The 144179-nt window shown below is 40.6% G+C and overlaps 2 protein-coding genes across 3 annotated transcripts in view; both read left to right on the top strand.

Annotated features, from left to right (window-relative positions):
• Positions 1-5025, top strand: part of LOC116447558 (protein NDNF-like) — an 8128-nt gene extending 3103 nt beyond the window's left edge. The window contains exons 3-4 of the mRNA XM_032116853.1: positions 1642-1775; positions 2688-5025. Of these exons, the coding sequence (XP_031972744.1) occupies positions 1642-1775; positions 2688-4039 (1486 nt within the window). The 3' untranslated portion in view covers positions 4040-5025. The remainder of the gene's footprint in view (positions 1-1641; positions 1776-2687) is intronic.
• Positions 5026-25877: 20852 nt separating this feature from the next.
• BICC1 (BicC family RNA binding protein 1) lies at positions 25878-118840 on the top strand. Of its 2 annotated transcripts, XM_032116350.1 has the most exons (21): positions 25878-26155; positions 59402-59448; positions 71614-71683; positions 96286-96365; positions 97524-97682; positions 98613-98666; positions 99483-99677; positions 100591-100842; positions 102123-102254; positions 103148-103334; positions 104726-104884; positions 105255-105451; positions 105747-105888; positions 106833-106989; positions 108344-108509; positions 109724-109763; positions 110413-110567; positions 112264-112417; positions 114033-114193; positions 114649-114748; positions 115875-118840. In XM_032116350.1, the coding sequence occupies exons 1-21, from the start codon at positions 25954-25956 to the stop codon at positions 116003-116005; spliced, it is 2940 nt and encodes a 979-aa protein (XP_031972241.1). In that variant the 5' UTR covers positions 25878-25953; the 3' UTR covers positions 116006-118840. The 2 variants fall into 2 exon arrangements, with proteins under 2 accessions (XP_031972241.1, XP_031972242.1); XM_032116351.1 differs by lacking the exons at positions 25878-26155; positions 59402-59448; positions 71614-71683 and adding an exon at positions 87153-87309.
• The last annotated feature ends 25339 nt before the right edge of the window (positions 118841-144179 follow it).

Here is a 144179-nt window from a genome sequence, read left to right on the forward strand (position 1 = left end):
TACCAGTGCAAGCCAAGAATCCCTCTGCACCTGCAGGGCTCTGTCTGTGCACACTGAATTGCCAGAAAAATGCCCCACTCCTCAAGTGTCATTACACTGCCCAGGATATGGAATGAGCCTCTGAGATGAGGTTTAGCTTCCTGTAGACATTTCAGCAGCTTTCTGTGTTGTTTGTCAGAGAAGCAGCAGAACTGATACAGGACAGGTGGGCTCCAGCAGCAAACAGTTGTGTCACAAACAGCCCAGCTTCAGGTCTGCAGAGACAGCAGCCATCCTACATTCATGGTGAAATACAACCATGTTACCTAGCAAATTAACTACCCCAAAAATCAGCAGAATAGCCACACAGACATCTGGAAAACTTCTGCCACTGTCCTGCACACTAAAAGTCTTTTTGTTGAATGGCAATACAATTTGCTGAGATCAAAAGTGCTTTGCGTGTGGAAATTCCACATTCTTCACCTTCCTAGACCATCTGCAAAGTCTTCTGCCATACCTAGATATGTAGGTGATCTAGATACTACAACTGGCACTGCATCTGGGCAGCAAAGATCAATCTACTTGTTTGGGAAGAGATGCACTTTGGAGAGAGAGCAGCAAATACAGATTTTGACATACACCCGAGTGGTCATGGAGCAGAGGGTGAGCCAGATTGCTCAGTCTTCATATGCATTGCACAGAAAAACTGGAACATGGCACATGTTATATAATGTGACCAGGAACAGAATAAGGACCTCTCCTCATTAAAGGAAAAGGGGTACTGAAATTTTAAAGAAAAGGGAATTTTTCTACGCTCTTGTGGCATAACATTAAGACTGCAATTAGGAAGCAGTTTAGCATGATCAGGAAGGTTTTTTTGAACCCCAGTCATGCAAACAGAAACACAAGAGATGACAAGTTTTAGCTTAAAGACTTGAGAATGTGAAACTGATTCCAGTGAAGCTTCATTCTGGCCTAGTAGCCATACCCTGAAAGTAAGCCAGACCTCCAGGCTGACAGGATCTATCCATAATGACTAGGCTTGTCTCACTGGTGAACAACGAAAAAACCCTTGAATTGCCAATTGCCTTCATTTCAGTGCAGAGTGAGGCACCCAGATCCAAACATTTCTGTGGCCAAGTCCAAACATTGTACAGTCTGTATAAAAACAACAGAAATAAAACAGAGCAAGACAGGAGGTTGGGCTTTTTTAAGGCAGGAATCAAAACCTGACCAAGGAGACTGATGTCACTTTGTACTGCTCATGCACATGAGGTAATTAAGGTAGAACCACCAACAGGTGGTTATGGAGACAGCAGTCAGCTAAATCACATCCATCATCCAAAATAACCAGCTAAGGACAAGATACAATGTTCACCTGAAGTGCAAAAAAAAAAAACCTCAGAGGGAAAGATACTGCCTAAGCTAAATGGATAAAGCTTCTAGCAAATACTTGTGGAATAGGAAAAAACTCCACAGCATGTTTTCATTCTGCATCTGAAGGCTGCAGACATTCACCATCCCTTTGTGTGGACACACCCCAGAGAACAGTCATTTCTACCCAGAGCACAGTGACCCACATCAGAATGGCTGATTACAAGGAGTTTCAGGCAAACTTGAATTCCCTGATACATTTCCCTCTATTTCTATCCACATTCACAGGTACTACTTTGTTTTGGAAGAGGGCAGGGTCCTCACCCCTTTCTCAATAACAGTGACTCCCTGTGATGTTCCCATCGAGTGGAGGATACTTGTCTACAAGTCTCCACCAGGTTTCCCAGGAAAAGCAACACCAGGTAAGGCCTTTGGTCTGCCTAAGTAGAGGCAAAGAAAGCATAAGTTACTCATACATAACTGTGTTATAGGAAATTTCCCACAAGCCCAAACATGCCATGGTTCCCTCTCCTGTGAGCTGCCATGGACTGACCCTGTCCCCATGGGTGAAACATGGGAGAGGAACAACTGCAGGTCCTCCAGGCTGCACAAACGGATCAACTTCCTAAGTGTTGGTACTGGGCCAAACTTCCCGCTGCTGCCTCAGTCATTTTTCTGTGGCTTAGGCTGCTTGAGACAACCATTTGCTCCCCACACGAAGCAGAGAAGATTTAGCCATTTATTCTTGCCACACGTACCACAGCAGTGGGTAATAAATTGCCTTTACTCTGAAAGGCAATTCCTTTCTCTTGCATGATTTTTTAAATTAATTTTTCAAATTAAAAATCTAAAAGCTGCCATTAACAAGTTCTTACCTAAGCAAGTACACCTGACTGATGAGAACAAATTCTACTCCTTTGAATTGATAAGTTTTCCCTCTTCATGAGACAACAGCCTAAAACTAATCCAAAGAAAAGAACCTATCATAGAAATAATGAGTCTCCTTAAAGAAAAGTACCCTAAGAGACAGCAAATAGAAGAAGAAAATTGTAGGGCCATCAGGCACGATACAAGCCAAGCTTTTGTAAGTTGTGGTTTCATAACTATAGTATTTTTGAAAACATAATTCTACAGCTGCACTGCTAAAATAACAGCTCCTCAAATTTTATTTTAATAAATTGCCAGTAGCAACTTATTTTTACTAAAACATATTTTTAGTTATAATTGCTGCTTTCAAGAAGAAAATACAATGTTCCCTAACAATAAAACTTGTATGATGTGCTTTATTTCACATCTTTTAAAACAGAAGTTACAAGTCTGCTTTTTGCCTGCAGGTGACCATGATACACAAGAGGTCTCAAAATCTCAGAAGGCTCCAAGCATGGTGTCCACCATCTTCAACTACAAGGGAAATTCTGTAGAGACTTACATGGGAATGTCTTCCCATTCTGCCGTTTACCTGCTGGAGTTCTTATCTACCGAGCGAGACACGCACATCACCGTGTACTTAACAACTGACACAACGTCTGGGCACCTCTACCCAGAGCTTCCCATGGACCCACGCATAGATGTGATTGGCACTGGCCACACAACAGTGACTCTGACCTGGAAACACAGCCCTTCTGTCTTGCAGCACAGGGAAAGCATCCAGTACTGTCTCCTGGTTAATGAAAAGCACAACTATAAGAGCTTATGTGCTGCTGAGACAGCAATCAGATCCTCTGGAATGAAGCTGCCACCCACATTAGCTCTGTCCCTCTCTCCATACCTTCTGGAGCCACAGCAGGTGATGATATTGTCCAACAGTGAACTGAGAATCATCAACAAAGTGAGCAGTGGGGAAGTCAGGCAGGTGTGCATGGGCACCAAGAACACTTACACAGTGCCCAATCTCAGCCCCAGCACTCAGTATTACTTTGATGTTTTTATTGTCAACCTCCTCACAAATGCCAGCGCCGCATACACCGGGACATTCGCCAGGACCCTGGAAGAACCTGAACCCAAGGTGACAGAGCTGAAAGATGGCAAAGTGATTCATGTGGTCCTGGATGGGAAAAAGCAGAAATTCTACAGTCTGCAGTACCAGGCGAGGCACAAGAAAATCCACTTCACCTTTCAGTTGTGTCGGGGCCAAATACGGGTTCACATAACAAGGAACGGCAAAACAGTGGCATCGGAAAATCTCTCTGGGCTGAGGTATTTGTCCCTGAAGGGAAAGTTGCTGGACACCTATTTGGTGCAGCTGAGGTCCACAGAGGAATCTAACTCTTCTGTGAAGGTACAGGCATCCCCACATTTCCACAAGCCCTTATTCCCACTTCTTCCAGAGAGCTTAAAAATCAAATCCTTCAGTAAACTGAGAACATGCAGGTCTGTGACCATTGCCTGGCTGGGAACACAAGAAGAGAGCAAGTACTGTGTGTACAGGAAAAGGATTGAAGAGGATCAGATTTGGGGGGAACTGCAGAGTGCAGACAGGTGCTCCGGGCCTGAATCTCGGCACAGATCAGAGAAAGTGCTGTGCAAGTACTTCTATGATCTGAACCTCCAGCGAGCTGTCACCACAGAGACCATCAAAGGGCTGGAGGCAGGGACATTCTACTTGTTTGATGTTTATCTCTTTGGGCCATCTGGCATCCCTGTCAGATATCACAGCAAAGTTGTGAAGACCAGGAAAAAATGTTGAAGGTTTTAAAGGAAAGCTTTGAAGTGAGTGAATGAAGGTTGTTATCAAAATCTACACCACTCCAAGTCAAAGGCCCTGCAGTTTGAAGCGTGCTGACACAAAAAATTTAAAGGCAGAAGAACAAAAACACACCTTAGATAATTACACTTACATCTCCTCTCCTGTGTAAGGTGGGGTGCTTTATTTCTTCTCTTGTCTCATTCAAACATTAAAAACAGAGCTGTGAAACAAACTCATATGCATGGACATAAAATAGCCCAAGAGAACCCATGAGAAATAGATTGGTTACCTAAAATGCTCCTGAAATTCAGCACAGAAGTGATGGAAAATGCCTCACAAGAAGCACACATCATTTTTCAAGTCCCAGAGTTTTCTACTTTCCATAACTCATTCAGCTAATGAGGAACTGAGAGACCCCACAAATCAGACTACTCTTGAGAAACAGATTCCTCACTGCTTGAACAGGAATGGAGGCAAAAAGAAATTGAAAAAAGCAGTGGAACTGATGTATAGCTCCTTCAGTAAAGCAGGCTGAACTACATCTTCCCCTATTGCCCGCATGTTTGCTTGGTTTCGTTCCTACAGAGAAACTGTGCTTGGTTAGAAACAGACAAAATTCAGGCCAGGAACTGGCTCTGGATCTGGCTTTTCTGGGGAGTGTACAAATACACTGCTGTGCTACTGCCCATGGAGGAAAGCAGCAACTGAGGAATCTTGCCATAGAAAGATTTATCATCTCTAGCCTCTGATATCGAGCTCATCTCTATGACTCTGTAACTCCTGACTGTAATATATTCATTCTTTGCATCCTCAAGCCAGCCTATATCAATGAATGCATTGCTTTGACAAAAATTAAATGCAATTTTCCTATTAAATATCATGGAGAAAAAATATTTGCAGTAAAAATTCTGACAAATGCATTTTGATTGTCTTGCTTCCTTGACTACCTTTCTTACATGGTCTGAGTGTAAAAAAAAAAAGAAAAACAAAAAAATCAAGTCTTCATAAAAAACTGTCACACTCAACTTCAATTATCAGTAGAAAATATTTTGCACATAGGCTTGTGGCAGGCCTGGAATCTACCTATGAAGAGATGCAATAGATGCACTAACCCAGAGGCTGCCAGAGAAATCTTGCCTGCAGTAATTCTTTTTCCTCTACAACTACACTAAACACATACGTAAATGATTAAATCCATTATTGTGTATTTGAGTCATTCTCTTGCAATTCAGGGTCGTCAAAGCTCCAGTTTACCCTGAGTAATTATTACATCCAAGCATGTTTGGAGGCCCTTGGTGAGGACTGAATCAGTCCCGTGTGCAGGCCGATGGTTGTGTCTCCTGCTCCAAAGCCTCTCACAGCCCTGTGCACCCTGTTTCAGTCACCCTGTGACTATTCAGCCCCAGATGGGGGCTCAGGGCCTTCCCTGCTGCAATATCTGGGCTTGGCTTGCATTCCTGCAGGCACTGTTCTGGACTCAGCAGTGCCATGGCAGAAGCCACGTGCTCTGCAGCCTCCTGTCCACACTCCACAGGCCTTTTGGCTAATTACAGAGGCTGGCAGCTGCTCTGCCTTCATTCCAAGGCACGCTCTCGCTTCATTTGCCTCCTGCCAAAAATAGTCTGAGCTCAGAGAGCAACAAAGGTCATCTCCACTTGGAAATCTCACTGTCTTCTGCCTTCCTCCTCAATTTCAGGCATTTATATTCTGGATGAATTTCACTTAGATGCCCTACAACTGGCTGTAATAACAACCATAATTATAATAGAGGAAGAACGGGAAGATCTGTCTAACAGCAGATACAATATATTCTTAATCCCCTGCCCTCAGTCTGTCAGAGCATTAATCCTTTCTTTTACCCTCTGTACACAATTGCCACAAAAATGTCCCCTGGAAGAGGAAGATACACTGGCAACATGACCCATACCAGTGTTTCTACTAAAGCAGGTTTTTTACAACAGAAGTGGCCTTGGGCTTCTCAGCAATACCGTGGTTCAGGGCTGTAGTCAAGAGAATGAGGAAAAGATAGAAGGAGAGCCTGAAAGACAGCAGAGAGCTGAGCAGTCAAAGGTGGCACAGAAGCAAAGGCTGTGTGTTGCACCAAGTAGACTGACAGTGAATCTATTAGGAAGGAGTTCAGGTTTGAAGGACAGTAGATACTTCAGAGGGACTTTGAAAAGAGCCAGGAGATTCTCCTCTTCCCAGATTCACCAGCTCCTCTTCACTCCTCCTCTCCCTGGCCATTGCCCCATGCAGAGGAGTGGCTGAGGCAGAGCGCAGTGGGAAGCTCTAAAGAACACAACTTACCGGTCCCACAGCCCAGGCTGGCAGCCAAGCAGGGCAGTGACCACTGGTGCTGCTGGAAGGGCTGATGCCAGTCCCTCACTCACAGAAGGAGCTTTCTCCCACCCACACCAGGTCCTCCATCAGCCAAGGCCCCTGCATTCAGGACAGAGCTCAGCTGTAGAGAGGAGCGCGCTGTTCTGTCGAACCCATCGCCTCTAATACACACAGAGCAGGTACCTGCCCTCCAGGTAGCAGCCCACTTTGCTCGTGTGTGCAGCCAGCCATGCTCTGTAATGGGAGGGAATGTTCCCCTCCACTGATTTTTCCACTATGATTGTGCCTGTGTGCACCAGAGGCTGCAAACCTGTATTCAATTCACTCATGCCCAGACACTGCTCCTGAGGTGGCCTCTGGGTGCACTGGTTTAAGCTGAGTCTCAGTGCTGACTGCTGTCCTGAAAGTTTCAAAGGTTTATCCACAACAAAACCAAAGGTGCTGTGTTACAGTGTGGATACCGCAACACATGTATCAGACAATGAGGCCCGTGGAAAAAAAATATACATGGACTGATTCTTGATAGCTGTTTCAGAGATGTTTATGTCTCCAGCCGCATGGCCGGGGCTCTGCCCAGGAACTGCGGCAATCACGGGACCCGAGGGTCCTTGCCCACGCAGGGGAACACAAACCAATGGGGAACGAGGCTGACCAGGGCCAGGGAAACACCCTGCCTCCCCCTCAGGGCCCCTCTCCCAGGGCTCCACGGCAGGGGAAGGGCCCCAACAGGGCTGCGTTACACCCTTGGTGCTCTTCCCACCCCTACACAGGCAGCTACTTATGTGCATAGCTCCCCATCTTCAGCACTCACAAGTCCTTTTCTTTCCAAGTTGTTTGGCGTCTTTCCTTTCCCCCTCCTTCCCATTTGACCAGTCCTGGCATACTAGGCCATGTCTGCCCATAAACATTTCCCAAACCACCTCATTTCTTGTGTTCATGCTTTCTGCCATCCTTCCTGCTCAGTTTTTCAGAAAGGCTCAATGCCTTCAGCTCAGCCTGTCCTAAGCTGTCATCAGCTCTTCCCATGTGCTTCCCAGCCCTGCTGAATCTGAGTCACATCAGAAGCGAAGACAGATCTTTTCACGGAGAACATTTTAGAGCAATGTTTTGGTCTTGTGGATCATTTAGAGTAAGTCATCAACATCATTATCAGGCCAAAGTATTTTTTCTGGTGTTCAGTAGTGGGTCCCAGCTTTTTTGTGTACTTGCAGCTAATGTATCTCAAGTCTTGTCAGAGCTGAAATCAAAGGCCATGCATCCCCTCCCAGCATTTTTACAGAATTGCTCCCACTGCAATGCCACCCCTGGGAAGTGAGGGTCAGGGTACCAAAAGCAGAGCAGGCAAATAAGAGAAAACAGGTTTAATCCCACACCCACTTCCCCTGTGGGCTCAGCCTCACAAATCAAAATTTGAATTGGCAAAATGAGGTGCTGGTATGTGAAACAGTGAAATAATAGAGCATGGGCCTAAGTCTACCATTGTGTGTTGCTGTTAGCCACAAACCAGAACACTGGGGCTCTTCAGCATCTCCTTTCAGTGCTTCATACAACTGCTACTCATAGAAATTTCAAAATGTGACCCAAGTCTGTAACAACTGCTTGTTTAATTTATACACTTTAAAAGATACTGCTAAAACCAGTGTAGAGGTTTCAGACAATGGGTTCATGGACTAAAAGCATTTATTAGTTAATATTTAACTGACAATAAGAATCATCTATTTTGTCATTCCTTTTTCCTGTATTTAACAGCCCATTTATTCATTCCCTGTTACTTTGAATAATAAATTTAAATACCTTTCCAAGTGGATCTGGTAGTTTAATAAACTGTTCCCTATCTGCTCATGTTCAGGAATGCATTCACAGCTTTAAAAAAAATTTCTCCATTTCATCTTTGTATCATGCAATTTCTTTTTCTGGCTGATGCTTTCTCACTTGGAAGACTCACTTCTAGCTTAAACAACATATTCAGATATTCTTCCTACTTTGGCCTGTGATGCTGAGGTGAAATCCTGCTCATTATTTGTTTTGAAAGACACAGAGCTGACGTGTTGGTTTACATGTACCCACATAACCCCCATTTTGGGCTTCCTTACTATTCCCTGTTGGTTTTTGTGGGTTAAGAATTTATGAGCCATGGGCACTGCAGTTAAACATCCCGGCCACATGCAGCTTTGCACAAGGCATAAAATCTAATATTGAAAATCAAACAGTATTAGCACTGACAGCAAGTACAGACCAGTGACCCCAAAATGCCAAAGGCTTTCAGGTGCTGTTAGAGCAGCTGAAGCTCTCTGGCATTTAGAGAAAAATGGATGACTTAGCAGCAGATTAGTCATTCAGCAAAATAACCAACCCAGGCAAAACAAAATAGACGGTGGTTTTGGGGGAAGAGGGTGAACAAATGATGTGTGGCTGCTCATCAGTGTTACCTGTTCTGCATATGCAGGATGGAGAAATCAACAGCATAACAAAGCAGACAGGTCAATGTGCCTCTCTTGAACAACAACAGGGATTTCCTGGACAAGTCTGTCAAGGAATATTAAATAACAGCATAGTAAAAAGTAGATCAATTTACTAGAAGAGGCAAACAACGAGTGCATCTCACTGCTGCATTGCATTCCTCTGCCCAGAAACGTGATGTAGCTCAAGGATGAGCCCGGAGGATTCCGGGCTGGCAAGCGCCGATGGCAGGAGCTGCAGGGCCTCCAGCAGCCCACGCTGCCAGAACACCACCTCAGGCAGCACATGGAATGCCGTGCTGCCACCAGAACTGCCAACACGAGAGGGCACTGTCAGGCTGGAGGAGAAGCACAAAGTGTGCTTGATACGCCTTATCAGGAGCAAATATTTCAGCAAATTTAACAAGACAAGCATCTTTCTGATAAGATTATTAGGCAGAACAGATAGAAGAAAAATCCAGAGCACACATTTAATTTTCATTAAGTCTTCCAAGTTTGAGGGGGTTTTGTTAAAATTAAAGTGCTTAAAACCTGACAGCCAAGGAACAGTAAGAGACAGGCACTTGCTGCCAGGGCTGAAACACCAGTGCTCCCACTGCCTCTGAAACGTTCAATCAATCACTAATGGGGCTAAAGCTCCTATAAAACAAAGAAATACTGTGGTACAGAGGATGGTCACAGACTCCATGAGGTTCAAGTGGGGAGTCTTATTTCAGGCAAAGCTTGCTCAGCAAGTTCCTATCTGAGGCACCCCATGATAACTTCACTTCTTCTCCTGTAGTGCCCTTGTACTGAGGGAGATTCTCTGGAGTATTGCTTCCCTGTCCCACCAACAACACTCAAAGACTTACCTCCCACTGGAGCTGGATGTCTTATCTATACTCTGGGACACAGGAAACAGACTGCAGCTTGTCAGGGACTTATTTTGGGGGGAATTTGGTCACTGACTTTTTAGCCTCTATGAGAGACTAAGGATTTGCTTACAGAGGCCAGGAGCCATCGCCAAAAAAACTGCAGACCTATACTGCTTCTGCACTGAGGAAAGTTCTCTGAAATTCTGCTTCTCCACCTCAAGTTTACAAAAGCATGTGAACAAGGACAGAGGTAACAGCAGAAGGGACCAAGAAGGTGAGAATCAGAGATACTGTTTCTTTTTGTAAGTGCTGGTATCAGTGATACAAGAGGAGCTTCAAGAAGGTGCCTCAAAGACCAGTTTCAAAAAGATTGTTTCAGATTCCCATAGTAGTTTGCTCTGAAAGCAGAACTCAGTAGGAAGAGAGACCTCCAGGAGCAGAAGAAAACAATGAATAGTGAAAGTAATGAGGTAAAATTTGAGTTTGTTAGAAGCTTCTAAGCAAAGGAAGGGCCCAAAATGGATCCACATTTTGCATCCAGCTCCCATTTTTATAAGTTGCCTACTACTCACAGGAAGCCTTTTTGCCTGGACAGAGATTTCTCTGGAATGACATTCATTCTCAGAAGGGCTCTGCAGGAGCCCTGATAAGGGCTGCCAGTGGGATACATCTGTCCTGGCCCTTCCTGCAGCATTTTCCAGGCACCAGCACCACAGTGGTAACTGACACCAGCAATTTTTTCATTCTCTTTCCAGCAGCAAGAAGATTATATTTGATTGAGCTTCACTACTGATTAACTTCTGTCTCCAGAGCTCTCTGCCAGCATATAAACCCACTAAGCCCCTAGTATTCCTGTAGCCTGTGACTCATAAGAGAGCTCAGCATGCACTGTGTTGTCCGTCCCAAGACTATGATCCTAAGGAAATACTCAATCTGAGTCTCCTTTAGAGGCCTCTGAAAATAACCACACACAGCCCACTGTCAAGGTAATGTGCTGTTAGACCTGGATCTCACATCTGACATATCTGCTACATGAAAAACACCACAAAACCAAAACAGGGACTCTAACTAAATAGCCAAAGTCTAGCTGGCCTGCTTTTCATTTTCCTCTGGGACATATGGTTCAAAGTCAGCCCAGCAACACCCAAAGAGGTGCTACCCAGCACAGCTGAGGTGGTACTAGTGTTAAGGAAAACTTCCATTTGAAAGACAGGAAGTACCAGTGCTGGGTCCCACACTTTTTGTGGAGGCAGGTGATGGTTTTAAAGAGATTAAATGCATCTGCACACATGCTTAGGGCATGAGCTGTCTCACCCAAGGCTGAAAACATAACCAGAGGTAGAGCAGAGCTATTGCTATTCACTGCAGTGCTGACAAGCCTTCGTGTCCTGAGGCTTCACCCACTGAACCCCCATAATTAGGGAGTTAATTCCTTCTTCCCTTTCTCCATCCCTGATACATAGAAAGTGATCATAAGCATGAGCTACTTGACTTAGTATCTCAGTGTCATGACTTGGGGCCAGTTTCATGATTATTAAGCATTTGGAGTTGACAGTTACCCATGACTGGGGCTCGTGAATCGCAGTTCAAGAGGGATCCTGAAAGCAAGAACAGTTTGCTTACAATGACAACCAGGAAGGATTAAGATGTTTTCTGTACATGGTGGAAAGTTTTAGCTTGAATTCTTTGGCCTTCTTCCCTATAGAAGAATCCCAGTCAAAGAGGGAGCCAGCATTAAGCACTACAGTCAGTGACAAGTGCCTTTGAGGACAAGAGCCATCCACCCACAGAGAGGGATTCTTTTCTTTATCTACAACTCAAGGAAGGAAACAATTTTATTATTGGGTTGGCAAAAAAAAAAAAAAAAAAAAAAAAAAAAAAAAAAGGTAAATATTTCTATTCAGGCAGTTAGTTTCATATGTGGGCCAAACCCTCTGGTTTTGTAACATGGTACAGTCCTCAAAGCCAGATTTCAAAAGCAGAGTGCCAGTTTCTCAGCTCAGACTGAGAACCCACAAATTGGCCAGACCATCAGCAGCGCTTTGCACATATTATCTCCTGTTGGGACAAAATCTTTTCAAATCTGCCTGTAACTCAATGAAACCACAACAGTTACATCTGCAAACAATTTGGCCCACAATATTTTCCTCCCTAGTCATGTTTATGCAAAGGGGAAAAATAGTGACTACTTTATCCATGCTATTCACATGTACTAATGCACAATAGCATTACTTTCTAGAATACCTAGAAGAAAGCAGAAAGGTGTTTTATTTTTATTCCTCCTCTTATTCAAAAGAGAATATAATTACCCACAAAAAGCAGCCAATTCCAGCTCCAAAATACAACTATTCTATAGCTAAGCAGCAGGACAATTCACTTTGAAATGAAACTTCTCTAAAAGCGATATCAGAACTCCCACTCATGCAAATGGCTTTTGTTTGCAAGGGTGGTTGTTCTTGAAGAATGGACTCAACAATGGAATTGAAAGGTGATTCAGAACATGAAAAAACTAAGTCTGGTTCTGAACAGGACATTAGAGGGGAAATCTGCAGCTCACATTGTGTTGGGCACAGTCAGTTCTGACTAGAATAAATGACAATTACATTATTCAATAGCCTTTTTAGTCTCAGAAATTGGCAGCAAACCTAATATTTCAGCTATTTGGATAAAACTGTTCCTTGTCTCTCGGGTATTGCTGTTTATTTGCCTCAACTCTATTAATTCCATCTTAACCAGGTATTCAGAAAATGTGTGATAGCAGAATTGATCAGTCAAAACATACCGAACATTCTTTTCCAGAGGATTGCAAAATAGTTCATTTAAGTAGTTCTTTTGCAACATCCTTTGGCTACACTGTCCCTCCCACCAGCTTCTTATAAGAATCATAGAATTACATCTATTATTGCCTCACTACAGTTACTTTATCTCAAGTCAGTAGGGAAAGCATCACAGAATATTCTGAGTTGGAAAGGACCCACATGGATCATCCACCATCAGTCCAACCCTTAAGTGACTGGCCCATACAGAGATTGAACCCACAGCCTTGGCACTATTAGCACCAGGCTCAAACCAACTGAGCTAAATAGCCACATGCATTTTTGCTTTATTTAGAGCAGGAAGCTGCTTTTTCTTCCCTAACAGAACAGTTCCCCACCTACTCCAAGAAAAGAATGTATATTGTCATAGCAAGGCCCCAGTGACATCCAAAGGTAAAACTGCAAGCACGCTCACTTCCCACTGCTAGAGCATATCTAAAGGTAGGCAGTGGAAGCAAAAAGATAACGGAAAGACCAAATCCTTAAAGAGAAACTAAGAAAGAACTACCTACAGCCTGCAGTCTGGAAGGAGCCAGATCCATGTCTCTTAAATGTGACTTTGGGCAGGTAAAGAGACAGGCTTTCAGCACCCTGCCTGCCCTGTAAGGTGTGCAGAGAGCACAGAGCCCTGAAACACTCAGGGGCTATGGAAAGGGTGAGAATGACGGGTACTATTCACATCTATTCTACTGCTTTTCCCACATCCAAAGAGGCACTTCTCCATTTCAAGGAAATTGCAGCATTATGGCAAGAATACAGAAAAAAAATAAACACAAAGCTATATCACAAATCTGAATGTTGTACTCCCAGTAGAATAAGGGTGAACAGCATTTGGCTTTTAGGAAATTATGGGTCACTGTCAGAACACAGCTTTGATTTAAGTTCTAGTTGGTTTGGTTCAGGCTTGTGTCCAAACCCTTTAAAAAACAGTTCAGTTAGAACAGTTAAAGGAAGGACTATAGAGTTTACTGTACTTTTTCCTTGAACAGTGAAATGTTTTGACTGGAAGCAATTAGGGTCAGGAGCCTTTTTTATTATATACATATTCAGGCCACAGAACTGATCCCGATGGGCCTAAGTGCAGCAATAAATGTGGTGGGCATCCACTGTTCATTCTCACTCCAGAGCAACGGGAGCATTTTACCATTAGGTGGCACCAGAGAATATTTGAACAATAGCAGGAAGGCCCTTTGGAACTGGGATAGTCTTAGGCAGATGTAACCACGTAATTAAAAAATAGTCCTCTTTGCTATGCATATGAGCTCTTTAATTACTTACTATAAGTGATACACAGTTCATCAGAATGCAAGTTACAGCTACAGCCACGATTTATTAGCAGGTGATTTTTATTCTTAATCACACATGGGAAATATTTAACATGAAATTGCCATACAGTTGGATTTAACTGAGATGAACAGCTTTGTAGGGTTTTATTTGTCTTACTGAAAAGAAAAATATATCTCTGCCCAGACAATTCCGAATGTGGGCTGTTAAAAAAGACCCTTTTAAGAGTCCCTGTGCATATCTGGTGCAATTCCAGCAAGGTCTAAGAATAATTTACCAGCTAATGAGCTCTTTTCTGTTTATGAAATAATACTCTTAAGAATAATAAGGCAGGACATAAGCAGTAGCCATATGTTTCTTCTCAAGTTCTAGCCAGACAAATGACCTGAAAATTGCTGTTGCAAGAACTTCTAAAGCATATGGCTAAGTACAGGGAATTCGTTAACTTCTTGTGTCAGATCCAAGAGTTTCCAATTATCAACAAAAGATGGCATACCAACCCAATTACTCCTGATATATTCCAGTCAAGACAGATTCCAAGTAACCATAGCTGTGTGGGTGTATGTGGTTTGAAATAACAGGAATCACTGCAAATTTAGTGTAAATAAAAAAAGTAGACCCACAGATCACATCCAGACAAATGTGTCCCAGTGTGCTGAATGTACTTTCAACAGGAAGCAGGAATTTTTAGGCATTCTACCAACGCTGATTTCGAGCCACCATAAACTATTAGAGGTACATTTACTTTCCAGCACTACAGAAAACTCCTGCAACAGCTTATTTCATTTGTCAGAGAGGAAAAGAAATACATCTTCCTTACGTAAGAAAACAAAAATATACCAAATAGTTGACAATTTAAAAAAAAAAATTATTAACTGCAGATTGCTTTTTAAGACAACATCCTCATCTGGCTGGATAAACACCAGGACACTGGTGCATTATGCATATTTCTGATACATCTGATTAAGCAACTGAGTCCAGTGCTGTGCTCTTACTCGCAGGAGTCCTCAGCCCCAAACCCTGTGGACACAATGTGCTTTCATACCATGCCTGAACCAAAGAATCTCCAGCCATTCTACTTGACAGCAAGATGGAAAAGCAAAGATATATTCACAACAATGGACCAGAACTCATAAAATCTCTAAGGAAAAAAACATGAGGAACCCATTCATACACTAAACAATATTTCATATTTGTACTAAAATTTATTACATCATCTTAAGAGCCATAAAAACTCTCAGGGATTATTCCCACTGTACTGAGTCAGTGTGTCAATCCAGGTCACTGTCAGCACGTTCTTCACTAAGTTAAGAATGTTTCTGGGTTAATTTTTGTTTTAATCACACATCTTGCAAGGAAGACAAACATCCACAGGTCATTTCATGGTGCATTTATGTTTGAATTCACCATGTTGAAAGCCACTGCTTAGGTCCTTTATTATTTAGCTTCCAGCAACTGCAAATGTTCAAGGTTTATGACATGTGTGGTAGTAAAACATACAAAATGCCAATTTTCCATAGGCAAGCCAGTGACTGGAATGCTTTCCTTTTGGTCAGCCTCAGCCCTGGGTCCTCTTGGGTTTAGTTGCTCAATCCAGAGCAGATTTCATTCACTACACTACAGACCTCTGGCTTGCTCTAGGGGGAGTAGAGCCTGAGTAGAGGCTGGTGGAGAACCCCTAACAGGCCACTGGCTGAGCAAAAAGCCTGAAAGAAATCATGCCACTGATGAAGGGAGAGTAAAAAGCCTTGCAAAGCCTGAGAACCTCCTCCTCTTCCTCAGGATTTCCAGCCAGACAAGCCGATCATGACGGAGACTGGTCCATTCCAACCAAAGTAAGCAAAACCCAGGGAAAGTGATCCCCCAATACTTAGAACAGACTAAACATTAAAATAACTGCATGTGCAAAAGATGTTTAAGAGTCTAGAAATGCAATCTTTTCCTAACAGTTCATGTTTCACTTGCATGAAACTGAAAAATCACCGATTTAACAAAGTCTTCCTTTATTATACTGTCTAAGACTAGTACCTGAGCTACAAGCATAAAAAGCAGGCATTTTTTTAAAAAACACAACCCTGAGCTAATTAATGCATCATAAGAAAGGAAACAAGAGGTAAAGAATCACATTTTGGACCTGCCTACATTTCTCTAATTACAGTATAAAGATCCAAAAAACCAAAAAGTCACTCTGAAATTTGCTCTCTCCATGCTGAGTGTACATGACTGATGTCTTTCTCCCAAGCACAAGATTAAAACTAAACTGTTGTTCCTTATCATAGCAAATAATACCTGGCACTGTTCATAGGCATTTCCAATATTAACCCACCTGTAAAACCAAAGAAAACATTTTCTCATAGATCAGGAATCACAGTGCCACAGCAGCTCATTTCTAAGACTCAGGAATGCTGCCTGTGAAACTTAACCTGGTGTGAGCACATGGAAGCTTTTCAATGATTAGCTATTGTTTTATCAGCTCCATGACAGAAAAAGGTGAGTTTTCACCAGTAGCATCTAACTGGCAATGCTGCCTCAAAAACAGAATAAATATTAGTAGCCAATATGTTTTCCTAAGTGTCCTAATACAACTTTTTCCTAGTCAACTGTGGGAAAAGTATTCAAAAACTGTCCCCCCAATTAAAACACCTACTTTTAAGTCAGCAACAATCCACCTTCCAAAACACTATTCCCCACTGCATGTTATGTTCCACTTGTCAGACTGTCTCTCTCAGGCTGTGTGCAACAGTCAAATACAAATTTTTATCTCCTTCTCATGCTATATTGTTGGGGATTATGCTTGCCTCCTAATGTGCATTGTTTTACATACCACAGTTGGAAATATACCCTTCCAGCAACAAGTAAGCAGACACATGAATTCAGTCACACAATTAAGCCTATTGATTTTGGCCAACCTCTTTGTACACATGAAACCAGGCTTAAGCACCAAAGTGAACAATGGCCTCTCTATCATCTCACACAGTCTACAACCATCCAGCTACCTTAATTGGGGTAGGCATACACAACCAGTCAGCTTGAGCCATTTCAGAGCAGTTGTGTCCATGGTTTTTGTGGTATTAGCCAAACACTGATGCTGTGGTACCACAGGCTGCCTATCCCCAGGGATCTGAAGCCTGCTCTCCCTTACCTGCTGAAGGACAGGATATTGCAGGTGTCTCTAGGCCACTACACTCTGCAAGAACATTCAAGAAGTCTGTTCTCTCCATCAGTGTTCAGCACCACTGCAGGAGCTGTTTATCTGCTGGGGGAGGATTGTCTGTTACAGGGCATTTTTTGATTTTTTTTTCAATGTACAATGATCACGTACTTATCTTCTCACCTCAAGTCCTATATCCCGTTTGCCACCCCAGCACTGTCCAGTTTGTCACACAAAACAGGTTCAGGAAGGGTACTGATTAGTCAAGTGAGTTTCATTTGGAGCACAGCACCTGTACAAAAGCCCTTGGACCACAATATTTCATCTCATAACTGAGAGTCCTCATCTCCCTGCCCTTACATCACCTGCAAAAATAGCAATGCCCTTCCCTAACTCCAGCAGCTCCTTCTCAGGCATGATGGCTGTATGGAAGGGCACTGCTCTCGTCAGCTGAAATCCCTGCTGCACCTGTTTGGATTGATTTACTTCAATGGTCTCAGTCAGTGGCTTTGTACTGGAGTCAAAAGATTTATTTTAAATATCCTGACAGAGTCAGATAAGACACACTCGGCCTATTTCGGCATAAAATGCAAAACATTCTTAGAGCAAAATGTGCAAAACTCCCACAACTATTTAAGTTAATAATTAAAAGGCCTTCCCCTAGGGTTAACCAAGTCAAGTTAGTTATTCATCTCATTTAAAGTGCACACACTAGGACAAAAAGGAAGACTATTAGATTATTCTGCATTTCCCTGCAGAGCTGCATATTAGAACCACATACAGGAGTGCAATACGCTTCCAGAGAAGGACAGTATTGCTCCATACTTCGGCATTTGTGACAGAGTGCAGCAAGCCACATACCTTGAAGCCACCCGAGCCTCTCAGATTGCTATAGAAGACATACCTGCATGTCTGAAACTGCTCTGGTGGCTGCACCAGCTGAAACAGTATGGCACTCAGAGTACAGGCAAGCTGTACACATCACAGTGCATTTACAAAGTTACTTGCACTACTTTATAAGTGATAAAGACACCTTTAGCCCTTATACCTATGGGGACTTGTGACTGGTAGTCCCAGCCAGTTCCTTGTCCAAAAAGACAATTTTAATCCCAATGTTGTTCACAGCTTTGCAGAAAGACTGAACCATAGAAGGTAACACTCTCCCCTGTACAACTGCTACAGTAACTGCCCACTTCATGTGATCATGTTCTCGATAAAATCCATTCATGACTGCATACTATCATGTGTCCACTACCTCCATCCTGTCATCAGCTGACTGGTTTTTCAGAAAAAGGAAAAAGAAAGGCAGTCAGGCAGCCCTGCTATCCTGAGCCACTGGAGATTGTGCTAAGGGCAGCACCAAGTATTCCAGAAAAACACCACTACAATAACTGTTTGGGTTTGGAAATAAATATTATATTATAGCATAAGTTTTTCAGATTAATTTTAAATTGACATAGAATCTTCTGGAATATCAGCCTTTTCTTTACTCTTTGTAGGCTATTCACACAGTAAGATAGCAAGCATTCCTAAATAATTAGCCTTACTAAAACATTTAGAGGTGATTTATATTTTTAAGAGCAGTACAAAAAATTTGCCCAAAAATAAATAAAGCACAGGGGTTTTTTTTCCCCAGTAACACTTTAAAAATTACATGTTGAGACTCAGGTATTTATAAGGCAAACTGAAGAACGTGCTTCATAGCATTGTCAAAGAGCATTCATTGCACTGAGATCTCTGGATCAAATCTCTGTCTGTTATATGTGCAAAATCATTTACTCCAACACATCTGTGTGAAAACGTCCAAGAACAAAATGCATTCCAACATCTCCACTGAAGTTCTTGGACATTTACAGTCGCTAACCTGATAAAACACTATTACAGACTTGTTTTAGGAATGCTATTCAGTCATTTCAGTGCTTCCTGTCTCTGCCTCTGTGGGCTAGTAAACTTGACTTGAACAGTTTAGTTATATTAACCTAGCTTTCCTTGCTATTACTATGATATTTTTCTTTCTTGTGAGTACTGTGAGTCATTTCCTTAAATCTTTGCTGGTTTGGCTGCAGCCTTCAGGATAGCAGGAACTGCCAATGTGCCTCTTCTACTCTATCCTTTCATGCCTTCATTTAAACAGAATAAATGGAAAGAAGTCTTTATGTTTAATTCTATGAAGTCTTCTGACGCATTCTAATGGCTCAAACATGCCTCTGTGTATTGCTAGGCCTTGGGCAGAGGAAAGCACACACAAAAAAGTGAACAAGCATATCCATACCAGAAAGAGCCATGCAGGGAGCCCACACAGGAACAAGAGACAGGCCAGGAAACCACCTACCTACAATGCAGAATCACCCTCCCCCCAGGGCAGAGACACAACACAAAACTGAGACCCAGAGAAGCTCAAACCAGGAATGAGAGCTCAGGGTCAAGCTTAAATGGAGCTCCTGGGCCCATGGGTAGAGGGTGTCAGGTGGGGCTGATCGGGGCAATTCAAGCCTGTTAGCACTCAGAGCCCGGGCACTGCGGGAGAGGGGCTGCCCAGGGCTCAGGGATGAGTAGTTGAGAGAAAGAAAAGCAACCATGTTCTAAGTGCTAAATATATCCAGGTGCTTTTTACAGAATAGTGACTCACCAAGTGCAAACAATTTTATAGTAATGAAGTCAGTTATAAGACTTGTATGAAAGAAACAAAACAAAACAAGAAACCCTGAAGTCCCATTTTTCTGTTCCGTTTCTGATAGATACCCCAAGGCTGATCTCAGCAGCTATTAGCCTTTGCTACTGCAGGGGACGTGCATTAATTACTTCAGCCATTTTATATAATATGAAAGCCTTGAGTGACTGAAGGAACCTGTGCAGCGTAAAGGAGATTTTCACTTAGTTGAGAGACTACTATAATGATTGAATAAATCTTATCTGCTGAGACAAACAGAAGAGTAGATTTTTCTAAATGCATCATTGTTAAATGCAGCATTTTAGCTATGCAGGATGCTAAGAAGAATATACACTACATATACCAATAATAACAAACAAAAATAACCAGAATATTTCTAATAAAGAAGGTTGATCCATTTGGAACCTGACTCCAGAAAACACCTTTACCTATCTGTAATTTTATTTCCATTCGTTTACAAATGTAGAGGAAAACTGCTTCAGTATATATTTAATTTAAATTGAAGTATTAACTCCCCTCAATTGCAAACTTACATCAGAATTTATTTCAGATACCCTTGCCTTCAATAAAACCACTTTTTCCTGTTTGACGCTTTATGTGAGTGGACTAGAAAGAACATAAAACATCTAAAAATCACCTGTGAAGATTACAGTGGCAAGAGGCAAGTTTCAAAACAGAAGTATTTTTTCTTAATCCAGGAGAGCTTTTTTCCAGTGGCTTCTCAAGAAGAGAGACAACTTTTCTTGTTCTTAATTAAGGAAAGAACATGGTTAGCAAATTCAGGATTTAGGTCACAAACCAACTTTTCCTTATTTACAGATTTGTAATGCAGTTCCTTTGACAGCAATGTAGGATGTTACCTGACATGACAAGGAGATTGCCAGTGCAGGATTATTGCTCTCATTCTTTTTGGTTCTTTAGAGTGCCATCTTCAATTCTAACTCATGCTCTTATTTATTAATTACTCTCCTGACAAATTAGGCAATATCAATAATTTTTTTTCTGTTTGGTAATATTTAAATCTCTCATCATAGTATTCTCTAATTAGATTTAGAATGTGAACTATGACTTTGCTTCTGAGAGCCAAAACAGACAGGTTGCACTCTCGCCAGAAAGTGCCCGTGCCATTTCCAAGAGTAAAAATTCCTGGACTTCTAAGCCTTGTACATTTGTTTCTAATTCTCCTAACATTTCAGAAGAGACAAGGTTCACACAGTCCATCTGTTGAAAAATCTTCCAGAGATTAAGATGTTTAAAACTGCGTGGCTCTAATAAATAACAGTGTACATACAAGGTTGTACAGCACGTTGAATGTTACCAAATGTTAACACCTCGTGTGTGCTCAGTCAGACTATTAAGCCGAGGTTCAATGGTTTTCTGTCAGGTTCACCAAGGCTGTATTTATTTCCCTACTCATTCTCACAAGCATTAATGGCTCTCTTTAAAATCCTTTGGTGATGGGTGAGGTACCAGAAAACTGAAAAAGGTCAAATATAGTGACTGTTTTTAAAAATGCAGGAAAGGAACCAATAAATTCTAGACTAGTCAGTTGAACTTCTTCTCCCAGAAATATTCTGGAGGAAAAAAAGTAATTGGAACAGGTAATTGAATAGGTAACGTAATAACAAGAGTTATACACAGCAAGTGTCATATTCTATGACAAGAATAAATCCTACCAGACTAATGTGCTACTGTAGCAAACCAGCAATGTCTACAGACAGGGGAGCAGCAGCAGAGGCCATAATTCAGGACTTCAGCAGAGTTTAAATCCTATTTCCTGTATCATTCCCATAAAATATACCAAAAACTGTCAATGACATAAAAATGTATAATAAGCATCCCCACACAGGAGTTAATGTTGTGACCATTAAGATGGAAGGATGTATCAAAATAGATATTCTATCCTGGGCCCGTATCTGTTCTGTTTCATTGATGATTCTATGAAAAAACTGGACTTATGCTTCTGAGGGGAGTAAAAACTGAAGCTGCAGAAGTACAGCATTAGTGCAAATAGATGTCAAAAAGCCAGGAACACAATCTTTAAGAAAAAAAAAAAGGATTAAATTCATTTGGGACAAGACCAGGAGACCATGCTGAGCAACAGTAATCAACACCAAAAACATACATCAAAGAACTACATTTGCTGAACGATGGCATTTTCAGAAAAAGACCTGGGGGTTCCAGTTCATGAACACAAGCCAAAAATGCCATGCAGACAGGGTAAGCACTCCATAAAAATGAATAATCAGGAGTACAGGTTGTGAGGCAGCTGGTAAGACCATGCAGTTCTGTCCAGCACTAGTCAGGCCTCGGCCAGGGTATCCACTCCAGTTTTGTGCTTGTATTTCAAGAAGCATGTAGCCTACTATGGAAAGAGTTCCTTGCAGACCAACGAGAAATATGACCTCTGAGAATCAGCTGAAAGACTTAGGAGTGTCTAGCTTAATGAAGGTAACTCTCAAAGATTAATCAATGCTTGATAAAGGTATTCCTAAGCACCAAAGTCTGATAGAAAGGAGATATAATTCATTCATTGTGTCCATGGTGGACAGGACAATAACTAATAGCTTTAAGTTGCAGCAAGAATAATTCAAGTTACTCATTAAAGGGAGAAAATACTTCTTGATGCTAAGTGAAGCATAGGAATTTCCTGGATAGGTCATGAAGACCTCATCTTTAGAAATTGTAAAGGAGTAAATAAACAAATATCTATCAGGAATGAACTCAGCATAGTTAGGAGATGAATGAGATAAACTTTTTGTGATCTCTTTCAATCTTTTTTATGGTTCCATGATTCAGTATAGCTAAAAAGGTGTTTCAGAATCTCTCTGCCCTTATGGTTAGAAAAAGAATTTATCTGGGGAATTTCTAGGGGTGGAAAAGTTTTTATAACAGCTGTGGAGGATGTTTTATTTATTTGCTGGTGGGCCTTAAGTGCACAGTACTTTAGAACACAGTAGGCCACATTATATTATTCTGAGAAATTTAAGTTAATGGGACTCACTTGGGGAATATGGCATAACATCATGAAAGACAAAATATTATGGGCTCTTACTTCAGCAAAATAGTGAATGCAATAAAGCCTTTCAAAACACCACCAGCATTAATTTTCACCAGCAATAAACCTCTCCCAAATAACAACCCCCAAATTTAGCACTCTTTCCAGAAGAGCATTTCTAGATACTACAGATGATGAAAGAATCTGTGTGCTGCCTTCTCCTTCCCCACACTCACTTTGCAGCTTTCCAAACCACCCTTTTTGCACCCACCTAGGGAACTACAGAAAAGAGCACTTTCCTTCACTGTGGTGCTGTGGAGAAATTTGAGATCAAGAAAAATAAATAAATGCAAGCTCTGCAATACAGGCTGTGCTATATTAGCGATAAGTTACATTGTCTTAGTGGTCCATTTATATTTAACTTCTACCTCTTGGGCCCGTGGAGTGCAGACACACCCAGCCATCAGCTCCATGCATTGGGAGCAGCCCCAAAGCAGACCTGAACACATCCAACGGTGCTCTCTGCATGGTACACCAAAATGAGAAAGATCCTGTTATTCTTTTCTTTGATCAAGCTCCTGGCCCCAGAAAAATGGCCAACGTAAATTGTATGTGCCAAAGTCAACTTCAGCTGATGTTCTTTCTAGCCATTTGATCTTGTATCTGCCAACTTCCACCCATTTCCCCAATTTTATCCACATTTAATATTATGTAGCCATTAAAAATGTGTTTTTCTACTTAGTTCAAGTTTTCAGTGTAACAGGCATTTTATTCTTCCCCTGCAATATACTAGGAAAATAAAATGTCATTTATTCAATTGAAGTGGTAGAGTACTGAATTTAACTATAATAATGCCTAATCACTGTATCCTTCTTAAAGCATTTATATGGATTTAAATAGGAAATTAAAGAGTTTACTTCTTTTTTTTAATCTAAAAGCACATAAAGAAAGGGTTCTTTTCAGTGAATAAAAACTAAACTGTGGACATAATTATATTTAAGAGGTCTTTGATTGATTGTATTATTTATATGGCTGCTGAAAAAAAACTACTGCTGGGCTCAACCAATTGATGGGAAAGAAGATTTCTGTGGTTGTATTGCAGGAATGGATAAAACACAAGGAAAGGGACCTCCCGAATTTCCTACTCTGAGGATCTCTGACTGTAAATCTCACTAATTTTTGAGTGGAAAATACCCAAATAATTGTTTTGCTCAGAGGAGCTAAGCACCTGTAGCTGTTGTGGATTGTAATTGGTGCTGTCAACACTCATGACTTGTGAATATTTGGATTGTGCAATGCACAGGTCCTGGTATCTAGAAGACACACAACTCCAGCTGGTGTTGGTCTGGGGTGAGGCAGCACACTTTGCTGAATTTCAAGTTGTTTTGATAAGGGCAGTGTTCACTTTACCATCTGCAAAAAAAAAAAAAAAAAAAAAAAGGTGCTTAATGACTGTAAACTTCTCAACTGGGAAGGAAAAGACTTTCAGTCTTTCCTAAGACTGCCCCACACACCTAAAATGAGATCACACTACAAGAAAACATTAAGAGAAAGGGAGTTTGCACTGATTTCATGACCTGCATGCATATTTTGTTCTAGTGTTTTTGACTTTAGACATTTTATTTCCCAGGGCCATGAGAAGTATCAGAAGATCTTGTGAGCAGTGAGTTGCCTGCAAGCTGCTGGCTACCATCCACAGAGGTTGAGACCACAAGGAGAATTAAACACTACAATTAAATACTAGAAGTTTCCGCTAAGAATACCTCACTCCATGCACGTAATGTAGAACTGGAATCCTGGGTGTTGTAGAATTCATACTGTCATGGAACTAAGTGGGAAATACATGAAGACTCAGTAAGGCAAAACTTGAACTCTGTAAAAATGAGCGCATTTTGAGACTGGACACAGTGCAGGTCCCATCTAGCTGGAGTACCAGCAAATCTCCTCACAAATGTTCACATGATAACAATTCAAGTTGATGTTATCAGTGAGGTGAGTTCACCATCACGTCAGCTGTAATTTCTGTATTGGGTTCCAGAGTGCGCCCAGCAACCTGGTTTGGCCACCATAAATGCATGGATGCTCCAGCTCTGGAGAGGACAGGTGTCCGCAGTACTGCAGGGTAGGACACCTTGTGGGATTCCAGACCCAGTGCTGCTGGATCATCTTCTATCTAGCAGACTGGAAAACAGCACAAAACAGTGATTAATTGAAACAGAAAGCTTACGTTGGAGGTAGTGCTGTGTAACTTTTTTTGTCAGAGAGGATTTCTCTGATTCAGTAGAAACAACACAGACCCAAAGAAAGCAGGGTGTCCATTCTTACTCTTGTCCAGGTGATTTGGGCAGTCACGCTTGGGCAGTGATCCGCTTCCCGGGCAGTGTCCGGCTGCGGGAACAGCAAAACGCCACCACTGCCACCAGGCCAGTGTGGCAGCCCATGCTGATGTTTCCTCTACACCACTGCGTGCTTCTGGGCTGAAACTGTTTGCCAAGTGGTATGAACTGTGCCGGTGTACATCCAGCTGGGATTCTGGGTGTGGACAAACACAATTCTGCTGGAACGTGAGGGACACATAACCCAGTCTCTTGTGCTGCGGCACAAGGCACTTCTCCGTCACGAGGCTCCGTGCAGCGAAACGTCCGAGCGGGGAGCCAGGCCCTCCTCCCCCGCGGGACGGGATGTGCCAGCCAGGGCACCACGCAGTGACTCCGGGACGCTCGGCAAAGCTGCGGCGAGCTGGTCCCGCCGCGCACAGCGGCGCGTTTCGGGATCGGCTCCGGGCACGGGGTAACCCAGGACCGACACCCGCCGGTCCTGTGTGTGGCCCGGCACCGCACGGTCGCTGCCGACCCGCTCACAGGGTCGGCGGGTCGCCGGATCCGGGGGGATCGCGGCTGAAAGGTCGATCCCAGCTGGCCGGGGACCTCGGCCGGCAGAGACCCCTGCCCAGCACCCTGAGGCGGGGGCGGTGCCGCTGGGGGCGGTGGCATCTCCCCTCTCCTCCCCTGCCCTCCCTCCGTGCCTCCCCGCCCTCGGCCGGGGCCGCAGCGCTGCCCCCTCCCTCCGGGGATATCCCCGGCCCCTCCCCGGCGGGCGGCGGCCCAATGGAGGTGGGGATGCTGTGCGGGCTGCGGGCGGGCTGGGGGCGCCGCCGAGCCGCGGACGCCGCCGGGCCGGGGCCGCGCTCACTCGGCGGGGAGCCGCGGGCAGAGGCGGGCGGCGCCGGGGCTCGGTGCGGCGGCGGCTGGGATGCGCCGGCCGGGCGGCTGTGGGGGCAGATAGCGTCCCGCGGGGAGGCGGCCGAGTGGGGCCCGGGGCGGCGGCCGCCGGGCAGCGCCATGGCGGCGCAGTGCGACCCGCTGAGCGGGTACCTGCCCCAGCCGCTCTCCGACCCGGGCTCCAACAGCGAGCGCAGCGCCGACTCGCCCGCGCCCGGCTCCGAGGAGGACTCGGCCGGGCCGCCGCGGCCCCTGCACAGCCCCGAGTGGGGCGAGGAGCGATTCCGGGTGGACAGGAAGAAACTGGAGGCCATGCTCCAAGGTGAGGGCGGGAGCGGCGGCGGTGCCCGGGGGCGCGAGGCGGTGGCGGCGGCCGGGAGGGGCGAGAGGGGGCCCCGGTCCCCGCCATGCCTTGTCCTGGCTCCCCCTTCCCCGCCGGAACGGGAGCCCCGTCCTGTCAGCTCCTTCCTCGGGTGCTGGACGCGGGCCTGGGTCGGCGGGAGCCCCGCGGGCCGGTCCCGGCTCCGGGCGCTGTCGTGGCCTCCCGCTCTGCCGGGGGAGGCGGCTCCTTGTGCCCCCGGCGCGGAGCCGAGCGCCCCGGCCCCGTACCCCGGGCTGCCCGGTGCCGCTTGGGGCCGCGCCGGCGTCGCGGGTGGTGCCGGTGCCCTGCCCTGCCGGGGCTCGTCCCGCGCCGCGGGGCTGCGGCTCGCAGGGTCCCGGTCCCTCAGAATTCCAGCGGTACGAACATAACATCCCGCTCGGGCAGGGCGGTGCGGGCTCTCGGCTTTCGAGGAACGGGCTAGCGGGCAGGGAGCCGCTGGAGCCGGGCGTCCCGGCTGGAGGAGCGGGCACGGCTCCGCAGAGCTGACAGCGGCCGCCGCTGCCGTGGGACCGGCTCGGCCCTTGGCTCCGCTTTCTGGGATTTTTTTATTGAAGTTTTTTTCTTTCCTTGAGGCTACATATTTTGCTCCAGTATGTTTTGAATTATCTGACTCTCAGTGGAAGTTACGTAGGCAGCTTTTGACAAAACAGGAGTAGTAATTGCTGGTTTTGTTGCTAAAGAGCACATGAGTAGGTTTGAACCAGTTGAGGATGCTGCTGAGCGGGGTAATTCCCCCGGGGTATTCCTGTCTGGTCTGAGGAGCCCGTGAGAACCGAGGATGAGTTTCAGGCCTTACAGTGTCAAATCTTAAGGTGCGTTTGGATCAACAAGAAGAGACGGTGGTGATTTCAAGAGGGCGCTTTTTCCTTTCTAACTACTGTTTTGTAAACATTTAATGTTACACTAACGTGGTAACTCACATATTTATGTACATTTTCAGAACAAACAGACCTGACAAATGTTTCACGTGGTATGTCACAAGGAAGGCATTTCAGTCACTTACTGGAAGTTTTAGGTGCTCCCTGCATGAGCATCCCCTGTCAAGGCTCCTGCCTTCCTCCCTGCAGCGGTGGATGGGAGGCTGCGGGAGCAAGCAGGGGAACAGGAGCTGGTGAGTTGGGTTGGTCACTGAAGAGCTGCGGTTTGACTTGGTGACTACAATGATTGGAATTTTTTTAATTGAGATGCTCTCTCCTGGGGGTGAGTTAATCTTTAATCAGTTAATACTTTAGTGCTAGTAGAAAAATCTCATTATGTAATGCAGTAAAGAGAAAGGAATTTGGAGAAACAGAACAGCAACAACTGTTTGTAAAGATGTGCTCATCAAAAGTGTCTGAAAACCAAAACCACATGGGTATTTCTGTGTAAGAAGTGGTAGAGAAGGGTCAAAAGTTAGAGTTCAGTAAGAAGATGAAGGTTGCCTTAATTTTTCCCTCTAATAGCTAAATAAATTTCCATTATCTCATCCCTCACACAGTCCTTTCTTCTACTGCCCAAGATAGTAAGCATGAAGAGGTAAACAAAGCTCCCAAGCAGAAACCAAATACTGTATAGGTTGTGTGACCCAGCAGAAGCCAGTGTCAAAATAGAAGACTTTCTTTGCTCCTTTTTCAAATTTTCTTATCTTTATAAGAAGAATAAAGTAATAAAAGGTATAGGAGTGATAGAGCACAGTGAGTAAATGCAAGCAGAATACTGCCTGCTTTTTGATGAGAGGTTGCTGTGTGCCCTGTCTAGAATACACATGCTTCAGGTGATGGTTTGAGGAGGTTTTGCATCAGATAGTTATCCTTGTTGTGACCAAAAGTTTGTTGGACTTGGTAATAAGTGCTTTTATGTGAAAATCTGAACTGTCTGGCTTAGTGTTAATGAAAAACTTATTAGGAAACAAGAAGCAGACATAGTAGTCCTTTCTCTCAGAAAACCGAACTGTTTGTTAAACATTGTCACTTTCTGTCACTGTCCTCTCAGTTTCCTCTCTGTACTTTGTAAGTATTTGTCTCATCTCTTGGCTTACAAGCACCTCAAGCACCAAGTACCTCTGTCAGCTCATTGTGAAGCCAGATCTGTAACTGGTAACCAGAAATTCAGAGTCAGTTGTGCTGCTGATTACAAGCCAAACTTGATTTTCTTTTTGAGCTTCTCCCACCGTCCCCACCTTTTGTTTGTCTCCATCTTTTGGGAGTGGAAACTTTGACTTGTCTTCGTAGGAAAGGGACAATGGAAAGGAAGTAGTGTGAACTATCTCCAGAAACAAACTTCTGTTAGATAATTTGTAGGGTTGTGTTCCCTATGGTTTCTAATACCAGATCCTTCACTGGAAGTTCTTAAAATATGCAGAAGTTGCATTATGGAAGAGAAACATCTCTGTAATCCAAGTGGTGATGAGCAGATTTCTTATTTCCGAAAGTTAGCCAATTTTTTACACTTTTTTTTTAAATTCAGGTTGGTATAAATACAGCTTTTTGTTCATATTAGATGCTTAAAGGCTCCTCTTGCTTTTATCAGCTGTTAGAGAGCTTGTTTACATTTGTGAAAGTTACTTTTTAAATGATTAAAAAACTTAGAATCTCTTCTAGTGATCTCCACACCTTTCTTGTAATTTGGAAGAGTGAGAATGCATCATCTTTAGTTCAGTTGTCTTTAAAGCCAAGTTTGAAAGAGCATCTGTTGAAGAAACAGAGGTGCCTTGGTGGCTTTTTTTTTGCTCATCAACCTCTGTTGTTTACTGTGCTAATCATGAAATGTAAGAAAAACTATCTGGGAGAAAGGATATGCAGCAGCTCTGTGTTCAGCTCGGTGCTTCTGTTACTTTTTGCTTTGCTGAATTTTATATGTGTTGCTGCTGTGATTATTTTCATCTTTCCCACAGCTGATGGTTTGTGGACAGTTTCCTGGGGGCTGGGGCTTATCCCAGCGAGGCTCACCTGGGAATAGCAGACTGTGCAGCTCAGGAGGGGACTGGGGCACCTTCCTGTGAGATACAGAGTAACTGCAGTAAGTGCTGTAGCAAGAACTCCTCTTTCAAAAAAGAGGTGCAGGTAGTTTGCTACCAGTTGTATCTGAAGCAGAAATCAAATCTGACTTCAGGTGTCAGAAAATTCTGATAGATTTGAGAGTGCTTTTGCTACCTTCCCCCCCCAAAAAATAATTGTGCTGGTATTTTCTGAACGGTTCTGTTTGGAATATCAGAAATTGCAAAAGCTGTGGTAAAACCCTTGAAAATACGATTTTTTCCTTGTGTCCATCTTCTTTGTACCACTGTTTTATTACTTGCACATAGGTGACTGGAATCATGTCCCTTAAACAAATCTCAGTCTCTACAGTGGGGTGTAAGCTTTCTTATGCTGCATGTCTTCATCAGAGTTTGTTAAACAGATATTTCCAGAATAATTTTTTCTTCTAGGAGGCCAATCTGAGTAAAGCAGTTCAGCTGTTCTCAGCAGTGAGAGAAGATGGTATTTCCTAGCAGCCCAATTAATTACAGCTGCTCTGCAAAAATTCTGGTAAATGCTCAGGTGACTTCATATTGTGGGATGATTTACTTAGTGCATGTTTGAGTGCCTGTTACCATAGCAGCTGAGTATTATTGTAAAAATGCAGAACAGTAAACTTAGGGAAGCTGTCCAGAAAGTATAATCTATCAGCTAATGTTGCAGCAATCAGTAGGCTTAGACAGGTTGGCCATGAACACTAATATAACTCAAACCAAAGAAAGCAACACCTTTTTTTGCTTGCGTGGTGTGTCTCATTTTTGGTTACAGAATGTTATGCCAGTCTTGCATTTCAAATAATCCTTTTTCTTTGTTATGTTCTTTAACAGACATATGTGATTTGTGTGGTTTAAGCACACATGGTTAAATATTTTGTGACTTTATAATGCACTATCACACGATAGTAGCTTGGTAAAAAAAAAAACAAACCCATGATGTTTTTAATAAGAGTCTAAACCTAACAATGATGTGTGGCCCCATATTATATATGGCTCTTTCAGTAAAAAACAAAACTGTGCTTGTTAAAATTCTGTTCTTCTTTGTTCTGTTTTGGATTTTTTTAATGCATCGTTTTTCATTTTGAGGACTCTTCAGAGTAATTTTAATTAGGGATCTAAAACTTTATGGGTGGTGGCTTTTTGTTCTGTGTTTTTATTGGTTTTGTTGGGATTTTTTTCCCTTATGAGGTAATTCAGCATTTGTCTGACTATTTACTGATAAACAAACACATTAAGAAAAGCACAGACCTACATGCCCAGGGAACTCTGAGGAGCACTCAGCAGCACAAGCACCCAGTTTGCTCTTGAGCCCATCTTACAGAGCAGGTTGTGTTGCTACCAGGTGGGCACCTTGGAAAATAGCAGTGGGTTTAGTACTGGCTATACTGGTTATGTCACAGTGTAGCTGGAGTAGGCCAGAATTCCAGGAATCACGTCAATCTGAATTTGTCATGTAGACTCAATTTCTAAAAATAATAGTGGATCACTGATTACTTTCCAGGCAGTTAGGATAGAAGTGCTGTAACAAATTCCCTATGAGCAGCCAGTGCAAGCAGCTCGTTGAGAGGCCTTTGCATAGCTCTGTCCTGCCATTGCAGCCTTGGGTGAGCTCTCCCCCATTCTACTCCCTCTGTTTTGGTGCCCTTTGCCTGTCATGGGGAGCCAGAAAAATGCTCAGCTATTAATTTTCTGCCAAAACAAGCTCTATTTTTCTTAGGGGGGGTGACATGAATACTTAGATAACTTTTTTGCACAGTTTCATCCAGGCGAAACTTACTGTAAATCGATTGTTAATTCCTTTGCCTAAAGGTCACCCCTGAGACCATTGTCTGATCTTGATTGTACTTATGCAATGCCTCTTTCTGATGCCTGGATGATAACCAGCTTTGTTTGCTGATCCATCAGGTGAAACTTGTGTTTAAACAAGTGTATTTTCCATACTTAATGCATAACTGTTGGAAAGTTTACTCCAGTACTTTTCACAGCCTCCTCCACTAGTTTGTTTCATCTACAGAGAATGATAAATCGATAAGTGTGGCAGGCAAATCTTGGGGGAAGAGGAGTGGGGGGAAGAAAAGCACTTTTATTTGAATGTGCTGAAGAAGACAGAGATATTCTAAGAAACCCAGGCCTCTACTGAGTGCTACAAACAATGGCTTTATTAGAAGCTGGACCCTAACAATATGAATTTTGTGCAAGTTGGCTGCCTAACAGGCAATCATAATGGCCCTGACTCTGATGGTTTCTGTGCAGGGAGGGCAAGCTCTGTGTTACATTTATTTGGGGTTTTTATGTTTAAGCGGGAATTACTGATATTCCCCTGGATTTTTGGGGGGTGTTTGTGATGGTGGCAGAAATCTGTACAATAAAACTAAGTGTACTGTGGTCTTTCAAATAACTAGTGTACCTTGCTTGCAACTGAAGTTAAAAATACTCAGTGCTGTTGATTTATACTCCTGTTTACAGTTCCCATGTCCCTGTTGGAGCTCCAAGGGTTGTGAACTATGTTTTGTCTCTGACCAGATTCATACTGAAATATCTCCCTCTTTATTTTAGTGGCTCCTAACCACAGTTGCTTTTCCTAGAGGAAGAATATGTGGGGTTTTTCTACTACATTGTGAGATTTCTGTTGGTGGTTTTTATTATATTTTGTTCCTTGTAATGTGTCAGCATAACCTATACAAGGACATAGTTGTGGGGAAATTGGAACCTTCCTAATAGCATTTACATTTGGTTTTTAACTTATATGTAGCAGGAAAAAAGAATCCAAGTTTTGTCAGGTTTTCAAATCCCTGAAGTGCTGAATAGTCTATTTCTACAAAAAATAAATACATGAAATGCATTTGTGTGACTTGTAGTTCTTGCATTCCATTATTAACAATTGTAATAATACCACTTTCTCAAGTTTCAGTGTTCAAGTAGTACAACGGACTATCATGGTTTGGCATGAGCTGCCGAGTTAAGTATTGCTGGCTTGCACATTCCTGTTGGTTATATTGTAATCTTTACCTCCATTGGAAAATATGTCCTATTTTGAGTACTCATTTCAGGCTCTTGGCTTTATGCCTCTCAAACAATGAAACATGCTAGTTTTCTTTAATTTCAAACCTCTCTGTTGAAGAACTAATAGCTTTTTTTTAAAACATTTTTACAGTAGTGACCTTGACTGAGAAGACTCTGTGGTGACTTTCATGCACTTTGAGCTTAAAAACTAGTATGACTACACGAGTTGGAGTTCAGCTAGAGAAAATAAGCACACCTAATAAGCTATCTGAAGGAACGAGCACTTGATTTAGGAGTTTCTTCTTTGAGATGCTACCTATTAATCAGTGGTAGTTTCTAAAATAATTTTGACTTAAGTAATTCAAACCATTCCTTGCACATAGCCTCAGCTTTTGTTCAGTATTTGTTTTTGTTTCTTGTCTCTGGCCCGGACCAATATGAGTGTATTGCATGAGGCAAATGAACTCTTCATGTTTCGGTGACTTTTATAGCTGATTTATGTAAAGATGTCTGCAGTGATACTCTCTTTACTGGAATAGGAATACATGATTTAAAAAGAAATAGTTTCATGTTAAAGTTTTATTGATGTTTTGAAGGAACGCTCCTGAGTGAGAGTGTTACCTCACTTGATAATACAGTCTAAGGAATCTTAATAACCAACAAGTTCTCTCATGTGTGAAAGCAGTTTTTGGATACTCTTGATGTCTCTGCAGGAAGAGATGGGTGTGATGGATAGGGGGTTGAAAACAAACACGTAACAGTGAACACTAAGTGTCTGAATAGGTCACTTGCCTGGTAGCATAACTTCATTTGATTTTTCTGCTGCAAGCCAGATTTCATGGAGAGGCTGATGGGCATGTAACAACACTGGTCTGTCCCATGTTGTCCTGCTGTGCAGCTCTACTGTAATAGACACTAGGGTGTAGCAACTGGGAAGGCACACCATAGGCATGTGCCTGCAGGACTGCTACAGGAAAACCTCTACTGGGAAACCCACGTGTGTGGGTACATCCCCGAAGCACGCGATGGTAATCCTTGAATAGCAGACAGTGGAACTGCAGGGTTGTGGTCTCCCTCAGGCTGGAGGGGTGTGGTGGGATAGCTCTCGGGACTGGAGTCCTTCAGTGACAGGGTCTTTAGGGTGCGTAGAGTGGGATGCTGAGGAGGATGTGGGGGAGTGGCAGGATTGCAGGGAGCTCTGTCTTGGAGCACACCACCAGCTGTTTGAGAGTGCAGGGTCAGGGGTGCTGGGTGCTTTTACAGGTGGCTGCTACAGACCATCTGATTGGGAAGAAGCAGCAGATGGGGCCTCAAACAACTGGAGGGAGGCTCCTGTTAGCAAGCCTCGATCCCCACAGAGGACTTTAACCCCTCTGTTCCCTGCTGGGACAAGAGCCTGGCAGGACACAAGCCATGGAGGAGGTTTCTGGAATGATTTTGTGACAGCTTCCGGATCAAGGAGGTCACAGCAGGAGCTGGTTTGCTGGGCTTTTTGCTTGCAAGGAAAAATTAATCATGGATGTGAAGATGGAGGGCAGCCATTCAGAGGGACCCTGACAAGCTGGAGAAATGGCCCAAAGGAATTTCACAAAGTTCTGCAAAAGGGAATGTGAAGTGCTGCACCAAGGGAGAAAATAACTGCCCCAGGTTGGGGCCTGACACACTGTGCAGCCCTGGTGAGACACATCTGGAGTGCTGGTGACACATCAGGAGTGCAGCCCTGGTTTCCCCAGTGGCAGAGAGACATGGGCATTCTGGAACAAATCCAGCTAAGGGCTCCAGTGCTGAGGGGGGACTGGAGCAACTGGCACAGGAGGAGAGGCTGAGATGTCTGGGATTGTTTATCTTTAATCTTGAGAAGGCACAGGGAAGACCGTATGAATTGTGTGTGTCAGAGGATATAAGCAGATGGAGTCAGAGTCTTCTCAGTGGTGCCTGACAGGACAAGCAGAAAAATGTCATTTTATGACTCTTCCCCTTTTTCTGAAAAGGAAATAATCCATTAAATCTGCAGACTTTTCAGGTTTTGCAGTGTTCAGTGCTGAGGTGAGGTCACTGCTGTCTCTTTTGAACAGCAAAGGAATCAAAGGATTCTTAACTACAATTTGAATTGTTGAGTTAAAATACTAAATCTGAGATTGGACTGTAATATTAAAGCACAGTGCTTATTAATGTTAGGTATTGAAGATGACTAAAAATACATTTTTCGGTAAATCCTTGGTTAGATACCAGTATTAAAAATAGCAGTTTGCAGCCTGAAAGTGTACTCCAGGGTTGATAAAACTGTGATTGAGTTAGGGGTCAATTTGCCTTCCTCAGGGCATTGAGAAACATCTGCTGGGAAAAATGGTCTGTGCACCCCAGCTTTAACAGTCCTGGTAGGATTTGGTTGTGCTGGCCCCCAAGAAGGGAAGGTGATGGCTGGGACAGGCAGCTGCCGGGGCGGGTCCTGGTTCTCATGCCTACAAGGGATGCTGGGTGCTGTGTTTGGCTGCAGATCGTAGTTTTGGGGTGCTCTGGCCCATGGGAGCACTACTGGAAGATCCCTGCAGCCTGTCTGGCTGAGCTGGGATCCAGATCTGCTGTGGCAGCACTTGAGTGCTGCTGCTTTGCTGCCTTCAGGCAGCTTTTGAAATGATCATCATGCAAGGATGTAGCTGTGGTTAGCTCTGTGTGCTTCTCACCTGCCAGAGATTTTGCTGAGGCTTTATCAGGGTTTGTTCCCAGGGATGGGATAAACTAACTGCACGTTCAGTGATGACTGAGCAGTGGGAGCTGGCTGTGGGCTGGAGTGGCCTTGCTGGTTCCAGTGGTGTAGTTCAGGGACTCTGTGCTCTGGATCACACTACATCCTACTAAACTTTGTGTTCCTGCTGATGGTATGTGAGCAAGCTGTGAAAACAGGACTTGGGAGTGCAGCTGGGATTGGAGCGCAGTCCTGTTATCTCTACTGCTTGGATGCCGGTTGTGTAAACCACAGAAGTACATGTTGCTCAATTCACCCTTCCTGGAAGTGTCTTCCTTGTGCATGTGAGTGAGAACAGGAGGTAACTTGTTCTTCAGGTTTCTTTTGCTTGGAGCTTGAAAGGCTTTTAAAATATCTTTATGAATGTATTGCTTATGGTGAGAAGGACAATAATAGATGATGCATTTAAAAGGCATGAGATTTCCAGTCATTCTGACTGCCTCCCAAGTGGCCAGCTGCCAGCAGCTGTGTCTTGAATTTGGCATCTTGAGATCAACAGTTTATAAATGCTGTGGAGTAAAACTGTAAAACTCTTTTTATTACTTAAATTTTTTTTTCTTTTTTTAATTGCCCAGGCTGATATTTCCTAGAACTTTAAAAATCAGATTTTGGACCATTCCTTTAGTGACTGTGAACTTCTGGGGCACACTGGTCACTTGAGGAGGTGCTTTCCAGGACACCCACACAATCTGCCATCTGAAGATGTTTTGAAGATGAAGTTAGCCCTTGATTAGCGATGCTTTTGTATGCAGTTAAATGTTTTAGCCGTTACCATTTCTAGAAGGGCTCAGATGCAGCCTGGTAGAAATTTTACTGGACTGGAAGGAATAGTCTCTGGTTTGCTGCTTTGAGACTTCGAAAAAATGGCTTTTCTTTGCCCCATCTGATTTGATTGCTGAGCCTTTTCCCAGAGATAGGAAGCTGGTCAGTGTAGCTGGTGCCAGCCACAAGGTATCTGCATTCCCCACTCTGATGCAATTCCAGGGCTTGCCTGATGTGTAAAGGTTGCAGTAAAACTCAGGAAAAATACTTCTTCTGTATAAAATTAGATAAACTTGTATGGAGAAGCTTTTTCATAAATATGAATGTATGCAGTGAGTCCCTATTCCTCTTCTGGCTTTTTGCCTGTTGGGAACATGTGTAGATGCAAGTGAGGCATGAGCCATCCATTTTCCATTTACTAAATGCCTCTGCAGGCCAGGACTCAGAGGCTTTGCAAAATCTTGATTCCATTTTCCCCTAAAAAGACGAATCAGGTCTGTAAGAATGGTTTTCGAGGAAAAATAAGCAGCAATCATTGTGCTTGTGTGGTTATTGTCAGGCTTGAAGTATGTAGATGCTGAGGAATGTTTATTATACTGGGGCTTTTATAGGTACTTTTTTTCCCCTCATCTCATAGAAAAGTTTTTCTAGTTGGTTGGTTTATTTTCCTGTGGCCCTGCCCAACATATTAAGAAGCTATGGGTTGATAATTTTTTTTAGGTCTTTCATCAGTCCTTCTCTACAGCTTTTTAACTTGCAAAAAATAACTTCTATTTGTAGGAGTTATAATGCCACAGGGTTTTTCTCTAGCTGCTAAAATATTACAGAGGTTTTGAAAGCAAAAAATTATAAATAAGAGTATCAAGGAAAGAAAAAAAGAAGCCTCATTCCAGATCATTCAAGTGAAATATATCTGCATATTCAAATTATGTACTTTAAAAGATGGAGCTATGTGTTTCCTCACTTACTTGGCACAAAGTATGTGTAAAAGCTTCAACAATTATCCATATTAGTGATGAGATAACAAGCAGAACAAACCCAAAATACCGTTCTGCTGCTTGTGGAACAGCTCAGATCATGGGCTTCATCTGTTTAAACTTGGTTCTTAGAAAGGAATTATGCTAGATTTCCTTGTGAGGAGAACTTGCAACATTTTTATAATCAAGTTGAGCTAAATGGTCTGTAGTACAACATATCTGAAAATTGGTATGAAGCCAAGTAAATCTGGTCTGAAAGAAGCAATGTTAAAAGATAATTGGAGGGAGAAATTGGTAACACTAGTGGCTTATCCTGTTGTTTTTAAATGCTGTTTTTGTTTTCTGGAACATGTACATACATCTGTGCTGTCCTTACCTCACAGTCACACAGTGGGTCAGGAAAGGACCATGGGGTCATCTATTCCTACCTCCCTGTTCATCCCGGAGCACATGGCACAGGACTGTGTCCAGCTGGGTCTGGAATATCTCCAGTGAGGGATATTGCACACCTTCTCTGAGCAGTCTGTCCCAGTGCTCGGTCACTGCACAGAAAGGAAGTGATGCCTTAGGTTTTAACTTTTATATTTTTCAGATCCTGTGCTGCTTATTATGTAACTCTGAAACTTCATACAGCCTGTTAGCTACTGTTCTCTCATTCTGGCTGGACACAACAAACCCTCTCTAGGTTTGCACTTCAAGGATGCCTTGTTGTCCCAGGCCCTGAAATATGTGCACTAAAGCCTCTGAACAGGGGGCACACTTGAGGTAATTACTTCATTGCCTGAAATTGTTATTGGAGAATTAACCCGGATGCACAAATAGACCAAACTTATAAAATGTGACAAACCCGTGTCCCAGGGTCCTTGTTGGGTGTAGCCTCTTCACTGCCCAAGGTGTACCTTTGAAGGCCTTCAATAAATACCTGCTTTTATTCTCTTCATCTTGTCTAGCCTCTGTTTTCAGGTAGCCATTTCAAGGCATCAGAAGTTCTTCCTCATGTCCAGGTGGAACTTCCTGGGTATCAGCATCTGCTGTTGTCTCTTGTTCTACCTTGCTATGTAAAGCTTTAAATTTCTTGATTGTTTTGATAGTCTAAGGTTCCATGGTGATGTTACCATGTATTCCAAAGTTTTAAATAGATTTTCACCTCTTCCTTTTTTGTTTATAAAGCATTTTTTAATTCTACATACAGGTGATTTTTTTTTTACATTTTAAGCAAACTTTGGTTAGGGAAATCTGTGTTACCACTCTGAATTAGTGGTTTAACCTTTAAGCTTGCCTTTTTACCTTATTGCCAATCCCTTGGTGTCAATGGAGGGCTTTGATTATGTCTATTTTGATTGGCTCTGTTCTGTTCAGGCTGTGCCTGCAATAAATTTATGGCAGTTGAATATGTGAGATTGGTAACTTAAGACCAAGCATCTTGAGAGATGGAAAAAATAATTCCAAAATAAATATTAAGTCAATTATAAGTGATGCAGTGAAACATTCTTACATTTAGTTAGATTGCTGTCTTCTGAAGATATTCCCCATGACCTTTACGGTGAGGTTTGTGTTCCTTGAGGGTCTATAAAGTGGGATGCAGGGTAATTAAACCAAGAGCTTTGTTGTAAGAGAGTTCTTGTACAGAACACAACACTGTGGTACAGAGCCATGATGAGTGAAAGATGAGCCATGTGCCGAACAGAAAGAGGTTAAAATTACCTGTGTTTAAAACCATATCTCTGTGTGTGTAATACTTAGATTTAAATGGAAAAATATACATATGTATTTATGTGTAGTTGAAATGAAGGATACATTTGCATGTCACCCTTGCTGTGATATGGAAGTCCTTTGTTTCATCGAAGGAATATGAGACTTGGTCTCCCTTTTCCTGGACGTGTAAAGCACATCCATGGGTGAGAAGTGCTATAGAGTGGTGAAATATTAAATTACATTAGATGGCCTTTGTTTATATGCAGCTGAAGCAGTTAAAATAGCATTGATTTAAAGAGTCTGGATGTGGAATACATTTTTAAGATACTGTTTTATATAGTGGAAAAGAATCCTGCTATGTCTTTAATTTTTTAGTTAAACAAACACAAGTGCTGTTTCTCTTTAGTAAATTTACTTCCGGAGTGTGTATAAAATAGTGGATAAGAGAGAATCTGTTTCTAATCTGTTCCATGTGCAGAAACAGTGAGTAAATTTGATCAAATCTTTAGTTCTTTATAAGCAATTCCTTTCTGAAATACGAACTTATTCTGCAGAATTTTCTTTTCTTCCTCTGTGTGGAAGACATTACCATCATTAGAGTGCAGAATACATGGATTCTCAATATGTGTGAAATTTTTCAATGCACTAAACAATTGAACATGTAATGATGTTTTCTGGGTTGCTTAGCAGCACTCAGGTTTTTTACTTTAAGTGGTCTTCAGTGACATCTTTAGATTGTTCAGAGACTTGGCAGAAATAAGAAAGTCATTCCAGTGTTTGAGACATGAGGAATCGTTTAAGCTGTGGAAAAAAAAGAGTAGGGTTGGCTTATTGTAAAGTTTTGTATATATTTAATCATTTATAAAACTTTATATTCTGTGTTCTTGTAAATGTTTGAAGGGAGTGAGTGCTAGAATATTATTCTGCTGGATTTTAAGTATAGTTTTAGGTATTTACCACTTGAAAGATGCAAACTCAGACAACAGATAAACTGTATCTGACTGAAGTTTTTTTTAATTGGTTTGTATGTAGTTGGAAGTACGTTTTTTGTGTTTATGTAGAGAGCTGAGGGTTAGTGTTGTTTTGAGAGTGTAATACCAACCAATTAAAACATAAAATGTTAATACACTTTTTTCCTTAGAGGATATCAGTTGCATATTTGCAGGAATCTTTTCATTGGGTGTCTCTCCTGTATCACTGCAGAGCTTCTGTTGGCACTGCCTTCCCTCCAGGCTTGAATAGCCAGCAGAGAGTTTGAGACTGGTTTTAATAACGTGCTAAAGAATTAAATGCTGTCAGCTTCGTGCTACAGTTCTGTGCTGCCTGAGGCTGCTTTTGGTGTCTCTCTTCCCTGCTCCTGCTTTCTGCATTGCGTGAGTTAAAGGAATGTTCATCCTCCAAGTGAAGCAGTGGCTTGGGTCTGGCCACTCCAGGGCTGAGTGAGGCATGGGAGCAGCGAGTGGCTGAGTTAAAGGAAAGATTTACACAACTGCTCGTGCAGGTTAGCCAGACCAGAGGGTTAGTGCAGGGTGTCCAAGCCAAGTTTTTCAGACAGATAGGAAATACTTGCAAAGTGGGAAATCTCGGGACCCAAGAGGCAAACGGAGACGTGACTAAGAGGATTATTAAAGTCCAGTAGCTTTGGATGTGCACAGGAAGGATCTCCCCATACATCGCACGGCAGCCAGGCACGCTGTCTGGAGAGGAGCTGCTCAGTGCTTCTGTTCAGCCTCTCTTCCACTCTCTTTCTGTTTGTACTGTTTTATGGGCGGAGAGGAGGAGAAACTACTCACCAGCTCTGTTCTGCTGCCTCCCAGCAGCGTGATGGATCGAGATCCCTTGGAGCACATTCGGCGTTTCTGCAGCTGGTACCCAGACTTGGGGCTGCTCTGCTTCATGTGAGTGAGAGCAGGCCAAGGGCAGGCAGGGAGAGCTGGGAAGCTGCAGGGGCTGGATGAACACTCAGCTGTGTTCCATCCTCTCCTAAGCTGCCCTTTCAGATAGCATAGATCATTGGTGAGCATCACATTTGAGTGTAGGCTTTGGCGTAGATGCTTTGCTGTGTACCCACCTCGGCTGGGGTTCTTTCCGTGTGATGTGTGTCTCAAAACAGCTACTCTGGTTCATCAGGCCTGCCTCACTGGCATGGAGGCAGTGGCAAGATGGTTGGGATATTTGATATTTGGGTGCATTTTGTTTGCTGCAATAAATCAAAGTCAGATGGCTCAGTGCATGCTGACTTCCACGTTAAAGATGTGAACTGGAGGACTCTGGTGTAGAGCTGCTGATCAGGTGTCAGTCAGCCTGGATTTGCATTGTTCTAATCTAAAGAGAAGAGCCACAGCCACAAAATAATTTTTGCAGTCTTCTGGATGACAGTGGAGACTTTAGGAGTGTAGTTTTGCATACAGCTGAGTATCACTTTGTAAGGGACTGGTGTTGTGCTGTTCTACTCATCATCTTAATGTCTAGCAAATGATTAAAAAATATTTGGGGGAATACACGTATTTTTAAAGTAGATCAATTTTACCTGGTGATGTGAAGGTAATGGTAAACTTCTAGATGAAGCTTCTCATTCTGAAACACATGAAAGTCCTTAGTATTTTGCATTTTGTTGTAATTTAACCCATCTTCCATATCATTTTAATAATCAAAGGAGTAGGAATGTGCTCTTAACAATGTCTAAGTAATTTTATGTCCTGCAAAAGAGTTTAACATCAGCACAAGTGAAAACATGGTTCTCTGTTCTAATTATAAAATAAAATTATCTTTGTGGTCTCTTGTGATTCCCAAGTGATGTAGTCTTCTCAAACATTCTGCTCTTGGGCTGTATTTCTTTTAGTTCAGAAATACAAAGTCAATTTTTATTTTGAGGTAGTCTATGAGTTAAACCTTATTGAATTTAGACAGATAGTGTCTGAACATTATTGAGGACAGAAGTAGAGGTGAAGATGCTGTTTAGGAGGAAGACACCTTTTCTGGTAAGTTAAATAACTTTGAATTCAATTTTTTTAATGTGCTGTAATGACACTTGTTTGTTCTTCTGTAAGTGGTGGTTACTGCTGCAGGTGGATCCCAGGTCAGCTCCTTTTGCTCAAGTACACACTAGTTTGGGATGTTTCTGGCAGGAACTGGTTAATTGCTGCAATATAGAGATTGAAGGGCACTGAACACCTTGGGGGACAGGTGCTTGAGCTAGCTCAGCTCCCTGGTGCTATTCCTTCAGCAATATTTCTTCAGAATAATTTCCTTTTCTGGAGAACCCTCTCTGATCTGTGGTCAGGTGGGCTCATGTAGGCACAGTGAGAGCTGGCTAACATTTCACTGTGACAGCTTAGGCAATGGCACTAAATTTGCTTTTCTTTTCTAAAACAAAGTTTTTCTTCTGACACCTTAAATTTGGTGATTATTTTTCATCAACTTACAGAAAGGATTTGTACGACTTTCTGCACATTGGTTTTGCCAAGGTTGTGGGTTTGTGGTAGCCGAGCAGTCTCATGATTTCAGGGTAACAACTTAAAGAGCTGAAAAGCATTTTATGGTGAAATCCAGTTGACCTGTAACAGAATACCCAAATTCAACCAAAATCAAAACAGAAGAAAAAAATGCAAACAGGAAACATTGCTTTTTTTGGCAGTCTTAATAATAATGGCTTATGAACTCCAGAAATGGAGTATACCATCCAGACTTTCACCTCTGTTAATTCTTTATGGTTTGGGATTTTTTTAAAATTATACGTGGTTGAGATAGGCAGAGACTTTCAGAGTCTTGTGAGCTTCTTTGTAACTTCTGGCTGTTACAATGAACTTTACTCCACAAGAGTAATTTATAAACCTACATGCTTGTCCTTACAAAACAATCTACTGGTCTCCATACAAATTAATTAGTCCTAATTGTATGCACTGCCTCATTATTTTTAGTAATGTGCCAAAAAAAGCAAACAATAGCCAAATTGTGTTTTAAAGGGACAGCTCAAATTGTTGAAATAGCACTGGTAAAAAAAAAAAAAAAAACAGCAGGAAGGAAGAAGCATAAATTAAGTGATAAAGTCATTGTTGGCACAGTAGAAAGCACAGTACTGTCATGTTTATCTGAAGAACAGCATGAATTGTGAAGATTGGAGCCACATCTGATGGGTTATCCCTGTGCTATTGCATATAAGCAATAAACTATATGCAGTTGATAGTTACACTCCTGTATTATTTTTGAGCTCAAGATTAAGTGCTATTGATGGTATATATTGTCTTTAGAGTAAATAAGGTGCATGTGTTTATAATTTTACTGGTTTTAGAATATCTGGATTTCAATATCAGGAGATGGTGTTCTGAATATTGGGCTTGCATTTCTCTGAGTATATCGACTTCTTTCAACTGTAAAGGCAGACTTGATATAAAAATCACCCACAGTCTCTGCAAACTTAGGGACTTGGAAAATTCCTAGGGATTAATTGCAACTCTAGGAAGACCCAGTTAAATAAAGTCAATAGTAGGAGGCTTTGCTTAATACCTATCATGTGTGGGTAGGGCTGTGTTTGCCATTTTTCTGCAGGAGGCACTGTGTAGTTTATTCTGAGTGGATGCTTCCACTGTAGGGAGGGTTTTTCTGAACTGGAAATGCCCATTTTCCCTGGTGGTGTTTGCATGTACTGTGTGACAGCAGGGCTGAGCACAGCTTCATTTCCCTGTATGGGGACTTGTTCTTACCCTTTCTCAACACATTTATGATTCAAGATCTCTGACTCTACCTGTGTAACTTAGTGTTCAACCTTCTTCCTCTTCCAGTGCAGTCTCCTGCTGTTTACTCTGCTTAAAGACTCCTGAAACATGAACTTTCCAAACATTCAGCAGGGGAACTAGAGCAGCAAGTCCTCAGTTTTTTCCCTTTCTCCTTGGTTTTAAAGCTAATCCATTTTAACTGCAGGAAGAACGTATTTCTTTCTGTTGGCTGCTTTCTGCACAAAGCTTTGGTTCACATTGTGGAACATCTTGAAATCTATATAATTGTAATGGAAGAAGAATGTTAGGAATCTTTTGTGGACAATTTTTTTTTTTTTTCTCAAAGCAGAGCTTTCTGGATGGCGAAGAGCAAAGGCTGTCATAGCTTTTTTAACTTTTTTGTTCTTCAGTAGCAGGCATTTTCATATTCAAGGGCTCCGTGATCTATCCTCTCCTTCCTTTCTCAGGAAAATAATTGTTGGGTTGGCAATTTTAAGTGAAATAATAGCCTTAAATTTTCAGTTTTCAGCTTGTGGTACACTGCTGCTTTGTTTTGTTTTTATTTTTCTCCTGGATGGCTTTGTGGCTTATTCAGCATTATTCCAGGCTTTGCATAGTTCTTGCAAACCTGTGGGAATACTGACCTGGCTTTTTCCATCCTGAGTTGCTCTGTGTGATTAAAAAAGCTGAAATGAAGGTCAGAGGCTCAATATATTGAGAACAGCACAGTTTAAGAGGTTGTTCTGTGGAGGGAGTTTTTTGTTAAATTAAAAGCATTAGGCGTTATGTTGGTTTTATTATATATTATATATTTACTATTACCTATTTTTATTTTTTTTTAACTTGTAAGTTAACTTGTGGAACTTCCAAGAACTCTAAATCTCACCCAATATGTGAAAGACTTCTTTCCTGAGGGCCTGATAAAGCTTAGAGGAAGTAACAGAGGACTTGGAAAATGACAGGTTTTTCTGTGATTGTGATACTTTCCTGTATGCATTGCAATTTGGTGTTGAAAAATTACATGGCTTGAAATAGTCATCAGAGAGAGAGGCTGAGTTACAGCCTGTTCACCTCTTACATAAACTGTGTGTTTCTTACTGGGGGGGTTTTGCTCCTGCTATTCATTGTTCATCATCTACTACACATTTTGATAGAGAATGAAAACCTAAAGCAATTTTTTTCAATATTTCTTAACTGGATCTGCTTATGACTAGAACAAGGCTTTGTTGCATGTTTTATTTTTGTTTTTAAAATGAACTACTAGCTGGTGTTCACTGGAAACAGTAGCCAAATGTGGGCACATAAGGGGTATTGACCAATCTGTGCTCCAGGGTGGTGGTGGTGATTGTTTCTCACTGAAAAACAAAGCTAAGATCCCCTTGGCTGTCAAGTGGCAACAGTGCCATTATATTTTTACTCTTCAGCAAAACTGAGTGCTTAGGGCTTGGTTTATTGTTAATGCTGTTGAACATAAAACACATTGGTTTTGGTTGAAGAAACTACTGATGGCTGTTGCAAACACACATGTAGTCACTCACTTTTTATTGATGGGTAGCTCATTTCTTTCACAGCAAGCTGACCCCAGTACATGCTTATTTATGTCTGGGAATGCTGACTTTGAGCTACTTCCCCCTGCTCTCAAGTGGACTGTATTTCCTTAGGAAGGTTTGCTGTTCAAGGCCCCCTTGCCCGTTTGAAACAAAACTGTTGTTTGAGTTGAGAAATCAGGCCTTTGCACGGCGTTCTTGTTTTCCCACATACCAGCATACAGATGTGGTTCCTGCAAATTAAAAATACCCTGTTTGTGTAACTGAATTGGAAGTACCTTATGTATGTGCCTGCTTGTTTTTTATATCATATGAATCACACACAGGGACTTCTCAGGAGCAAACATGGCTCCATAAATAAATAAAAGAGCCCTTTTTCCTGTATTGGCTGTCTTTATCATTCCTAGCTAGAATTATTCTCAAGAGCAATCTCTTGCTAGTGTTCCCTGTGTATGGCTCTTGTCTGGGCTGATTTTAAAGACTTTTGGATAATATTTTTCCTTTTGCCAGGCTTCCTTGATACTTAAGTTGATGCTTTATGGCACTTATTTCTTGGCCTGTTTTAAAAAGAACCTCATCAATAGTTCTGTACTGGTTTAGTAAAAGCTTGCTTTCCTGTGGTTTCCAGTCTAATTTATGCTGCCATAACAATCTAATCTTTATCTAATTATCAGATGACACTTTAAGATTTTTGTTGTCCAAAAACTGGCTGTGATTTTGGTTTTATTCACTATTGAGTCCAGAGAGTGGCATTATGCTCCTTGATTATAAAAGATACTATAAAATTGCTAAGTGTCCTATGTCAGCTCAGCCTCAACAGATCTGGATGTATGTATTAATTACATCAGTTAATTATGATTGCTTCTAAGATCACCAACTGCCAGGTAATAGGGCAAATAGCAAGGTTTGAACGTAGACTTGATTTTTCTCTTTGGTTCACTGACATTCCTTCCAGATTACTAAGATTTCCGTGTCACTTGGAAAGTGAGTGTTTTGGCAAAAGCTTTATGTAAGCATGAGACACATGGGCAATATTTATAAAAACTGGGATATTTTGCAAGTGCAACATGTTGGGAGATGTTACACAATGCTCAGCCCATAGTGGCTTTTATGAACAGGTGGTAATGTCATTCTGTGTTTGGTGATAAAGAATTGTTTGTGTATTTGTTACTGGAAAAAGAGTTGATACTTGACATAATACAGAGAAAAAACACTGACAAACTTTTACGGAAAAGATCCAAATTGAGTAACACTGAGCAAAAATGGTAAGAAAGTCCTGAAAACAGCATTGCATTAAATCATCTGTTCTAACATCTTGCTACTTAAGCCTCTTTCTGTTTGCAAAAATATGATATTTCTTGAGCTAAAGCCCCCATGCAGGAACTGGAGGCAGAAGTGGGCCTAATATTAATTCCTTACTTGTTATTGTTTGTTTTTCTAGATTTTGGCAGAAATTGCACATTCTTTGTTTTAAATTTTCACGTCCCCACACTTGACATTTTATATCCCTTAAGTTTACAAGTTTCTTTCCAGTTTATTTTGCATGAACTTAAAGGGGTTTGTATAGTATCAGCTCTTCTAAGCAGGACTTTCCTGAGTCTTGAACATAAAAAAGGGGAATTTAATTTCAGAAATAGTCAAGGTTTCTAGATAAGTTTGAGTTGTGTAACTCAGAATTCCAGTTGTCTAACCACAAAACAATGCTTTCTTGTTTACTTGTGGTCATTAATTTAGCTTAAGCATTTCCTGCACTGTATCACAAGGTTGTGTAAATGCAGCTTTGTAGAGTTTTCCTGACTTATATATTTCTTGTAAACAGCAGTTGTAGAAATAGTTTTGAGTCCATAAAAATACAAATTAGATAGCAGGGGGCCAGATGCAAGTCTTTGAGATCGTACAGTGTAGTCAGTGATTTGCTTGTGCTTGAAAAGAAAGGAATCTCAGGATTTGAGTAACATATTTTGGGCCTGTTTGTGTAGGCAACATAACTTCAGCTCTCCACTTCCTGCCTGGTCCTCAAACGCCTCGCTCGGTTTCATAAGGTTTGAATAAAAGGTTCAGCAGCCCACAAAGGCTGGCTTTCAAGTCTTGGTACACACACTCCTAAGTGATGTTTATTTAGAGTTAGTCTGATGCCCACAGCAGGTTTCGGATGGGTTTGAGCAGTCCAGGCGACTACTGGGGGTTTCACCCCTCTGCAGGGCTGCTTCCTGGCTGCTGAAAAGCGCAAATGAGGGTTTCTCTTGCCTTGCAAGTGTAGCAGTTCAAAGGTGTTGCCAGGACTTTGCAGTCCCCTGGGAGCATTTCAGCTACCTTGTGGCAGGACCTCACCTCTAGGAGGTGGAAATCACGAGGAGTCCAGTGGTTAATGCAGCTGGCTTTGTAAAAACTATCTGTTTATTGACTTGGGCTGGGGGGAGCTGTGTGTCTCCCATGCAGCCAGAAGATGTAGTTTGAAAACCAAGAAAAATTAACTTGAGCATGTTAATGTATATGAAAGCATGGCCCAAAAATACCTACAGGGTTTGATGGCTGAGCCATAAAATTGGTAATAATCTTTATTCCTCTAAGATGTTCATTTATTTTTATTTAAGTACTGCAAAATTTGCATCCTTGACTAATTTTGTTTTCTTGAGATCAGCCAAATTTAGGAGCAGTCCCCATGTGAAGAGGGCTAACAACCTAGATCAGTGCTTGAAGGTCAAGAGGCAGTTAAAACTTCTCATCCACGTGTAGCCTTCAGTGATGTGTGCTTCCAGCATGCCTGTGTTCAATTTCAGAAAGAGCTTTGGGATCTTTGAGGGACAAATCTCATGGCATTGAGGTATTTGAATAAATATTGCTGTATGTTCTGCTGGATAAGATTTTGGTTGTTTGGTTTTTTTTAAACCTTTAGGTGAATAACTTGTGGTCTCTCTCTTTTGCTTCTGTCACGCACAGCATGAGCTCAATTTCATAATACCTGTGCCATCATGCATTTTTTGGAGTGTAAAGCACTTCTCAGTGAAACAGTGACTTTGCTGCTTGCTTGTGTAACTTGAAATTCCACTTGTATATGCCATCTTACCCTTGGTTTGGCAAGAATACTCAGGTTTTCTGAAATAGTGTATAGCAAACTAAACACAGTATCAACATGATTTATCCTCCTGTTCAGCTCCTCTTCCACTGTAGAGAAAATTGTTGTAGGTTTTCTGTAGTTACTGATGAAAAATTAACGAGAAATAGATGGTAAAAGAATGTAATTATTGTTCACATGCATTTTGCAAGGATTTGCTACATTCAGCGAACTTCTCATAGAAGATGATTTACTTTGAAAAACTCATTGGAAATAAAAAGAAGTGCTACTAGTGGAAGTGCAGAATTTCCTGTGGAGTTGTATCTTTTTGTCCAGAAGAGGCTTTGTCCTGGTGCCAGCTTAGAGCACTGTTTTTCTGGATATGTACATCTGCTGAGTCTGAGTCCAGAGCTGTTTATATCTGTAGTGCTGCCTCAGTGAAGAAGCAGGTAGGATTTCCCAGGTGGAGTAGTTTAACTTGGGAGATTAAAACTAACATAATTGGTTTAATTTATTTTTGTTTAACACCCTAAAATCAGAATGCTTTTGCTTGTCTTAAGCTAGCTGTCCTCTTTTTTTGCTAAAAGTCCACAATTCTAAATTAAAAGATAATAGATTATTCTTAACACCTTATGCAGTCCACATCTCCTAATGTGGTGTGATTGGAGCTGGTATGGATGCCAGGCTTCTGGCTAAGTTTTACCACTGTAATGTAAACCAGTCCTTTTATTTTACTGTAAACTGTGTCTAGAAATCCTAATTCTACAGCTTGACATTCTTCATTCACTGGGAATGTGCATCTTTTTATTTACATGCATGCACATAAACAGAATAATTTGGCAGCTGTATACAGAAGTTGTGTTTTTTAACATGGGAACTGTTCATAAGAAAAGTTCATGTAGCTGATGAAAATGTGCACATAAAACCAGCTGTGAAAATAAAACTTGTTCACCTTTACCAGAAGGGTCTAGACTTCTGTTGTGCTTTGATCTTCTTACCTAAACAATTATTTCATTTCCTTAGTTTCTTAAAAGCAGAAAGATCTTGGTATTGTGAGTAAACTTGAGTTTGGCAAAGTAACTTATATCACTGTATTTTTGTGCTGATACATAATTTGGATTTCTTGCCTAGCAAGTACATGGAAAAATGGGTGACAAGTTGGTGCACACTGTGTTGTGGTGGTGCACAGCTCTAAACTGGATGCATGGGCGAGTTTATTTCCTCTGCTTCCACCCTCTGGGGGGATCCATCCCACTCTCTCTTTACACATCTGCTTTGCAACTTCCTCAGTGATGTTACTTGAATAAATTGTTTTGGTTCTTGAGTCAAGCAAATGAGCTTGCATTCTTCAAATGTTATCTAGGTTATGATGGTGTCTAAGAATAAATTGGCACCATTTTTTCTTGTATTTAAAGCTATTAATTGAGACATACAGTGTATTCCTGCAAATGGGGTTATATGTTTAAGTGTGGTTTTTACCTTTGTCTTCATTTTTTAAAATTAGCTGAATGCATCAGTGCCTTGCCCCAGTGTTTATGCCTGTACTTACTTAAATCTGTTTATCTTATGCTTTTCTTCTTGGCTTTTTAAGCTTTTTGTCCTTTGCTACTTAAAGCTGGTTTATAGCTCAGTTATCCTTCTCATGAAGTCTTTAAGTGGGTTTACATTTTTCTGGATGTAAATTTAAACTTGTGTTTTTTTCATTTAGGGGAAGTAAAAGATACAAAAAGGACCCTATTTACTTTTTACAAATACTCAAGGCAACAGCTGATGTCAAGTGGTTGCTGCTTCAGTAGTATTGTCAGTAGTCTAACATATTATAAATTTAGTGTACAGCAGTGACTCTCAGTTGTACCCTGAACTGGAAATTGGCTGTTCTAAACTGAGCAGCCCTCTGCTAGAATTCCTCTATTGTCACATGCCTCACAACCTGAAACTAAAATATACTGAGAAGCCTGAATTGGATTTTTATCTGGGGAAGAATTTACATCTAAGGCGATCAATAGATTTTAAAACTGATGAATACAAAATAGAAAAAGGCAGAAATTTGAAATTCTCAGGTTAAGGGCAAAGGAGATGCCAAGCAGCCTGGACGTGTGGATTGGCAAGTGTTACCAGCTGTGTGGACGTGCAGAAACAGGAGCACAGATGCCTAGAAAAGGGTTCACAATATGTGTCCTTTAAAAATTCCGAGGCTTTTGGGTTTTTTTCTTCTGATAGAGACAGAAATGAAGAGAGAGTGGGTTTTGGACAGAAAAAGGAAACTCTGTTTTGTTCTCAAAATATTCCAACTGCATCCATGAAGCTGAAGAGTGTGGGGTTGGTCAAATTTTAGAAAAGCAGGAGATTTTGTAATTCCAAATAATGGGGTTTTTTTGTCCCTGTCAGATGTATTCCAGAATCTTGTTCAGCATAATGGGTCCAGATACAGTCAGCGTCTCCTTGCTGTTGGAAAAGGCCTTGTAGCTCAGTGTGTAACCTGCACTGCAACAGACTTAAACTGGTTTCCTGTATAAAGCTTTGTCTTTGACTTAATCTTGGCTTCTCTCCTGTAACTCCACATCTGTGAATGACTCATAACAAGCAGGACCATCAGAAAAAGATTGTGTACATTTTTATCCAAATCTGTAGGGTTTTTGTTTCTAATTTTTTTACAGCCTTGCTACGTTCTCCCCTCCCATGCAATGAATCATGCCGTATCTGTACTCATACCTGACAAGTGGTTGTGCATTGAGGGAAAGTTGAATGCTAAACAAATAGAAAGAATATCCCCAGCAATCAATCTGCTTAGAGCAGAGCTTTTGTATTTGGCAGGTATCCTCTGTCAGCCCCTGGGGCACTTCTGATATTATGATTTTCTTTCCCCCTGTAAACAGGGAGTTCTGTTAAATGGATACTCTGGCTTGGGGGCTGAGTTGGAGCTGTCAGGCACTGGCAGCAAGGGAGGTTCTGCCTCCTGAGGCACTCGAAGGCTTTTTTTTTTTTTTTTTTTTTTTGAGCTGTCACATCCAGTGACTCAAGGCAGTCCCACTGCAGAGCTTTTAAGAAAAAATGCCAGGCTTTACATCTCTTACTTCTCCGACCCTTCCATGAATGCTTTGGCCCATTTCCAGATGTGTGACAGTACAGGGGCAGCTCACTCAGCTGTCCTGTTCCTTCTGGAGTGTTTGAAGTGGCCACACTGAAGGCAAGGGGCGAAGTGCTACATCCTGGGTCTTTGTCTTCCATATTTTTCCTACTAAATACCTTCCTAGGGAACCACAACCTCCATATTTAGTGCAGCTTATGTGCATGGCACCTCATGCACTAATAATAATGGGGGAGTCAGCTGAGGCAGGCAGGGTGAAGGAAGGGCTGGACTGGCTTCACCCTACCACACTGCTTCGGTCTCTTCCCTTGTGTCAGAGGGGAAGCCTAGAGCAGTGGAAAAAAGTGAGTTGCTGGCATAAATATTCATATTTTTTATTGCTGTGCTTAGAATGATAACAGCAGTATGGTGTGTTGGGGAGGTTTTCCTGGAGCTACTAGAGCTGCCCATCTCCAGCTGTCTCCTCCAAAACTACCTCTCTTTGGATAACTGGTCAAGGGAATTGATAACATCTAAACTGTTAAAGTGGGAGAGTGCTCTCTCAGCCTGCACGGCTGGCTGCACACTGCTGCTGTCAGCTTTTGACTACAAAGGATTTGGAACAAATTAATACAATGTGAAAATTGTTCCTGGCCAGCCAATCATTTCAGCTACAGGGTTCCAAATTTCCTGGAAAACTGAAATACTGAAAGGCCTATTTGAAGGAAGGGAAGGCAATTAACTAACTCCTTGATTGAAATAATAGAAGCTCAACCACATCACCTTTCCTTTACACATCTCAGTATAGCTGACACTTTTTGGATGTGACTGATTCCACTTTGCATCTCTCAAGGGGGAGCTGCTTGGCAAAGAGTGAAGGAAGACTGAGGTCACAGATATTTTATTCTTTTTTATGTAGGTAGCTAAAATGCTTTATGAACATGACAGTCATAGAATTGTTCTCTTCCCTTTTTACTACTGTCTCCAGTATATTTTCACAGATGTTTTTCTCAAAACTGGGAAAGATACTGGGGTGAGCTACAGGGGTTTAATGTACTTAATGTTAAGGTTTTAATCAGGTTTCACTTATGCTAATGGATCTTAGCAAAACTGTCTCATAATTGACTGTTTGATAGGCTCACTTGTAAAAAAGTGATTATCAGTAGCACAGATGGAAATTTTCTGTCTTAAGAGGACCTAGAAATAGGGTGTTCAACTCAGCTGTTATTTAGGTGTCAAAAAGCTATCTTCCATTGATTAAAATGGAAGAAAAATGTTGCTTGTAATTAAAAATCTGGTGATAATAGTGGAATTATTTGGTGAAAAATGTTTAACAAGTCTGTCTTTCTTGGAATTCTCATCGCCTTTCCTACAATCTGGCAGCTGGGTACACTGTTTGGATGGATATTCTCCTTTCACAGTACCATCAAAGGGGTTACAAACTTGAAATGGAAAACTTGTGTTCGTTTGAGACTCCTTACGCTTTCAGGAAATCCTAAGTGAAGTTGTGCTTTGTTTGGTTTTGTTTTACTTGTTGACTTAAGTTGAATTTTATTAGTTAAGCAATTTCCAAGAAGCCCTCTGCTAATCCCAGAAGCAGGGTCATTGATTTAGTCTCTGTCAGTCATGGAAATCGAGACTTCAGAAGGGCTTTGAAAATTTGTTTGGATTCATCAGCTGGCATATCTTCTGTAGGAAGCAGCAGAAGTCCTTGAGTGCATCAGCTAATAGAGTAGTTTTAATCAGGTAATACAGTGCTGACAGCTACTCAGTTTTCCTGGCTTTGTTCTGGAGTGACTGGCAGGAAGCAAAGCAGTCACTTCATTATCTTCATTAAAATCCTCAATCTCGTGCATCCTCATCACATCAGGAAGCGTTCTGTGCCTGTGGGGGTGAGCTGCACCCATGTGTGCCTTTGAAAGGAGAGATTTCCACCAAGGAAAAAGGGGCTCCCAAAGCAACCCCAGCTTCACAGCCTGCCTTCAAGCTGTGACTTGTCTCTAAAAATAAATAAACAAGCAGACTTATTTCTATGCGGAGTCTTGGCAGACAGCTTTCTCCCTAGGGATAAATTTGTTTTGTGAAATTAGAAAAATCTGTCAGATATCTAAAATTTACAGTTGTTATGTATTAAATTATTGGGTTTAGAGTTTTATAGTTACACAACTCTAAAAATATTGATGGTGGAATGAACAAGGTGAATTGCCTTCTCTATAGCCTAGGTTTTTTTTTTGTTTGTTTTCTATTTGTTTTTCCCCTTAGCATTTAGTCACCAAATCTGTCAAGTCCCTATGAATACTACAAGCAGATCTCTAGGAATATTTGTTCAAAATCAATGTCTTTTTGGCCCTCAGAGCACGTGTTGGGGTTTTTTTTTGCATTCTGTATGCAGAGCTAATGGAAGCAAGTGTAGTTTATTTTAAGCTTTCTCTTTTTCTCTGTGTTGCTGTTGTCTTTAATCATCACAAATGATGGATGGGTGGAGCTTCATGAGTGTTGGTTGTAAAATTGGTTTTAGTTATCTGCCAACAATCCTAATTTTAGTATCAATGATTTAATCTTAATTTAGTATTCAGGGGAGCTGAAAAGTTAATATACTCATAAGTGAATATGCCTAATATTAAGGGGAGAATGAAGATTATGGACGTGTTACCTGTCTGTGTTTACAATTACATTCTGATGACACAGACCTTGATCCAAAGAGCCTCCTCCAGCTGGCAAAGGGTCCAGAAAGATGCCATGGACCCTGGCTGGCCAAGGGGGCTCACTGATACTGTATTTCAGCAGCAGGGAAAAGCATCCTAGCCTCAGCCTGCTTCGTTCCCAGCACTGCTTTGGTCTGTCAGACATTGGAGCACGTCTGCTCCACTAGCTCCACTCTCTGTGGATAGCTCAGCAGTTGTGTACTGAGTTCCTGATAGCAGGAGGAGATACAGTGGAACCCACCCAAAACTGTCCAGATACCTGACAGGCTATTTATTGTCATTTACTGAGCGTGCTGAAATTCTTCCAGTTCTTCTTTGGCTGCTCTAACAGAGGGGGAGTGCTCCCTTATAAACATTTTAAGTTTGTATCATGGATGTTTTTGTTTGGACTTTTAAAATTTTTTACCTGACTTGTTAATAAAAGTTGACACTTTCACCCTCAGTCCAAGAGTCCCTTTGTCACGAAATATGTAGATACTGGATAGTTTCTGTAATATTCCAGTTACCATGCAGGCCCTGACTTTGTCATTACTATTTGTCAGCATGCTGTACAGGCAGGTATAGTTTGCTTTTTCTTGTTTGTTAAATGTTCCAGTAATGTCCCAAGAACTTTGGAGCTTTTTAGGTCCCTTTGCTCAGTCCCCTTTACTGGTACCTCCAGCTGACTCTGATCTGTCTATAGTGAGCATCCTCAAAATCTGAAGATTGCTCTGTATAGAAGTTTAAGAAAATTTGAATGTCTGATTTTCATTCATCAACTCTGGAAAACTCCATGAAGCCACATAAGGCTCCAAAATAGTGAGATTGCTATGTGTAGCAGGTTATTTGATGAAGTTTATTATAGTTAATAACAAAGTAAAAAGAGTATGTTACATTACTGAAAAGCCAGTTAACAGACTCAAATATTTGAATTTTTCATGCACATTTCTTGCTTGTTTAAGCCTTGTTACTTCTCTTGCCAGGCTGTATATTTTAGCTGAGTTGTCTCTGACTTTTTAGTTCCTAAGCTGAAAACTTTAAGTAAGACTGGCTTTGCAATTACAAGAAAAATGGAAAATTGTTTCGTTTGGATTTCAGCAAATTCAATTTAAGGTCAGACTTTTTTCTTTAACAATGTACGCTCTATCTTTTTATTCCTAAAGGCATATTTTCAGCAATTTGGCTTAACTTTGTGGTCATAGGGGTGGAATTCTTTATCTTGGCTTGATATAAGCAAGCTTTTAGAGCATGTGTGGGTTAGTGTCTGACTTGGTGCACAGGAAAACACAATCATTTTGTCAGGTGGTTTCTGGTTCAATGAAAGAAGGTTTTGGTTGGGTTTCTTTGTGTATAACAGCAGCTTGGTAACTTTGGAGAAACAGCTCAGGCTTTCAATAAATAACTGTCCATTTCATTTAAAAAGTTAGCAGTAAATAAAAATCAACACTGTTATGTACACTAGCATGTTTCCGTGGCAGTTTCAGAAAAAACCAAACCAAAATAACATGAGGACATTCTTGACATTAGTGTTATGAAATTTTTCTCATTCAGTGGATAGGAAAGTGAAGGATAATTGAGCACTTACCTTCAGATATATTATTCTACAGTTTCTTGAAACCCTCTTAAGTTGATTTGACTTGATACTATGAAAATAATATCTAGTTATCTGTCATGTTAAATATTACTTTGATGCAAGGAATGATTTTGTTTCCTCATAGTTGACCTGAAGAGCAGAATATGCTTTTTTGTTCTCTTAAAAATGTAGTCTTTCAGTGCAGACAGAGGAAGTAGTTTTTGCACTATTCAATGTAAAGGCAAAGTCATCAACATATGGTACATTGAGTTTTTGATAACAGCTTCAAGAGTTTGGAAGGTAAGACACAAAACTAATGTGTGAGATCAGCAAAGTTACGGTAATTCATTTAAAGACTTGACTTAATCAGTGTATCTTGGGTTCTGTTCCTGTAAAATATGACCTGTATTGTAATAACTTTTTTAATAATTAAAATAACATTTGAAGTGAAAGCTCGAATTCATTTTTTCCACGCGAACCTAGAAGAAATTACAATTGGGCCTTTTTATGATTTGGTGATTAAGTAGACAAATGGTGCACTTCATGGGTACCATAACAGTTAACACCTGTTCCAACTGTTTTATATTTGTATTGGATGAAACCTCAGCAATCCAATATGTCTTGAAAAGCAAAAAATCTAATATAAAATATTTCATGGTATGGAAGAAATTACAATAAACAGAGTATAGCTTAAAATATAAAATGCTTGTTATGCACATTTACATAGGTTTCATCTGTGTTTCTGAAACCAATGTAGCCATCTTGTGTAAAAGTAATCCTAGTTTTTGTGAGGGTTGGTTAAGTGATTATTTAATACCATGAAGTAAATGCTATTTTCTAAGAAAACAGTATTTCCTGAGTTGGCAGAAACGAATCAATTTGTCAGTCAGAGGTCAGGTACAACTGGATTAATTAGCGTTTGGCTTGTGGTTTCTCTCAAACCTGCTTTGGGGACAGGGACCACCAGCAGAAGGGTGGAGTGGTCTCCTAAGGCACATGCCAGGCAATAATGTCACTCCCTTATGTTGTTTGTTGCTGGTGTACTATTTTGAATTCATTAATTTCAGAAAATGTGAAACTTTGTCCTTTAAAATCTGAAAGTTTATTTCAAATTTAGTAGGGATGGGTTCTGTTGTGCCTTCCCTGCAGCACAGGTACAGCACTGCTGGCCCCCTCAGCCTCCCACAAAGGCTTGTTGTCTTGGGGGTTTGGGAAGTTGAAAAAATTACTGCTTATTGAATAAATCCTGATTTTATACTAAAACTCTAATTATTATCATTAAGATTACAAAAATAATTTGCCAGAGTGCACTGTCAGATGTAAATTTTGTGAGCTTCTTAATATGATATTTCAAAGCTGAAGTTTATTTTGAGAGTCGGGGTTAATACTCTCAAGATTTGTTTAAAAAAGTTGATCTTGGGGTGTGATGACCTAGGAGATTTTTTTCCTAAACACGAATTCAAGTTTGCTTTTATCTCAGTTTATCTGATTTGAGGTAAACCTCAATGACTCTCTAAATTGCATCTGCTTGTAGAGAACACTGTAAATGGTTTGCATTTTAATGGCTTCTGCATAAATTTCCTAATTCTGGAATGCTTCTCTTGCCCATTTCCCTACAAAAGATGCTGGTTTTGTCTTGCTTTAGCAGAATCTGTTTAGCCTTTCAGTTATAAAAGAAATGGGTAAATTTCCTCTTGGCTTTGGCTATTCCTGCTGTTTTCAGAAGTGCTAGGACTGTATTTCCTACTTTGGAGAGCAGAATGGCTTTAAGGTAATTTCACATGAATCATAAACATTTCAGACAGATTTTGCAAGCTTTCTTAAATATAGGTACTTTGTTTGGGACTAAACATAGATGCAGATGTGATTGTGGGTAGCATCACAAAATTCATAAACTACTGATAGATGTAAATTCTCTTAACTGTAATTGCTCCTCATAAAAACAAGAGGAAATTTAGGAAGTAAAATGAAGAAGTAAGTAGGTAATTGGTACCAAGAGTTATATCATAAGAGAAAGGAGGGAAAAGGGAGGCAATAGCTGATCTAAAAGGAAGCATACGTTGATTTGTGTGGTTTATCTTCAAGTTTGTAGGCATTTTTTTTCTTTTATAGCGAAATATATCATTCTAAGTGTAACACAATACTTTAAGCCACAATTCTGAGCATGTTTTCTTTATTAATTCAATGCATAATGGAGATGGTAATGACTAGATTAATATAGAAAAATGAGATATGATCAGAGGCATACCTCTTCCTGGATTTAATAATGCTGTATCTTGGACACGAAGTGACAAAATACCAACAGACTGCATTATCTCTCTTCATGTGAAGAACTGTTTTGAGGTACAGACCCTCAACTTCAGTCTCTTTCCAAAAACCACCATACAGTCTTCCCTGCCTTTTCATAGATATCATGAGACCTGACAAATGGGTTATCATAAAGCATCTTATGTGCTGAAAAGCTCTAATGAAAACTGTCTTTATAGTTTGATGAAACAATAATGACTAAACCTACTAGTTATTAACTAAAGATTTTTCTGAAGTGCCATTTGCTCCAACTTTCCTCTTGTCTCTCCTGTTGTGGTTTTTTTTTTTTTTTCCTGTGAAGCCATTTTGGGATGTTTTCATTCCCTCTTCTTTCCCACTTTGTCCGTACTTGTTGGATTCTATCTGTTGTGCCATCAGTTGTTGGTGGGGCCAAGCTGTAAATCAGGTCACCAGAATGATTCATATTAAAAATAAACCTACAGTAAAAAGCTTGGAATCCACTTTGTCAGCATTCCACTTTAATGTCCTGCAGAGCATCACTGCTATTATCTTAAGCCATCTCTTGCTTGTATTCAGTTTGGAAATCGTGCATTTGCAGCTGGATCAAAATCTGTTTATTCTCATAACTGCAACTTCAGCCACACATCTGTCACCTTCTCATCTCCAGTTTATCTCCTGTACCCTCTGATTAAAAGCATGTTGGTCCCATGTTCCACTTGAAATAGAGTGGTGGTACTCCTCGCTTCCCAAAAGCATTTTGTAGCTATTCCTGAGTTAATGGAAAACATGTCAAGCAATGTGCACCTATCAAGGGGCTGCTTCAAGGAAGTTGTGTTTTTTCTGCTCATATCATTAGCTTGTAAATCTGGAAAACAAATCTTCCCCAACTGTTTTCTCTGCTTCCAGAAAACCTTGTTCTGGTGAAATATGCACCAGTGTGCTCTTCTCGTACAGGCACCTATGGGTTTTGAAGGCAAGCAGGGCTTTGTTTGCTCAGACTTGTGGAACTGGGGAGTCTGGAATTGCCCTGCAGCAAGATGAACGCTTGATGGGCGTCATTCTCTTCCTCTGCTCTGGTGACACTGGAGCTGAATCATGAACTTCTGAACTGTTCTAGATAAAACTTGCTAGTATACTCTTTCTCTGTGGTATTTAAGTGGTGTTATTGAGATTTTGAGAAGCCTGTTTCACATGTAGTGGCAGTGCTTCCTCTGGGCTAGGAGAAGTCATCTCGTGCCTCCAGGCTGTATCTGCTCACTTGGATTTGCTATTACATTGCATTAGCTGAGTTAACAGTTTCTTAAGAGTTGGGAATTGCTTATGTAATTGGAGGAGTGGGCAGAACTAAGTAGTTGAAGCATAGCTTTGAAGCCAGAGTAATGGGGTTAGTTCAAGGGGTCTGTTTTGTACATGAGAAATACAGAACAATCATCAGTATCAGTTGCTTCGGTAATCCTGTACCATCCAGGAAACTTTTTTCTGCACCTGGAGTTCTTTTTGAAGGCATCCCATTCTCCAGGAAAAAGGAAGTTATCCTCTTCATAATCAGTTTGAGCTACTGTGTTTTGAACTGGTTGCTAGTTCAACACAGCTGAACTACAACATAAGCTATATGCAAACAGTTGTATCATTTTAAGTGCAGCAATTTGCATTAACTAAACTTACAGTTATGGGTTTAAATACAAGTGGGAGATAATCCAGGTCTTGCTCTTGAGATCCCTGCATAATGTGGTATTTGATACAGCGAGTCTTGTGCCCTCCTAGCTTTCTTTTGATCCTGCTGTTGGTAGAATTGGAGGGCAAAGTACTCAGTGTGACTAAATTGTTCCACTTAGACCATGTGTATTTTGTAACTAAAATATGTATCAGTATTTTAGAGCTCCAGTACGCAAATACAAATGCTTCAGACTTCGGCCATGGAAAGTGACTTGTAAAAGGTTTGTCTGCGTATTACTCAGTTGTTGATAAATGTTTATTGCATGAGAAAAAATTACCCAGAGTTGTTATTTTACAGTAGCGTGTACTCACTGAGGATTTCTATATGTAAGCCTGCAAATTTTCTCCTGTGTATTTAGTAACCAGATCCTGCTTTTGTTTTACAGCTGCTGCAGAGGGCAAAGGGAAAAGTGGGGAAGACTTTTTTCAGAAGGTAAGAAAGATATTTCAGTTCTATAACAGCACCTGACTAGAGGGCAAAACATATACCTATTGCTCATGCATGTGATCAACTAATTAAACTTCATGTGCAGTTTCCACTGTACTGACCAATTTTAAAAAATTATTTTGTCATTTAAAGTGTCTCCTTGCCGCCAGCCACACATGGAATGAGACGAGAAATGGGTTCTCTTTGGTCTATGCTACTGTTATCCATGCAGAAAAACAATTTAAGAGTTTTAGCAATTCTTTAACTGAAAATGTTAAAATATGCATGATGAACATTTGTAATGTTTAATAGTGAGGGTTAACCCAGAAGATGTTGTGAAGTGGTCTTAAGGATTTTATTTGTGGATAAATGCTGCATCCTATTATTAAAAAACTGACTTGCAACTTCCTGTGATATTGTTGAAAGCATAAATATTTGGTTGAGAAATCCAAAGGCCTTTTAAGAAAGAAATGCACAATCCACAAAATGATTCAACAAAGTTTGTGGTTGGACAGAGGCACGGAAGGACTGGAAAAAGTAGTCCTGCAGCAACTAAACTACAAAGAGGAACATGGTCAGGAGTAATGACTTAGAAATTATTTTTACAAAGCAGCATGGTATTGGGGGGAGGAGGGGTTGGTCTTTTTTTTTTTTTTTTCAATAATAGTGTAAAGAACATTATTTATGAGTTATGTTAATGAAAATCTGTGTGCTGCAGGCTAAGAAAAAATTTTAATAAAAAATTAATAAGAGCTGTTTTGTCTTTAGTACAGAGAAGACAGTGTAAACTTTGATGCTGTATGTTGAAATGCCTTGAAACTCCTTTTTGACTTCTTCATTGAAGTAGTTTGCTGTATTTTTCCTGTTTTCCTTATAATTTTAAGTAGTACTTCCAAACAGGAAGATATGAAAGGTTGCATGTGACTGTGGGATGCCTTGATAAAGGCTGGTGAGGAGGAGTATATATGCTGCCAAAATGTTTGGGTTTTCAGATTTCTGTTGTTCTTGACTGACAATGAGAGTTATTTTTTCCAAATGTGATCCTTGTGCTTATCTGTCTGATATTGGTGTGCACAGGGGAGAGTGTGTCAATAGTTCCTCCTTAGGATTTTATCAAAATGCTTGGGGATTTTTTACTTGCTGAAACAAAGCTAAGCCACAGTAGCCTATGCTTCATTCTGCACATTCTTCATTTTTCCACAGTGTTTTTTCTCACTTGAATAAATCTGCTCATAATTCTTAAAGATGTGGATAAAATATTTCTTCTGGAGTGGCTTGTCTATCTGATGCATGGATTTGATTACTCGATTATTTACTGTAGATATGATGTACCTTACAATTAGTTATTAGTGTAATAGCAGAAAATACTGTGTTGCCTTTAATAGGAAAGCAAAATGGGCTAAACTTTAAGCATGTGAATGAGTGCACTACATATCCACACTCATCCAAGTGGCTATCTCGGCACTTAGATCTTGTCATATTTGTGCATAATTATTATATAGGCACAGTGTGGGTGCTGCAATGGGTTAAAGCTGCTTCATTTTAACTGGCATTCTTCTTACAGTATCAGCAACTCCACAGTGTAGATTTCTGAAGTTTTTAAGCACATACACACAATACTACAGCTAATAAAACCAGATGGAAACTATCTCCTTTGAGTTCTCTTTTGTTGGAAGAAATCTTTGGACAGTTGCTCATAAGCTTACTCACCGTCTGTCTGCGCAATTTCCTTTAATCAGAGTTAAACTTTTCCTTTCTCATGTGAAATGAGTAAGGCAGAGTATGTGGAGGTAAAATGAAGACTCGTTTCATGTGTTTCAGGTTGTTGCAGTGAGGAAGAAAGTGATTTGTAGCATTGGAAACACATTGCAAATGAAGGCAGCGGGACACTTTCAGAAATTCCATATGAACTCAAAACTGCAGCAGAGGCATTTTTTAAAGCAATTCTGAAAGTGAGACTTCAGGACATTAGTGGCAGGATTTTGAGTGGAACAGGGAGGGGGAAGTGCATCCTTGAAGGGACACATGTAGAACCTGAGGGTATTATTTGCATAAATAATGCTATGTTTGGTGTATTCTGATGAACTAGCCTTAGTGTGCTGAGGTTAGCTCTTGGGTGGAAGTGTGTGTGAGGTGGAAGAAGTTTTCATATGAATGTTGAAATGACAAATGACAAGGCAAAAATTCGGGAATGTGATTCCATATGCCAAGGCATGCAGACCAGGAGGATGGAGAGAGGAGGCTGGGACTGGGGGGTTGGCAGGGACTCAGCCTGGTTTGTTAAGATGCAGAGAAGTTTTTAAAGGAAGTTAAGTTAATACAGGGGTTTGATGCTAAGCAGTCTTTTGCTGGTCTTGAAACATGTGAGAAAGCAGTATTACTTGGATTTTCATAATCATGCAGAATCTCAGTGGATCTGAACTGTTCCTATCAACTCTCAGAGTTTAATAACAATGTAAATGTCAAAATGCATTATTTCATTGAGCATTTTAGCAGAAATAAGCACATATAATGCAGTTGCAGAATAAGCCCCAAGTCTTGGTGAAATTCAGCTAGTATTTCTGTGGTGGCAGGGAAGGTCTGGTGATGAAGTGTCCCTTCCTCTGGTCCTGAATTCAAGTGAAAAGTAGATAAATGTCTTTTGGTAGTGTCATTTTTAAAAGTCTGAAGACTTTACCATACTTTCTTCTAATATTTCAAAGTTTTAATACTGCTTCAGATGAGGGAAAAGCTAACATCATCTAATGAGGATTTTTCAAAATCACTGGGAGCTACTAATTTAGCAAAAAATAAGTCAATAACGGCATAGTTTTCTGTAGAGCTCTCGGATCTGCATTTCAATGACAGGTAATCCTAAATAAACACGGATTGCTTTGCTGTTGTGTTACATACTATTTATGTAAAAGATCCTTGTGGACCTTGCTCTCTAAATTGTTGTTCTAATTTATTCTGTGAGAGGAATACATAATATGAAGTTATTACATGTTCTTGATCCAAAGCCCATTTTTGGTTGATGGTGGATTTTTTCCACCAAGTTCCACAAGATCTGGTTCACGCCTCATGGGAAGCAAGGCCCTTTCCCCAGCAAAGCCCAGGACATTGTTCCAGGGAACAGATAATTTATGTAGCACTGTAGATACGCAGGGCACTCTTATATAAAAGGTAAGAAGGTGGTGAGTTTCTCTCCTGAAGAGTTTGTAATCCAAAACAGGTGAGGGTCGGCCGTGTGGACAGAGAGGAATTTAATGCATCATTTTGGTTTGCTTTTAGCTCTCTCGTCATCAAGTTGGGTTTTATTCTTTTTCTTTCAACACTTGGGATTCTTGACACTGATGATAATCTTTCACTGTGAAACTTCTCAGGACAAGAGTGTGTCTGTAGCCTTCTCAAGGGACTGTGAGCAGAAGGGTGGGTGATAGATGAAGACCATGGCTTTAGTGGAATTTGGGTGGAGTTCCTGGGCTGACGTGGGACTGCACATGCAGAAGGTAGCGACTGGAAGTGATGCACTCATGGTGCTCTGCACAAGTGCTTGACTCCAGGTCACATCCACGTGCTTCATTTCAGTATTATTCAGTGGGTACATGGTAGGGGCTTTGGGAGTATGCCTGGAGGGGCTCCTCAGCTCTGGCTTTCCTGGCTTTTAAGAGTTCATTTGCAGAGTGAGAAGCGCAAAATACTACCAGCCAGCTGTAACTTGTGCGTTTTACTGTTCCCAGGTGTTTGACATTCTTTTGTTTTGTGTTTTGTGTTTCTTTTGTACCTTTTTTAAGCAAACAGAAGTGGTGTTTGTATGCATTTGCCCAGTTGCCGATACTTGGGGGTTTTTAAGGTATCTCTGGATTTAGGCAAAAAGTCTATTTAAGTGCTCATGTTTCTCTTGACTGCAGACTCTGTTATTCCCTGAAGGAGACAAGTGTGCTTGGAGTTGTGAAGTTGCAACTGGGCAAATGTTTCATGTGTGTACCAAAATCTCTTCTGGTAATTATTAGGAGCTTTGGAGTATAAAGGAAGACTAGTGGTTTCTTTTCTTCATTTTCCTTCCTGTCCTTACATGTAACATGCTTAAACTGTAGCTTCGAGTTTTATTAAATGATTAGCACCTCAGGAGTTACTGAGGCCATTTTGGAAGCATGATGTGGTGAAACCATCCTTTAAAAACAATTGATCTTTCAGTACAGGTATTTGGAAACAGTAGTAGTTTCTTTTCTAAAAAAGAAAACAAACAAAAACCAACAAAAAACCCCAACAAAAAGCAAAAGAAAACAAAACCCACCAAAAACAAACAAAACCACCAACCCCCCTGCAATTATTTGAAGATGTGAAACGCAGGTATATCTAACTGCATCTGTAATCATATTTCGGTTAATATCCTCTATGCAATAGTTATTAATGAATGTGCATTACTTCTTATTTGTTTAGGAGGCTCTGGCAACAAAGGCAGCAAGGAAACTTCCTCAAGTCCTGTTTGCTTATCTGAGACAATAAAAGAGCTTGGTTTGCAACATCCTGTGTTTTCTCTTGTATCTTTGAAACATACCTGTTATGCTGATCTGGGACAAACCTAACTTTTGCAATATTCTTACATGTCAATATATTCACACAGTGTTGGTGTATGCATTTTGTAAGAATAGCTGGAATATTCTGATACAAATAAACCTATTTAAAAGCTAATTTTCTGTCTGCAGCAGGTCAGACTGAACACTGATCAGTCTTCCATTTTAATCTCTGAACATGAAATGTATTTAGAGCTTCAAATGCAAGGGGCTTAGGGCATTTTCTGGCATTAAAAATATTAATCATTGACCTGAGACTAAGATGTCTCAAGCTAATTATTATTCTTGTTCAGGAGTAACTTCTGAAGGGCTTTCCATGTGTCTTCAGCCATGACTATTCCCAAGCTGCTATTTGTAACTGTAGTTCCCCTAGGGCTGTATTTCCATTTCTGATGGCAACCACTCAGCTCTCGGTTTCTCCCCGTGTTATTTTTCTTGGTGGTGAGACCTCGTGAGCTGGTGGTGATCAGACATTATCATGGGTCTTGTCTCTGTTTCAACCACAGGAGCAGTTTGGAGCTGCAGGAACTGGTTCCACACATTCCAGATTTCTGGGTGGAAATCAGTATCTGCACTAGCATTAAAATAACCTCTTGATGGAGAGCTTGGCTCATAGCATGAGACAAGGATATATTAAGGCCATACGTTTCCAGAGTTGGCTTCAAGTGCCTGGCTGGGATGGCAATGCTGGCATCCAATTTACATTGAGCTTCCTCTCATTTAGTTTCCCGGGAAGAGGAAGCAACTACTTGGAGAGGGCAGCTTGGATCAGAGGGCTGAAAGAATGTCAGTGGAAGTTAACATTTGCAGGAAATCTTGGGATTGAGACATTTGTCTCCCTTTTGGCAAAACCCCACCCAGTGGAAAGGGGACTGTTTGGGTTGGATCAGTGTCTCTAAAAAGGTAAATCAAGAATGCTTACTTAACTTTTTGCTTGGTTCAGGCAGAGCTAAGTGGTGGGAAGGCTTCGGTTTTGTGGAAAATGGCATTTGTCCCATCTGCAGTATAGTGGCTGTTCTGCTAAAGTAATGGAGTAATTACAAGGATTTTTATTTTTTTCATTTCATCTCTAGTTTCCTCTGTGCTGCTTCTGTTACAATGGGTGCTGTCTTGAGATTTGACCTGTAATATGAAGTTTTAGTTGATAAAGTTCAACTTTATGCCACTTTATTGCTATACTTAAGACTGTGCAAGATCTCTTGCGTTGTAAAGCAACAGAGAAGGAGTGGTTAAGTGGTTTGTCACCATAGTCTCAGCTGAGGTGCTTGATGCTTTTAATTCTGAGAGTTAAACCCTCCCTTAAAATAGAGGAGGGATTTCCTTCTCAGAAATTTTTGTACATTTTACCTTGGGGGGAAAAAAAATTAATAAAGAGGAGACAAGTATGAGAATGATACAAGTCAAGAACATACACTGGGTTTCTGGCTTGTAAGGAACAGAATTGCTGATTTTGCTTTCAGAGAGGAGAGGTGGATGCATGTTGGTATTCTAACAGTGTTCTGTGGGGACTTCATTTTTCAGTGATACTTTTTCTTAGAATTTTTTTGTATTGTGTAAATTCTTAATGCTGTTCAGACAAATACTTTTATAGATCGTTGTTTTGCATGCTTAAGTATTTTTTTTTGGTTTTGACTATGCTTTGTCATTTATTTAAAACGAAAGTGTTACCTGTGACCTTTGACTAATATTTCCACTGAGAGTAAACAACACATTCAAATCAAGTGAAGGGCTTCACTGTTTCTTCATAGGTAAGAGCATTTGATTGATTGATTTTTACTCTCACTGAACTTTATTTGCTGTATTTGTTAAGTACAAAGATCTGTAAATGTTATTGTTGCAGAAGGTTCACTTAGTGCAGTTTTTGGATGCAGCAGCAATACTGCAATATTTGCTTAAACAAGACCCTTGTTTTAAGAATCATCTCAGTTCTTTTCAGGTGAAGTGAAGGTTAAAAAAGATGCAGTGTGTATATGCATACATGCATGTGTTCTCACCCCTTCTAGGCTAAAAATCCCTTACTGGAAAGGGAAACAATAAAAATTCCAAAGCCATAGCCACATAGGCAGCTTTCCCAATTCCATCTTTAGTGATTTAGGGCTTTTACGTGTAAACCTGAAAGTTTGAGTTGTAAAGGTGATGTTTTTTACTCTGCTGCCTTTATTGCTTTTCTATTTAATCTGTTCATTAGTATATGAGTTTTGATACCCATTGATCAAAACTATGAATAAATACGTTGCCTATGATGTTAACCTTGACCTCTCATTTTAGTTTCAATACCTCTTCATCCTGCACATGCTTGCCTTAGCTCTTGATAAGGTCTTTAGGAATAGCTGTGAATACCTTGTGAAGATGGTGAATTTGTTGAGTCAGTAGGGGCTAGGATTAGTCCTTAACAACAAAACAGCCTGTTCAGTGCTCTGTGGAAGTCTGTCTGCACAAAAGTATTGGCCATGAGAAGTTGTAGGGAAGCATGTTGGTGTTTTGCTTAGCTTGACATGAAGCTGGGTAGCAGTATGCGGATGGGAAGCAGGCAAGTTTTCCTTCTATTCCCTTTTTATATGTCAATCAGAAACACTTTAATGTTTTTTGATAGTTATTTTAGCATTTAATAAAAACTTGAAATAAAAATCAGTGTAATAGAGGTGGACAACTGAGTAGGTGATGATCAATTTCCTGCAGTATTGAAGCAAATGACTTGCAGTGGACAAAAAAATATGTGAGAGTATTGATCCTTATCCACACTGCTTATTCCATAGGGTATCATCTAAAATAATGACATATTACACTTTTCCTAGACAGGTGAAATTAGGGAAGGAGGACTAGCCAAGCAGTCACCTGCAGGAACTTTTCTGAAAATGGGTCTGGGTTTCTGACAGTTGGAGTATAAAATGGGAAAATCAGGAGCCCTGCCTTGAAGACACACAGGCACTCGTGTCCTTGGGTGTGGGAAAGCCCTGTTGTCCTACTGCTCCTTTCTGTACAGACACACAGCTGGAGTTTGGTGCTTGTCCTCCTCGTGCATCGTTGGGTTGTGTACTTTAAACAGTTCACACTTACGTGTGTGCTATCAGTATTGACAGTCTAAAGTAAGAAAAAATTTGCTAAAGAATTCTCTGTGTTTTTTGGTTTTGATTTTTGGATCTGATGTCACTCTGCGTAGGGGATGAGGTTCTTTGCCATGCAGAAGCACGGGCTGGAAATTCTGGGTAGTGTAGTCTAGAATGTGTGGGGGCCTGGGGCCACGTGCCATTGCTGCTCCTCAGGAACAGGCCCTTGTCCTCACCTGCAGAATTAGTGCTAACACTGTGGAGTCAGGCTGTACTGTCTAACTTGGAGTAGTAGCTGTGACAAACAGTGAATTCTTGATTGGAATTCCTTATGGAGATCACCTCAGGGGAAAAGAAACCACAACAGGGCTTGGGATGTGAATCCATTGCTGTACCCAAATGTTGGCCAGACTTCCATAAGAGCTACATACTTGCACCAGGCCTTGGGCTAAGTTTTGTAATCTCTTATTTAACTCCTTGTTTTCCTCAAATTTCCTCACCAAATCAGTAGTCCTTGATGCTGCCCCACTGATGTGCTCTGGCAATACAAGTGTTTCCTCTGGCCTCACCAGTTTTGGAGTTGGAACTCACAATGGGTAACTTCACACAACCCTCTTTTGTGTCTTGTTCTTCCTTCCCATCCTTGTTCTTGCCTTGCTTTCTCCTGCCCTCCAAACAAAAAAAAAAACCAACAAACCATTAAATGTAATAATTCTGGTTCCAGCTACACCCATTGCTCTGTTCTTGCTGCCAAAAGTCATGTTCAGGGATTAGTCATCCTCTCAGATTGTGCTGCATCACCCCTTATGCATTGCAAGAGGAAGAGCTAAGGATCACCCCATGCAGAATGTCACTTGTCTGCTGTGACTCTTCCCATCAGGTCTTCTCCTGCTCCTATGGAAATATATATATTTAAAATTTTCATATAAGTTATATTCCATGATTCAAATAAACAGTAAGAATAAACTTGTTTATACAGCTGGTGGTGCATACAAGCCAAGGGGACTAAGACGACTTTTCTGAAAGCTGAAGAGGCAAGATGAGCACCTAAAGTCTGTGAAACCAAGTATTCAGAGTCTGGGCATAACAATTTTATGGTCTAAAGTGAGATTGTCTCTGAGGTACTTTTCCAGGTGGTATTGAAGTCCAAACTGATTTCATTTTTTTCTTTTCCCCACTTGTGTGGAAAAAGAATCTCACTTAAGGGGGGAAAGTGGGGAAGGAATTCAGGCTGGGAAATTGCAGAAACCCAGTAGTAGATACAGGTTCCTGTCTGACCCATTTTTCCTTTCACTGGGATTAATAACTGAGCCAGAAAAGGCCAAGATACCCAAATCCCAAAGGTGGGAAGGTCAGAAATAGGTAACTTACCAACACTAACTATAAAGAATAATACTTTGGTTTAATGTGCTTGCTTTAAATGAAGAAAGGTCTGTTATATATGTTGTTCTTGTTCATCTACTGTGTGTAAAGTATTTCCTTTGAATTCTGAAATACTTGTGGGCTTTGGGGGAGTTTTGGTTGGTTGGTTCTGTTGCATTCAGGACATTCCAGTTTCCATCCAAAATCAGCTAAACAAAAAATACAGCATAAAAAAAAAAAATCATTTCTTACTGTCTTAATGTAAAAACTCCCCAAAGTGCTTAAACTGTAAACTTTTCAAGCTGGAATACAAGGAAGCCAAAAGCTTGTCTTCCAGCTGCTTTACAGTTAGACTTTTTTTTGTCTTGAAGGCCCAATGATTTGCAACTAGAGCCAGTTTTTTTCAGGGTCAGAGTACAGTCTGATTTGTTTTGTTGGTGTCTTCCAGTGTTTTGCCCTCTTCTGTTTTTTCTCCACTGAGAATAGCTTACATATTTTGGCTCATAAACACTACAATTACACTTGGGGAAAGGGGAGGAAGGAAAGTTGTAGAAAGACAATTTCTTATGTTTTCCCTCATTTTGAGAAGAAGCATGAGGTTATTTACTAGGATATTAAACCTTGCTGCCAGATATGCCTAATCCCTGTGGTCAGTTGATCCCTCAAGGCCAGGAGAGCACTGATTAGTACTCACTCTGTCACTTATTTTATATGAAAATAAGGGAAGCTATGCAGAGGTGCTGTTCTGCAGAGATCATGAACTCTGAGTCATCCCTAGGCTGAATTTCCTCTAAATGTTATGTAACTCAAGTATTTATACAATTGGAACACATGCATTATAGCTGGAGTACTTGTGAGTTCTCTTTTTTTGTTCATGTGAGAGCAGAACCCCTGTTTTCAGGGCATGGGGCATAACACTGAGCTTTCACTAGTAAAGCTGTTCCACTGCAACATGCACTTGAGGTTTTCATGGAATGATTCCAAATTTATTTCAGGAAAAAAAATCTTGGCACTTAAAACTGCCTGGGTTTGAATGGTAAAACTGAACAAAAAAGTTGATGCAACAGTGATCTATGGAGATTTCAGTATCATCTTTACTTTCAAATTTAAGTGCTCTAGTAAAAGCTTAGTTCCTTGTTTTCTTTGTGGTGCTCTGCTGTTATAATAAATACAATACATAAATAGTAAATTAAATACAATAATGCTTTAAGAAGTAAGTGGTGTAATTTAATTTCTTTTTAAGAGTTCCTATGAAAGCCCTGGTTTATTGTAAAGTTAACAGCCTGGAGTTGAAAGCCAGCACAGACTGAGCATTTTGATACTTCAGCAAATGTACTTCATTTAAATGCATACTGACTTTTTTTTTTTTTTTGACTAAGACAGGAGATTAACTTGTCTTTGTAGTGACCAAGTTCTCTTTTGGGTCCAGTGTGGCAATTTTTAGCATTGCATTCTGCAAAGAGCTTAAGGATATTAGATAGCCAAATCTCGGTGGCTGGCAGTCAGACTGCTTTTCTTTTGAAGATCTCATATGCATCTTTCTCATATGTCCCCAGAATGTGCATCTCTGAAGTTGTGGGCTTTCCTTTTATTTTAGTTTAGCGTAAGAAACAGGGAGGATTTAATTTCTTTTAAGACTGAAGTCTCCAACCTTTATTGAGAGCGTAAAGGACGGGTGAGATGTAACACTTGTCTTGAATGGCATGCATTCTTCTTCTATCTCCTCTCTTGTGGTTCCTTTCATGTTGGATCTTCTGTAACTCAGTCCTACACCATTCTTTGTTTTAGCATCTCCCTTTTCCTTTTAGCTAGTGCCTTCCAATTTTGTATGTATTTCACTGCCTGTTGCACAATTAAAAAAAAAAAACCCTGGCCCAAAGCCTATTATCAGAGACAAGTGAATTCTTTGAAATAGCTTTTTTCACATCTGGATTGAAAAATGGTGAAAAGTATATATATGTTTCTGGTAGAATTTCACCCTCCTGAAAATGTTTTATTTCAGCTGTAACTTATTATCCAATAGTTGCTGAAACTAAAAATATAGTATAATGAAGTCTGGCTGACACTTTCAGTTTTTCCATATGGTGTACTAATCTGGAAATTGTTGTGTCCTTGGGATTTGGAGGTAGAAGATAAGAATTAAGAACTGTTAGAGAAATCTGCCTTAGTTCTGAATTATACTGTTATGGAAAACTTACTGGTATGGTAGCTGTTTTCTTAATGCATTAGTTCTCTTCTTGGAAGTGGCTTTGCTAATTATTTTGACATTTTAATTTTTTTCATTCCATCTCAAGTGGGATGAGAGGTATGAGCTCATCATGCTTGTTGGTGAGATCTCAATATAAAAGGGGAGTCCTTTAGTCTCAGTAGACATGCCCAGCATTTCTAGGAGCTGCATTTCCATTCATATATCAGAAGTCAACCAGTTCCTTCTCCTGTCTTACTACTAAATGGGTTTGTGAAGCGCTGTAGCTCTGTGCCAGGATGAAATTTCAGTACAATATGCCTGTAATAGGGCTGGTGGAATTTTCACTGAGCCAAAGGCAGCAGCAGAATGAGAGTTGACACTGAGCTGAATGACTGCATGGTTTTCACAGTATAGGAGTGTGTGCATAGCTTTTCCCTGTTGGCTGGTTGGAGATGGACAGATAGGTTGCACACTGTGTCATAATAAATAAATGCTGTCAAATGTCTGCTCTGATCTGCTAAACAAAGAAGTAAAAATTCTGGAGTCTGGATAAGCTTATAATGAAAAGCTGCTTTTGGGTAAAGGTGAGGCAAATCAATATATCTTGACTTACAGAGACTTCGAAAGACTCGATTTAAATTTGATAGGCTTTACTTAAAAACCATTCTAAGGTAACCAAAGAAATATTTGTGTTGAATTGTAAAGGTCTGAAATTCCCTCTGAGATGGAAGTAGAGCCTGCTGTAGCTATTACTGGTCATTTGAACTTCACGGAAGCTGTTAAGCATCTTGGGTTTGCTCTGTGGAATTCTTTTGGATGATCAGAACTCAGCCACACTTATTGACAGATGAAAGTTCTCAGGAAAACCAGAGAAGCAGTTAATGGCTTGTGCTATTTAAAAGTAATAATAATCAACAGATTTAGAAATGGTAAACATCGTATTTTCAGAAAATGAACTTATGCCTTTGCAGGAGAAAAACAAAAACTTAATTTTTTGAAAATGCTTTCTTTTTAATAGATTATGGAAGAAACAAATACACAGATTGCTTGGCCATCAAAGTTGAAGATTGGAGCAAAATCGAAAAAAGGTATTTTATTTTGTTCTTACAAGGTGGGATTAGTTGTTGGAGTAGTAAAACTGCAGAGTAAAGAATTGGATTTTTAGTCACACATCAATACTGGTCATCTGAAGTATTTTCATTTCAGTCTACTGTTTCTTATAGAAATTTCACATTGAAGTTATCTCGGCTTTATATAGGTGTTTGATATATAAAAGCCATTTTAAGGAGCTTGCAATTCTGTGGGTACTTTATTTAATCAATACTGTTGTACTTAATGTATTAAGCATGTGTGCCTTCTGCTGTATAGTTCTGTATCTAATCAGAACAGTTTCTTTATTTTACAGCAGCCAAAGTTGGTGTTTCTGGTAACATTTTAGATGAGTGGGTGTTCTGTGTAGTTTTATGTTTGTTTCTGTAGAGTACAAAGATGAGTGTTGGCCAAGCCCAGCAGAGCAGTAAATACTCATTGTGTCCCTGACAGGGACAGCCTGCATGCTGTTTTGAGTTCTCTAAGAAACCTAAGTGGAGCTGTTTCTTAGGAATGACCAGTATTATGTTTTAAATTATGCTTCTTTTGGAAGTCCAGCCTATTCGTGTGAACTGAGTGTGCAGTCTGGAACATCTCTCTTTGAAATAAACCTTCTTGCTCTGTTCTTAAGGAGTCATAACTGTGACTGATTGAAAGCATCACTTAATTTGTCTTCTGCACAAAAAAATTAAATTGGGAGTGATTTTTAACATTGCATATGTTTCTTCTGTTCAGGCTGATCCATATTAAAAACCAAGAACGTGAACTTCAGATAATTTCTCTGTTATGTACATAATATATAGGTGGAGGTGTGGGTTAACCCTTAGAAAATGAATAACATCTCATGGGAAGAAAATTGATCTCTTTAGAAAGGTGCAGGATTAATAAAATTTTTATGGTGTAAAGTGAGATTGTCTCTGAAGTACTTTCCCACATGGTATTGAAGTCCAAATTGATTTCATTTTTTCTTTTCCCCACTTGTGTGGAAAAAGATTCTCACTTAAGGGGGGAAAATTGGAGAAGGAATTAAGATTCGGAAAAATGCCAGTGTTATGTATGTAGGCATTAATATGTGGGACTAACATTTATAGCAATGCAAGAGTGACAAGGTCTCAGTGCAGACCTGAGGAGTTCTGTGTACTTTGTGCCTGAGGTGCAATGAATTGATGCACACCTAAAGCTCCTCAGGAAACTCAGGCATGAGAGTTTGTTTTTCTTCCAAGGACAGAAAAGAACATAAAGTGGTGCCTGCACAATTTTTTCCCTAATTTAAATGGACTTAGTTCTGAAGATGAAAAGCATGTATGAAAGGCCAAGAAAAGAGGGGTAAGAGAGGGGTTTGGCTGGGTTTCTGCATTGATACTTGGAGATGCAGCTTTAAAGTAGATTAATTTAACCTCTTTATTGGTGACCTCAAGTGGAAGGTAATGTGGTGAAGCTCTATCAGTATATGGAACAAATTTGAATACTAAGGGAAATTAAACAGCTGAGAGTTACGAGCTGATAAAAATTGAAGAAAGGGAACACATACTACAGCTGGGCATACTGAGTGTATCTGCAGTGGGAATGATTATCCTGGAAAGTCTTCATGCCAAAAGAAACCTTAGCTAGTGAGATAGTGATGGGCTGTAAATTAGACATTTTAGCAATATGCTGTACTATTAAAAAAAGTGTTTCAAATGCCTGTGGATTTCAGGGTGGCTGTAGAGTTCTTGTAGAGATTTGTACTCTGTGGCCAGCTCTGGTGTGCTAAGCTGTGTATATATACACCTAAGATAGTAAATTACAGCATGTGTACAAAGAACCCCCTTAACCCCGAGGTTCCTATCTCTTGTGAAATAAAGTGTAGTTTATATGTTCTGTTTACACTTAATACCAATTGTTTGCAATTCTGTAAGTTTCCATTTGCAGCTACGGCAGCTGTTTATATAGGGGGAAATATTCCAAGCGTTTAACATACTCTTAGCTTCACTTAATGACATTTGGTGATTGAGAGGAGAGTCTGCAACAAATAACTGGCCAGCTCTCTGGGGACTTGAACTCAGAACATGCTATCTCTGCCTGTCTCCTTGGCTGGGAACTGAGTGCCTGAGTCATTCCGTGAGGGAGCAGCATCTATGGGTGGACAGTGTTTTACCCCAGCCTTACACGGGGCCCGATCATAATCAAGACATACCAGATTTTTTGTGTTATTTTGCAGTATAATTTGCCTGCAGTTTCAGCAGCTTTGCATTCTGTGTGTTGTGGCCTTAGGTCATTCACAGCTTTCCTCCAAATACAGGGGAAAAACAGTCTTTAGGAAAACATTTCTTTTCTTGCTGTAATATTGGTCAATCTGTCATGAAACGCTTAGGGCTTAATGTATCATTCTTCTCCCTGCTGTTGACAGTTTCTAATTAGACACCACTGATACTAAATCAATAAGGATACACCATGTTTTGTTTTGAATTGAAACACAAAGGTATTGAAATTTACAGCCAAGCTGTGCGTAGTAAGGTTCAGCAAGGATACGAAGATTAAGTTCTGTAAAAGATGTGGAATCTTTCTTGATCTTGTAGAAAAAAATATGCTGTAATGAAGCTGAAGCACCAAGAGTAAATGACTTGTGAACTTCTGTATCGCTTTTCTGTTATATGGATTACAGCTTTTAAATTGAGGAGTCCAAAATGCTACCTAATAAGTATCATCATGGTAATTCATTAAGTTACATTTGATAAATATTTTCTGATTGTTTTTTTTGAATTGCGGAAGACTGATGTCTGAATTTAGCATAAGCAGATTTTAAAAATTTGCTCAATCATATTTATTATATGAGTTTTCTAAAATACCTCAATGCAAAGCTAAATTTAAAAAAAACCAACCAAAACAATTATCAACTCTCAACAGTTTCATAAGAGCAAAACAGGAATTTCCTGGTTTTAATGAACACCAGATGCTGCAGCCTTGCTCTAGTGATGAGGAGGGTTAAAGTATTTTGAAATAAATGTTTAGAAAATACACAAACATATAAATCTTCTGTAGCATCTTAAAGCAAGCCATTTGTTCAGGCTGGCACAGAGATCCCGTAACATTAAGATTTAGGGAGGGAAGTGAACAGTTTAAAGCACTTCATGGCTGATTCCATCAGTGATGAAAGAATTGGCACTGGCGTGGTTTGCTCTCCTTTGCGCTGGTGCTGTAGAGCTCAGGGTATACCAAAGCCTCATGGTCTGGAGGTCTGAGATCTCCTCCAGTCTGGTGAATTAAAGACCAGATTGAGAGAGAGTTACTTTTGCTCTCAACATGCTTTTTCATTGTGTTGTAGTTACTTCTCCTTAGGAATGCTGTTAATTGTCTTTTAAAGATTTATTCAGTGGTATAAAAGCATGAGTAGATTGCCAAATCCTAAATTGTCAGATACTGTAGTTCCACAAACACTTTCCAAACAGGCATAAACTCATGGGATTTTCCCTCTCTCTTCCCAAAATACTGACCTGTCTTGTTCTTGTTTCCAGCCCTTTCTGTGGGGCTGTCATTGGTGCTCTGATGGGGGACCAGGATGGCTTAAAATTAGCCGTGGATAACTCTTAATGTTGGAGAGGGGGAGTTCCTTGTGCATTTGCTATCTGTTTGAACCCTAACTTTATGTGCTCATATGTTTCCCCATCTGTTTGTATGGATCTGGAATGCTTAATGCCTTGGGAGCAGGTGAATGTCATGTTACTCACCAGCAGAGCTTGTTGATGGGTATTGAAGCTATTTAGGAAATGGGTATATGGAAGTTCACATTTCACCTATGTTCCTTACTCCTTTTTATTTCCAAATTCTCCCTTCCCCAAACCCCTGTGTCCCTTTGTATTTCAACAGCCATAAAGATATTATGGGATATGTGTGTGCTCAGAACGCAGACAGCCTTGAAATAGCTTTTGGCTAACAGCCACCATAAGAATCCCTTCAGCTCCTGGAAACTTAGTGGCCCTAAGCAGGAAGATGTTCAGAGAGTTGGAGCAGGGAATATTTTGGGAAGTTAAAAAAGCTGGTAAGGGGAAATTCAAGGTAAATTGAACTTAGAGTATAGTTGTGGGGTCTCTTCCACCAGTCATTTTTAAAAAGGACTTCTCTTGCTCTTTTTTCTTCCTATTATTCCCATATTTTCATTCCTCTTCTATTTTCTTTAGTTGCCAGCTCTTTTTTATCTATATCATATCTTGAAGTTACCATCTTACATCTTTTCTTTCTCTCCTGAGCTGCTATTATTTTATTTCACCTCTTATTTGCTGTTTCTGGCTTTGTGGTCTTTTGTTTTGCTTTTTCTTTTTCTATTTTTCCTCTCTTATCACTGATGCGTTTTAAGTTGGTCAATAAAAATCTGGTCCATGTTCTGCTTGTACTTTTTTTCATCTGATTTTACTTTTTACTAATTCTTTCATATTTTCTAATAACTTTAAAAAATTTAAACTAGTTTCTGTTACCAAAACAATTCACTGCATGCCATTTTTCATTAGTCTATCTCAAACACAGGTACAGAGCATGTCAAATTCATATCCAAGGAGAATAGCAAGGCACATAGAGGTACTGAAGGCACTGGAAGGTAGGCAGCAATAACTAGAACAGGGTCCTGCTGGCATTCATTGCCTGGCAATTTGGTTTCACACTTTTTCATTAAACTTTGCCTTTTGCACCTTATCTTGCAAGCCAAGTGCAACTATTTCCCTCTTTGCATCCTAAGCTGCAAAGGTAATGTGCACAATGAAGTTAATAACTGTAATACCACACTTGAGGCAAGTAACTACAGAGAGACTTCAGCCAAGTTAGTAAAACCTCACTCTCATTTATTGGAATGTTGTTTAGGTACAAGGGAAGCACTTTGCCCGCTCCAGGAGGCACTGTGATAAAAGCTAGAGCCTCCTTTCTTGTTAAAACAAATGTCACTGCATAATGAACTCAAGGCCAAACTTGGATGTGAGTTACTGCCTTGGATATCTAGAGTAAGTTAAAATGTTTGTCGTTTCAGACCTTTAAATCAACTTTCAGTTGTTTCCCAGTACTGTGATAGAAGCTGAAGTTTATATTTTCAGATGAAACAGGGAGGGAGAGAACAAAGAGCTGTGGCATCAGGCCATGCAGGCTTCTGAAAGTGTGCAAATAAAACACCAGGTTATTTATTCTTTTCCCTTAGGCTTTCTGACAAATCTTAAATCTGATTGTACGCTTTTCAGATAATTTACTTTTCTTTTCAAAAAGACTTAATTTTCTCAACTCAGTTTTTCAATAGCCTTTTTTGAAAGGAGTGCAGACTGCTTTTAATGCTAAACCTCTAGCAGTAAAATATCCGAGGAGTGGTTAATACGTGAGCAGTTCAGAGCTGTGCCTGCCTGTTCAGCATCCCATGTGCGAGCACTTCATCATTTACACACGTGTTCCATGGAGGGATTACATCATTGCTTAAAGCATAAATGCATCGTAAGTTAGGCAATATTGCTCTTGGTACTGCAACTGAGCTGAATCCCACATTTGTACAACGGAGAGACTGCCATTCCTGAAACACAGTGCAAAAAAACCACCTCGGATTAATGGATGCAGGTAGGACTTTGTCAATGCTTCTGTCCAAACCCAGTATTTTGTTATAAAATGTCAGTGGCAATGGAAGAGTTAATAACCCTGCACAGCACTGTTCTCTAGGAGTCACATGAGCTTTAAACAGCACTGTAACCTGTTGTAGTGTGTCTGGAAGTCTCTAGATTCTCCTTCCTGCCACAAAAACCCTCAGCCAACCAAAAACCACAACCCAAAAACTCCACCAAGCCAGAACACCCCTAAGCAAAGCAAAGGGCTCAGTGAGGCAGATGTTGAGAAACTTTGAGTAGAGTGAAAGGACTTGTGTAGCATCAAGTGGTTTTGAACCCTTCCTTCAGGAGATTCTTGTTACATTGATGGTATTTTATAGTAAATGCAAAGTTTAGGGGAATTAATAGATTTCTCTGCTTTCAATTATCGTTGGGATTGCCGAAATACTGAGAGGATTTTGGTCTATGCCACTAAATTTACATTACACACTTAATCTTTCTCTAAATACCAGGTGGCTTGGTGTTCTTTGGAGGCTGGCATGTCTGCAAAGTGCAGTTATATAACCTGAAATTTTCCCCAAGAAATTGGCCAAGTCTGAGTTCAGTCAAATAAGCATAAAAGCAACTAAAAATTGCCTAATAGTTTAGGCTATCTGCTTCTTTGTCTTATGTAACTCCTAAGTAGATGTGCTCTATGTGGTTTTGTGCATATCTTCACTGAAGGAATAGTGAAGAGTTGGGACAGGGAAATGGTGGAGCTGCTGAAATGTTCAAAAAAACAAGTACTCCTGGCACTCACTGCCATGGTTTAGCTGACAAGGTGGTGTTCAGTCAAAGGCTGGGCTTGATCATCTTGGAGGTCTTTTCCAACCTTAAAGATCCTGTGATTCTATATAGAATAACGACTGTTAGGTTTCCTTTATTTTTTAGGTCTTTGGTGTTTTCCTTTTCTTTAAGGCTTTACATCTATGTTCCTCCTTCTTAATATAGTTGCAGCCATAACAGAGGTTTTAAGTGTTTTCCTTAAACAATTTCCTTATTCTGGGCTGAAGAGACATTAGTTAATTTTTTCCCTTTTTCACAATGCATATATATTGTGCCTGATTTTAATTGTGTTAAAAAGTGATTTGGAACTAGCTGTATTGTGAAAAAACTCCAGAAATTAAGTACTGTATATTTCAGAGACGATTTAAGTTGCATGAAAACATTTTCTTACAGAAGCTACTTTTCTTAGTTACACTTGATTTGATCTTAATTCTTTAAATATAGAAGTGAATCCTGCTACTTTTCCAAAGACTACCCCCATGTAAATTGTGGGGTAAAAGTATTCATGTGAATAGGATTTACAAGTCCTCCTATAATTTCATTCACTTCTAAAATTGCAATCTCTTCATTTGTAGCCATATGTAACCTCTGAAAGTACATAAAAATGTCATGAATAGTACAAAACAACTTCATGTGCTAGAATTGCTTGTGTGCCTGCCACTACTTATCTGTGTTGCTGATTTATCGATTTTAAAGAAAAAAACACTCTTTACTGTAAGTTACTGTAAAAGCAATTGATAATATATGTTTCTGTAAATGCAACAATGTGCCAATGTGCTGAGTTTTATTTTGCAAGTCAGTCTTAAATGCTGAATGAGCCTCACCTGAGAAGGTCACACAGCATCCCAGGGACTACCAAATGCTTCAGAGCTGTTAATGAAACAAGGACTCTGACAGTAGTTTTACATAGTTCAGGTCAACTCCTGCTCTTGACCTACTTTCGAATCTTTGTGTGCTGTTTCTAGTGACAGTAATTGTGGCTTCTGCTGTTCTCACAAAAAAACCCCAAAACAACCCAAAACCAAAACGATGGAGTAAATGTGGGATATAATCAACTAATTTTCCTACCTTAAATTCAGTGCTATGAATAGCCACTTAATTGGTTTAGAGCCTTAAGCTCCAATTTAAAAAAAAGGGGGTGAGGGAATTAATCAGGCCCTTGGAGATCTGCAGTGATAATGTGGAGTTTTTCTGACAAACTTGAGTTTCTCACCCACTAAGATGCTTTTGAAAATTGTGCCAACTGTCCTGAAAGGCTGTACCCTAACTGTTGGTAGGAACCTAAAATGTATGGAGTGATTACTCTTCCTGTTCTGTGGCCTTTAGCTAGGGATGTAGAGTGATGCAGAGAAGAGAGCACCTAAACTTTTGAAGTTCCTGGATGGTTAAGCACTTTCAAACAGAGGTAACTTTTGTATTGGTTCACGATCAAGGTTTAATTTGTTTAGTCTCAGCACTGATCTCAGTGTGCAGATCAATGGAAGTGGGGGCTCAAATTGGCCAAAGTCATCCTACAGAGTTATTCTTGCAGAGAAGGTAATATGCTTTATCCCAGCTGGAACTCTGCTGGCAGCTCAGTGGCTGCTGCTGCTCCAAGATCTAGGCCCTAACAGAGCTGTTGGGTGCTTCCCTTGTTCATGTGGATCTCCACCCTTAGAGGCAGGGAAATACTCCCCTGTCCATAACTGCTGCAGTGGGATGAGGAAGGTGGTGGTTTGGGGACTTTGCTGTGGGCACCTGTTCCCTCAGGAGAGGAGCTTTTCACCTGGTTACACAGAGGGCAACAGAAAGGTGCTGTAAATGAGCTCTTGAATTTGCTTCATGAGTCTTTCCCATCTGTAAGCAGAAAGGGATCCCAGAGCACCAGTTTGAGACAATTCCATGTGATGGCAGTGGGCACAATGGTTTTTGATCACCAGACCCCAGGACAGCCTCATTCCATATTCTGTGAATAACAAAGGTGCACTCATGCGTGCCTTTTCCAAGCACTTGGAAAGGCAAGACTGGTAACTACTTCTGCTAGAAATGAAATCAGGGGAGACAGGATTGTTTTCACTGCTGGCAAACAGCACAATTGTGGTCTTCTCTCCCTCTCCTGTCATGTGCATGCTTACAGCCTGTCCCCTGCCTCCATAGCTCCCTGCTAGGCAGCTCAGCCCTGCAGCCTGGCATGCCCTGGTGCCAGTCCCACTGACGCAGGGGGCATTCAGGGCTGCTGGGTTATGGGGGCCAGTGCTCTTTTGTCAGCAGAATTTTTCCTAAAGCTGTTTAGTTTTGGTTCCCAAGGTATAAAGTTGTGGGTCTGACTTTATACCAGTTCAGTAAAGGTTTTCTTAAAAATCTTGGCATTTAAATGCCTTTTCCTTGTTGGTGCCATGACAACAGAACCATTGGTTTGGGTATTCTGTGTCAGCTCTCTCTGAGTGCAGCAGAATTCCCTTGCAGCTCTTATTTGGTCTCACTAAAAACAGGAAAAAAGATTCACCCTGTTATGCAATTATGCACCTAATAACTATGTATATAAGTAGATTTAAAAAAAAAAATGCTCATATCTTAAAAGTAGGTGAATTGCACATATGATTCTGCAATGGAATTGAAAGTTACTCATGCCAGGATATAAAGGGTGCTCTGTGATGTTTCTTGAGAATGCTGGCAGGATTTGGGGTGGGGGGAGTAAGATGGTTTCTTATCTATGCAGTTGCTTCATAAAATAAAATTTCAGTCAGATCTGGTACATGGTCTGGGAAATTACAAGTTTTTTCTGTTCCTTAGAATGGCATTAAACTTATTTTTGTGCTTGACCTTGTTACAGTAAAACTAATGCTATTTGCATTACTCTAGTACTTTTTCCTTTAGAGAAGGGATTGTTCATCCTCTTGAGTATTTTTCATGAGAGAAGATGAGCCCTTGGTGTCAAGTGTCCATAGTACATTTTTGGTCTTTTATCACCATGTACTTTTTCCTGGGTTTGGTTGAAAAAGTGTTAAGAAAGGTCAAGTGTCATGTTTCATCTTCTTTTAAGTATAACATATTCTTGCTTCCATGTGTTTAAATCCTAATGGTTGAGAAGGCTTAGAGGGATGTTGGGAAGTTCTTGCTGCCAAAATAATGCATTACTGTGTGCGGATATCTGACACTAATATGAATAACTGAGGGTGATAATTTCAACGCACCAGTTATGCATTAAGCATTGTTCAGTGAGTGGCAGTGATATGTCAGGTTAGTAAACATGATTTGAATTTTTGCTTTGATTTGGAACAAAAAATGGCTTGAGTGGAGGAGGCCAGAACCCTCCAGTGCTCAAAAGCATAGAGAAACTAAGATGCATAACAGAAATCTTCTTAAGAGTCTTGTCACAGTTTGGAGAGGGAAAAAAAAATCGTATGTCCTTGAATATTACTGGTGAGAACACTACATTTTTATACTTTGAAGCAATGATACCTAATGTGTGATATTCTGTAGCTGACCAAAAAAATTAAGAGTCTTTCCAGTTTGTTGATATGATGTTTCTGTAGCTGCCATCCCCGAAGAGGCTTTCCTGGGGACAGGAGCACTTGCAGGTAGGGCTGGCTACTGCATTCCCCTCTCCAACCCTGATCAGGTCCTAGAAACCTTCTGGAATTACAGTGTATGTGAGTATCATCCTCTCCCGGTGAATCTGATGTATTACAAATAAAATTTTGATATTTTTGTGTAATTACTTTGATTTCAAGCATTCTTTATATTGTGCATTCTAAATATAGACAGAGTCTGTGCCAAAGACCGAGTGCAAACTTACAAAACCATCATTGATAGAAATTCTCTTTAATGACTTCCTCTGGAAACTGTAATTTGAATCATATGATTTTTCTGAAATAGCAGTAGGAGGGAATATCTGAAAAATGGCTGTAATACAGTTCTCTGAATTTTAAGCTTTTCATCTGTACGAACTTAACCTTGTATAAAACTTTCTGGTCATTTCATTCTTTGATTATTTGGCAAGACTAACATTTTCTGTAAAGCAAGTCAGATCTAAAGAGAACAAAATCCAGGGCATAGCTAGTGTTCTGGTGACTTTTTTTCTTCTTGGTCCAGATCTTTAATGTTTAAAAAATATTTGTGTTTTTATGGTAAATGTTTGTTGAGCACTCCGGTAGTTTTGGCTTTGGAATTGGGTTAGTTTAACTAGCAAGACCAAAACCGTCTGGCAGAGCTTACCAACCAAGGCCAGTCACAGAGAGCTGCTGGCAACATCTTCTCCTTGTATTAACTCCAGTGAAAGGGAAAGGCAAATGAGCTCTTGTTAATGGGAACAAAGCTGTGGGAAAGGACAAAGTTGGGAATGAAGTGGAATGGGCAAAGTGAGAGACATGGAGAGGAAATGAGAGGTTGATGAGGAGACTGAAGCCAGTTGGAAAGAAGTAAGTGGGATGGCAGGAAATGTGAGAATAGAGTGAGGGTCTTGAAAGAAATGAGGGTTTTGCAAGAATAGAATAATAGACTTAGTGACAAAGGTGGTGTAGAGATAATGGGAAAACAGATGGGATGTGCAAAAGAGGAAGATGTTGTGGAAGGATTGGGTGAAAATGTATATTCCAAAAAGTGGAGAGGAGGATTGTGTTCAGAGGTGTCTGGCATGAACTCCCGATACATATCCTAGTCTTGGAAATTGAATCAAACACAATTCTGAGGTTTTTACTTCATTAATATCCTAGGGAAAAGCTGGTAAATACCACCGTATTGATGTGTACTTTCATTGCTGTCTGTCATAGGTTAGCAAGCATAGTCCCGGAAGGGACGTCCTTGCTAAGAGGTGCTTACAGTTTCCTCTGGGAACTGATAGAACCTATCAGCTGGGCAGTTTGAATATGGACAATTCTCTAAGCCACTTAAAGTTGTGATCACCTCTGTGATCCACATTTAAGAATAGGCAAACTCCCCCTCCAAGCTCTCTCTCGTTTCCGGCGCTGGGACAGGTGGCTGCGGGCCCCGTGTGGGGACCAGCGGGCCCGGCCAGGCCCTGCTTGGGCCAGGCTGGGCCGGGCCACGGCCATCCTGAAGCCATGGACCTGTTCCAGCCATGGAACCCCCCCACTGCCTTGCCGTGGGCAGCCGGAGCGGCTCGGCTCTCCCCCCTCTCCACTGCGATAAGAAAAATTCAACATTCCAGCTGCAAAGCTGCAAGGCCGAGGTGAGAGTAACCCTTTTATTGCTGTGAAGAGCTGAAAACCTGAGGGAAGAGAGAGAGGAGATGCTTAAAGCTGAAATTCTGTTGTGAAGCTATGATATATCAGAGTATCCCGTTGTAATTCCATGAAGATATGGGGGGTGGAGTGTTCAACTCGTGAGCAGAAGCACCTGTGCTGAGATAGGCAGATGCTGACGCAGCTGTAATTTCATGAGAAGTTTGGACAGGGAGAGATGAACCAGATGAGGACTTTTGCTCCAAATGGGAAAGGAGAAAACCTCAGTCCGTAGAGATGAACCAGATGAGGACTTTTGCTCCAAATGGGAAAGGAGAAAACCTCAGTCCCTAGAGATGCTCCCAGAGATAGTCCTAACGATGAAGATGATGAAGACCCTTTGCTCCCAGGGAAGGAGAAGGGCCTCTGTTTTTGTTTCTGAACGGCTCAACCTTAAAATTATACCCCAAAAAACTTCAAGAGTGCACCCTCGAAAGCAGTTGTGGTAAAAGCTGCAAGTCGGGGGAAAGGACTCACACGCAGGCAGAGAGACTCCTCTTCCTAAATGGACTGAACAATATTTGGAAGTGGGCGGCTGTCTCGTTGTGATAATGTTTTCATAGCATGAGCAAGAAGAGACTTCTCTTTCTAAATGGACTGAACAAGGTTATTATGGAAGTGGTAAACAGACTGAACATCTTAAGGGTTGTCTTTTCACATTGTCAGTGGGAGAAGGGAGGAAGGTGGGGGGAGGAGGAGAGTTCTGAAGGTGGTATATTTTTTTTTCTTCTTTTAGGTCTGTTAATAAACTTCTTTATATTCTTTCAAGTTTGGTGCCTGTTTTGCATTTCTCCTAATTCTTATCTCACAGCAGATAAACAGTAATGAGTATTTTGGACCAAACCACTACACTGTCCTAGACCAGTGATTCAGTGTCTAATATGTCACTACTCCCATCTGAGGTCTTTGTGCAGCTTCCATAAAGATGTAGTTTTGATGGCTGCAATTTAAATTTGTTAAACATTTAACAGATGTCTTGTCTTGTGTCAAAACATACATATGACTTAAAATACCAGGAATTCAAAACATGAATTTCTGGTCCATGGGAGCTGAGGATATTGGCAATTTCTACTAAAAAATCACACAACAGAATTAGAATGTGTGCAAGTAAACCAAGATGGCAATAAAAAGGATTAATTTTGAGTGCAGCTTTCATCTAGCTGATGGGATTTGTGTCCAGTGCAATGTCAAATAATGTAAACATTGTTTTGCAGTGCTGGAGGAGAGTAGTGGCCAAGAAAGTAAGCTGAGAAAATACTGGGCTTCAGGAAAGTGCAAGCTGTTTTGTGAAATTGGCTTAAAGTACTCTAATGCCAAACAGCTCCCACTGAGATTTCCAGCAGTAAATTTGTAGCTATACATGTGCAAAATGCATTCCTGTGTACAGTTCCCCTCTCCTGCTCCTACTGCTCTGAGTGCAGTGAGCAGTAAAGCTCATATTCAGCTCTCCTGCCTCTGGGTGCTGTCATGTGGAGGGTTGCAAAGGTGAATTGGTGCTCATGGGTGCACATTTGATCACATCAAAGAAATCTGAATTGTCAGATTGAACATGTGCTTTCTCTGAGGGGAAAGAATAATGAAAGTGGCTATTTGGGTGCAGTATCCTTTTATTTTCTTGTGGATTTGCTTACTGAAGGATGTTGCAAGAAGGGATACCTGTAGAAAAACTATGACAGTGCACATGGGTGCATTTGGGAGGGGAGCAGATTTTGGATTCCATAAGTAAAGATGGAGTTAGTTCCAGAGTGATGGGGTTGGAAGAAAAATAAACCAAAAGAAACTACTATAGAGAAGGCCATTTATAGCATGAATTATTGGTAAAATGCCAGACAAAGATAAGAAAGCTATGGCAAAATGGGTTATGCTTTTAATCAGCTGACTCATGATATTGAAAATTACTTCTCAGCAGTATAAGCAGCATATCAGCCCAAATGGAGAAATTGTCAAGAAGTAAGAGACTCTTGGCCATTAATTCTTTTTTTCTTGTCTCCCTAATGTACAATGACAGACACAGATATTTTTTGCATTTTTTCTTTTTCTTCATCTCCTGTTAATTTTGCAAATAAAACTTTAACCCCAGTCATTGCCAGCAGCAGCTGAAAATGATCATCTGCTAACTTAGATCTGAGTGCCTAAATTGCAGCTCCTAAAGCTGTGTCTGCAAGTGGCACCCTTTGCTGTTCTGTTCTCATCTCCTGGTAGGGAAAAGATATGAGCAAGAGCTGTGGGGAGAAGTGATGTTCTTCACTTCCTGATATTAAGATGAATTTTTGTCTTGCTGACCTCTTTCAATTGCCAGTGCCTTAATCAGCCTAATGATGCAGCTTTTCTTTTTGATTTTGTTTGTTTGTTTTTTGCATGGGCAGGCTAAAGGTCATCCAGAGAGTGAGGTGTGTGAGACCATAGCTGCTTACTAAAATGTTGACAAAAACCTATGCCCAGCGCTGGCATTCAAGAGTTAGACTGGTGTGGTGGAGTATGGGGAGTGTTAGGTCATACTTTTTAGTTTCTCTCAAGCAATTCTCTGGTTTTTAAGTCTAGTGTTTGCTGGTAATTTTTGAAGCGACTCTCATGCCTGGGATAATACACAAATATTTACAAAACTCCTTTGTTTTAATGCTGGTTGAAATTTACCCAAGTGAAATCAGTTGAAGGCAACTTTTTGAATATGATATAAATGTATTATTGATTGAATTATCACTTTTTGGGGTTTTTTGTCATACTCATGAGCTAGAATTTGATTTTGCTGCAGTTACTGGAAAACTTGTCTTCTCCCACAAGTATTTAGACAGCTAAACTGTGGGGACAATTTTCAGCTGACTTACATTGTTTGTCCACAACAGTTTCTCTACACTTTCCTGGTTCAAATTGGTGGGACATGAAATATTTGTAGGAGATGCTGGAAAGGGGATGTAATTATTTTTTTTCTATAGTGAAGCAGTTACTGGGAAACTGACACTAGGATTTTTTTTTTTTTTCCCCTTCCAAATGTGGAGGTAGAACTTGAAAGAATGATGATTTTCTGTGATTTTTCTCAGCATTTCAAATGAAACAACACTACCACCGTTTTTCTGAGCGGACATATTCTCTGTCTGGAGGCACAAACTTCCTGTGCCTCACTCTCTTCTAGTCTGTTTTTTTTTTTTATAATTTGCCAAGAGTGACTGTATTTGCATATTTTGCCGTTTGAAATGCGTGCATGCACATGAATTACCCTGTTTTTCTTTGGCCAGTAGCTGCTCTTCTCAGGGTGAGATGTAAAGGTGGAAAAATTCTGCTGGTTTCTGTGCTTGTGATGTTTGGCTTGTGAATATTTTGAGGGGAAAGCATCTCTTTAGTTTAAATACTTCTCCAAGTATTCACTTTGGGTACTCGCTGCTAAGTTAGCTAATTAACCTACGGAGTAGCTGTTACAGATGAAGGATTGCTTCCCCCAAGGCAACTTTGTAAATGGTCAATAATTTCTGTAATGTGTTGCTGAGGCAATCAGTCCGTAATTGACTTAGAGATTTAAAGTGAGTCTCTTGCTGACATTGTGTTTATTGTTTGGAGTGCCAGATTAATTACAGCATGTATTGTAGTTGCTGTATTATGACCTCCATCTGCTTTTTATTAACTTTCTCTGCAAATGAGAAACTGTCAGTGCATACTGTTTCTTACATTCTGAAGAAAAATTCCCCCAAACCCCACAACTGTGTACTTTAAAAATTAAAGAACCGTTGTGTTTAGATCACAAGTTTGTTTATTTCTTTTGTTTCTGGAGCAGCTGACTCAAGCACAGATGACTCCTCCCTGTTTTGCAATAAATAAATGGACAGAAAGACCATCCCAGGCCATTTGAAACTCGGCCACAGGAGTTGGTGTTGGTTCTCTCTGATCCGAGCAGTTAGACACGCACAAATCCGCAGCATCCCTCGTGCCAGCAGCTGGCAGCAAATCCCTCATTTACTGGAGTCACTTCTCCGAGCCTCCAGCCTGCTGCCACTTCAGCAGACAGCCCCGGCCATTAATTCTCCGCGCTTCGCCTGCGGGGTAGGTGACAGGCGAGAAGGCTTTGAAAGAAAGTCACATTTGCTTCAGCCTTTTATCTCGTTTGTGCTCGTCTTGCCAGTGTTTCTGTGCTCGGGGTGTGTGTGCCTGCAGCCATGAGAGCTTAAAGTCATGAATTTGTACTGGCTCAGAGGAGGATAAAATGTGTTTATGGTCACACTGGTGAATGGTTGAAGGAAATGCTAGGTAGCAAAGGAGCCAGCAGGTGGGCATTGTGCTTTAAGTACATTTACGCAAGAGTGATTTGAACTTTGTTCATTCCTGTAGGAGTAGGAAGATTTGGGGCTTTTCTGCTTTTGATCAGGGCTTGCTGTGTTTTCTGTGAAGAACAGCGATTTGCTTACACTTGGCCAGACAAGGGAGGGGCAAAATACAAACACAGTTGTAATATGAAGGGAATTGTCAAGGGGCTTAACATCCAGTGAGTGTGCTTGGCAGTAACTGTAGTAAAACTGGAATTCCAAGCCCTGGAATGTAGTAATATAAACTTATTGCTGTAATTAAATTACTTGAGAGTACAAATTTGTCATGATCTTTCAGTGAAAATTGGAATTAGTTGGTGTATTGGTTTTGGATTTTTTTGGAGCTTCTAGCAAGCAGATACCCTGCAATGTGCTCTGCACTGCATTTCCATGTAAAGTAGAGACTGACGGAGTGTTCCACTCTGATGCCCATCTTGCTCTTTAAACTCAATTTTTGGGACGCAGAATGCAATTTATCAGAATGACTGCTGAAATTCACATCACAGAGATGCTCAATAGGTGATTAATTTCCCAGAGGTGAGTTTTGCTATTAGTCTAATACTGGGGAGAGACAGATGGACAGAAGTGATGCAGAGAAAATTCATCTGAGAATAGCTCAGGAACGATTTCTTGATTTGAAAGGCAACACTGGACATCTTTCAGGTGTTTGCTGTTTTCATTTCTCACTTTATCACAAAGAAGTTACCCTTCCAGAGGAGCAGTGTGGGCAGTGTTTGCTTGCTCCGAGCCCCTCCCTGAGAAGAAAAACAGAAGTTTTTAAGTAGGTCACTGTTCTTCAGGAGATGAAGGTTCTCTTCCCAAATCAGCTACAAACTGCCTGTTATACTGGTGAAAATAATTCAATATCTGTGAATAAGAAAAACCTTTTAATGTAAGATTTAATGTAACAGCTGTTACGGCGCCATATACATATTGCCACACTAAAAGCTAAGAAATGATCAGTTACTACATGATTAAAATGTGTGAATCAGTATTCACACAATAAACTGTTAGTATAAAAGCATCTAAAAGGTTTTAGTATTCAGAACCAATTGTCACCAGATGGGTAATGCTTCTGTTGATTAGGTGCATCCCAAGGGGTTTTAGAAGGAAGATGGAAACACTACTTCCCTTGTCTCTATTTGTCTTTTTCCTCCTGGTGACTACAGCCTGCTCAGTAGTGGTGCATGGAAAAAGCCAATACATTGCCATGCTGGCTGGAAAAAAAATGTGTACCTTGTGCTTTTAAAAAGTAATGAAAGAAATAGTCCTGTTCAGTCAATAGCAGAAATTTCTTGGTAGCATATCAATTTTTGAGTCAAATTTCATACGCTTAATATTATCGTAACTTTAAAATATGTGTTGATATATCAAATTTCAAGCCCAAGAGGTAGAGATGGGTGTGTCAATGATGTAACTCTGTCTCATAAAATGACTTCTTACAGCTTCAAAAAAGACTGCAGGAAGTTTTTCTTATTCAGTGTCTATCTGTTGTAAGCAATGTAGTTAGTGTCTGGTACATGGGAAGAAAAACTAGGCAGCAGAAGTAATCTGCTTAGATTGGAGTTTTCATCATTTTTGATAACTGGTTTGTCATCATTTTCATCTAATTGATGTACCTGTTGCTACTTGAGTAACTCTCAAGAAGACAGTTTAGATGTTTCTTTATTGGACCTGCCATTTTTCTTTGTTTAGAAAACTCAAAGCAAACAAAAAAAGCTACCTTGTTCACTGTGTTCATCAGGAATACAGTTGAAATAACCTCTAAAAATATAATAATTTGAGAAAGGAAAACTTTCTTGTGGAAAATTCATTTCACAGTGTGATACTAAAGCAGAGAAGGTAAAGTATTTTGCAAATGCAGTAACAGTGATCAAAAATATTCTATGAGCACTCTGTGCCTTTAGTCACCAGATGTCTGATGTCCTGTTGGGAGGCAGCTGGTTTTATCTTTCTGCTAACATTTCATTCCATCCTGATTCCCAAGAGGGCAGTTCTGTTTGCCCTGCTCACTCAGGCCTATATAGTGCATTAGTCTTTGCTGAAGACTAACTGCATCCTCCTGGTCCAGCCACAGAGTTCATCCCTTCCAGTGGCTGTGTCCAGACCAGCTCACGCGATGGAGTGCAGTCAGTCAGAGCAATCAGTAAAAGGTGCAGCAGTAGCCTGGGGTTGGATGTGGGAGCACTGCAAGGAAGGCTCAGCCTGAGGTGTGAATTGAGGCTCACGAGTCAGATGATGTTTTTTATTTAGAAAAACACAGTCACAAGGACTTTTTTGAAAACGTGTGTGTGAGAAACTAAAATTACCTCATGGCTTATGCATCAGAATTGCAACCCTGAGTATGAGGCTGTGTGGAGATACAGTGGTGTTATTTCTGATAGGAATGTTGTGTCTGTTTTCTAGGGCCTCTATTAAGCTGATCTTACAATACTATAGCTTTTTTCTTCTCTTTATTTCTTATTTTCTTTCCCAGGCATTGTGATTCTGTGTTTGTGCTTTGAAATACAATGGCAACAGACACTTAAATAATGAACTGTGAATTTGTTGGGTCCATGCTGAAAAAAATAGGCCATAACGGACTTTGTGTCCTGCTGAGAGATTGCCTTGCTTTGGGTGGCTACTTGGGCTGAAGGCTGAAGAGCAACTGCCCAAGAGGCAGCAGAAGGGCTGCATGGCATGTGCTTTTTGGTGGCTGACTGCATTTGCAAAATGTCCCTAAAGGCTCTTTTTAGAAGAAGTAACATAAGGAATTTAAGTTAATCACAGTGGTAAGAAACTGAAATTATGTAACTCAAATGGAGTGTCTGGGTGATTACAATTAATTCATTCTCATTTCTTCTTTCCAGGTTTTCTTCTCTACCTTGGCCTTCCCCTTCTCCCTTGAAACCCCATCACTTTTCTGTTTAAATTGCCATATGATCTGTTACCTCTTCCTTGTCTTCCCTCTTTGCTTATGCTTTAAGAGAAGTCTTTTCATTTCCTCTGTCACTGGTCCGAAATCCAGTCATCAATAGTTTATTTCTCCAAACATAATGTTGTACAGGTAATCTAATTTTTAAAGCTTATCTGATGTCTCTGGCTAATTTTCACTTAATTCTGGGCATTATGAACATGAATTTTCAGCGTTCTGCTGGGATGTTTTAAAGCTGCTAAGAGACCCAAATGTGGCATTCAGCTGTAATTGATGTAGAAGGGCATCTCATTTCTTCTAATTTGTGAGTCTACATCAAACAGATATTTTACTCTAAGAGCCCTTTTAAGTAGCCTGTTGCAGATACTGAAGTCTTCTTTTGAGCTACACTGAAATCTTTGAGAAGCAAGATTCTTTTCTCTGCTCTCCCAGATGTTGCACTGCATTCCTCAGTTTGTGTGAGTGAGGTCAGTGTGTTGCTCAGTCTGTGCTTCGTAAATATCTGTGTATGTCTGCCTGTGTGTATATATGTATATATTGTATTATTATAAATGGTGGAGAGGAGTGAGCAGGGGATTGCTGGCTTCACATCACACAGTTCTTACAGGGCAGGGTTGAAAAGCAGTGCTCTGGTAGTTAATGCTCCTCAGGTGACTGCATGGCAGCAACCAGAATGTAAAAGGAGTGAACAGTTGTGTGTGAACTGCCTTTCCTGGAGCTGTGTAGGAGCAGTGCAACAAGTATTTACTTTTTCTCAGCTTCCTTCTTGTGTTCTGAGTTGAGCAGAAATCCTTGTAAAGATGGAGTTAGATGCCAGTAAGGGGAGAAAGTTAAGAGTGAGAAAATGCTGAGAAGACAGAGTCTTTCAAATGTGTGCACACATATAGGCAGTGGCTTTAGCTCTTCCCAGGGACATTTCATAATCAGTTGTTTGTCCACAACAAACAGATGCCCCAGAATGCCCAGAGCCTCAGGATATGTCTCCTCTGAAGACACTGTTAATTGCTTGCAGCCCACATTGAGTTTTATGATGCTCCGGGTAGCCTTTTGATCATGCCCAAGTAGCTGGGCAAAATCTTGTTCAGAGACAATAAATCTGCAGTCTAATTTCAACTAAAAAACAAGAAAAAAGACAAGCCCCAAACAAAAAAACCACATGTTGTTATTGAGTGATATCTCTGAGGATACTCAGGAGTCTGCAGTAGGAAATGGCTCATTGCTTTCTGCCTTAACACATGAGTAGTTTTTTCTTCTGTGGTTTAGACACCAGGAAGAGAAGTGAGTGCCCTGAGTTGTGTTGGAGAGAGGGCGAGGATTCTTTTAAGCTGGTAAGCCAACAGCACCAAGTGCCCAAGTGAGGAATTTACTTGATTATTCAGTCGAGCTCCTTTGCATGTGCCCTTACTCCTGAGCATTTACTGCCTGCTTTTAGCCTTGATGTTGCTTTTCCACAGCAATAGTCTGAGCCTATTTCAAGTCTGTCTTGACTGTTACTAATCATCTACTTTGGTGAGTGAATATCCACTCCTAAAACTGCACACAGTATTTCCTAATTTAAGAACATTAAATAAATTGTTTCAATTCAATTATCCTTTTTTCCATATTAATAGGAAGCCTTACTTGACCTTTTTTGCTTAAATTTGCTTGTTTTATAGGTCTATGTTTCTTCATCTTGTTGTAGGGCAAACAATGTACTTGCCCTTTCAGATGAGAACATACCAACTTCTGCCTGTTAATTTGGGTTTTTTTCTTTTTATTTTAACTTCTCACATGACTTGGTGTGTTTTGCTGGTACTTTTGGGTCAGACACTTCCATAACTTGTCCCTTAAAAATGCTGGGTCTCTTGTCTTTTTGTTTGAATGGCTCAAGTTCAGTAATACTCTTGGGCTATTCAGATTTTAATCAGCCACTCATTAGGAATGACTGTCATCTGCCCTGGTGTTGCCCAGTTGTCTGGCTATTTTTAGGGTAGTGGTATTTGTGTTGCTTAAGTCAAGGCTGTTCATCCTGTAAACAAGCTGGATGCATAGCTATGGTCTGAAGAGCTCCCCCAGATATTAAATGTACATTGGACTGCAGGAGAGGCCTACACAGTTAAATGGCTTAATTATTTGAAATATTTCTTGCCTGGCAAGAGTTGGTGTAGATGCATTTGCACTGGCACGGACATATTTTTGCTTGGAGGAATTTTATTTTGTTTGCTGAAGTGTGACACACAATAGCAGCAATAGAGCTGGAGGCTTGCTGGTATAGCTGTGGACAAAGACTGAGGAGGTGAAACTCTGCCAAAGTGTGGAGTGAGGAATTTGAGGATAGGAGCAATAAAAGACCACTTGAAGGCAGGAGTCTGGCAAAATGAAGACTGTTGAGAAAAATTTCCAGCAGTGTCTGTTGTGTAACTTCAGCTTTCTATTCTGTGTAAATATTCCTCTGTTCTCGAGAAGGACAGGGAAAAGCCTGTTGAAATTAAATTTTTCTTTTCCATTCCTAAGAAAAATATACTGCCCTTCAAAATGGATGGAAGAGGTGGTTCACTATACAATGGCATTTTTAATAGTTTGCAAGACACTAATCATGTTGTTTCTTAAGAGTTAAAAACCTTTGCCAGGGTCTGACACTACTCTTTATTTAAAGTGTTAAAGCCTTGTATGCTTCTAGCACACAGACCTCTTCTGAAGCCTTTGTTCTGTGTTTGCAAATAGTTTGCAGAGCTGGGGTGTCTCGTGTCTTTATTTATGGTAGGCACCTGTTCTTTGCTCTCTCTCTGGTTTTACATGAAATATACTTCCAGTTGTATTCAGGAGCTTAAAAAAAAGTGTGATTCCTTCCCCCCCCCCCCAGTAAGAACAGGTATCAAACTTAGGTGTTCCTTAGGGATGAGGAATGACATAGCATCACCTGGAAAAAAGTGGCATTGTTGTGGCCCCAGCTGGTGCAGGTGCTGTGGCCACGTGGATCAGTGTAGATCACGGCTGGAGTGCCAGTTTGTGCTTCTCTGCACCGTCAGTACTGGACACGCATCACAACTTGTTACAGTTCTGTGCCTGACAGTCCTCTTCACACTTCTGAGTGTGCCAGCAGTATTTCTGGGGGCTTTGACAGTGCATTGCTGCCCTCACACCTGTAGGTATTTCAAATATTAAATGTAGAGCTTTATCCAACAAGGAATCTTGTCTTAGTACTAAGACAAAGTAGGATTTTTTTTTTCTAAATTAAATGTAACTGTTAATCTGTGGAATCAGCTGCAAAGCAAACAAGCTATTTGTTTCCACAGCTATATTAAGAAATTTAGTTTCTGTAATCACAGAAAATCAGGTTATTATGATCTAATTGTGTCTCTCAATTTTTAATTGATCCCTGACATGATCTGTTTGTTGATTGTTATTTGTGTACTTCTGAGTTTCCCAGCAGATCATACGTAGTTTCCAAGTGCTTTGAACTCATGCAAGTCCAGTTCAAATACTTCAAAATCTTTTAGTTACAAGTAACTCTTTTCAGGCAAAGTTTGATGAGGTTGTGTTTAAATAGTGTTTCACTGAAGGAAAGAGTGAACAGCTCTCAATGGAAGAATTTCTTTAACTTAAACTGACCTGCTTCATTTACATTTCCAACCACTGTGTCCTTGGGAAGAAGTCAAGTAAGGAAAGGGTACTTAAGATCAATTTTGAAAGATTTGGTAGCATATTTTAGAATTATCACCGGCATCAGTGGATTCTTTCTTGCTTTGTGGGTTCTTCTTTGGCTTTGTTTTTAAAGTGAGCAACTGAGTTTTTTCATCTAAAAAGAATAAACAATAAGTGTAGAAATACAGGATGTTTGGCTGAAGCTGTCACTATCAACAGAAAAGAGATGTCCAACTGAGATGAGAAATGGAAAAAACGGGTGTTCTGAAATGTATTTTCACCCATGGGTGAGCAAATAGTATTATGGAATGATAGTAATCTCCTTTGGTACTAAGAGGATGCCGGGCTTGATTTCAGGTAATTTTCCTACGTATAATCAAATGTGTATTTAAATAGAATGTTTGTGGATACATGAAAAGCAGCTCCACAGTGGTGGTGGTGGTCTGGCCTTGTGTTTTTCCTGGTTGCATCTAAAGAGCACTTGGAGCACACACAGTGTGCTAGAATCTGCTGCTGGGAATTTCTGATGGCGACATCCACTTCAAATATCGTTCACAGCTTAAATGCATTAGAACCACATGGCTTCCTGACAACTTAAAAAAGAAAAGAAAATTTGCCCTTAAGACTATTTTGTTGGGTTTTTGTTTTACTTTGCTCCATTGTGAAAGGCTGAAGCAGCAGATTTTTGAAGCTTCTGTAGATTCTATGCGCGTACGATGTTTTTGTGACTACAGTTTTTCCATTTTGAAAAATAAAATATTTCTGTTTCTCGGAACTCAAAATGCTGCATTTTTCTTGACTTTCATGAAACTTGGCAGTGAATCCTCTGTTCCTTGAGTGTTTCTTTATCCCCAGCTGAATGTGCTCAGAACTTCTCAGTGGTAAAGACCAGAGGCTTATTTTTACTGTTGGAATGAAAAGAGTATCCAGGCATGACTTCGAGTTTCAATTTTCAGCTGAATAGTACAGGTTTACAACCTAAAGTTGTATTATTCAATATTTCTTTACTAGGGAAGTGATTTCAATCACTTGAGATGATGGGAAAGGCAGATACATTGCATCACAGCTGTTTTCTCCTGCCACTGAGAATATATTTACTTTTATATTCCCTAAGATGTATGTATTTGTCTAGCATAATGAATTACATTAATTCAAGAGTCAGAAGAGGGTTGAGAGTTTCTTTTTGAGAGCAGTCCATTGCATCGCAGGAGAAAAGATCACTGCAATAGGGCAGATGACTCAAGAGCAGGGGAAAGAGGCATCACCTGCAATATCGTACCCTTGTTTCTACTAATAATAAATATGGGTGGTAGTTGGGCATTTCTTTGTTTGTTTTAATTGAACTTATATTTAATGTTTTGACAGTGATTTTGCGCTGTGGCACTTCGTGCTCCTGGACACCAGATGGTGCTGCTAAACTGGCTGATGTGTGATTTTCACACTTGGAATAATTGATACTTGATTTAGTTCCAGAGTTGGGTCTGTACTTTCTGGCCAGGTGTATATTATGGGATCAGAACGGCACCTGGTAGCTCAGCCCAACACCTTATGTTGTTTAAGGGAAATGGTCTGAAAATTATCGTGTGGGCTGTAGAATCAAAATTTTAGATCTCACTGGTCAAAACCCACCATCAGCTGGTGTTCCTGCTAATTTCTGTACTTTACACTTCAGCGATTTGTTTTATTAAAGTCTCATTTAAATTTCATTTGATAACAGCAATCAGAAGACTTTAGGTGGAGACACCTTTAATGCCAGGTTAGAACTGCAAAGGATATTTCTAGAGACTAATTAAATATAATGAAGTGATGATGAGGGAGAGTTTGAGTTTGGTGGGCTGCCAAAAAGCTTTGAGCTGTCCGCTGTTACTTTTTGTTTGAGAAGACCTTAGCTGCATAATTGTACTGCAGACAGTGTTTATGGTACTGTGATATACATTTGGGATTGGATTTCTATTTATTTTAAGTTGGTTCTCGTGTTTACTAAATTCATCTGGTAATCCTAATTGTGGGGCTGAAGGGATGGAATAAGACATTTGGTCTTCAGCTGAATCCCAAAGGCTGTGGTGGTACAGTTTATCGGTGGGTTATAAATAAGGGGCTCAAATTGATTTGAGCGGTGAGGAAATTTTTTTATAGCTATTTTACTGTATTTTTCTTACAAGTTTATTTCTTTTATAGATCCCCATATTAAAGTTTCTGGGAAAAAAGAAAATGTTAAAGAAGCAAAAGAGAAAATCATGTCTGTCTTGGACACAAAAGTAAGAGAATTTTCTTAGAATGACACCTTAGCCCCTAATTTTGTGGTGACATTGATCTCTTTAATAGGCACATTTCAAGAGAAGGTATTTATGGACGCTCTGAAGCAAAGTCTCCAATATATGCCTTGCAGATGTTGATATTGGTGTATACCCACATATTTAAACATTTTGCAAGAAAAGGCTTGCTTAAAGCAGCTTTTCCAGATCTGAATTATATAGAAATAATATTTCCAGCCATATGGCTAAAAGCATAAGTGGCTTGTTCATTGAATTGAGGTTTTTCTTTAAAATCTGAAATACAGCTTCACTGCAAGCAGTAGATTATGCAACCATGTCAGAGAACCTAAAATTTTGTTCCTCTTTGAAATTCAATTTTAGGAGCATTTATGCAGTTTAAAGTTTAACTGTTGCCTAATTCTTACACTCTGAAACATCAGGACCAGAATTTCTAAAACATCTAGATTTTTGGCATGGGGTCCCTTCTGTTCATCAGAAATTATTTTAATTCATCAGCAGCCCTTTTGGGGCAGTGTGTATGGCTCCTGTGTAGTTGTATGACACCCTCCTGGTTCTCTGAGCAGATTGCCGAAGGGAACGCTCAAGTGATAAGCACCGCTTGTTGAACAACTTTTAACAACATTATTATGGGCTGTTAAAAATAGAGCTTTTAAGAATAGCTGTAGGCAGTGTTTGTGTATTTTAAAAATTCATGTACCAAAAAAATTTAAGGAAGAAAAAACACCGTTACTTGGTCCCATGGCTTTGATTTGCAAAGTCTTCATAATGTGATCTTTTCAGATCAAACAGGGGTGCGTGGCTTCAGTTGAAAGAACACAGAATTAAAAGAAATTAGAATAAATTGCAAAAGGGCACTTAAGTCACTGTTGATGAAAGTTTGGGAGTATTTTAAATGGCTTAGACATTTTTTGAAGATGCATCTTTTGGGGTATTTGTTGTTTCCTCACTAGAAAGAAAACAAGACCAAATTAACATCCAACTGATTAATATTAAAAACATCCTTGAGCAGAAGTTAAGCAATGGCAAAAATACTTCGGAAATACAGTTTTGAGTGTCAGTCTTGAAGTTACATTACTCCTAAAAACTTAAATACTCGGGTTCTGCTGTGACCAAGTCTAACCGTGGGTGCTTGATTTCCAGAGCAATCGGGTAACCTTGAAGATGGATGTTTCACATACAGAACATTCTCATGTGATAGGTAAAGGTGGCAATAATATTAAAAAAGTGATGGAGGAAACGGGATGCCATATCCATTTTCCAGACTCAAATAGGAACAATCAAGCAGAGAAAAGCAACCAAGTAAGTGTTGTTTAGTACTGAGCTCATTTATATCGCAATTCCTGAGAGTATAAAACATTTCTAAACTTCTCTCATCAATTTGGGTTTTTTGAGGATGGTGTGTTCATGTTCAGGGAAATAGATTTTTGGTATTTACTCAGTGTGGAAAGCACAGAGCTTCCTAAGTGAGCAAATCTTTAAAAACAGATGGAAACAATTTGTGATGGCTCATGAATCATTTTAATTTTTTTAAGCTAGAATTACTCTGCACATACGGAAGTCAACAACTTAGTGTGAATGGTAGGGAAGTGGTAGGAAAAAAATCTGCTTTTGTAATTTTTTTTTTTTCCTGTTCAACACATGACTTATTCAGCATATTGATTGATTTTTTTGGTGCTTTTTGCTTATGGTGTAACTTAGTTGAAGACTAAACTTAGCAGACGGCCAGCAGAAATGAATGTCCTATTGTAAGAGTTCAGCTTCATTGGAGTAAGTCATTGAGCCTGAACTGTACATCTTTCCTGCTGCTAATGTTGGTGGAATGTTTACTTTCAAGTCTCTCGTCCTTGTACTTAGAATTCCTTCTTGTGCATCCTAATGGCTGCTGAGCAAAATAGAGTAATTTCAAAACATTCAAGAAAACCTACAGTTGTTGAATATTAGCATTTGAACATATATATACAGTAGTAATTCCATTATTTGACCTAAACCACTGTATTGTTTGATGTATCCTTTTTTTCTAGTTGCTTAAACATATGTAACCTAAATGCTGTAACATGCAGAGATTATTTTTTTAATACTGGTTATAGTTCTCAGGTGCTGCCAGGTGTGAAATAAGTATTGATTTTTTTTTACATTTTTTTTTTTAAGGAGAGCACAGCTATCTGAATAACTTTTCCATGCCTCATTTGAAAATATGATGCAATATTTTCTATATTCTTGCTCTTCCAGGTGTCTATTGCAGGACAGCCAGCTGGAGTGGAGTCTGCAAGAGTCAGAATTCGGGTAATGCTCTAGCTCTTTGTAGTGTCCACTTGAAAACATCTGACAGGGAAAAAATGCATAGTTTGGGGAACCCTAGGGTTGTCTGCCTCTGTGTAGTGACAGCAGAAATGTAGGAACAAATGTGAGTATCCATATGAGAAACATGCCCAGGGTATTATAACAGTGATTCACATTCTGGCCGAATTTTTAACTAGCCCAAGGTGGGTCTTGAACACGAAGTCTACACTCTAAGCAAGATGTAAATTAATTCCATACTGTGTAGAAAATTACATCTTAACTTACCCACCACAGATGGCCTGTGGAATCTCAGGCATCCTATGTGAATCTGTGACTTGGGAAAGGCAGTTTCAGCTTCTTACGTTTTAACCATTTTCATGTATAATTTGTGTAAATAATTCAGTGTCATTCTCCACATGTAGCTATTTTCTATCTTTTCCTTCTAGTTTCAACTCTTAAGTGTATTTTGGCATGGATAATGAAAAGTCAAATAAATTACCAAAAGCTCACTGCAATTTTTTTAGCCAGACATGTCACACAACCTTGTTCCAAATGCTCCTGCTATTTTGGAGGAAAAAAATCAACCAAACAAAATTCAAAAAAGCCTATGCAAAAAACCCCCACTCTAGTATCCCTGGAAAAAGAGGTGCTTTTTTCTAAGTGACAGTACGATATTTTTATTGATGAACTCTGGGCAGAGGATGTGTTATGTCAGTTTAATCATCACTGACCTGTACCTTATGACTGAGGAATAAAACTGTTGCATTTTTAGTGTGCATGGCTCTGGTTTTCAATATCTACTCTTCATTACTGTTGTAGGAGCTGCTTCCATTGGTACTCATGTTTGAATTGCCTATTGCTGGAATTCTCCAACCCATCCCAGATCCTAATTCTCCAACCATTCAGCACATATGTCAGACATACAACATTTCAGTTTCCTTCAAACAACGCTCTCGAATGTATGGTGCTACAGTCATTGTCAGAGGGTCACAAAACAACACTAGTGCTGTGAAGGTAATCTCTGCTCTTGAGTAGGTTTCTGAATGTCACATATTTATAATTTAGATGTCTAAGATGGTATATCCTGCCTCATCAGTGCATGTTATTTTATAATCACTTGCAAACCCTGAGGGTTTGAATCTTTTCCTATATTAATTGATATAAATGAAGTGTAAAAATGCACAGAAAATAGTTTCAAGTTTAGGATTTAGCATTGTTTGTGGTAAGGTTTTCATCTGGTGCTCGTCTCCTGCACACTTGTTCAGGTTTCCAGCAATCCTGGAATATGTGCTGATCTTACCCATCTTTTAATTCAAAAACAACGCAAACAAAAACACTTCCCACCTCAAATTCTTCATGCTGAGTTCTTCTCATGCACACAAATAAATAACCTTAGAAGTTGCCCAATTAGTCAATAAAACTGCTCTTGCAAATCCAGCACTGGGAGATGTGAATTTGACAGCCAAGGCAAGGAACTGCCAGGAGCCTGTTCATCTTAATAAAGTATAAAAGTGTTCTTGTTAGGAACTGGCAGTATGAGAGATTGATCCAGTCCCAGATGGGTGTATTTGAAGCCAGTAAGAACATCTGAGCCCAACACTGAAAGGCCAAGTTTTGCAAGTGTACCTACCCAGATAAATCTCTGTTGACTTCAACTGCCTGTATGGTCCCTGTTGGGACCAAACCATGCAGCATTGTCTTACTGCCTTTTACAGAGTGGCAATTAAATGCTGCATTTGGCCATAAAATGGGAGTAGTGGGTAGAGTTTGGTGCATTTGTTACCTTTAACAAATCAATTCTGGTTTTAAACCCAACAATATTTTCTTTATGTTGCCTGTGGAGCGCATGACAAGCAAGGAAGCAACCAGAGATGTTGTTCTGTGTGCCTGTAAGCGCTGTTTCACTGGTTTCTCCCATTCCCCCCAGGAAGGAACAGCCATGCTCCTGGAACACCTGGCTGGGAGCCTGGCCTCTGCAATCCCTGTGAGCACACAGCTCGACATCGCTGCGCAGCATCATCTCTTTATGATGGGTCGAAACGGCAGCAACATCAAACATATCATGCAGAGGACTGGTGCTCAGATCCACTTCCCTGACCCTAGTAACCCACAGAAGAAATCCACTGTCTACCTCCAGGGCACAATTGAGTCTGTCTGTCTTGCCAGGCAATATCTCATGGTAAATACTTTCAGTGAAACTTGTGGGAAAAAATTGCCAGATCACGGAAAATATGCTCACTCTGCATCTATTTACAAGTCAAATGTAAATTAGCCACAGAGAGGAAGGATTGCTCTTCACACTGCAAACAGCTCAGTTTTTGTCAGGGTTTTGTCAGTGTTTGTAGTTATTGAAAGTATTTGTAATCTCTGGTAACATGACTTGGAAAATAACCTTGGTAATATAAATGCCGCATAAGTGATTTAAATTTACAATAACAATATGCCTCTGAGTAGAGGCAGATTTCTGAAATGTTCTGTGGGTGTTGGGTGACAGGTTATGTTTTATTTTGCCAACCTGCCTTTTCTATGTTTGTCAGGTAAATAGGTTTCTTTTGAGGGGAAATGTCAGGAATTGCTTAGTTCCCGTGTAGGCAAGTTTCCAATGAAATTGGGAAACCATAGGAAATAATTACTCATTCTGCAGTTTTACCTTCTTTATAATACCATAGTGACAATTCCATGAGGCCTTTTATAAAAATAGCTCTGGTGTTGAATGTCATTATTTGTAGAGATTTTTGATACATTGATCTTTAAGCTTCACAGGAGCCTTTAGCCATTATTTTAGTACTAATGTATGTGCACATTTTTTGTACATGTGAATATTAATGGGCAAAACGTGGGAGGACGGGACCGTTCAGTTTTGGGAGGGTTTTACACTAAAGCTTTAGTATTTTAAGTGTGTTACAGGTGTTATCCATATCCCTAGAAAATATTTATGTAGCTGATCTGGAATGGGGAAGAGAAAGGTAAAAGTTAAGACTTTGGCAATGGTAACTTAGAGATTTTGTAGAAGTATGTATCCTTATTTCAAATAGTTTGATGGGAGACTTTTAGTATGAGTGTCCTGCCATCAGTTCCTGACAAGACTTGGTTCTGGTTTAATAAGTAATCGTGGTTTCTGAATTTGAATCTTCCAGGCACCCTCTAAGTCTGTATAAATAACTACTCAGGGTGCGTATGTGCAGACTGGAATGTCAAATATTCAGTAAAACATTTCACCCTTGTGCTACCAAACTGTTTGTTTAGCATCCCAGGGCAGGAAGATACACCTGTATGCCTGCATACAAGGAAATAGCTTTCCCTAAAATTTCATCCTTGCTCTTTTTTCTGAACTTACAGAAATTTCCTTGCATCATGATGTGTAAATGTTACAATATCTACAGTTCAGTTTATTGCTAACATTTTCATGGGAAAATGGTCAGTTACAAGTGCTAGGATTTTTTGTGCCTTTCTTTTCAGGGTTGCCTTCCCCTCGTGCTCATGTTTGATATGAAGGAAGAAATTGAAGTAGAACCACAGTTTATAACACAGCTAATGGAGCAGTTAGATGTCTTCATAAGCATTAAGCCTAAGCCAAAGCAACCAAGCAAGGTTTGTACAAAGCTAATATTTTTCTTTTAGGCTTTCGTGGCAAAGTTTCAGAGCTGATGAGTTGATATTTGTGCTCTTCCTCCCCAGTTTAATGGATCATAAACTTGTGAAAGCCATATGTATTTAATGCTTGAAGTATCAGTTTAAATGATCCAGCAGCTCTGCTCTAGGGTATTTTGACTTCTATTAAATGCTTAATAATGAAGAAATTAGCTTTTGTATAGAATATACTGATAAAGGCAGTGGGAGGTGTTTATTGTAAAATACTCAGGCCAGTATGGATAGGGGACTCTTGCAGTCATCCATGTTGTATACAATGCCCAAGCAGGCAGAAGTTTTAAAATTTTAAATGATTGTTCCATTGGGTCAGTATGCGAGCTTCCCTGTGTAGGGATATATAAAATCAATACAAAGACACATCCTGTAGAGAATGTACAAGAAGCAATGGGGTTTTGTAATTTCATTTTCCAGGCACTTATTACTTTATTCTCAGACAGCTATGAATTTAGTAGGGGAATTTAATACGAACAACTAGGTTTTTTGTCCACTTCAAGCTACAAAGCTTGAAAAGAGAAGATAAGATATTAATTATTGATTCGGCTCTCTAGCTCTTGAGGTGCTTAACATTTGGTCTACCAAAAAGGACCAAGATATGATAGTAATTAATTTTCTTAGAGAGATCTTCCATCATTCTCACTTCAAATCCTTATGAAATCACTAGTCTTACTGTCCTGAACTTCCTGAATTTGGATAGTTGCTACTGGATGTTAGCTCATGCTGTCTCACACTGCTGTGGTTGTGGTAGCCATGAAGGAGTATGAAGAACTATCTGTGTTAAGGAGAAGTGTTACTCACTGGTTTTCCTTTGTTGGTGTTGTTTTCTTTCCCTGCAGTCTGTGATTGTAAAAAGCGTTGAACGAAATGCCTTAAATATGTACGAGGCACGGAAATGCCTCTTGGGACTTGAAAGTAGCGGAGTCACCATAGTATCAAATCCCTCTACTGTCTCATGCCCTGTTGGTCTGTCTTGTCCTGGTTTGGATATTTTGTCCTCAGCAGGGCTAGGACTCACTGGACTTGGTATGCATTCGTTATATTTATATTTTTTTGATATAGGCTTGTTTGAAACTTAATTCACTTGTACTAGGAAAAAAGAGCAGATGTGTGTTTTGCGTAAGGAACCGTGTTAAAGCATTGGAGAATTGCAACAGCTTCTGGTTGTTATAAAACCTCTCCAAGGCTTTTGTAATCAGGTTTGGGACTCATCCCTGTAGAAAAATCTATGGAAACACGCAAACCACTCAGCCGAAAGTGTAAGGCAGGGAAATACGGGTGAGGCAGGACATGGCTTTTACAGCTTCTTTGGGCGTATGATGTCTCAGGCTGTCCTGAATTTGGGTGGGTACTGAAGCCTGTCAACAATACCATGAAAGTTAGCATAGCAAACACCACATTTCAGTTCAGTATCTCACTGTAATTGAGGGATCCACGTGCTTCTAGCTTAGACCTTACTTATCAGTTGAAATTTAGGACAGAAATGAGTAAGCTTCCTATCTTAACATAATTTTGTAGAAGCAGCTCATAGTCCAGACTGGAATTACTATTTTTTTTTCAAGCTCTGCAAATACCTTTGTACCAGAAGTGTATAGATAGAAAAAACAAGCAGTCCCAAAGGAAACCAGTGACAAATCTTGACACAAATTTTTGAAACTCTGAGTTCTCATGTAACCAACGTTGTCCCTTGTGACTGCCATGCGGGAGTGCTGTGTAGTTCCATGTCACATGCTTCCCTAGGGTCACACAGGAGAAAGTGTTTGTGCCATTTGACTGTGATTTTTAATGCTGCTTCTGTGACTGTTCTTGTCATGCTGCACTTTGGGGGGTTGGGTTTTTTTACCTTTTCAGTGTGTAGTGCTGAACTGCTTTGTGAATGCTCTTACACAAAGAGCTGGTTTGGGGGAATGCTTTGGGACTGATCAGTGCATTTGGGGGATGATTTGCAGCCTGTGTTGAAGGTGCAAAAAGGAATTGAATAGCTGTTAGTGTGCAAGTAGTGGTTAATTGACAGGAGCTTCTGAGAGAAACGTTATTGTGTGAAAAGAAAGTGAGGTGGTGCAGTACAGGTGCTTTCTTGTCTCTGTGATGCTGCTTTGGAACAAACCATCAGAAGCAACAGAGGGGATGCAAAGGGATGCCAGGGCTGAGAAGCAGTCAGTGCAGACTCTTTGTTATGACAAGAGAAGTAGAAGGACATAAAAGATGCTCCAATTCTCCTTGGATATATGATGCCCAGTTTAAGAACAAGCATGGTGCACCAAATGAACAGCAGGTTTAATGTTACAATTTGTTTGTGAAATACAGGCTGGTGCCACTTCATGGGGGTTTGTTCTGTTTCTTTTCGATTGGTACTTTTGTGAAGAATGTTTTCCTGTAAGTCTTAACTAAATATTTACTTGCATGATTTTTTGCAGGCCTTCTAGGTCCAACAGCCCTGTCAGTCAACACCTCAACTGCTCCAAACTCTCTGTTGAATGCCCTCAATAGCTCTGTGAGCCCTTTGCAGAGTCCAAGTTCAGGCACGCCCAGTCCCACATTATGGGCAACATCTCTTGCTAACACAAACACCACAGGTCGGTAGAAGTTTAATGTGAATTAAATGAACTGTGCAACACCAAGTCATTAGAATGGCAGTTGACAAATCCAGAATCATTAATTCTTTGGAACCTTAATTCCTACACTTACTTAGCACAGATGAATAAATATGCAAATTTAAAGTTATAACTTAATATATGACATGCTGTCAAATGCAGTGTTTCCATCTGTTTTATGTAGAAAATGAAGTTAACCTACCCAGATAAAGCATTATGGTTTTGGCATGCAATTCTAATGGAAACTTTTTAGTAATTTATTATAGCTACATAAAGATTTATATAAAGTAGTGTAATGCCTGAGGAAGTTAAATGAGAAACTTAATCAGAACATAACCAAATTTTGTTACAGGTTTTTCTGCTATTCCACACCTAATGATACCATCTACTGCCCAAGCAACCTTAACTAGTATTCTGCTGTCTGGAGTGCCTAATTATGGTCAAAACACTCCATCTCCACCACCAGGCTTGACTCCTGTTGAAGTCCATGTTAATGGCATGCAATCAGAAAGCAAAAAAGGCTCCCCTTCTTTAAATGGTCATGTAAAGGTAAGTGATACTATACTGGAGAACCAGATTTCTTTGTACTAGACCTCTACTAAGAAAAGCTGAAAGAGAAAACTAGCTATATTAGTAGATTCATAAAGCTTCTAAGTTTAAAAACAAACAGCAGTGTATTTGAACATGACTTAAAGATTGAAAAATAGAACATTCAAACATACTGTTCTCTTACTGTTCTCCAGGAATAGATTCCTTGTTATCCTACACAGATAGAAAAGGGAAATTGTTTCAATATTTCCTTAAGCATAAAAATCACCTCAGTGATTTGTGACAATCTTTTCAGGCCTCAAATATCAAGTATGCTGCACTGTCTGCCACATCGCTGGGAGAAAATGTGTTGACCACAAACCACAGTGATGCAGTAAGGCAAACAAGTGCTCATGGGGCCTCAGAACAAGTAGCTGCCAAGGCAAATAGTGAAGAAGGTAAGATTTTGATATTGCATTCCTTTGTTTGGTAGTGTTTGTACAGTCTGTGTACAGTTCATGATACAAAAATGTGAAGATATTCTCTGAGAGTTGTTTTTGCAACCATGTTTAAGGAAAAGATTGCTGGATCTCAGATTCATTGTCAAAGAAAGTAAATAGAACCTGTAGTAACTGAGCTGTGCTGTTGATAGGAACACCTTAAATCAACATAAATGTACTTGCAACATTTTACTTATTCCCTAGGAGCAGAGGGAGATAAGCTGCTGTACAAAAATACTAAAATCCTCAGAGGGTAACTAAACTCTTCTGGTTTAAATGATGCTTTATTTTTGCTTTTTAACAAAAGCAAATAATTAATGTCTCTGGGAAGGTTTTTGCAGGAAATTGTGTAGATCTAACCTAGACACTGGGAAACAATTTTATTTGCATGTTTTGCAACAGCATTTCAGTTATGCTGCCTTTTAAAAGCTAAAGTGCTTAACTGTCCCCATCATTCTTGGAGGGAGGGAAAGCCAGTTCCACTTGAAGCTTGTGAAAGCATGTTCTAAAGATACTTGAAGTGGGGGGAGCTCTTATTCCAGCAGAAGCTACCTGAGCACCTGGCAAAGTCTATTAAAACCAGGTATAAAATCAAATTTCTTCAGAATACTTAGTCACTTTGAATTGTCAGTCTTCACGTTTAATATTAATTAATATTACTTAAAATAAATATTTGAAAAAAGGAAATACTTAGTGTGACTACTATATATGTGAATACTAACACCTTTTTTGTGCATTTGAACATACACATCTTGACTTCTTAACCTTGACCAAAGAGTTATCCCTGAAGATGATCCTGTAGGGAGGAGGAGGAGGTTTTCTCCCATAGTTATCATTCCTGCAGCAAGCTCACTAGGACACAGCAGGGTGGTTGTTTAACTCTCCTTTTATTGGCCTTGTAGGTTGCAACGATGCTTTTGTAGAAGTGGGCATGCCCCGCAGTCCGTCCCATTCAGCAAACACCAGTGACCTGAAGCAGATGATGAGCTCTTCCAAGCAGGCCTGTGCCAAGAGGCAAACGGTGGAATTACTGCAAGGCACCAAAAACTCCCACTTACAGTAAGCTGAGTGTATAAACACAGATTAGTGGAACTTTCACAATGCAAAATTACTTCACGTGTTTTTGTACATAGAAGGGAGGGTTCAGTCATAAGATACTCAAAGAACTGATTTAATTTGGCCTTGATTTTCCATCACGTTAGGCATTAATTTAGCCCCCAGTTTGTCTGATAACTGCAGACTTCGAATGCTTTTTGTTCATCCTATTTGTCTTTGAGTTTAAAAAAATGTCTTTTCTCTCCCACAAAAGAACGGAGATCCTTGTCAGAGGAACTTTCATTACCTGTTTCTAAAGTATACATTTTTGCACTTTCCTTCTTTATTGATTGCTTAGAGGATAATTTGACAGCTTTTTCCTTTTGTGTGTACCTGAGGCTGTTTTCTTAGGAAAGCTGCGTTCAGGGCATAGCAGCATGTTCTCAAACACTTGTCTCAGTAATGATTTTGGTTGGGTTGGCTCTTTAATGACCCAGCAGTGGGAAAGGCTCATTTGAGTCATAATACATCTTGGCAACACAGGTTTTGTTCTAAATGCAATGTTTTTGTCTGACATACTCATGTTCTCACTGTTTGTTTGGGAACTGTTTATCACCACTCTTCTGAGACACATATTTTCTTTTGCTTCATTTATTTACACTCTTAAGGCTATGATATGTATTTCATTAATTCTGCTTTCACAGTTTAAAAATCCAAGGAATCCTGCTAACCAAATTCGGTTGTTTGTGTGTCTTGCTCTTTTTGTTGAGGACATAGTGCTCCACAGTTTCCTTGGGGGTAGTAGTTTACAGCTTCAAAAACATGATCACTTTGCTTTGAAGTAAGAGTTTATACTGTTCTAGCATAGGCCTGAAATGCGGCCGAGGTTTAGAAAAATAAAATTGCATTGAGAGGTAATGTAGGCATGTAGGACTGCAGTTTTTGAAGCTGTGAAAGCAAGTAGGACCTATGTCAAGTTTCTTAGTCCCTATTATGCAATCTCTCTTTATCCTACAAGTGTGAACCTGTTTGAACTGCTGGCCTGAGCAAGGCTAAATGGGAAATCACACTGTGTAGGGATTACATGCAATATTTCCAGACCCCAGACAGTTCAAAACTGAATCTGTAAACATGCCTCTTAGTGATACAGGAAGGAGAAACACTGCTTTCCTTCACTGACAGAGAAAAAGGTACAGGAGAGCTGAAACTTTTGGAAATATTGCTGAAAATGCAGAGATCTTTGTGTACGGACATGTCTTGAGTTTGGCTGCCAGACTTGTCCGGGTGAAGCCCAGTTACCAGAACCGCACTTGAGCGCTCGCTGCCGGCGCAGAGGCAGCCTGAGCAGCCTGAGCTAACAGTGCCTTTGTCCCCGCAGCACCGCGGACAGGCTGCTCTCCGAGGCAGAGCTGGGTGCCCCGGAAAGCCCCGTGGCTGATAAGAAGGCCCCGGGCAGCGAGCGGGCGGCCGAGCGGGCGGCAGCCGCCCAGCAGAACTCCGAGAGAGCGCGTCTGGCTCCGCAGCCCTCCTTTGTAAATATGCAGGTAGGTCTCCCTGAGTGAAGCCAATTAGGCATAAATATTGATACTGCAGAGTGAAGTTACCATAGAATGCAGAGGTGATTGGGGACTGGAGGCTGAATTGTCATTACCAGTTCAGTAAAAGTATTCACAGCCAAGCCATCAACTGCTTCAACTGAGGAGTGGTTTGTCAATGAAAAGTCTTGAGAACAGAAAAGCTCTTCGTTTCTCTTGAGTAAGAAAAGTTTAAGTACACAAAGTTGGGTGGCTGTATTTGTCTCCATCATTTGCCTATAAGAAGTCTTACATTGTTGCTTCAAGAGAATTATAGCTACAAAATAAATTTCACACCTTCTCATACTTAATTAACTTGGTTAATTACAGCCTACAAATACAAACTACTGCCATGTTACTGCAACTCTCCCCAAAGAGAGAGGAGACCCCTTTGTCAGGAAGCAGTAACAGGATTATTTTCAGTATAGATCTATTGGAGTGTGGGCATAATCAGACTGTGTGGAGTAGTTGAACAAGAGAAAGATTAGTGTTTTGCAGCCCTTTTCCTTAGTTATTCCTCTAGTTATTTTTAGTAGAGAATGTAACACTTCAGGCTAATACAGCATTTTTGTAGTTTTGTGTGTTTAGATTTCCTGATTTGTAGTTCAACAAAGTGTAGCTTGTTTAATCAGGGGTATTTAAACTTCACATTTTCCACTGACACAGGTAGAACACATACAAAAGTTCTTTGAATTATCTCAAAACTTAAGTTCTTTTCCTTTCACAAAATGAATGCATGAAGGAGAAGTAAACCTGAAAGATTATTAAAAATAACTGTGGTGGCTAGACTTGCTAAGATATATTACCTTTTTCGTACTGTTGAGGAATGTTTTAAATGCCAAGAATAGATGGTTAAGGAGAGAAACTATGCTTGAAAGATGTCTCATTAAAAAAAAATTGAAGAAAAATTCATTCCTCCTAAGCATTTTGTAAATATACTGCTTTAGCCTCGCTCAAATGGAAATCAGATAGTTATTTAAAATCGTTATCTATGTTTCAATGAACACTTTAAGTAACTAGGGCTCTAACTGGGCTACTGTGAAATTACTGTGCAGTGTTTCAGGTTTCTCCTAGATGTATTCAGTGGCCACTTTGCAAACCTTTGTTTTCACAAAGAGATGACTACTGGAGTGACATTTAGTTAGAATGGCAATTAGATGATCTTCTGCGTGTTTCATTTTTAGGCATTTGACTATGAACAGAAGAAACTACTAGCAACCAAAGGTATGTGGATGAACAGTGACTTCTGAAAAGTTTGTTGATACTGAGATGAAATGGTTTCCTGAACTTTGTTTTGTAATCCAGTTTTTAATAAAATCTGGAAGTGGTAGTGAAACATTTGCTTTATGTTCCAAAAATTTCTTAATACCAACACAGTATAAAATACAGTGTAAGCAGCTTGCAGGTGGGATGTGTAAGTAAATCCATGAGCAAATGACCAATATTGTTTTCAGAGAGCTCATTACTGTAATACTTCCCTTTATTTGGATGCAAATTTTACTTTAAGGTGTTTGTCACATCAGCTAAATGACCTCTTGCTTCAGGGATAAATTGAGTTGTAGAATTGGTAAGAGGCTTAACCATATCTTTGACCCTGTTAAATAATAAACCAAATTACCCATTCACTAAAAGAAAAACAGAAGCTTCTCTCTTTGAAACAGATACGATTCTTTGGCTTCCATGCAGCCCTGTGGGACTTAACTATCTTCTGGCAGAGTAAATTGCCTTAAGGAAGGGTAGGATTCAAGCTGTGTAGCAAGTGGAGGTGTTTAGAGTGTGCTGGGCTCAAGCTGTTAGCAAACATGATTTCAGTCCTATCCTCTCAGTACTTCTACTAAGGCTGAGATTTACTGATTTGTCTCTGTATTTGCAGCTATGTTAAAGAAGCCAGTGGTAACAGAAGTGAGAACTCCAACAAATACATGGAGTGGTTTGGGGTTCTCTAAATCAATGCCTGCAGAAACTATCAAGGAGCTAAGAAGAGCGAATCATGTATCGTACAAGCCTTCCATGACCACCACATATGAGGTATATAAAAGTATATTGTAATGGAAGTTTACTTTCAGTAAGTTGTTTCTCTTGAGATATGTCTATAACTTCCGGAAAAAAAATCTTGCAGATACCTGTTCTAAATATTTTTTATGGTAAAAAGTATTTCTTACATAAGTATTAAGGCATATGGAATACATTCAGCCCAACACAAAGTTAGATCTGTTTTATAGGCAAGTTATAGAGCAGAGAGGTCTGCTTCTTAAAATATCTTTGTTTAAAGCAGCTTCAAACAACTTAAGGAGCAAACATCCCAGTAGTTGCAAGCAAGCAGCAGGGCTTTAGTAACCTAATGAAAACTGTGTATGTATGACAGATAATCTACATGATGTGTATCACTGCACGGTGGAGGAGAACAGTAGAACGAGCAGCTCATCTTTCCTTCTGTGCAGAGAACTGGGAGGGCTGTCTCTCCTTGCACTATGCACTGGGCTCAGAATTTTCCCAGGCAGAAAGCAGAGAGTCCAGCAAGTCTCTTCAGAAGAGTCCCAGCATGGGAATCTTACAGGGAATTTGTTCCCTTCTTCTCAAAGGCATTCTGAAGTTGCTTTTTAGTGTGCTTCCTTGCTGTAATCCTTCCCGGCTTCCACAGAGACACCTTTTTCTGTCCTGCTTATATAAAATGTAAATGGTATGTTTCTTAAAGAAGGGGACTTCATAGTTCTCTAGGATATACTGTCTGTTAATGCAAGATATTCAGCCAGGACAAAAATGTGCCTTGGTGTTCTCCACTTGACATGTCAACTTTTTGAGCCATTCAGGTCCATGCAGTAGGCTTGGCTACATGTAATGCAGTAGTAACCGGGGAAAGAAAAAGATGCAACCAAAATCTGTGATTACTTTTCTATGTTGGTTGAGCTGGAGTGGGCCTTTCTCCCAGGCCTTGATGTCTAAAATCTCTAAGTGGGTCTGTGATTCTAACCAAGAGCACAGTGTTTCTTCAGGGGTGTCAGTTTTACTGAATAGTGTAAAAGATTGCTGCCTCCTAAGTGATGTTTTTCAGTCACAATTTGGTGCAAGTTTATAGAATTAAATTGTTCATTTCCACAATTTTTAGCTCATGTAAGTATGTGATATCTATAACGTCAATTTCTTTTGGGTATGTTGCCACTGAATGCTGCTGCCTTGTATTGCTACGTTCTCACCCACAGTGATGAGAGTTGATAATAAGTATTTCACAGGAATATGAAAACCTATTTTAAAAGATCACAGACAAAACAACTACAAATTTACAAGCCATTGCAGAATTGTTGTTGTATTATTATGTGCAAGGCTGTTGTCAAGTAGTGTGTACTTGATCCACTTATCTTCAGATAAATGTTCTGTTATGTTCTCTTCCCTGTGAAGGGATGTAGTCAATAGATTGCTTTGTCTAGAATTTGTGTGGGAATTTGATGCCATGGAATGTTTTGGAAACAAACTTGGAAATACCGAGAAATTTATTTTGAATCATGGTCTTTAAATAACTCCTGCTTAAAAACTGTAAACTGCATATGTTTTAAGCACACCTGCTGTTTTTGTGTCCGGTTTGCAATTATTTGACTATTGATCAACTGCCAAAAAGAATGTTTGTGAGCATTAAAAGCTGCTTTTTAACTGAGCTGCTTCAAAGAAAACATCTGAGTCACAATGAAACCTCTGTTTTCAGCCCAGATTTTCTTCCTGTTGTTTGCAGGGTTCATCCATGTCTCTCTCCCGGTCCAGCAGTCGGGAGCACCTGGGAAGTGGCAGTGAATCTGATAACTGGAGAGACCGGAATGGCCTTGGACCCACTGCTCATGATTTTGTCTCCTCAATTGGCAGCCCCAAACGGAAACAAAACAAATCAGGTTAATAAGCTCTTATCATCTGATTTTAAAAAAGTAATCATATTGATATCAGTATTTATTTTGATATGAATGTATCCTGACTTCACTAGGGATTTAAATTACTGACACCTTGTAATAAATAATTACTTTTTTTTTACAAATTTTTACAAAGAAGTGCAAGCTTGTGTAACATGATATACAAATAATGGTCCTAAAGGAAAACTTTTAAGGGTATTTGTCAAATGCCAGATATTCTTGCTTAAAAACTCTTTGCTGTCATGGAGTGGGTTTTTCAAGGTATACTGAAACCAGACCTCTACAAAGGCTTATTTCTAGACTGCTCTCATACTGCTCTGTTATCAGTGCAGCAACAGCCAGGGCTTTATTGGGCTATTTGCTCACTGGTGAAGTGATATTCCATGCTGAAACTGAATTTTAAAGCATGATTCTCTTCATGGGGATAAAATTTGCAAGAATATGTAGTGACAGGACAAGGGGGAGTGGCTACAAACTGAAACAGAATAGGTTTAGGTCAGATGTTACGAGAAAATTTTCCCTGTGAGCATGGTAAGGCCCTGGCACAGGGTGCCCAGAGAAGCTGTGGCTGCCCCATCCCTGGAAGTGCCCAAGGCCAGCTTGGATGGAGCCTGGGGCAACCTGGGATACTGGAACGTGTCCCATGGCAGGGGTTGGAATGAGATGGACTTTAAGGTCCCTTCCAACCCAGGCAATTCTGTGGACAGAAGCCTGTCCATGTGTTTGGCATGGCCTAGCATGATTTTAAATACTGCTTTCTGTGGACACAGGCTGTATGTTTTGTAATTACTTTTTTTAACGATGCTTGAAGTTTACAAATTAAAATTTTACTTTAGTTGAACTTACATTTTTTTAATAACTTAATAGATGCTTTTCTGGAAGAGTGAAAAGTGGAGGTAGAGAATAGTAAGTCCATACTACCTATCTGCTTTATGGGGAAATAAGTACTGTGGCTGTTTATACTTTTTGTTGTTGCATTTTCTTTTAAAGGTGAATAAACCTAAATCCCAAAGTACACAGATAATAAAATTTGTACATGGTAAGAAAGGATAACTCCAATTAGAGAAAATATTCATGGTTTTAAAAAGCACATTAGTTGAGCTGTGAATGGCTGCACGTCGCATTCTAAGTACTTGAAGAACTAAAAAGATGACACGTTTATTTGAAATCAATCTATTGATGTTTTCAACCTAATTGGACAAAAATGGAAGTTCTAGGTTAATTAAAATAAATGAAGATTAAAATTATATTTACATGTGTGTTAGAAGAAAATTAGAAACACGAATACACTGGCAGTGAAAGAAAATGTTCTATGGCAGCTGTAGCTTTCCCAGAGAGTAAAATGTGTGGATAAAGGATAAAAGAAACAGCAATGAGTTGGCTGGACAAAAGTAGGTCTATAGAAAACAAACACTGGAACTTAATTAACAAAAAAATTGCTTTATACTGTTCATTCTCTTAGAGCACTGAGAAGCTTTTTTTTCCCTGTGAAATAAAGATTTGAATACTTCGTAAATTTAATGAGCTAGCTGAATATAATGTTGGTGGAAAATGATGCCCTTTTGTGATGTGTCTGAAAAGTGCACTTGTTCCCTTTCAGCTGAACACTATCTCAGTAGCAGTAACTACATGGACTGCATCTCCTCACTGACAGGAAGCAATGGCTGTAACCTCAACAGTTTGTTTAAGGGATCTGATCTGCCTGAGCTCTTCAGCAAGCTTGGTTTGGGCAAATACACAGATGTGTTCCAGCAGCAAGAGGTTGGTGTTCCCTCAAGAGGCACCTTGGTGTTGGTAGGATGTTTTCCAGCAGTAGTTGTTCTGTCTCTTCACCAAAAGCCACTTAGAACTCACTTTGTGACAGGATTTTCATGAGCTGTTCTTTCAAAGCTGGATCATAAATCTTAAAATTGTGGTAAATACTTAAAAGTCTCAAGACTCATAAATAAATATGAGTAACTAATTTTCTCTTCTTTTCCAGAACTGATTAGTTTTTAATTTCTCCTTCTCTGTCAGAAATGTAGCAAATTGAGCAACTGTGTGAAGAAGCCATTGAAAAGCCATGATTGCTGTTTACATGCAAAGAATAGTTTGGCAGAGTAACTGTAAAATGCAGCAGGAAAAAAAAAATGAAGCTATTCTGAGCCACATGTATTACTTAATACTTTTGTGGAAAGACTTGTTTTGCATAATTTTCTTATTTCTTTTTACTCTAGATTGATCTGCAGACATTCCTTACTCTTACTGATCAAGATTTGAAAGAGTTGGGAATTACCACTTTTGGTGCCAGAAGAAAAATGCTGCTTGCAATCTCAGGTAAAAAACACTGAGTACCATTTATTGATTTTAAGCTTTGTTTGTATTCTTCTCACTCAAATTGTGTGTTTATAGCTGACAAAGGAAAAATGACTTGGAAAGACTGAAAAGTAAGGGTCTAGTCCACAGAGGTGATATTAGCTTGCCCCTCACGACAGGTGCTTAAACCCAGGCTTTACAGAGCTTTCCCATGACCTCATAACAGCTCACTTGGAATAGTCCTGTAAAGCTGGAACTTGGTAGAAAGTTCAGCTCACAGCAGGAGTTTGATGCCCCGAACTTGAGGGTCCAAGAATCTCTGGGATTACAGGCCCTGCAGGGTCTGAACAGCACTACATACCAGTCAGAACTGGCATTTTCAACCTTTTGGTTCCCTACCCCCATTTTATTGATTAGCAAAGCAGTCATCCTACTGGGAAAAAGTGCCTGCTTTTGGGGGACTTTGTGGGGGGTTTTTTCTGGTTTTTGGTTTGCAAATGTACTTAGTTCAGTAGCAGTCATGAAAATCTATGTAATCTCTCGGGGATTTGTATCTAGCACAGAGTTTACAAGAACAGGAAAGTGGGGGAAAGAAAAATAATTTGGATGAGTTATTACTAACACAAGATTAGGGTGCATGTTTAAATGACAGGTGAGCATCTGTTTTTTCTCAAAGTCCTTGTTAAAATACTGCTTAAGTTTTATGTTGAAATGAAGAATTGTGCATTGAGAAATTATCAAGTTGGTAGTAAGCTTTTCTGTCAATCTCAGTCCACACTGCATGGTTGTGCCTCCAGGAAGATTGCAGCCTTTGAATATTATAACAAACTTTTTTAAGTTCCAGCTATGTCAATTTGATCTAAATCAATATTGCAAAAAAGGATCTGCTTCACACTATACCATTGAGAAATAAGAACTGCCCCAAGTAGATGCCTGCATCCCAAGGAGCCTCTGAGTCTTAACCTGACACTCATATTATCCTGTTGAACTGTTAATTGAAGGAGTACCTCACAGATATTTTCAGTGCATACTGTGTCTGTCTAAAATACTTTGTTCCTTTAAACAGAAGTTCTGCATTTGGTTTAGATCAAAACATTAAAATGAATTTCTGATGGGAGATTTCTGTGGGTGTGCTTGACCTCTCCAGAACTGAACAAAAACCGAAGAAAGCTCTTTGACCCATCCAACATCCGTGCCTCGTTCCTGGAAGGGGGAGCCAGTGGGAGACTGCCGCGCCAGTATCACTCGGACATTGCCAGTGTCAGCGGGCGCTGGTAGCAGGAGCTTGGGCTCAGAAATCAGCTGGAAAGATGGACATGGCAATCCTGTGGACAGCCTTCACTGCACACCACCCTCTGCACTTTGGGAGTTTGGGTGTCAAGGACCAAAGCGTTTTGTCTGCACAGTACTGTGCCAAAAAAATCAGAGAGAACACATTTTGTCAGTTGTCTTTTGAAACACCAAATGTGGGTTATGTTTTACTCATGTAGATTGGACAGAATTTGCAATAATAATAATATAGGGTTCTTTGTTTAGTATTTTATTACCTATAACTATAATGTATGCACTGAATTTTGTACTTTGTTGAATGAAGGAAGAATGAAGAGCTGGGATGCCAGAGAGCATAGATTTGGCTTTATCAAGATGGTTTTTTCTGGTACTGCTTAAAATAATTATTGAGGTCTTTCTGCACTTTACGTGTTCTGATTTCTTGTCCTGTGGAAATTTATTTCTCTCTTTCATTTCCATATCAATTTTTATATTGGCACTAATCAAATTTTTTCAGGTGTTCCTACATTAAGTCACATCTCACTATAATGGTACTAGAAACTGGTTCTTATGCAGATTTTTGGTTTTCTTCTCTCTGTCTCCCCAGTAGTTATCTGAAGAGATTGTTCCAAAATCAAGTCACTTGGTAGTGGACCAGTCCCGTTATGCTCTTATGAAGCAGTCTAATGCTGCCTGCAATAATACTCACTGTAACAGATGCAATGAAAGACCAAAATGGACCTTGCAATATTAACCCTTTGCAGTCAACATATTTAACTGCTGCCTGTTATGCTAAAACTGTTTTCAATGGTTGTTTCAAAGCAAAGGGCTATTTTTAGTACCCTGCCACTAAAGGACACTTATTTATATCAGACTTTTATTTTTAGATTCTATACACCTACAATACGTAACAGATTAAACTGATCTACTGCAGATTTATGGTAGAGACTGAAAGGCATTCATCAAACTAGAGCTCTGGGCTGTCAGTTTGATTAAACAGACAACTAATCTAATTTGACAAGACAGCACTGTTGCCATTTAATAAATGACTCGTATTTCTTACATGACTATGCATGCAGCAATGAAGTGACCTACATAAAATAGGTGTAATAGCATCTGTTTTGTTTGATCTAGATTTGTAATTGTCAGCTGCAGAAGTGTTTGAAGCTTTGGAGATGAACTATTTCTGAAACAAGTTATGTTCAACAGAAAGAGTCCATGTTGTAAGTGGCTAGAGCTAACTTTTGCATTCTTATACTGTGAAAGTCCAAAAAATTTGGCAATGTTATTCTTCTGTCTTTACAGATGTTGTGTTATGGGTTTATGAAGGGTTTCATTGTAATGAAGGAATCCATAAAGTGCCTCTTTTTGCAATGCAATGTGTAGTTTCCAAGCATTAATTGAAAAGCATTCCCATGAGAAATATTGTGAATTACCTCTACTGTAATGTATTATTTATGTTCAGAGTACAAGCCTTTTGAGATGGACATAAACCACTGTCAAGTGCTCTTAACAGAAGGCATTAGAATAATATTTACAGTAGTTGGGGTTTATGCAAAAATGGGTGAGAGAGTTTTGACACTTTCCATGGATAATTCTTTCTCTTAAGGTGAGAATGCAAAATGATGTATGGATAAATTTGCACACACAAAGGGAATTTAAAGAGACTATTACTTGAGGGCATAGACCAAGCAATAATATAAAGTCTTGTGGTTAGCTAAAAATTGCTGCTCAGTGCTCGTTTCAGCCATATCTACTTAATGGTGTATAACTGGGTGACTTCCCCTGTAGATCCAGTAGCAGCTTCGTCTGGTTTAAAAATGGTACTGCAGATGTGACTGGCTAAAACTGTATCTGGTACTCACACAGTTGTTCACACCAAGCTCCTGTGCCCAACACCAAGAGTCCATATCCATGTGTCAGAGATTTGTGTGGACGTGTGTCACACAGGCAAGAGTGACTTCATGGAAGCCCTCTTGGAAGCCACAACTTCTCATTCTAAAGCTGTTTTCACTTGTGCTTACTCCTAAGCATGCAGATAGTTCCATTCACAGGGACTATTTATGTGCTTACAGATAAGCTGTCATTTAAATGTTTGCATTTGCAAGCCCAGTGCTTACAAATCAAATTGTATTCAGACTCATTATTTTGTGAAATATTTTTAATGAAATAAATATTCAGCAACACTTTGTACAGAATTTTCTGCAACCCCTTTCTTGCTTATTTTGCCTAAACCTAAAAGCATCCTAAAGCTTTACACTCAGATTTTTAGTCTTTTTAAGTACGTGCTATGTATCCAGACGGTACTATACTCAGAAACTGATTTTCTTACAGTATTAAGTTGATGTGGTCTTTTGCTGAGCAGTGCTTATTTCATTTACACCAAAGTGGAAAATTTCCCATGAACAACATGATTTTTCAGTAGGGTTTCACATAAAAAAAAAAAAAAAAGAACACACTGGAAGTAAAGAAAATTCTCACTTACTTTGATTCCACAAAGGGAAAATAACAGTACAGTGTATCGTATTGTTACATTATGCACAAATATTTGACTTGCTACATAAAATGTTAGTTTAAAATCTGTGCCTTAATAGTGACCAGTTATCTGTAAATATAGAGCAGATACAGATTGTATTTTTGTGGGTTGTGTCCTTTTAGTGATTTTTTAAAAAAATAAAAGTTGAAATTAAAACATTAAAAATGGAAATTTTCAAAACTAATCAGTGTTGCATAAAATAAATTTATATAACTCCCTTGTATTCTGATTGGTTCATGAAGTATTTTTATATAGACCCAGTTCCAGGGATGCTTGCTTGTTAATAAAATATAAAAAGCAGTATTTGACATAATTGCAACATGTTTCTTTCACATGTTAATGTTTCATGTGTTTTACTGTTCTTTTTATATCACATACAGTGTCTTTGTCTAGCTTTTAAATGAAAATGCTTTTTTGGGGTGCCTCTCCTTAATCTAAGAGGAGTTAATAGCAGGTTTCAGGAGTTTGCTCATGACTTGTATTCTTTCTTTGGTCTTCCCATTTTAATGACTGTTTTGGTCAGGTTAGCAGAGAGTTGTGTATGTTCTTTCACAATGGTCATTGTACTGTCACTTCCAGTGTAGAAGTAGGGGGGAAGAAAAGGAATTCTTTCTTTGGGCTGCTGGGACATGACCAGTCAGCCTGGCGAGAGGCACAGCGGTCACACTGAGGTAATGTGCACACAACAAACACAGTCAGTCCTGTCTCTTTGCTCCACAGGTGCTCACACAGGTTCGGTATTGCTCTACCTCACTCAGTGCTTTCAGGCATCTTGTTATCCCAGCCTAATGTGGTCTCTGTTTTATAGACACAGCTCTCCACTTCAGTGGCTGTTCCTGGCTCACTGACCTTGCAACAATCTGTGAGTTTTCTGAGTACCTGCTGAGAAGTGCAGGTGTGGGAGCAAGTCTGTGAAGGAAATAGGTCAGCAAACTGTTCTGCTGAGGACAACTGAAGGGTGTGGTGCTGAGCACCAGTTTACCAGGCATTGACATAAATTACATGGAAATTTACAGGCAGGTGGGCTTGCAAACTGCACAGTGTTTCTGATGTCTGACAAATAGTGAGCTAGTGTGAAGCAAGGTAGTTTCCTTTGTGGACAATTTATTTGGTCATATTGCTTCCAGTGGCTTCAGTCAGCAGAGTGTAAAGCTGGTGTGGGAGAGAGAAGGAGGTGATGGAGCATCAGAGCTTGTTGGCTGCTCTCCATGTGGTGCAAGCAGTGTTCCCAGCAGCTGGCATGGCACAGCATCAGCAGGATTGCTCCCTGAACAAACTGGGCATGTCTGTCTCTGCTACCAGTCAGTGGAACAAAACTGGTGATTTTCAGTCTGAACAGAAAGTTGCGTTCTAGGAAATGGTGCCAATACACAAGAGAAAATAGATGGAGCCTCCAAGCTCTGTCAAGATGAAAAGTGAGGCATCTCTCATTGCTGTTGGGCCCCACTCCAATCAAAGAGTTGCCGGAGGACACTTATTTTTCCAAAGTCCTAGAAAACGCAGTTGCACAAGTTTTATGAGTTCTGTTGTAAGCTGGTCTGTACAGGTGTGATGGGCAGAGGTATTCAGAAACTTGTGCTTGTGCTGTGAAGTAAGCCAAGGAGTATTTGATTCCAGGCAAGTGTGGACACTTGGAGCTATGTCTTATCCTTGAATAATCAGCTTCGTTTGCATCACACATATTTGAGCAGAAGGAAGGTTTGGTTTTATTTGGAGTTGATGCAAAATTTTTGAGGATGCCAGAAGTTGCAAAACTGGGAAACTTGTAGAAAATTTTGCAATATGCATGATTGGTGTCTGCAATATTGTTGACAGCTGCTTTGAAAGTGGTGAGCTGTAAGGACATTTGAGCAGGTAGGGGGAGGTATTCTAGAATGGTTAAAGATAAAACAACTCTTTGAATTGGGTGTAGTTGTGAGTGAGGAGTATTTTATAATCTGAAAACTACACAATAAACTTGTGCTCTTGTATAAAATTCCTTTATTTTTATTTGGGTTAAGATAGTATCTGGAGCAGAAGTAACAAGAACCTAGAAATTACAAAAGGCTTTTTGTAGATGATAGGTTTGTATTAAAGAAAATTTGAGTTTTACCTTTGTTTCCTGTGCTACAGATGTACTTTTATATAGTGTTTATAGTTTTAATGTTTTACATTATTTCATGAGTTAATAAAGCAGACTTTAAAAGTTAAAGTAGCAGAACAGTCACACTTGCCAATTTTGAATATTGACACAGCTATTAGGAGGAGCTAAAGGTTAAGAAAGATGAATTTTTTTCCTCTCACTTTGAAGAAAGTGTACTGTTAAAGAAACAGATTCAAACATTGTAGAACGTTTTTGCATTAGTCAGAGCATCATCTAGTGTCAAATTTCCCCACTCTTCTAATGAATAAGATTTGGGGAATATTTTCTCTGAGAAATGCAGAATGATTCCAGATGTTGATGAAAATATGAAGAAAGATGAATACATTGTGATGGAAATTACCCAGTTTGTGCCAAAACTGTGTTGCAACTTCATGGAAACTTACAGATGGAAAAAGCAAAACATAATATGAGGGAAAAAAATCCCCAAATAATTATATAACGAAGTAAAAATTTGTCACTTCTAACAATGGTTGATGAATGTTCTAATAATGTTGCTACTAATTTAATAACCCTTTGACCATAAACTGACATGGATGTTGCTACACATCTTTGCTGTGATTAAAAACATAGTTTGTCACCCATGAAGGACAGAAGAGTTGAAGAGGCCTGAAATGCACATGGTAATAGTTTATGGTCACAAAACTAAAGCCATCCATGGGAACTGGAATCTTATGCTGTGTATATACAATATAGAAGTGAAGAGGATGTGAGTTTTTTTGAGATTGAGAACATAAGAAACCTTCTGTAGACAGATAGAACAAAATATTCACAACCCTTTCCTTTAGCAGGAGTTTTCCACCCTGCAGATGAACAATGTTTTGGTTCCTCAAGAATATACTTCTGTTTTCATGCCACAGCTCACCTCAGAGAGAAGCTGCTAATGTATGGTACCAAAAAAACCCTTACTCTGAAGTAGCTTGAATAAGCACTGGGTGCTCAGCACTGACAGTTGAGTACTAGGAGTGCTGATTCTTCCCACACTACACGATCTCTTTATGTAGCCCAGCATCTAGAAATCAGTACAAATCTGATGTGGTGAGGCTAAATTGCTGACAGACTTGAATCTTGCTTGGAAACTGTATGGGAGACAGCTAGGTAACTATTCCCTGCGGGGCAAGAGATATTTTGGTGCAGCTATATTAAAACTAGCTTTATGCCAGCACTGTTTCTCTTTGAACCAAGTGGTGACAATAGCCAGCAAACTGGAATGCTGAAGGCATCTGTCACGAAGGAAGGCTCCTCCTGAGCATGCTTCCAGCACTGGTTGTCTTCCATCTTCAGTGAAAGTGGTTGCAGATGCTCCGCTGTTGACTCAGTGCTTTCTTTCCATTATACTTTTGGACTCCAAATGCTAGAAAGGGCAAACTTTTAAATTTTGCATGCAGCTTGATGAGCTTTTTGCTTGCACAAGCATAACGTTTTCTTCTTTTCCTAGGAGTGATTAATGTGGACAGTATCCAGAACCACTAGAGTGGATGAGAGCTTTGAAAGATTTTTTTGAAGGATTTAAGAGTCATGACTGGAGACTGGAAATAACACTTCTGGCACTGCTGCCTTTCCTGGCTGCTGGTGGTGTCTGCTCACCTCTCCTAGATCTTGGCTCTCCCATGCTTGGCTCAAGTGTCTGCTCTCTTCTGATCAGCACTCAAGTTTCAAACAAGTGTTTTTGGGAAGTTTGAGGCATTTTAACTTTTCAGGCAGACTAGTGTTTGCTTTTTGTGGTGACTTTAAAACTGTGGCAGTGAGGATACAGGTGCTAATGATCATCCTTGGCTGGTGTGAGGAATTAAATGTGTAAGCACAACATAAACAGGACATTGTGGTTACAAGGCTGGTGTAGACAAGGGCGTAATTTCTTCAGGAGGGCAGTTGTTTGTGAAGATTAAGTAAAGAAACTAGTTAGTTAGTTTGCTTGGTTGGTTCTTTTTTTAAAACATTCATAGGAGCATCCTTTTGCATGGTGTTATTATTGCAGTTTAAAAATGATTTTGCAAAGTGACTCCACAGGGCCCATCCCTTAACCAGTAATAAAAGCACAGTTATTCATAGGCAGAAGGATTCTTTAATGTCCATCCACTTCCACTTTAACGTTAATTATTGGAGTACAACAGCACATTTCTTCCTTGCTTCCCACCTGCCTGTAATACCTCTCCTGAGGCCAATGCATCCATGTTCTTCAGCTGCATTTTATGTGTGGTTATTCTGTGCCCTGGCTCTGCTGCAGAGACAAGGTAATGAAACCCTCCAAACAGAATTGCTTCTGATCTAGTTCCTACTGCATCTTCTCACTGTGTTAACACACAAGGAAGTAGGAAAGCGTTTCTGGGCTGAACAGATGTGTTGGTCTGCTGGAAGCTTTGAAACCCCATATTTTCAAGTCCTCCTTAATCTTTGTGATGAATTTGTAAGCTTCAAGATGTTTTACATCTGGTTCTGTTTGTCAAATTCCTTTCAAGTGTTCCATTTTGGTGATTATACCATCTGTGATAAAATGGGCATTAAATCAAGTACTACATGAAGATGCATTGTCTGTTCAAAGCTATACTAGAAATGGAATCGTTTGTATTTTGTATCCTTGGTCTATTTTGGGTTTAAGTGAAATTTTATAGACATTTCAGAATTTGAGTTTATACAGAAAACCCCAGAATGTTATGACAAAGAATCACAGAGGCTGTGTCCCTTCCACCTCCCTTCCCGAAAGCAGATAAGTCAGTGTTCCATTTTAAAGCATATTTTTTACATAATTGAGATTTTCCAAGCTCAAAAAAATTTGGCAGAAGACAAATCCAGTTTTTTATGGTTCCTGAAGGCAAATCACTTTCTGATAAACACTCCAGTGTGTCTTCATGTGCTATTCAACATGGGAGGTGTGCAGAAATATCAAAAAGATGTTGAAAGCTTTCTTGCTTGACCTCTTAACTCTTCACCAGGTCAACTTTTCCTTTGGCGTAAGTCTGGTGAAATTGTTCTGTGTTTAAGCACAGAAAAGAAATCCATGGTAGAGCAATACTTCCTCAGTGCATGCTGTGACCTTGTCTGAAGTTTTTGGAAACTAGTTCTCCAGGCTTCTAGACCTGATAAGATGCTGTGTGAAATGTCTAGTTGCTACATGTTCACGTGCTCAGAAATGAGAAGCTTTGTGCTGCGTGGTGAATGGGCTTTTAATCTGTGTACCCAAGGGAACCAATTATTTTGTGTGTTTCATGCTCAAGAATGGAAGGGCAGCACAAAAAATAGTATGAATTGTCAGGTCTTCCTTTTCCCATAAAAGCTGTCTCTTGCTCATGCTGCTTTGGTGCAAGTAGAGTTCTTTCAGTTCCTGGTAAATAAAGTGGACTGCCCCAGATTTGTCAACCCAAATGTTACGGTTTATATCCTGGCAGCTACCCAAATCTCCATAAGGATGAGTTTTACTCCATGGGGACCCATAACTGAACCCAGTAGTGGCAAATGCTTTCTTAATGGTTTATTTTCCTTTTGCAGTATTCACAACTATCTTTATGTAATAATCCTAATGAAGAATTGAGCCAGCACAATTTCTTATTATTTGGAGGTGTAATATTGCTATGTTATAAACAAAGTGAGGAGTTGGATGGTCAAAGGTTAACATGAACAACCATTAGAAAAACTGTGGATGACAGTCTCCATATTTGACTTTGGGAAGTGTTACTGCAACAGGTCTTTAAGGAACACAAAATATTGCAAACCTTTGCTTTGCCGCTGCTTATTAGCTGGAGTGGTGCACTGCTTATTAGCTGTGTGGTGCACCTTTTAAGAAACATCACCAAATCACTGCTCTGAAGAGCACTGTTTCATTATTGTTTTTAATTTCTATTCATTAAGTATTAAGCCTATATTATAGAAGTGTGGGTTCATTCATCTGTTGAGAAAGTGTTGGAAAGTTTTCAATTAATGATGACAACAAAAATCCCCACTCTTCATTTTCAGTGACTGGCCAATCTTCAGTGGGGGTTGGAATGGAGAGCTTCACTTCTAGGCAAAAAGTCTAACTTTACTTTAAATGCAGATAAAGTTAGAATCTGTTTCAATCCCCTTCTGAATATTTGTCATATAAATTACATGACATCATACCTCAGATTTCCCCAAGGAGATACTTAGGTTGCAATCAAGTCATGCTTTGATTTCTGTCCCTGCGGGTTGGCTAGATGGGGTTTCACTCCTCTTCCTGGAAGTTTTTGAATCACTGTAACCATTCTCTACTCTTTTCATGGGCTGCCTGGTTGGCTGGTTTACCTTCTCTCTCACTATCCCCCTTTGCAGGGCTTCCAGGTAATCCATCCCTGTCCCAGCCCCAAGCTGGGTGTCTCACAGGACAGGATTTATTGCTATGATTTGGATGTCTTATGGGAGACTGCTCACAGAGGGTTTATTGCTGTGGTTGTTACGGTGTGGCCAAGCTGTGGTGGGCCAGCTCTGGCCAAATGTCAGGTGCCCACCTCAGCGGGGCAGGGCCACACCGGGCTGACAGCTGGTGGGTGGCAATAAGAATGGGGACATCCCTTACTGGCTACTGTCACAGGAGAAATGGACTCCACCTGGGGAAAATTAACTTCATTTCTTGACAATTAAAATACATTTGGGTGGTGAGAAACAAAGGGACGTTAACCCTGTTGCCAGCTGTTTCTGCCCCCACAGCCTCCCTTTGCCCCCAGCAGCGTTTTCCCGCCTCAGCCCCTGAGGAGCTCAGAGGGGCGGTGAGAACCAGGCAGAACCGGCTGGAACCGGCCGGAACCGGCCGTGACCCACCTGAGGCAGCCCCGCGCTCCCTCACACAGACCCTCAGCCCCGCTGCTGCCCCAGGGACCTGCTCCTGCCCCAAATCCCACCTTGGCCTGTCCAGGGGGGGTTCGGAATCGGCCGTGGACAGCTGGGACACAGGAGACACTGCCAGAGGTGTCACCTTCAGCCAAAGAGACACGGCACCGGGGGCTGCCTCTCCCCTCACACCTGCGGGCCAGAGAGCTGAGCACACACCGGTGAGGATGGCCCAGCTGCCATTTGGGAGTCGAGATGCACCTGGAGGGGCTCCTGGTGAGCTGCCAAGATGGAGCCATTCTGGTGACGAGCTGCTCCCAACCCCTTCCATCCCTGGGCAGGATGGAGCTCCTCAGCGCAGTGGTTTGGGGCTGTGGACAGTGTGGGAAGCAGCTGCCTCCATTGCCACAAGCACCTGCCTGAGTCACCTGGAAAAGGAGAGTGCTGGCCCTGGTGAGGAGAGAGATGAGGGAAAGCAGGAGGAGCAGTGCACTCGGAGCACCCACAAAGGTAAGTCCTGTCTTAAAATTGTGTAGAAGGAACAGGGTGATTGTAAAGCTGTGTGTCATCAGGCAGCGTGGTCCCTCTGTTCTGTCTGCTGTATCCATGATGAGGTGTTTCATATCAGGGGTTTGGGTCTGCTGTTCCTCAGCAATAGGTTGTCTCTGTGCTGGGTCATCCTGACAGCCTTTAGTGTTTGACTTTGTGGCTGAGTATTTGCCTGTATTTGGACCACAGAGGGACTGTAGAGGATATTGAAGTCTCCAAATGCTTGATTTTCCTTGCTTTAAAATGCTTCTTTGCAGCCAGGTGTATTTTGAATTACATATCTGGCCTCATCCAAGTCTTGGCTTGTCAGCGTGAGTGCAAATTCATGAAATCCAAGAGCACCCTGAGGAGGGTCCCCTGCACTGCTGCGTGCTCGGTCTCCAGCTCTGGGTGCTGCCTGGGCACAGGCAGGGTGTGTTTGTGTAGGATACTCTGTGGTTTGAAGTTACATTCCAGTGCAATAACTTGTGTGATGAATTTAGGGCTTGGCTTTGGGAGAGAATCATGTGTTGTTCACACGGGTCAAAAGTCATCCAAATCACAGTTTAAAAAATTGTTTTTGTAAGAAATAGGTTCGGGGTAGGCTGTTGAATATATTTCGTTATTTGCTAGCTGTATAAATCTGACCTTGCATCTTTATCCCTTAATCTGTGCTGATTTGTTATGTTCGCATGAATACAACAGCAATCCAAAAAAAGTCATGATTCAAATTGACACCACTTTAAAACATCTGATAAAGGAATTGCTTTCTCTTTAGTCACCGGTATTTTTGTGAAGCATGGGAGGAAAGGCAATAGCAGATGGCAGAAATTTCCAGCAACATGCAGTGTGAGATGTAAGCAGAGCTTTCCCAGCACCCCTGCTGCGGCAGCAGATGGAGGGATTGGCAAGGCGGGAGGAGCTGCTTTTGTTCGGTGCTTCGAGAGCTGCGCTCTGCTGGGTGAGCCGGGGCTGGCAGAGCTGACAGCGCTGAGGCAGCCAGGGCTGAGGGAAGGGAGACAAATGCCAAAAGAGGGGGTGCCAAAGGCACCGCAAATATGTAGCAAAACTCCTAATGATGCTTTGAGGTTTTCCTCTCTCTAGACCTTTTATGGCTTTTTCCAAGGCCAGAGATCAGAACTGTGGCTTTCCCCCAACCTGTGCCTTCGTGCACACACACACAGGGGTGGCATTTCTGCATTTTGTAAACCTCTGCAAAACATTCAGAATCTTCACAACCTTTCTGTTTTTTCTGAGACAAAACAAACTTAAATATATGAGAGCACATCATTCGGTTAATTACTGTCACCTGTGTTTGCCATCAAGTGTTTAAAATGATGTCTAATTGGGCTAGAAAAGGAACCCACTTTTTTCTGTTACAGCCTTGATTTTTCAGAGCTGGTAGAAAATGAATTTTGTGAAAGCTTATAGGTTAGTTGTTATTTTACACCATGCATTGTGTTTTCTTGCAGCCTATTTTCATTAAACACATCCAAAATGATAAGATTTTACCACTCTTTTTAAGTGATATCTGTAGAACTGATACTTGAAATTATCATTCCAACAGTCAGATTATTATGTACAAATCTTTGCTTTTTAGGTTTGTGTTGATGAGTTTGTTTATTTTAGGGACCTTGAAATTGAGGGACTTCACGTTTGCTCTGGTATGGTGCAATGAGAAGTGCACATCCACTGTGCTGTTAGACTGCTATATGGGAGGCTAAACAGCTCCTCGAGTCAAAGAGGAGCACCAGGAGAGTTGCAGCTCATATTTAGGTCAGAAGCAATAAAAGAAACCTCCCTGAGAGTGTCACTGATTAATCATTAAAGTGAAAGATTTTTCTACTTTGCGTGTAAAGCTACAGTATGTTAAAATTGCACTTGGTGGGTTAGTACAACACACGCAGATCTAGCTGAAGCTTTGTCTGAGGACAGTGACCTGTGGATTGTATTTTTAAATCTGTCACTGAGCTTTCAGGTAGCCAGGGGCACTGTCTGGGCTCATCAGGAGTCATGAAGCAGCTGTATTTTATAGGAGTCTGGAAGCCTGCCGGTAACAGCCTCACAAACAACATCCTTTGGCTGAAATGATAAACTTCATTAGGTCAATATAACTACACATACTAAAGAATTTTAAATGTACTTTTACAAGACTACATAAAAATATTACATGCTTACAGGCTTTACAACCAGTAAAGACTGAGGAAAATCATCTAGTGCTTATTAAAATTTCTTTCATCCTCTAAATTAAGCAGCTGAAGTAGGTCAGTGTTGTTGACTATTACTCTCTTACTTTTTAACCAAAGAGAAGTTAAACATTTTCACAGTTTAGAAATTTCTATACTAAATAACTGCATTTTATATGGCTTGTGGAATTTCGGTAACAGCTGCTTCGTTTTTTGTATTTGAGCACATGATTTCTGGAACTTCGGGAAGGCAGGTAAAAGACTTGAGGTTAGAGAGCCAATGACCAATGTTTTATTTCTGTAAATGTTGTATTGTGTTCTAAATAACTTTAGCTTTGGTCACATGGAGAAATCACAGGGAGTTGTTGATGGTGTTCTGAGTGTATTTATCCCTGTTCTTCTCAGTGGTGAATATTGAATCAAATGTAGCACTGGAGATGGGAGATTCCGTGGATCTCCTGTTGTTTGCACAAAAGCTTAAAGTAGATTAAGTATTGTGATAAAAGCTGATTGTGAGAGTTAGTGCTAGCGTGTGTGGGCTTTGTTTTTGTTATGTCTTAAACCACAGAAAGATACTGTTTGCATGCATGTGTGAATGTCGGATTTTAATGCAGATTTCTACAATGTGCTACTTTTTGACTTGTTTTAAATTTAAAAGATTAGCAGATCATTCATCTTTAGAAGACCTGAATTTGCAAAGAGGAAGATCTTCCTGACAATACATGAGAAATGTATTTGTGCTCCAAAGCAATACAAAGAGGAGAGAGAAAACGTTTATAACTGCAGTGTACTGCACAAAAATGCACTATTTTATTTAAATTCATTTTAATTTTAGTACATACAGCTGTATGGACTAAAAAAAATTAACTTTGTAAAGCCCTGCTTGGTGAAAGCAGGCAGTGGCATACCTGGGAATGGCTGTACTGGGGTAGGTCAAGGTCTAGCTGGTGCAGGACTGTGCTGCCAAGAGCCATGAATATCCCCTAGGATTTCCTCTTGGCTCCAGCAGATTACTCAGAGGTTTCCACACAACAGGATCAGCTTCCATTTTGATAGTTGTGTTGAGAACATGGAAAAAAGATCCACCATTTGATTTTCTAAGTGTCTTTTTTATTCTGAGTGCGTGTGAGGTGAACACAGACGTGGTGCAGTGACCCTTTCTTGGGTGTCCATCCCTCTCTGCCTGTTTTGCAGGCAGGGGAAAATTTCCATTGCTGCTGCAACCCTAATGTAACTTCTTCAAACTCTTGGCTTGGTGGGGCTTGGGGTCTGTGGTCTGGGGGCTTTTGTGGAGAGCTTTTTTCTTTTTACCTTTACAAAAGTTAACCACATTTGTTGTTCTCCCCTAGTATTGCCTGAGTAAAACACATGGTGGAGGCAATGTTACCACATGTTCCTGTGTTGCCCACGCAGTAAAAAAGAGGTGGAACAAACTGCTCCTTCCTTGATACAGGTTGCAACATTCTATGCTTGAGTGATGCTCTTGTGTTACAATGCTGGGAAAATGATGGCTTTCTCTTTTTTTCTTTTTAATAAGAAAAGTATTGGTTTTGGTATTGAACACTACAAGTTTCCTTTAAAGTTCTTCAAGAAATCTCCAGAGCTTCATCTTCCCAACAAATGCTGCCCTTGATTTGCTGTTGACCCCTGAGGGATGAAGTCATCAGGAGAAAGTTCTTGTTTTCTTGTATCTTTTTTCCTATGCGGCCTTGTTGCTTTATTAAATTCACCAGAGTAGACATGTGTTTTAAGTCTGATGACTTGTATTATGTTAGGAAATCCTCCCACAGCACAGACCTTTCTAAACATTGTTTGTTGACTTACGGGAACAAGATCGTTCCTGTTGCTGGGGCTGACATTTGTGTGTGGCAGCCACATGCTCTGGGAGAGGGGGACAGCTTGGTCCCTTTCCTGTTTGCAGAGTGAAACGAGCAACAACAAAATAGCAATGCTGTTGTCTGCGAGGGGTCTTTCCGTGTTCAAACACATGGCAAAGCAGCTCTGAAGAGGCAGCACTTCTATTAAAAAGAGATGTTTGCAGCCGGGAGGCTCCTGAGAGCCTCGCACGCACGTGTTTGGGGGTGGGCGGCACGTCTGTATCCATCAGCCCGCCGGAAAGAATCAGGGCAGGAGCGTCCGATTGAAAGTCAAACAGGCGCCCGCTTCCTCTCATCCTAATCTGCATCCACCAAAAAAGAAGGGAAAAACTTAGGAAGGGGGGCAGGGGGAGTATTTGGCATCTCCCCAAGGAATGCAATAATCCCAAATGTGGTGTGAGAGCACTTCACAATCGCACACTGGCACTCGCTCCCGGCGGTTGCTGCCAGTTTCCCTCCCACGCGTGCTCAGTCTCGGAGGTAATGTGAGTCTGGATGCTGGACAGTTAATTAACTGCAGGAAAATTAACGTTTTGGAGACGGCTCTTCTGTTGTGAGGTGCTTGCTGTTTAATAAAACACAGCACGCTGCCACGTATTGCATACTTGCAGGACCCTGCTGGCTGCCTGCTCTGTTGGCTTTTGCTTTTGGCTGGGGTTTAGCATTTCTCGGTGTTGAATTTCTCCTGTTGCCATTGCTGAGGGGAGGATGGGCTATGCCGTGCCAGTGAAGGCAGAAGTCTGGCCCTGCCTGCTCTGGGTTTTCTCCAGGGCTTCAAACCCTCAACAGAGCAGCGTCCCATTGTCCCTTGGTACCTGCAGGCAGCTGGGAGAAAGGCTGGCAATGTGGAGGCCTTGTGAGGCTGTTGTGAGCAGAGGATGCTGGAGAGGTGAAGGGCCATCTGCTAAGGGTGCACAGGTGTTTTTTATGTTGCTGTCTGTGAGAATGGGAGGTCCTGAAGGGTTTTGCTAACAGTGGCTACAAGCCTGCAGGTGTGGAGCCAACATGCCCTCCTGTGGCAGGAGGACAAGGATCCTGCATGGGGAGGGTTCCCAAAAAGGACCTGACCTCAGTGGCAGGGTTGTTCCCATGGGGGCAGAGCTGTGGACAAACACAGGCCAGCTGTGGAGAAGAGAGGAAGAGAGCTCTGTATGCCAATCTAGCACCTTAGGCTGTCTGCACCCAACAGCAGTTGGGACCCTGGCAACCTGGGCGAAAGCCAACCCACCCCTTAAAAACCTTGAAGTCATTCTTTTGCTATGATGAAGCATATAAAAAATATTTTCTCTGAAAAATAACTTCATTAAGATTCATGTGCAGTGTTTTGCCCTTTGCTGCCTGGAGTTTGGGTAACAGTGGTGTCTCCTTCCAGCGAGGGTGGTTTAGGAAGTGGTGTGTAAGTGATGTGTGTAAATTCCACATCAGCGGTTATGTGCCTTTGGGATGTGTTGTTGCCCAACATGGCCCAATACAGGGACCCTGTGCTCTGGCCCAGCTCACGTGTTTTACTTTGGAAAGGCTCAGTTTTCTCTATCCCACTGGCCAATACATGTGTACAGCTGTTGTAATTTTTTCCCTTGAGCTTTAGCTTTGGTTCACTTTTATAATTTAAGTAACTGTATGGAAAGTGATAAAGAGTAGAATGTGTGTCCTGTGATATAATATCCAAAAGAGACTGCAGGTGATACACCCTGTCTCTTATGGAGGATTTTTCATGTTGGCTTCACTCAGATAGAAATCTCAATTACTTTTATGTTTTTCTAAGTCATTTAAATACTCTTGTCTTTCAGCCCCATGACATTTGAATAATCTTGTTTGCTCATTTACAGCTTCTTACAGGGCTTGGCAGCTCTGCCAGCCTTCCTCCTCTCAGGCTCTGATCTCTGTCTTGGTAAAACACCCACAAGCTCAGCATTGGAAATATGTAATGGATTGAAATTGCGAATTGTGAATGGGTTTTGGTTTTGTTGTTTGTTTGGTTGGTTTGTTTTGGTTTTTTTTAGTGTGGAATGATTTTAGGAACATAAGGAGAAAACATTCACAGAGCGTATAAAATCCTTGACCTTCACCTTCAGAGCAGTTCCGCCTGTGCATTCTGGGGGAACAACTGGAGAAGTTCCTGCCAGCCCAAAGAGCTGGTTGATGATGAGCATTTGGGACAGTGCGGGCAGTGCCTTGTGCTCTGGGGTTATGCTCACAGACCAGAAAAGGAAGCCATAGTTTGGAAAACAGCAGAGTCATGTGGCTGGAAGGGGTATGCAGCATTAGGCTTGTCCAGAAACAACTGAGGTAAGGATTTAGAGGGGTAATTTTGCAAAAGGAAATCGCTCTCCTCCCACCCGTCACACACAGGCAGAGGCGGGGGGGGGTGGCCAGACAGAGGCAGAGGAAGGGGGGATGTTTTGTACTAACACGGCAACGGCGTTGTCTGGAGAGCGGCAGAGACTTTGTCACTGTTTCAAAATAAACAGAGGACTTTGGACACGGGAGAAAAACCAGCAGCTCCTCATGAACACACTGAGCGCTGCCGTCAGCAGAGCTGCACTCTCTCAGCACAGGAAGAGCAAGATTTTACCCCATCTTTCAATGAGAACTGTGAAGAGTAAGTCTGGTTTCTGGCATTGGTTTGCTGGCCAGGCAAGACAGGAACCTCTGGGGTTTGAGCTACTGCCCATCTGGGTCTCTTCAGCCCTTGGGGGCCACTTGTCTTTCCAGACAAAAGCATCATGATGCTTTTGAGGAAGGACAGCACATGACCTCTTGCTCCTACACTCTAGAAGAAAAACCGCTATGAAGTCTGTATGGTTATTGCCACCTTTAACGAACACATGGAAAATATGAGTGGGAAAAATTTTAACCTTTTCTCACCAATGAAACTGATGCCAGTATGCATCTGCTCTTGTTAGGAGCCAATTAAATTTAAACTCGAATGCTTTGTTTTATTAGATCTTTTTTTGTCTTAATATTTGTCTTAGGTGCCTCTTTAAAGTGCTGTCAGTAAAGCGGATGGTTTTGCAGCCAGATGAGAGATGCAGGATCTTGAGAATGTTCCTATAAGCTCAGCAGGGCTGCTGCTGCCTTGGGAAAAATGCTCTGTTGTGCTCCTCCTTACCAGGGTTGGTCTGTGGCAGCTTTCCTGGTAATGGGTGCTGAGATTTGTTGATGTTTGGCCTTTCTCAAGCAGGGAAAGCAGGCCTTCTTGCTGAGTCTACCTGCTGCTTTGCTTAGTGCAAAAATGTAAAGTTTGCGCTGTGGCTCCCTTGTTCTTGAGCTCTTCTCTCTGCCCCTGTTCTTCAGCAGACCAGGACTGGCCAGGGTCTGTTAGACTATTGATTTTTTTTATTATTTTTCCATCTCAAGGCTGCAGGCACAGCATTGCTTGGTATTGATTTCTGACAGCATCACAAAGGGTGTGGAGGTGGTGCGTTTGCAGGGCCAGCCCATCCCCAGGGGACAGCTGAGCCCCTGCCCTGAAGAGCTGCACATCTGTGTCCCCCCCACTCCCCGTGCCAGAGGGGAAAGCACAGGAGGAGAGGGCTGATGTGAGAGGGGAAGGGCTGCACCCACTGAGGGGCTGATAAAAACATGCACTTGAATTTATCAGCTGGGCTCTCTTGACCTCTAACTGCAGAAACCTGGAGTTTCCAGAATCTGAGAAACCTTTTGCCATTTCTCAGTCTGCTCCAAAAAAATAAGCTCCTGCCTCAGTACTCAACAGGGGCTGCATTTGTTCAGCTCCTAAATAAAGGCAAAGCAGAAGTGACTGCATGACATCATAAAGCAGATTGTTTTCAAAGAATCTGACCCCACTATTTTGGGTCTTGCAAAGGTCTGTTGTCCTTTGACCATTTTATCCCATCTACCTACAACTGCAGTCACATTTCCAATATTTGTCTGAATAACTTCTAATGGAGCCAAGACCCCTGCAGCCAGGACTGGTGCTCAGGCTACAGTGCTGTGTGCTTCTGCTGTCCACATTTGTGTTGGAGATCACCACAGCTTGGCAAAACATTTGATCTACATCTGGACACAAGACTCAGTATTTCAGTGCTGGTTTTGCATCCTATTGATATACATAGAGCATCAGCTCTCAGCATTGATGAGGGATTTTAACTGACTCAGAGTTGAGAAAATCTGTGAGCTCAATCCCCTGAGCTCTCTGAAATGTTCTCGACTCCAGTTCCATCCCAAGGCTGTAAATGTAACTCAAGCTTCACTGACAGTGCAGCAGCAAGGGCCATAACCTGCAGGCTTTTTAGCTTAGAGCAAGTGACAAAGGTGCAGGCAAGAGCTTGCCAGTGGCTTTTGTGTTCCCAGCAAACCCAAAGTTTTGGTCTTAGGGTGACATGTGGTGGAAAGCTAACGTCAAAAGGAAAGTACTTTCCCTGTTGTTTTTCTCTCCTCCTTTCCTTATGCCCTTCCCATGTGCCATCCGAGCTGATATTTTGCAGAAGTGCAGGGCAGAGTTTTGGTTACAGGATGTGGGTGTTTTTTTAAAGCACAGAAGCTGCCAGGGACCACATGGCTGCTGTTCACCTGTGAGAGGGGCAAATCCTCCAGTGCTCTTTAAATCCTGTGTTACAACAGATTCCCTACCAACATTTACAGGTTTAAGAAAGATTAAAATCTGGGACCAATTCAAGCATTTATTCAAGTCCTTTCAGCAAAAGTTAAATATGTTCTTACATCCCTGTTTCAACAATTCAGGGTGCCCATATAATAAAAGGCAAATTTCTTTACCAAGTTCCAGGGAACACCCATGTGTATGAAAAGACCTCCATCTCATATACTTTTAATATATCTTATATGCCTCTTATACCACTGTTTTCCTGCCTTCCTGGTGGCCTTCTGACAAGTTGAAATTACCTGAAAATAAATGAGATAAAGTGTGCAACAAATGGATATAAGGATAGTTTGGGTTTTTTTTCTTTGTAAAGCAGGAAATTAAAAAAAACTGTTCTCAGTTCTTCTGCTCAGGTGAAATTTGCCAGACAGCTTTCAAGCCATGTAGACACTTAATTCCCAGGAGGAAGTGGGATTTGTCTCCATAGTAATGAACTCACTTTTCTTAGAAGATTTTGGTGATAAAAAATAAGAGGGTTTTCCTATCCAAGCCTGCATTTCCATTGCTTTATCGTCCTTATCATAAAGAGGCAACAGAATAAAATTTAATGCAATAAATCAATGCATTTAATAAGCTAACAAATGTTTTATATTTAAAAAACTCCATCCAAACAAATCCCAAAAATGAAAATAAACCACCCTCAGTAAATCCAAGAATTTAGTCTTGAATTTTTTTCCTCCCTTCATCTTGGTTTGAGCTTCCTGATGTTCATTCCCAAAACTATTTGGTCAGTATATGTTTGGAGAATGACAGCTTGACTAAACCATTGATATGAAATTTCAGCAACCTCGTATGTTACTGCTGTTTACAAAATGATTTTGAATTAACAGACATTGCAGAACTGTGAGTGGTGGTTTGCGTTTTTTGGCTTTTTTAATGGAGACTTTTCAAACTGGTGTGCATGCAAACATGAACTGTTTTGAAACTTAAGTGAAACAAAACTTGGGAATTTGGGCACGTGGAACCTTTTCTCTGCTTAAAATCTCTATCAAGTGTGACTTCATGAGCTGGGTGAGGACTCTTACTAGGCAAATTTTTCCTGAGGAACAATATCATCAAGATATTTGCATTTACCTTTCAATCTGAGCCCCTTAGATAAATAGCAGCTTGATTACTTGTGACTGCTTGTTCCTTGCACCATTTTAAAGATTTGAGGGCCTGTAAAGGCATAGAAAGTTCTGAAGGGTTTTTTTCCCCTATAGAATAAGGATGTGAGGAACTTAAATCCAGTTACACAGACCTCATTGGAGATTTTTTTGGAGTTACACTTGCTGCAGGTGCACTTGCTGAGCTTTCCACCTTAGCCCTGAACAGCAGCAGCAGCATCTCCTGAGCAGACAGGAATTTATTAGCAACTAAATTTACTTGCTTATAAAGCAAACAGGCTTTGGAGCCCCTGCATCCAAAGGTGGCAGCACTGTAACTGTGTCACTGGGCATGAGTCAGCCTAAGCCGTGGTGCAGGACCGAGTGCAGACCCATTGCTGAGAACAAGTGTGGTGGTGTTTGTGAAGCCTCAGAGCAAATATAAAGCCTGTGATCTTTTTTAACTTGAGATTTTTGTGAATTATGCGCTGCAGTAATGTGTTGATCTCACAGCTTCTGAAAACATTTACTGTTAACAATGAAAACATGTTGGTCTTTGAGGGATACTTGCTGCACTTCCAGAAAGTATGTCAAGGATGGAACAAATTCCCATGTTATCAGCCAGGACAGTTTTATTGTCATTCATAATAGAGCTGAGAGTGCGAAATGCTGTGTTTCATCAGGACTTCGGTATTAGTTTCTTTAGTGCATTTTGCTTCCCTTGAAATGGTATAAGTCTGGCAAAAATGAAGAAGAAAAATAACTACACAAAAACCCTGCATGTGAATATTGTACAAACGTTTTCACGCACAAAAAATAATTTCTGGTCTATTTGGTTTTTATCCAGTTTCCCCCATATGTTGGGGAAATTTCATGGACCTGGTGCCACATTCCTGCATGCACTAGAATGAATTATATCCCAAGGAAAAGGAATAAGCTATTTACAGATGTGTTAATAACAATTGTTTCTCAGTTCTTATGAAAACCCATTGGAAGTATATTGTTAATAAAAGTCTGGATCACTCTAAAGGTTTACCTACAGTATTTAAACTTTTAGAGAGACAAGTGAGTGAAATTATTCTTGTAATCAAGGCCAAGCTTGCCAAGGTACAATTCTCTCTGTGGAGGGAGCTGATGGCCACAGCACTGGCGACTGCCATGGCCCTGGTGTGGAGGGAGACAGGGAGTCTGTTGCTTTGCCTTCCTCCTCCTCACTGGTGAGGGTGTTGGGGAAAACCCTCCCAGGAGGGTGGGAGGGTGGACTTGGCTTTTGTGATTGTCTCCTCAGGCAGCTCTGGGAATCTAGGAAGTTTTGCAGCCTACTCAGCTGAAGTGCTGCCCTTTATGGGCAGGCTCTTTCCCTGAAGTATGGAAACTAGCCCAAAGTCCTCAGTGGCTTTGGACTCTGTGGGGAGGGCACAGCACTGGTCTGTTTGGGAGGCAGAGGGTTGCAGTGGTGCAGACTGGTGGTTTCCAGCCAAGGATTCACCCAGATGAGGATGGAAAGTCCAATAGGCACCTCAATAGGGGCTGCAATTCCTACCATGCTGGTGATGCGCTGTGAATTGGTGTCAAAGGCTTTGGAGCATAGGTTGGGAATATGAAATCCATCACTGAGAGCAGAATTGTGTAACTTCTTCACCCAGGAGAAATCTTAGTGTAAAATGTATGATAAACCCCTAAAGCTCAAATAGAGTTTGGGCCAGCACAAGCCTTTCTCATAACTATAGAAAATGCAGTTTAAAGTTGGGAGGGGGAAACACAGTCTTCACTTCCCATTTATCTCTTTCTGGTTTTCCCCATTTTATTCTAGCTAGAGAATAATGTCCTAAAATTATGAAATTTTTTTCCCACCTTCTCTGCTGTGACTGCAAAACAAAAGTGCTGCAACTTCGGTAGGAAAACCTGTTTTCATGGACTTCCCAATCTGTACCCAGCTCAGGCACAGACTCAGCTGTAGTTCAGCAATAAACCAGTCTCCAGATGTTTGGGGCTAGTACTAATAGCTGAGTTCACCTATTTGTTCTCCAATTATTTGCCTCTTGGCTGCTGAGTGTTTTTGACAGACAGCTGAGTATTGGCAGCCTGAGTACTGACTGCGAGGTCAATGGCAGAGCTGCGTGGGCTCAGATTCGGAGATATGTACGTGTGTGCTAGGGAAGGTGTTAGCTCTTGCATACACAAAGCAGGAAATAGCAGCAACGTTAGCTGGTGACCTTGGACACAGAAATCCTTAAAATAAGGCAACTGTAGCTGCCCAGTTTCTGAGTAACTTGGCAATAGCATCCCCCTGTGCACTGAGGTGTAATTTGTCCTCCGGTGTCACAGCCAGATCGTCTTTGCTGTCACTGTTTTTGAACACCGCCAGAGTTCCAGTCAGATTCCCTGTTTCCTAGACACTGTAGTGCAGGCAATGTCCCACACAAACCTTGCTTCATTAGCTCGGCTATCTCGAGATCTTTCTCTCATTTTCAGCAGTTCCTTGAGTATTTAGCACCATGTCTGCTTGAAAATGGAAGCTTCTCCCAAATTGGCTTTTCAGTTCCCTTATGCAGAGTCAGAAGGACCTAAGCTTGCTCTGTCAAAGCTCTAGTAGGTGCTAGGAGGACTCTGGTTTACAATTATACTTTTTTTTTCTGAAGCTCTGTGGTCTGCTTTGTATCGATTTAACTGCATTTCAGAGCAAGGCAACTTAATTAATGGTTTCCCTCAGGATATCAAACAGCTGTGCATCAGATTTCTTACTGAAATCCATAAACATTAAATTATCTCAATTTCATTTCTTCAGTCTGTAACTTTCCCAGTTTCTTTAAAAACTCGAATCAAGCTTGTTTGCCAATATTTTCATTTAATATTTAATGAACATATGTTTTTTTTTTGTAAAGACGGGAGTCACCTTGACCTTGTTTTCAATTAGCATTTCATGCTCAGATCTGAAGTTGCTACATCATCTGTTGAAAATCCACTTTTCATGTGAGACTTTGGAAATTTTAGTTCCAAATTGCCAAAGAACCAGTATTTCTTATCCCTTACAGACAGCCCTCTGTCAAGAAGCCTACTAAGCAGGGAAAGGTTGCCCTTAGACTCCTTAAAAATAATGATTTACTGCTGAAAAACATTCTGCACCAATTTCCCTCTCTGCTGTTGCTATGCCAGCAGTTTCCTAGATTGAGGAGGCCTCACCTTCTCTCTCTTTTTTTTTTTTTTTTAAACTCAGTTATGAAGACATCCAAGCATCTGATAGTGTTTCCATTTCTGTCTGTGACCATTGTGCTGCTGAGGTGGAGAGGAGAGAGAAAGGCTGGTGGTAAGAATAATTTTGAGAGCTGCATCCTCATGCTAAGGGTGCTCTCACGGAGGCACTCAGGGTGTGACCAGCTGCAGAGCCAAGGCTAAACAGTAAAGGGGGATACACAATTGGAAAGGTAGCGTTAGGATGCAGGGTTTAGGTCTCCTAGGAAGTGGGACAGCATTTGGACTAACCGTTTGCAAGAGGGATGGGCTTCACCTCAGCAGAGCCTGGTTGGCTGTAGTTATTCTGGTGGTATTATACTCTCCAAGGCTTAGATGCATTTCTTGTTCAAACTGGAAAAGCCCTTGTGAATGGAAGACTTCACAAATCTAAGTGACACATCACAAGCAGTTGAAATAATGAAAATCCTGTAATCCAGGATTAAATATGATAGGATATAATAAATTTGTCAGGTAATAACAAATTCTGTTGCAAGTAAATAGCCCCTGACAATCACAGCACATAAAACTGGACAAGAAACAAATACTGCGCATATAAACAAAGGACTTGAAAAGAAACACCCAGTTTAAGTCAGAATATAGAAATAAAAGTTATATCAAAAGCTTCGTAGAAGTGGAATGCTGTAGTAAAAAGATGGAAATCATACAGGCATGGCAGCTCACACCATGAGAGGGTAAACTTCCTAAGTTTTTTTAAGGTGGTGTCAAGAACAAAACCACCTACTTCATATAGTGTCTTTGGATGTGTAAAATTACTGTAAGGGCTTCAACACATGTTTGTATAGATGCTAAGCTGTTGTAGAATAACATTCTAGTTTGGTTTTTGTTTTTTTTTCCTTTTGGTTGGTTTTTTAATGGATTTACAAACACAAATAGAAAAAGAGAGGAACAAATGGCCAGTCGTCACATGGGAAGATGATCTCCATTGAGAATGCAGAGCAATCCACTGTTTAATGAGCTCACAGCTATGTGGAAAAACAGGTGACTAATGAGGGACAGCATTTGCTGAAGGTGTCAAGTCATTTGGGACAGTTCAAGTAGATGTTACTCAGGATTATTCAGAGTGGTAGGACTATGCTTCTTACAGTTCTGAGCAGCTATATACGAAAATGGCAAGGACTTTGTATTGAAAAAAATGTATTTTAAGTTCAATAGCAGTAGGAAATAACTCCAGCCATGCTAACCCAGGGATGGGTTCCAAATGAGCTATTGCCTTTTTAGGTAGGAGCTGGTCATTATGGCAACTTGTTTGAAAATGTCTGCTCAGTGCCACTAATGAAGATATCCTGTGCCATTTTCCTCCCTGATGACCACCAGGTAGGGTTTTCCTTATAAAATGTCAGTTGTTTCAAGTAAGTGATCTTATTAATGCTGTTGTGTAAAGTAAATGAAGTGCATCTTCCATCCCTTTTGCTTCTCAACTTAGTCCTCTGGGATTTGGAAGTGCGTGCATTCCTATTTTAAAATGTGCCATCTTGGTTTGTGTTCAACCTAGTTTCTAATGTAAGGTTTTGCTCTGAATTTTCTCAAAAGCTTTCTGTTGGTATTTTCTTTTATTCTGCTTGTATATGATTTTCTTAGTGTTAGAAACCTTCACTCCATCTACATCAGGGATTTACTCAATTTAATTCAATGGAGATCCAGCACTGGTAAAGATTTTATACAGTTGAGGTGATCTATAGTTTGCAAACTTGGTGGTATTTGTATATTTTATTGAAAGAATTTATCATTTTGTTTTATACACACCGATTATCTACAGTAGATATTCACACCTGCCTCTGTTTGCTCAGTTTTCTCTTGATATTAATAGGCTTGCATTCAGTTTGAGAATTGCACCTGAAACAGTTGTTTAATAAGAAAAATACACTGATTTCATAAAAGTCTAATTTCTGAAGGATTAGTTCCTTAAGAACTTTCATTCAGAGATTGACTGCACAGTGCTTAAAATGAAGTTTTCTTAAATAATCAGAAAAGGACCTTGTGGTATAAAAACCTCTTGACATCTCCCTTGTGACTTAAACCATTTATTTATTTTTTAAAAAATCAGTTTTTTCAGTGTTGCAATATGGACATGAATATTTAAATTATGTTTGGATTCCTGAGCAGAACAGAAGCAAGAAACTCTTCTGCAATAGTGTTCAACAAATTGAGAATTGTATAGGAAAATAATGGTAAATTGCCATCTTCCTTTTCTGGATCATTACATGCACAGACACACCCTCCCCTCCCTCCTCCCCTTGGAATCAAGCTCAGTTTTGCAAACCCGCGTGCTGGGTGGGTGAAATTTATCTTCTCAAGGAACTGCTTTTGGGATTTTTCCCAAGAGCAGCTGACCAGGTGCCCAAGAAGTGGGGCCCACCACAGTACAGAAAGCACGAGGGAGTAGATAGTTTGCTTTATGAAATGTAATCATTGAAATGAACTGTAGAACAGTTTTTCATGATTGAAAGAAGGGTCTATCTGCATATAGAAGGAGTCATATTAAAATGTATTTCATACAGAAATATTACACAACATGCAAGCTTTTCCTTCTTACTGCTCAGTTACTCATTCTGCACATTTGTTTCCTGCAAATTTGTTCACTGTCGACCACACAGATGCATTTGCTATTCTGTGCTGAACTGATCCACATTTAAGAAATCCTCAGAGGGTTTTTCACTGGAGTTGCTTTTCATTAATTCTTTGCTGATAATATATGCAGAAGGATGGAAAGAAATAAGTCATTTATTGTTTCATTTGACGTAGTCACTTAGGATTAAGAAGATTTTTTTTTTTTTTAACTGAAAGTGTAATACCTGACCTTTAAGAGAATGGGCTTATTGTTCTGACAAGACATCGAAGTCCATTTTTAATGCAAATATTTTTTCAAAGCTTCATATTGTTAAATGAGAAAACAAAAATTCTTTCATTCCTCATTATTACTTATGCTGCACCACTGAAATCATAAACAAGAATTTAACTGGAAGAAAGATTAGTGGCTGCTTCTCTCTTCCTTTCTTCTTCCCCCACCATCTCCTCAAAGTCTGGTACCACTATGAATCCAATTGTACATAATATATTGCAAAAATGAGTGTTTCTTGATTGCACTGCAGCTCAAGCAAAGTTTGACATCTAGAATACAAATACAGCCTTATCACTGTATGTTATTTGCCAGTTCCCTAGACCTAAACTGTGGAATGGTTGCAACTGTCACAAATACTTTCTTTAATGTCTTTTAAAAGGGAGTCCCTTCCCTGAGTGAGAACTACATTGGTTCAGTTGAATTACAGACAGCTCCTCAGACGAATAAACTCAGTACCTTGCAGCAATTTATTTTCCTTCAATTAAGAAACTAATATATTGTCCTAATTTTACCTAATAATCCCCACTGTATCAATCCTCTGAAAATCTCAGGACTATCTTCCATTAAGTGAGAGCTAATCTGAGCTGATATCAACTCTCTCTTTCCCCATCACTTAGATGGGAAGATTAATGTAATGTCTTTCTCTCAAACAGGTATCAAGTCAAATGATCTTAAATGGGATCAAATAGGAGAATTTAGGCTTTCATGCACCTTCCTCCAGCTGGGATATGCCCAAAAATTGCCCCATTGCCATCTCCAGAAAATATAGCAAGGGAAGAAAATGCCTTTCCCCACATATTAGTTGCACAAACAACAGAGGCTCTTGTAGGTGGTTGGTCTGTAATCTCATTGGGAAGATCTCTGTTTTGCCAAGCCTGGAGAGGGATGAGCTTCAGCAACTGAAATACTCATTTTAGCCTCTCCAAGACAGGCTCCTAATGAGCACATCTCTCTCTACCGCTGGACTGTTGGTCTGCAGGACGAGCACAGATCATCCTGGGGGTGGGGGGAAAACGTCACAGTAAATGTTTTATTTCCTGAATGCTCCCTCCCCCTGGTACCAATAGAACATTGATTTCTCTCCTCTCCCTGTGGCCTGTGACTTCTGATTCCATGGTCTGCAGTGTACAGAAGTCTCACCAAGAGGGCATGTGGTTTCTCTTTGTGCCTGGAAAGTACTTAAAGCATTCGAGGCAGCAGGCTATCAACTAAGCATGAGTTAGTTTATCTGCCTGGAGACCTGCACAGCCCATCTCATTTCAGGCTCCTACTTAATCTATCTTTTGTTTGTTTTAGCTACTCACAGAGACCAACCCCACCATTTCATGGTGCCACCCTTTCAAGCTGGCTGACCTGTGTATATTTTTTACTTACGTGTGTGTATATAAGTATGTATTAGTTTTGGGTAAGCTAATGCAATTGTGAGAATTTTTCAGTTGTTGGGGGTTTTTTTATATATTTTTATTGGCAGAGTTTGAAACCATTTGAAATGCAGCCACGTTGGCTTGTGCTCTGTAAGGAACAGGGGGAGGAATTGGCATCTGCCAAATGGAAAAGGATAAAACTGGTGTAATGATACGTTGCAATCACGCTGCAAAACCTACCACAGTAAATTACTGTTGTAACAACCTCCTTCCTGTTGCGAAAGGCTCCAACCAGGCTTTCTTGTGTCTTCTTGACATTTCAGTTCTTGAGAGAAAGTTGTCTCTGCACCCCTTGGCACTGAGTGACTGCTAAGCTTCTTTGAGGACAAGCTGAAAAGCAAAGATGGAGGCCAGGAGGGCCCAGTGCCTGTTTTGGGGCTGGATGATACTCCCAGACATGACCACTATCAGTCTGTAGCAGCTGACATGCGGTGTTGTGGGCAGGGCTTCATCTGGCACGTTTACTGTGTACAGTCTTTTCTCCCCTGCCTGCTTGCTGGCAGCCGGTGTCAGTGTTTGTAGGTCACGTGAAGTTCTTGTGGTATTGCCTCCACAACCCAGCCACCGGGACGCTCTGCCCTGAGCCTGCGGCAGCGGTTTGGCCAGGCTTGGTGGCCCAGGGGGAGTGTTGCCCTCTGACGTGGCCTGTGGGAAATGAGCTGCAGCTCCTGATTCTGTCTGTCCCAGATGCATTTCCTCTCCACAGAAAACTGTGTGTTTGGCACACAGTTGTGTTTTGTTAACACTAAATGAAGGAGTGAAAAGGGAGAGAGCCAGAAAACTGAATTACTGTCCTGGTTTCAGAGTGATCCTCCGACAGGGAGGGGAGAAGGTGACAACCTCAGTGTGGGAAAGTTTTCAGGCTGCTTGCTAAGTTGTTTATGTTCTGTGGAGAGAGTGGTGTGGGTCT

Source organism: Corvus moneduloides, chromosome 8, assembly GCF_009650955.1.
Source record: "Corvus moneduloides isolate bCorMon1 chromosome 8, bCorMon1.pri, whole genome shotgun sequence".
Lineage (NCBI taxonomy): Eukaryota > Metazoa > Chordata > Aves > Passeriformes > Corvidae > Corvus > Corvus moneduloides.

Bases quoted from the DNA above. Each gene is read 5' to 3' on its own strand.
- BICC1 (XM_032116350.1), top strand. From the start codon at position 25,954: ATGGCGGCGCAGTGCGACCCGCTGAGCGGGTACCTGCCCCAGCCGCTC. The intron at 102,255-103,147 runs GTTTGTACAAAG...CTTTCCCTGCAG, and splicing joins AGCCAAAGCAACCAAGCAAG to TCTGTGATTGTAAAAAGCGT. The intron at 114,194-114,648 runs GTTGGTGTTCCC...TTTTTACTCTAG, and splicing joins ATGTGTTCCAGCAGCAAGAG to ATTGATCTGCAGACATTCCT.